Source organism: Thamnophis elegans, chromosome 9 (assembly GCF_009769535.1).
Source record: "Thamnophis elegans isolate rThaEle1 chromosome 9, rThaEle1.pri, whole genome shotgun sequence".
NCBI lineage: Eukaryota > Metazoa > Chordata > Lepidosauria > Squamata > Colubridae > Thamnophis > Thamnophis elegans.
In genome coordinates, this window is record NC_045549.1 from 57,143,456 (window position 1) to 57,287,634 (window position 144,179).

General features: G+C 41.6%; 1 protein-coding gene across 2 annotated transcripts; it reads left to right on the top strand.

Annotated features, from left to right (window-relative positions):
- The first annotated feature begins 25,905 nt into the window (after positions 1–25,905).
- Positions 25,906–109,770, top strand: RAB28 (RAB28, member RAS oncogene family). 2 transcript variants are annotated; one of them, XM_032223894.1, is made up of 7 exons: positions 25,906–26,212; positions 36,441–36,537; positions 41,266–41,354; positions 47,843–47,972; positions 94,230–94,333; positions 100,025–100,102; positions 109,500–109,770. In XM_032223894.1, exons 1-7 carry the CDS (start codon positions 26,132–26,134, stop codon positions 109,590–109,592), a joined length of 672 nt encoding a protein of 223 aa, XP_032079785.1. In that variant the 5' UTR covers positions 25,906–26,131; the 3' UTR covers positions 109,593–109,770. The 2 variants fall into 2 exon arrangements, with proteins under 2 accessions (XP_032079785.1, XP_032079784.1); XM_032223893.1 differs by lacking the exon at positions 100,025–100,102 and having other exon boundaries at positions 26,024–26,212.
- Positions 109,771–144,179: the final 34,409 nt, after the last annotated feature.

Consider the following 144,179-nt stretch of genomic DNA (forward strand, 5'->3'; position numbering starts at 1 on the left):
TTTTTTAATTCTAAAACTGCGCTTGGTTTGAACGCTCCCGGACTGTTTGGAGAGTTTGGTTTCCGCTAGAAAAACTTACATTTCAGGCCGCGGTCATGGGACTACTTGATTCCTCGCTGGTCGCCTCACTCTTACAGGAGTTCCTTCTCTTTTATTTGGCGACTACGGGCATTTGGGTCGCCATCCAAATATCAAGCTGACTGTGTTCTAAAAATAAACGGGCCGATTGCAAGGCACCTCGCAAACCTGCTAGTTTCCCTGGCTATTGGCTGCGACCCGAAAGTTATGTCTACCTCGAGAGGCTTGAATTTAAATCTGAACCCAGTAACTGGGTTGTTGACCCAGTTTAAGGAGGGCTCATAGTTAAAAGTCTTCAACCATTACCCTTTCTCTCCGCAGTTTCCAGCCAGGGAGTTCTTCTCGTTTGTACTGAGGTTTATTGTAACAAAATCAAAATAAGGGGTTTGTTTTTATTTCTGATGAAATAAGTAGGCAAGAGTAAACAGGGGAGGGAGGCGAAGTAAGCAAAGGGAAAAACAGCAGTTTGGCACTTGCTGGAGGAATGGTGATTCTTCTGAAGAAAAGATACTTAATAAGAGAAGTCTAGACATTGTTGGAAAGAAATGCATTCACGAATCCAGAAAAAGAAGAAATAGTGAATGGAGAACCAGTCCAAGCAATGTTCTTAGGAAGTCTGGGAGCCTCTTGGTAGATGGCAAGTGAAAACGATGGATTAAATAGCCTCTCTGTCCACAAATTGGGGTGTGTTATAGGCTGCTGCACTGTATCAAAAATGGGAGGGGAAGACAAAACGGCAAACTAAGCCATGTGGGAGGATATGTAGCACCTGTGGGAATAGTGAAACCCAGTGGCTGCCTCGATTTTCCTTCTAGAAAGCTTCTGGGACACCTGCTTTAGTTGCCTGAAAGGCTTTGAGCAGCTCAGAGCTCATGGGGTTGAAGATTTTTGCCTCTTCAGTCACCAGGACCACCAGACAAAACTTGGCTCCAGTTCCTGTATAACTTCACTTGGATTTAGAGTAGGAGATAAAGGTCTAGGGGCCTGCATGAGTAGCCAGGAAATCCTGCTTTTGAGCACAGGTAACACCAAAGAAATGAGTCTGGATTCAGGTAGCTAATAAGGTAAATAGCTACATTTACACAAGATTCTGAATTAAGTCGTGGCTGAAGGAATTGGATTTCCTGCTACCCTTATGGCCCCATGGGTGGATCATCTGAGGATCTGGCTAAAGATGGTATTGTGTGTCCTCTGTACACTCCCAAATTTTAGGGTCTTCTGAAGGGAGCAAAAGCTTTGGAGAGCTGTTGTGTCAAGATATTATCATCACAACCCTGATAGGTGGAGGCTGAAGTGGTGAGGACCTACTATCTTCTCGTGGTGCAAATTGGAATCTTCTGAAATCCTTGCATAGGTAGCCAGTTGTCCTTCTTCCTTCCATTTGTAGATTTCATTTTTCGATTAATTGTTCTTTCCACTCTCAGGAAGACTGTAACATTTTGTGCAGCTAGCATGGGGATTTTTTAACCCCGAAAAGCGCATTCTAGATATAACCACTCAAGGGACCAAACTCGTTTCAAATGCATTAACAAATTTGGAAGAAGCACTTTTCCTGACTGACCACGCTTTAAACTCCAGGCAAATACCAACTCACTCCTTTCTGACTTCGGGCTAGAGAATCTTCCTCATCCTTTCCCCTCCTTTCCTCAAAGATGTACTTCAATTCCTTCATTAATAGCCTATAAATCGTTGGTAGCAGAAACTCTGTCCAGTTTAGAATTATGTTTTTGATTCTCATCAAATTAGTTGGAGCAGATTTACTAAGATCCACATGTTAGCAAATAACAACAACCTTCTTTGTGCAGTTGTTCATTCGATCAGATTGACCATTTGCCTTGGAATAAACTCCCTAGGATCCAGTTGTCCTCTAAACGCCCAGAAGAAATTCATCTACTAGGGTTTTCAGTTAAGAAAAGGGAACCTTTAGTTGCCCTTTAGTTTCCCCATGGGGAAAATCAATAAAAAAATAGTAAAATAAATAATTTCAAAATAATAAAAGAATCACATGGCACTTTTCTTTGTTATACTTCCTTCCCATATCCTGAAAAGGCAGCAATAGGAGGTGTCCTTAAGATGCACAATTCTTTAAGCAGCAGGTCTCCTCCAGTGTAAGGCTTTCCATTTCTGCCTCAAAATATGCTGGCCCATTTCGTATGGTGCTTTCGGATCCTTGATCCTGGGATCTGGAGCTTATTTGGGAAAGATTGGCCTTGTTGTGAGTCGCAGGAAAGCAGTCAGTGCCAGATGCCAGGAATAAAGTCTCCTCAAAACCAGACTTCGGAGGGGGTCCATGCTGCCAATTACCTCCCAAAGACCCATTAGATCACACAGATTAGGCCTCCTCCGGTTCCGTCTACTAGCCAATGTCATCTGGCTACTACCCGGGGGAGGGCCTTCTCTGTGGCGGCTCCGGCCCTTTGGAACGAGCTCCCCGCAGAGATTCGGACCCTCACCTCTCTCCAGGCCTTCCGAAAGCCGTTAAAACCTGGCTGTGTCGGCAGGCCTGGGGTCGATGAGTTCCCTTCCCCTCTCGAATCGTGTGGCTGTTGGTTGTTTTAAATTCCCTGTATTTTTTGTTGTAGTTCTTGTGTTTCCCTTCCCCTCCTTGGGTTTGTGCACCGCCCTGAGTCTCCCCCCCCCCGAATAGGGCGGCATATAAATAAAATGAACCTTGAACCTTGAAATTTTGGATGTGTCCGGGACTGAAAAGGAGCCTTAAAAACAGCTTTGTAGGCATTATCTCTGAAATGACTATTTTTCCCCCATTAGAATTTTTGAATGCCCAAGGGCAACCCAATGAAACTGGGTCTTGCTAAGCTGGAGGGGGGGGCAGAGGGCATCCCTAGCACACTTAAAAAATGGAACGAGCCTAATTCTACCAGGACTAAGGTGCCCTAAGCAAGGCTGGTCAATTCAGAGGTCTTGAGAATTCTGTGGTCTTCCATCCCACCCACCCCCAGAAGGAGGTAGCTACCATTGCTGTTCCATTCCCCCTTTCTTTAGCTGCGCCTACCTGAGGGAAGAACAGGGTCTGGCAGCCCCTTTTTCAACTCCCCATCACCACCATATTTGCACCAGTGAGGCAGATTTAAGTCTCCCTTCATTGCACAAGGGTAAAAACCGAGCTTCTCCCAGATTCTAGCCTCAAATAGAAGAGCCTCAAAGCTGCAAACGCTATTGTCCTGAGGTCAGAGGTCTGCAGAGCCTGGGAACCAGGGCTCACCATCGGGAAGAGCACGCTACTTGCCGACATAATTGACAATCGCTTCAATGAAAATAGTCTCTCGTTAAACTTCGGCTGGAGAGACCCATCCTGCCGGCAAAAAGGCAAGGAGGGAAATGACCAAGGGGAATCCACAAGCTCCCAGGCCATCAAAATCCCTGTGGACGTGGGGTCTCCTTTTGGTCAAGACAGCAGAATTGGGGTGAAGGAGGAGGGCCGCTCGTCTTCCTTCGAGGAAAACGTCGTAAAAGATTTCCCGGAGCCGATAGTCCCAAGACCAAGGCCAAGGCTGCCGGATGTAGGGTCAGGAAAGCAGCAAGGACCGTCTATCGCTTTCCCTAGATGGCATATTCGATCCTCGGCTCATTTCAAGTGATCTATCGTAGTTGACAGTCTCCGAAAGTAACCACTCCCAAAGCAGACAAACTTTGAAGCGCCTGGACTGCGACGCAGGGCTACTCCGTGGAGACAGAGACGTTGCCCTGTTGGATGGGCAGAACGCCCGCTCTGGGATTGGCAATGGCCAAAAGTTTCTGTGACACCTCTCTGAGGTCATGGCAGGAAGAGGAGAGGGAATGGGTGGAAAAATTCCTTCAGAAGAACAGCTGCTCCCAACTAGCCCGCAGAGGCCCGGGCAGCCTCACGCCTCAGTCGTCTGCGGGCAGGGAGAGGCAGGGGCCGATGACTCCGCATTGATAACCACGGGTACCTCTGCCCCTCCCTTCCCTGGCTAGCGTTGGCTGAGGAAAGAGACCATCAGACAGATGCCGAGAATTCGGAAGCATCGTTTGTCTTGCAGGTCAATTGAAGCGTGCAAACAAATAGATCGACAAAAACAAACACCATTGCAGGAATGGCTGGATGAGGCCTTGTAGGATGGCTGCGTGCTGGGAAATCCTTTTATGCTTTTTGCACTGCTAGGGATAGAGAAAAAAAAGTGGATGGTGGAAGGCGGTGAGTTTCTCTACTATTCGGACCTGACCGATTATTCTCAGAGTCTAAGAAAGGGACATTAAAGGGGATATGCACTTTTTCTATTCGAACTAATTCATCAGCTGATCTTGTGCAAAAAGACACTTTCTGGCAGGAATAGTCAATGCGGCTTCCTCCCCCCCTGGTTTAACCCCACCCCGTCAAGAGACTCTTCTCCCTTCAAAGCAGAAGTCTCTGAGCACTTGCAGAGCGCTCTTCCAATGCCATTTCAGGATCAGTTCATAAAGTTGTGGTTTTCAGAGCCCATAAAGGGAGGCTAAGCAGATGAAGCATTGGGTCACTTTAAATAAAGAGCGATTTAGCCAGACCTTTTCCGACTCTTGTTCGTTCGGCCTTTCCTTGACAGACGTGGGATTCTCCTTCTCTGTATTAATAATATTTCTTTAACTTGGCTTGATTTAAAAACAAAAACGAGTTCGCTCAATAGAATCGCTGGATTCTAAGGGCAAGAGGACGTGAAGTGATGGTGTAAAAGCTGTATTTTGATTCACGCAACCAGTGAGCGATTCGGCTTAACCTCAGGCAGGAACCCCAAGAGAAGCCTTTTCTGCTGAGAAGAGATTTCGGGTCAGCCTTTGGGTTTTATTTCTTCTATCGCTCGAAATCTTTTAATTGGACCAGTTCGGAATTTCTTATAGCCTGTAGCTTCTCTGCCTGCACTTTGCTTCTGCCCCATCCTGGGCACTGTGCAAACAAACAAACAAACAAACAACTAACAAACAAATAAGCCACCCAATTCCAGTGCGTTGACTTTTTCTTGGAGACTTCTGAGGAGCAGGCAGCAACCGCGCTCGCTCAGCCGCTGCGTTCGGCTACGGCTAAGTTAGGGTTTGGATCGGTGTGTCGTGGTACAGGCGCAAAATAATAATAATCTGAAAACGTCCCACTAATTCCGGGGAGTTACTGGCACTGTTAAATCATCTTTTCCCGCAGGCACGCCCAGGGTGCTAGGGAAGGCTTTCCGCAGCTACCTCGCCACACAGTTGGGATAAAGATGGTCCGAAAGCGCCCTGAGACACTTTTCCAGAGCTTTAGGCCGGCCGTTTATTCCGGTCGCCCTTCAGTTCTGCAGAAGTCCTGCCAGCGCAAGAGAGATTTCAAGCATCTGTCCCAAAGCTCTCGGCGCCATAAGCCCTGAGCTGCGTTGCATCAAGCCACAAAGAAAGGGTTCCCCCCTTGGGACCTCCGGGAACTGCTCTGGAAATGGGCGCGCGAATTTCGCCGCTCCACATTCCAGCAGAAATTATTTTTGCTTTGATGCGCGGTCGCAGAGGGCGCGACTACTTGAGCCGAAGGTAGGAAGGAGCTTTCGGGCGCCTGGAAAAGCCAAAAGTACCGCTTCCGAACCTCGGCCTCTTCTTCGCAGTATTTTAAGGGTCGAGCCTTGGGCGTTTTGATGTCTGCCAGGACAGAACCCCTGCCCGTGGGGAACCCGGTGGCTTTGCTATTCAGATTCAAAAGTAGTCCCGACGGATCCGAAGGAAGAGCCGGTTTAGCTTGCAGCAAGGAAACAGAACAGCTTTGGGCCAAGCTAAGCGGACCTGATTCGCATTTTCTCTGAGTGAGGATGCTAGTCAGGCTGCTGGTTAAGCTCCTCTTGCCTTGTTAAGACAAAAACACGGCCACAGCCGAACAAATTTCCAAGACGGTCCTTTCCTTGTCAGCATCGTGGATGCAAAAACCCTTCAAATATTAGGACACACGGTGGGAGAGGCGCCTTTCAAGAAGCGAACTTTTAACGTTTTGCACTTTTCTCCTCGTCCCTCCACTCTCTCAAGTTGTTGCCCATCTGGAAAACACTCTTCGCGTAGTATTTTCAGCACGTGGGCTCATCGGTTTAGGTTGCTTGCCTTTTGTAATCTGTTTCAGGAACAGTTGTATCAAACCCGAAGCTTCAGAGAAGCGATGATTAAAATAAAGACCGAGAAGCAGCTTCCGTGGGGCTCCTTCCCGTCCTTATACCCAGCGTCCTTCGCCTTCGCCTCGAGGCTGCTGGGCGTTTCCTCCAAACCAAGAGGTAAACCATCAGGCCCAAGGACCCTGAAAAACGACCCCAGGGCTCTGTCCGCATCTAACAGCCTTGGAGAGTAGAAAGTTGTTGGGCGTTTTAGCTAAAAGCTGTTCCCTCTTGTCCTACCTCGACCGCTGACAGTCCAGTTAGGCTGCCTTTCCCGCCAGATCTATGGCCTGGCTGGCCCACAAAGGGGGTCGTTTCTTTCCCCAGAGTCCGGTGGTGATTGTCCTCCTGGAGCTTCAGGACCGTCTGTTGCCAGGATGGCATCAAAGCAGTAGATGGGAATAAGCCTTTCTGAAGGGAGACTTGAACCACGGCATGGAGACTAGGAAACTTAGTTGTGCTTGTCACCATCCTTTTTTGTATGTTTCTGAAAGCAGCTGGATTTGCCCCAGCAGCTCGACCAATAATCGGGGAATAATCCAAGAATAATCTCTACTGTGCAGGACTGAAGGGGAATGACCTTTTTCACAGCATCTGCCATGAAGGAGACAATGCTATTGGGCCAATAGTCTTGAGAGGCTCGCCGTTTCAGACCGCCAGAAGTTACTGCTATGCACAATGCAATGTTATGTGCGTCTACTCAGAAGTAACGTCTCCACTGATTGATGGAGAAGGTGATTAATTACAGGAAGGCCCAGCCGCTGATTTCAGTCCTACATCTGATCGATGGTGCTGAAAGGCTTCGATGGAAACTGACTCAAGAATCTGAACTGAATTTTCAAAGACGGGGTAAAAATAGGTATCTGAATCCAAGCCAAGCCATCCGCCTCTCCAAACCCCATTAATCAACTGGGCTTGTTCTGCCCCAGGAGTCAGAATTTCCGGGTTCATAGGACTACGACCACGGCGGGGTGGGCCCAAAGCAAGTGGGAAGGGGAGGCGCAGCGGAGACTAGGGCAAAGACTGAGGTTCAAATCCTCGTCCTAAATTATCTAAGTTATCTCTCATAAGGTTGTTGCAGGGAGATCCTGAAGACAGACTAGGAATGATTACTGCCAGTAATTATTGTATTCTTGCCAGTGGCGACGCCTCTTTTCCCTACAGGAAAGCGGGACTAGAGCACCTCTCTAGCGGGGCGTGGTTTCGAAGTTAGGATGGTGCCAGAAACGCCGTCCTCGCTCCTCGCCCCTCTCGCCCATCAAGGCAGAGATATCTGTCCCGCGCGCCGCCCCTTCCCCCGGGACCCCCGGCGCTTTCCTGGCATTGGATTTCGCCCGTCAAGGCCAATTTGCACCTCCGGCTTCTCCGACGCGCCTTGACAACCATAATGAGGCTAATCATTCCGGCTATTTTCGTGGCCGCTCAGACCTGTTCCAATTGTTGTGACAGCTCGCGTTTCAGGCCCGCTAATGATGGACAATTACCGGCTCTAATTCGAGACACCGCCGCCGCCGCTGAACGCCGAAAGCGGGGCACCATCTGTGGGCGCCTGCTCAGGGAAAATGCGCTGATTCAGGCTGCCTTTGGCCCCCAAAGTCAGCCCCCTCTGTGTAAGAGCCGAGGTGGCGCAGTGGTTAAATGCAGCACTGCTGGCTACTCCAGCTGACTGTAGTTCAGCAGCTCGGCTGTTCTAATCTCACCGGCTCAGGGTTGACTCAGCCTTCCATCCTTCCGAGGTGGGTGAAATGAGGACCCAAACTGTGGGGGCGATATGCTGACTCTGTAAACCGCTTAGAGAGGGCTGAAAGCCCTATGAAGCGGTATATAAGTCTAACTGCTATTGCTATTGCTATTGCTATTCCCCCAAGAAAGACCTCCTAAAAAGCGGGGGCTTTCCCCAGGGGAAAGCAGCGTTCACACAACCGGCTCAGGCGGGGGACAAAATTTTCCCGTCAAGGCAGAGTCCTCCGTTGAACCGGCCCGGCGGGGGTCACCTGAATCCCCAGGGGGATTTCTCAGGTGTCCGCGAATGTCCAGCCGCGGAGACTTGGATCGTCTCTGTCAGCCGCCGGGGTGTCGTGAGGAGGAGTGAGAGCCTCGCCTCTTCTTCCCTCCGTTACCGTCTCTCTCCGGGCAGGAAAGCCAGGGAAACCCCCTGAGCCAAGCCAACACTTGAAAAGCGAAAGGGGACGGCGGTCTTTGCCAAGCCGGCGTGAAGCAGCAGGCGAGGCCGCCGCACAGTCTTGAAGGTTGGGCCAGATCTGGGACTGCATTCGTCTGGCTTCGGCAAGGCCCGCCGCGGTCGGAAAGGGACGGCTGTAGTAGTAGCTTCGGTTGCCACTGGATGACCAGGCCGTCTCCGTATGCCCTCCGCGGCTTTGGGCAAGTGAGAGTCTCCCCTCACCAGGCTGCGGAGGGGAAGGCTGAGCGGCGGGAGCGCCTGCTTGCCCCGTGAGTAACCCGTGCGAGCCCTGCGGAGGGTCCTTGCAGGAGGAACTGCTGCTCCTGGGAGCCGTTCGCCCCTCTAGCCCCGGGTTTCCCCAAGAAAAATCGCCTAGGTCGGGGAAACCAATGGTTAAGGGGTCTCCTAGAACTCTTGGCAAAAAGCGAGCGAGCAGGGGGAGGCAGCGGATCTGTGGGCCGCTGCGAGATGGAACTCGGTGTGACAGACAGCGGACGGAACGATCCCTGAAGGCTCTCCAAGGAGTGCTGCCTCCAGCTGGGACGGGCCTATTCCGAAAAATGAGCAAGGGTAGATGGGCTAAGCTTCAGTTGCCGATGTATATCTTCTCGCCTGCCTGGATGAACTAGAAGAGGGGAAACGAACTAGAAGAGGGGGAGGCCTGTTTCCCCTCTTCTAGTTCATCCAGGCCCCCGGAGATCCGGGCCCTGGTAGAAATCAGCTTGCAGAACTGTTGGGCCATTCCGACCCCGAAGCGGAGTGACACGCTGCTTTAAAGCCCACTGCTTCCCAACCCGCAGAGGGCCATTCCTTCCCTCCACATCTCAGGGTCCCGACAGGAGAGGAGCTCTCCTGCTTTGCGCTGGTGCCCTTTGCGCGCTGCAGGAAGGAAGAAGAGATCGCGGGGTTCAGCTCTGAGGCCAGCGGAACACTGAACCGTTGGGGCCATTAACTAACAAGATGCCCAGTCGGGGCAGAAGTCAGACAAGCTCACGTTGTGTGGATGCCAATGCTACCAGTTGATTGTCAGGAAGGTTCTGGAAGAAGCTTCTTGGATGAAAAGCTAAACGTCTTCAAGGAAAAACAAAGTATAGTTGACTTTTGAAAAAAAAAAGCACCTTTGGGACAATAATGACCTGGATGACTGAGAATCTCCGATTGAAGCTGCTGCAGGAACTCAGCCCACCCACCTCTATATCCTCCATCATCAGACCTCTCTAGGATGTCTACGGACTGATCGAGCTCCCTTCCCGCTCTTCAGAACGGAACCTGCATAACTCTCTATGCAGAAGAGTGTCAATTAAGCGTAATGGGTCCCAGTTCCAAATCACTGCAATCACGTCAGAGCATTTGCCTCCTGACTCTCTTGGTCTCGGGAAAGAAGGAGCAGCTTGGCCCCGATCTAGGTCCGGGAAGGAGGAGGGTGAAGCGCCTCGCTCAGCCTTGGCTGGTTTCTTCACGTCAACCGCGGCCGGGATGGTTATGATCACCCTAAACTTGATTTTAAAAAGGAAGGAAGAAATAACTGAGCAAAGAAATCAATAAAGCCTCTATCCCATTGCAGCTGGGTGTTTTTTTGCTCGACCATCCTCTGGAGCAGTGGTTCCCAAACTTGGCAACTTTAAGACTTGTGGACTTCAGAGCTGGCTGGAGAATTCTGGGAGTTGAAGTCCACAAGTCTTAAAGTTGCCAAGTTTGGGAACCAGTCTGGAGGAAAAGAGCTTATGCGGAGGGCGTGGGAGAGAAGGCTGATCTTAATCACGCAAGGTCTATTTTGCCGTCTGAGTCCTAGCGGACGTGGGGAAGCGAGCCTGACCTTATTTTCCTTTCCTTGAGCGCCACTTTTGAGTACCCTCCCCAAAACGCAGCTCCTCTTCTGGGTCCAAAAGCAAGAGGGCTCGAAAAACGCTCCAGTAAAAGTTACAATGTCTGAGCAGTCGCCCAGGCTCAGCTCCCGTGGACTTGACAGCGACATGCCCACCACTCGCTTCCCTCACTTGTTGAAAGAGTTCATTTTCTGGGTCAGCACATTGCGCCGATCAGAGGCGTTGAATTCACGTGGCACATGAATTACCCCAAGACGTAACCCAGAAAAATGAACTCTTTTTGTACGCGGGATAAGCGAGTGGTGAGAATGTCGCTGCCAAGCCCGCGGGGAAGTTGCGCCGAGAGAGGAGGCAGCCGCTGCGCCTGCACGCTCCTCGAGGGCCGCTCGGCCTTAGCCGAGCCTCGCCAAGCACCTGCAGGCTCCCAAAGGCGGCCCCGCGTCGCCCTGTGCAATGAAGGCTGGAGGAGAGGCTCGGGGCCGAGCGTCCCCTCTCCAGCCACCTCCATCGCTGCCGCCGCCTCCCTCTCAGGGAAGCCCAGCTCTTTTCCGGGAAGCGTCGGGCCGAGGCTGGAGCTACATGAGAGCGACCGGGGAGTAGTGCCTCTCTTCGCCGGGCAGCGAGCAAGGCTCTTGCTGTAAATGCCGGCAGCAAGAAGCCATAACCGCCGCCATCCGTTGCCTATCCTGGTCGCCTTCTGCGCGACAACGGCAGGACCACATAGCCTCCCTCTTCCTCGGGCAGTAGCTTTGCTCGGGCCGGGCGGCCTGGCGAACCCCACGGAGTATCTTTGGTATTTCCTCGGACTCGCAAGTTCTTGCTTTCCAGGGCGCGGCTAAGGCATTATTCACACTGCACTAAGACATGACTTGTTTGCCTCGGATTATCAGTAAACTTTGGTTAATGATAGCTCAAAGTGATTATACTCAGGTTACATACTAGTTGACACACTGTATTAAATAAACCACGGCTTAATGTGTTGCATTAGGATTTAGGTATACTAAAAAAATGTTTTGCTTAGCAGTGGTTTATGTTATGTCACATATTGGGTGAAACAGATATAAAAAGGCCACGGAGGTAAAAATATTTACCTGGAAGTAGATCACATCTCAAGGCAGTGAATTGCAGGTACTCTGGTGGGAATGAAGATGAAGAATCTTTCCGCAGAAAGACAGGTGCTGATTGCAGAAGAGGTAAGGGTGAAGTGATGAGTAGTTTAGCAGGGTAGACAGCTGTTGATCCTTATGCAGGATGTCCAGAGGTCTGATACCTAATGAAGATTCTGATATCTCTTTTTCTATCTTTGGGCACTAGAAAAATAGGACACCTTATCTTTATGTTACTTAGTAGCAGTAATATTTATGTCCCTTGAATACTACAAGGGAATGCTGAGCAAGGTTTCTGAGGCTGGAGATGCAAATTCCTGTCCCTTTGGTGGACTCTCTTCTGGGATGATGATTCCTGCTGTACCTTGAAAGCAGTGGTGAAATTCATTTTTTTTTAAACTACTGGTTCTGTGGGCGTAGCTTGGTGGGAATGTCAGGGGAAGGATATTACAAAATTTGCATTCCCACCCCACTCTGGGACCAGCCGGAGGTGGTATTTGCCGGTTCTCTGAACTACTCAAAATTTCCGCTACCGGTTCTCCAGAACCTGCTGAATTTCACTCCTGCTTGAAAGGCCATATACAAAAATAGTCTTGGAAGAAGGGGGTGAGTGGAGAGGACATTGATCTGTTTTTCAATTGAACTGTACAGCTTATACAGTATGTTATATTAAAGATGAAAAGAATTCTGAAGTGATGTACAATGCCATGCAAAAATGTTAGGCAGTTGTTACAAAAATGCTGTAGATTAAAAATGTTTTCAGAAATAAAAATATTAATACTTTATTTTTAATTAACAAAATGGAAAGTAAATAAGAGAAATCCAAATCAAATCAATATTTGGTGTGATCACCCTTCATCTTCAAAACAGCATCAAAGTCAAAGATTTTGTAGGTGTATGATTAACCATTATACCAAGCAGGTGCTAATGATAATCAATTTCATCTGTAGGTTGAAACATAGTCAACTGAAACAGAAATAGCTGTATAGGGGTCTTAAAATTGAGTGAGGAATAGCTAAACTTTGCTCTAAAGTGAGATTGTGGAAGTTAATTTCATGTCACAGGTCATACACCACGACCAAACGGTTCCACCACAAAACCGCGGATGACAAAATCGCGGTCGACGAAAGCGCGTATGTGACGTCATCACAGCGCGACGGAAAAGATCGAAAAATGTAAAAATAAAGCGAAAACCTTACCCTAACCCCCCCAAACCTAACCCTAAACCTAACCCTTAACCTAACCCTAAACCTAACCCTAAACCTAACCCTTAACCTAACGAAAAACCTAACACTAACCCTTAACCTAATGCTAAACATAACGCTAACGCTCTAAACCTAACCCTAACCCTTAACCTAACCCTAACCCTAACCCTTAACCTAACGCTTACCTTTATGTGAATCGGCTTGCTGTAATTTAATTTTTATTTCAATTTTTCAATCTTTTTCGTCGCGTTGTGATGACGTCACATACGCGATTTCGTCGACCGCGCTTTTGTGGAACGCGGTTTTGACGGGTCACGGACCAAACAGCACAGAACAAGGTCTTTCCCAGGCAAAGATTACAAAGTAGACTGGCATTTCAAGACATGCTGTTCAAGCTCTTTTGAAGAAGCACAACGAAACGGGCATCATTGAAGACCATAGACAGAGGGGTCAGCCAAGGAAAAATAATGCAGCAGATGAAAGACACATCATGCATACTTCCCTTTGACATAAGATGTCCACTACTGCATTCAGCACAGAACTGAGGGAAACCAGTGGGACCCAGGGTCACCCATCTACTATCCAGAGAAGTCTGGCCAGAAGTGGCCATACATCTGATTTGGAAACAAGGCTAAGTGACTCAGCTATGTGCAAAAACAGGAACTGGGGTGCAGAAAAATGGCAGGAGGTGCTCAGGACTGATGAGTCAAAATTTGAAATGTTTGGCTGTAGCATGAGGAAGTTTGTTTGTCACATTTGGGGCTGCATTTCTACAAATGGAGGTGGAGATTTGGTCAGGATCAATGGTGTCCTCAATGCTGAGAAATACAGGCAGATACCTATCATGCCATACCATGAGAGCTGTTTGAAACTGTGGAACTGGCATCTAACTTAGCTGTCTGGCAGTGTGCATTTCAGCGGCAAAATGTTCAGGGCCATCTCTGAACTCTTAGGCATCCCATTGGTGGAGTGAGCAAGCAGCAGCTGTTTGAAACTCAGCTGTTCCAGTATGGTGGAGACCGGCTGGAAGTGACTTGCCCCACAGACACAAAGAGAGGTTCTACAGTGGAATTCAAAGAAGTCACATTCATTGCTCATGAGGATTTGGAAAAGAAGAAAGACTTGGAGAGAATTGTGGCCAATGGAGGGACAGTGGGCATAACAATTGGGGCTGCTTAAGAGGAGAGTTAAGAGCCGGGAATGTGCGAGGTCTGCTCCTAGGGTGACAGCCTTGGTAGGGGGCTTGAGTGGGATCTGGGTTGAGAGGTTTTGTGTAAGTGGTCCCCCTCTGAGTGGTGAGAGGGACCAGTTGGGACAGTGTGCTTGTTGCAAGCAGGAGGGTTGGAGAAGGGGTGTCCTTGGTGCTGAGAGCTTTTGCTATAACACCATGGGAACTCCCTCCCTCATCCATGTCTGGGAGTATGAATGTAAATGATTGGAGAGGGGTGCCAGAGCCCTTGGCTCTTCAAGGAAGGGGGATGGAAGAGGAAACATTTATCTTGGGGAACATAGGATAGGATCAGAGTGGTGACAGGCAGGAGATGCTATGGGGGGGCAGAGGGCAGGCCATTACAGGGGAAGATACCCCCAATGTGAAATATTGGTGGTGTGTTCTGGCTCCCCGAAGTCATTCCCAGTCCTTGGACAGCATACCCCATGCCCCCATTCTGAATGCCAGGTCAGTTAATAATATAGATCCTCTTGTTTTAAGATCTTACTGAGGCGCGAGCTGATCTGGAGTATATTACTGAGACCTGGCTGACTCCAGAAGGGATATATGTCTAGGTGGGTTTCAGGTTTGGCACTAGCCAAGACCCCAGGGCAGGGGAGGTAGGATGTCAGTGATTATCAGAGTGTCTCTTTTGGCTTTCAGGAGTCTTGCTCCACAAGGTTCTGGTTGTGAGATCCTGTTTCTGAAATTAGGCTGATGAGATAAGATGGGATCGTTGCTAGTATACCATTCTCCCTGCTGTGTAGCAAACTCCCTGCCTGAGCTGCTGGAGGCCCTGTTGGGCTGGCAGTGGAGTTCCCAAGACTTATGGTTCTGGGGAACTTCAATCTGCCATCTCTGCAGGCAGCCTCAGAAGCAGTCCAACTCAGTAGAGTGGTCACACACCAGATGTAATCTTCTTGTCAGAACAATGACAATATAACCTGGTGGGGAAATTAAGATTATCTCCCTTGTCATGATCAGATCACGCCCTGGTGTCCATCCCTGAAGCCCTCTCTGCAGAGAGGCTGGATTCATTTGAATGGTCTACCTCCAGTAACTGATAGACCGTGATGGGTTCTAGAGGAAATTGAGGGATATCCTGGAGGTGTTGCTGCATGGTCCTGCTGAAGCCGTGGTGGCAATCTGGAATCTAAGGATGGCTGTGGCTTTGGGCAGGATTACACCCATGCGGCGTCTCTTGACTCATCATTACTGATCCTCCCCGTGATTCAGAGGAGTTACAGGTTCTAAAAAGGGCCAAGACATGCGTAGAGCACAGCTGGAGGAAGACAAAGGATGATTCTGATCGGACAAGACAGGAGCCAATATTAAGGCCTACCTTGTGGTGGTAAGAGTGGCGAAACAGTATCTCAAAGTGCCATCCAGCAGCCCTGTTTCAGGTTTCCTGTTCCCTCCTGGATTTGGAGGCTCAGGCGATTTGAGCCCGGGCACAGGAGTTTGTTCAACAACTGATCTACAAAGTCCTCAGACCTGTTGCCAGTTGGATTCCATCCATGGAGATGCCCAGGCAGAGGTCTTGCCCTGTTATCTGGGAACAGTTGGGTCCTTTTTTAATTGAAAGACTTTTGACTATGTAAACTAGGGGACTTCAACCCCTGGTCTGTGGACCAGCACCAATCTGCGACATGACAGCAAGTCGGCCACAGAAACAAGCAAAATCCACCAACAAGGTGCAGGCAGCACACGAAACCATGCTCCCTTCCAGTCTGTGGAAATGAGATTAGCTTACCTGCCTTCTGACGAATTTGTGTGATGTCATAGTAGAAGCAATATGTAGGAAAACAAAGTCTCCCCTTATTTATTTACTGTAATACTATTGGGGGAGGAGGTATAAAGGAGATCATAGTTCTAATCTTCACAATACATGGCTTCATCAGAAACAAAATAAAACAGAGGCTTTGATTTACAGATAATTATTGAGAATGCCTTGGACCACAAGAAGAACTGATCATTCAGTTCTTTCAATATTACATGAAATAAAGCTGGCCTGTTTATTAGCAATACTAATAATAAAACTGAAAAAAATAGATATTTTGAACATATTGTAAATTGTATGAGAGCAAAAATCATGGAAGAAGACCCTGAGTCTTGGAAAAACCAAAAGCTACTGGAAATGAAGGCAATCAAAGCCAAAGTGGCCAGATATTACTACTTACAGACAAGTATGATCTTATAAGAACCCAAAGATGCAGCTACTGGCAGGCAAACGTGATGGAATGATGTCTTTCAAGTCACACAGGATTCAAAGGGAATGAATGACAAGGAACAAAAAGCGCATGCACTAAAATAAACCCTCTCCTGAAAATAAGCCCTCCCCGAAAATATTGCAACACAGCAGCAGCCATGAGGTGACCACGCTCGCTGCCTCCTGCAACTCAAAAATAATAACACCTCCCTTAAAATAAGGCTAAGTGCTTAAGTGCTAGACCTCCTGAACTCTATGAATGGTTTTTATTTTATTTCTTTATTTTATCTCTTTCAAACCATATTATTATACATCATATTTTGAAATTAAAATGTTACACCTGGAGTAAAGAAAAATTATTGTATTCATGCATCAGAAGGGTTGCAGGACACACCTCTTAGAACCCATCAGTCTATGCATTTAACAGAAATCAGAGTCTTGTCTCTCTCAGAGACTGTCCAACTGCCCCCTCAGTCAGGCTACGACTCCCAGTTCTCCAGTCAGTGGAGAATAGGCTTTGATGGGTTTCCTTATTAGTGTGGTATATAAGGGTCATATGAACTCGATATGTTTACTCTGTGAAGTTCACATTGTGAGAGCATCTGATTAGAATTGTGTATCTGACCCAGAGTGTAGTTTTAAAAACAGCAGTAGCTTGAAAACAGCAGTAGTTCATACTTGTGTGATTGCAATTTTACTTTTAGGATGTCTGCTTTAGTTAAATGAAACACTTGTTTTACAGCTATTTTTCATGGTACTCTTTTTAAGTTTGAATATTGTCCTATTTGTATACAGACTGCAACTTTACATATACAGATTGCTTGTCTAGAGCAGGGGTGCCTGTAAATAGGTCTGTGCATGCACAGAACATTAAAAATGTCCCCCACAAAAAATGTGGCAGCAACCGGGGAACCAGTTCAGGGGCATGACGAGGCTGCCATCCCTTACAGGTTCAGTGACCCAGTGGCAATTTCTACTACCAGTTTGCCCAAACTGGTGCGAAATGGTAGCAACCCATCTCTGAGGCACATTAATGAAAGCAAAAGAAAGAGAATCCTCTCTAGTTCACAGTAAATGTAAGTAGTAAAGAAGAAGAAAATAGCATGTACCAGATATAAGAACAGTGGAAATATGGCTTATATATATATAAGGAGAAATATAAAGGAGAAAAACTATGTAATTACTAAAATAAAAAAGGCAAATTATTATATTAAGGGAGACCTGGTTATAGCAAACTATCAAAACAAATACATCTATCTGTTCAGTCTTCTCAGAAATAGATGCCAAAACAAAATGTAACAAAAATAAGCTAGAGGATCATAATAGTCCTAGCAGGGGAGGTTCTTTTCCTGGGTTTTTAGAAGTGTGGGAGCTAGCCTGCTTAAAGCTGAATAATGCAATGATCCAGATATTATTCATCCCAGAGTTCTGAGGGAACTTCTAGGTGTGCTTGCTGGACCAGTAACTGATCTGTTTAACCAGTCTCTTCTAACAAGTCTGCCAAACAACTAATATTGTACCTATCCACAAGAAGGCGGCTAGGGAAGAAGTTGGAAACTTAGACTGGTGAGCTTAAAATCTGTAGTAGTAAAGTTAATGGAATCACTCCTAAAAAAAAGGATTAACGAGCTCATTAAAAAGTTGCACAGGGTAGGGCTTAACCACTGGGTGATTCAGTGGATAGGAAGTTGGTTCAGGGATCGATCCCAGTGTGTAACTGTTATTGAAGCACGATTTGAACCAGAGACCAATCACAAGCAATGTACCACAAGGCTCAGTCCTAGATCCTGTTCTGTTCAATGTGCATGTAAGTGGTAAAAGAGAAGGATTATTAGATAAGGTTAGTCTTTTTGCTGAGGACACAAAGGTGTATAATAGAGTTGCTGGGGGTATGCATAACATGAAAACGAGTGGTAAAAAATGTGAAAACTACACTTCAATGTTTCCAAATGTCAATATCATGCATTTTGGGGGAAAAAAAAATCCTCTGGCAGAATATAGTATTGGGGGTACAGAGCAACAGAAGAAAAAGATTTAGGAGGGGTGTGGCTAACGTTGTGGCAAGACAACGCATCCCTTGGGAGTTCCTGGGGGAGAGTGTTGAATCCTACTGCCAGGATGGTCCATTCGGACCGGAATCGCCTCGTAGGGATGGGGAAGAAAAGGGCGCGTTCTGTAGATCTTAGGGAGCCCTGATTATCTCAGATAAGGCTCGCAAACTCAACAGAATGGAAACAACAGCCATCACATGCTGGACCAAAGCTGGGGCAGCTACAGAAGGGAAGCATTAAAGAGAGAGACTGTCAGTGTGATCAATCTGAGTGAGAGATTTCCAACTTACATTTTATTGGAAACAGAATTAAGAGTCCCTCCTGGGAAATAGCTAGTGAAAGTGGGACTCCAAGAAGAAGATGGATTTGTTTCCTCCCCCCCCCCCGTGCAGCGGCAAGAAGAGCCTTTGTGAGCTATTCTTAAAACAGGAAGTGAGATTGGAGGAACTTTTAGAAAGAGTGAAAATACCTTAAAAGCTAAACTGGATATCCTAAACATATTATTGGACTGTAGAAAAGTATTGAATTTTCCCAATACTTGGATAAGCTGAATTGCCTTCTGTTCCTATTTTATTTTGCTTTATTTTTGTTTAAAGACCAAAGACTGAACCGAATATACTGTTGGAAAGAGAAGGCTAGGAGGATAGAGTGAGTAGCAGAGCCAGAGTGTCATCTACTGGCAGAGGTTGGCAGTTGAGATTGGGAGCCACAGCTGTAGCTGCAGAGTCAGCCTTGAGAAAATGTGTAAAGAAAGATAAGCGGCCACTAGAAATAATTTTGGTAATACAAGTTGGTGTGATTGGAAACTGAAAATTAAGATAGAGAGTGTAAGCTTGAAACGTATTATTAAATAGCTTAGCTCTTGAAACTCAAAGGGAATATAGACAGTAAAAGACTTTATTTTTCTTTATTTTATTTTTATTTTTTCTCTGGTTCTGGGAACTTTTTTTCTTTTTTTCTTTTCTTAAAGAAATAAAAAACAATTGGATTTGATGGGCCTAAATGGATTACAATTTATTGACATATTATTCCTTTTGGCTGGATATTAAAGAATTAGGGTTGGAAGAACCTGAAGACAACAAGAAACAACATAGAAGTGGGGTCAAGAGATTGAAATTTTGGAACCCTTGGATTTTTGGATTATAAGTGATTTGTGATTTTTTCTTTTGGTTTTTTTTGTCTATTCTCTTGCTTTTTTGTATTACAATTGGAGATTTTTTTTTCTTTTTTCCCCTTTGTGGTGGATTATAAATATTAAAAAGATTTTAAAAGACTCAAGATGTAGAAAACAGCATCGGCACCATCATCAACAATTTCTTCAGCAGCCTCAAGGCCCTCTGGACAGAAGACCTTGGCCACACTAGATCAACAAGATAGCAGTGGACTTAGCAGTGGACTTATATACCGCTTCATAGGCCTTTCAGGCCTCTCTAAGCGGTTTACAGAGAGTCAGCATATTGCCCCCAACAATCTGGGTCCTCATTTTACCCACCTCGGAAGGATGGAAGGCTGAGTCAACCCTGAGCCGGTGAGATTTGAACCGCTGACCTGCTGATCTAGCAGTAGCCTGCAGTGCTGCATTTAACCACTGCGCCACCTTGGCTCCTATAGAGAAAGTGAATGCAATGCAGTCAGAATTGAAAGAAATAATTCAATGCTCCATGAGGATTTTAAAGAAGTGAAAGAAAAAATAGGGAAAGTGGATGATAAATTAGAGAAAGTAGAACATAAAATAGAGAAAGTCCAACAAATGATGGCAAATAATGAACGTATACAGAAAGTAGAAAAAAAGTTGAACACACAGAGAAAAAAGTAAATGAAGTTGATGATTGACTTACACTGGCAGATAAAAATAAGAAAGAATAATAATTTCACTCAAAATAGATTGGGCTGACTATTATCTGCGATTTCAGAATATAGAGGAAGAAAAAGGAGAAAATCTAGCAGAAATAATGGCAGAGTTACTGACAGGAGCCCTAGAGATGGTCAAACAAAAACTTTTGGGAAATATTGATGAGATATTTAGAGTCAACACTAGATGTGCAGCGAGATACAAACTTCCCAGAGAGGTCCATGTGAGATTTACAAAAAACCCAATGAAGACAGAAGTTTTAAGAGTGAGAGATGAACCTTTAAAATACAAGAAGGAAATTGTAATATTAAAACAGGTTCTGAGGAGAGTAAGAGAAATGAGGAGAGTATACCAGTTCTTAACAAGACAACTAATCAAGCCTGGAGTAAATTTCAGATGGCTGATTCCAGAGGGAATATTGGTGATTGGATGGAGCAAAGACACAGACTGGGTTCCAAAGAGAAAGCAGAACAATTTTATGAACAATATTTTGGACCGCAAGAGGAAATGAGAATAAGTGATAAAGAGCCAAGACAACAAGAAGGAGGGATGGAAGATAAGGACATACAAAAAGAAAAAGAAGATGAAAGAGACCGGGAGGAAGTAATGCTAAGAGAAGGAGCAAGAGCAAAAGAACCAAGAGAGATAAGAACGACTAGAGCAACAAAACCTATCTATAAATAACCATGGAAGAAGACTTTAAATTAATGTCGATCAATATAAATGGACTGAATTCGGAGATAAAAAGGAAAAATATTTTCCATAGATTAGAAAAATTAAAATTAGACATAACTTGTTTGCAAGAAGTATACATAAAAAACAACATATGAAAGTATTGGAATATCCTAAAATTGGGAAATTATATACTGTTTTATCACTACAAAATAAAAGGGGAATAGCTTTGAATATAAAAGAAACAATAAATGCCAAACAAGTTTTTACAGATGAGTAAGGAAGAATTTTGATGGTAGAAATAATGATGAATGATAAATTGATACTTTTGGTAGCAATCTATGCACCAGATATCAACCAAGAGGATTTCTATACAGCACTCCATTAAAAAAATAACAGAATTGGAACATGAAAATATTTGTATCCTGGGAGCCTTTAATGCAATTGTAAATATGGAAATAGACTAAAAAACTAGAAAAGTAAATAAAAAAGCAAGGAAAACACTCCCTAAAGTCTTTTCAAGAATGGTGGAAGAACTAGCTATTCAAGATGTTTGGCATGAAATGAATCCCAAAGAAAACCAATATTCATTTTACTCAAACAGACATATGTCTTGGTGAAAGGTAGATATATGATATGGATGACAGCAGAATTGAAAGCCAATGTACAAGAAATAAGTATTGAAATAAGCAAAGGGGCATATCATAATCCAATTAAACATATGGAAAGGACAAAAAAGAGCATTGAGATGGACAGTGAACCAAGAAATATTAAAAGAAAAGGAATGTATTTAATTTATGGAAAGAGAACTAGATTTTTTTCTTCAAAGAGAATAGAAAAGAAGAAACATCACTACAAAATGTATGGGACACATCCAAGGCATATGTTAGAGGATTAGTTATAACATACAAAGAGAAGTAGAACAGAAAGAAGAAACAAAATCAAAGAATATTAGAAGAAGAATATAAGGCTTTAGAGATAGAATTACAAAATGAGCCACAAAAAAATGGAAATAATCAAATGGACTTAATGAAACATAAAATGAGATTAATGGATAAAGAATAATTAGCACACAAAATTAAAAGTGTTAAACATTTTTTTTGAAAATGCTAACAAACCAGGAAGACGGTTGGCATACCAGTTAAAAAAAGAGAAAAAGAGAGAAATTGATAGATAAATTAATGGACAATGAAGGGGAAATTCACTACCAAAATAAGAGAAAAAGAAAGTGATTTAGAACTATTAGAAGTTTATGAGCAAAACTTAATATCAGAAGATAAAATAAAACAATATTCAGAAAAGGCGGAAATACCTAAAATATCTGAAACAGTTAAAGCATCAGTAGAAGAACATACAGGTGAAACTCGAAAAATTAGAATATTGTGCAAAAGTTCATTTATTTCAATAATGCAACTTAAAAGGTGAAACTAATGAGATAGACCCATTACATACAAAGCAAGATAGCTGAAGCCGTGATTTGTCATAATTGTGATGATTATGGCTTACAGCTCATGAAAACCCCAAATCCACAATCTCAGAAAATTAGAATATTACATGCAATCAATAAAACAAGGATTGTACATAGAACAATATCGGACCTCTGAAAAATATAAGCATGCATATGCTTAGGCATGGAGGAACTCAGTACTTGGTTTGGGCTCCTTTCGCAGCAATCACAGCCTCAATACGGCATGGCATGGAAGCTATCAGCCTGTGGCTGAGCTGTTATGGAAGACCAGGATGCTGCAATAGCGACCTTCAGGTCTTCTGCACTGTTCGGTCTCATGTCTCTCATCTTTCTCTTGGCAATGCCCCATAAATTCTCTAGGGGGATCAGGTCAGGCGAGTTTGCTGGCCAATCTTGAATACTTTGGAGTATTATGAAGCACATCCAGAGAAGCAAATGGTCTTCTTAGATGCACAGAAAGCATTTGACAATGTGAATTGGCAATTGATGTTAGCACAGTTAAAAAAGATAAGATTTGGGGGAGAGATTTGTTGAAATGCATAAGGGCGATATACCATAAGTAAACCACAAAAGTGATGGTAAATGGAGATATGACTGAGAAAGTTAGTATTAAGAAAGATACAAGACAAGGATACCCTCTGTCTCCATTATTATTTATATGACATTGTAAGTACTGAATAGAAATATTAGTCAAGACCTAGAGATAAAAGGCATGGAGGAACAATAAAAATTGCAGGTGTTTGCAGATGATGAAGCCTTTATTTTCGAAGAGCCATTAACAACAGGGCCCAAATTAATAGAAAAAATAGAAAAATATGGAGAAGTGGCAGGTTTGAAAATAAATAAAGAGAAAACTAAGATTTTAGTTGAAAATCTCAGAGATAAGTAAAAAAGAGAATTAATAAAGAGGGTAGACATTCAGATAGTAAAGAAAGTTAAATATTTAGGGATCCAGTTGACAGCAAGATGTGTAATAATTAAGGAAGATAATTACTATAAATTGTTGAAGCAAATCCAAGTAGATCTGGAAAAATGGAAGAATCTAAAATTATCTTTGGTAGGAAGAATAGCAACTATTAAAATGAATATACTGCCAGGATTATTGTATCTATTCCAGAGAATTCCGTTAAAATTGGAAAAGAAATATTTTGAGGAACTTAATAAAATAATACATAAGTATATTTGGCAAGGGAAGAAAAGCAAGAATTGGTCTAAAAATGATGCGATGTAATAAATAGAGGAGGCTTTGCACTACCAAACTGGGAATTGTACTATCAGGCGACAGTACTGATATAGATGGATGACATGGATGAAAGAGTGGATTGTACTGAGGAATATAAGATTATTGATGTTGGAAGGACACAATTTACAACTGGGCTGGCACGCATTCTTATGGTATGGGAAAAATAAGATACATGAATATTTTCAGAGACATTATATAAGGAATGCATTATTATTGGTGTGGGAGAAAATTAAAGAACAACATTATTTGAGGATACTGGTTGGCTTTCAACAATGGAAGCATTGATTCACCCAAATATTATTAATATGGGAAACATTGTCAGATATAAAGATATCTTGAATGAAGAAGGGGGACTTAAAATGAAAGAAAAGAGTGAGCAAATGATTGATATAATGTGGTATTCTCATGTGCAGATACAGTCTAGATATGAGAAAGATGCTAAATTACAGGGTTTTACAAAGAATTAACGGTTAGATGAAATCTTAACAGGAACAGAAAAAAGGTTAATAAAGACATTGTATAATTACTTATTGGGCATAAAACTGGAAGAGGAACAAGTAAAAGAGACAATGATAGCATGGGTGAAAAACTTTGGCTATACGATAGAATTAGATAAATGGTAGAAATTGTGGGACAGGCATTATAAATTAACAATGTCAACTGCATATAAAGAGAATTTGTATAAGATGTTTTACAGAAGGCATCTACCACTACTGAGGTTGGCAAAGATGTTTAAGATAATTCAACTAAATGTTGGAAGTTCCACCAAATACCTGGATCTTACTATCACACATGGTGGACATGTGGAGAAGCAAAGAAATATTGGACAAAAATTAAGATATGGTTGGAAGAGATGACACAACAATGTATTGAGTTGAAACCAGAAACATTTCTGCTAGCAATTCTACCTGAAATTTATAATAAAGATAATGTATATTTAATCATTCATGTATTAACCACAGCTAGAATTGTATTTGAACAACATTGGAAAAGTGTAGATTCCTATTGAAGAGAAGATGATAAGGAAAATATTACAATGTGCAGAAATGAATAGATTTAAGGGGGAAGAGCAAACCAAATATTATATGATTTGGGAAATATTTTACCAATGGCTGGAGAATAAAAAAGGACTTTGAAATGAATGAGGCTAGAAAATAAGTAGAAAATATATTAAGATAGAGATATAAATAAGATGAAAATGTTAGTATGTGTATGATGAGAATAATGATGTTTAATGTTAATATGGTACTATCACTAGAAGATATAAAGAAGAAAAATTGAGTGTTTTAAACTGTTTAAATGTTCAATATATTATAGTATTAAGTCTAGGGAAATAATGATAATATGAATGTGAAAGATGTGGCAAATGAGGAACCATGTTGCACAGAGATGTTTGTACCCAGACGACACATTGCATAAGGAAAGATGGAATGTTTGTTTTTGTAATTGAAAAATAAAAAATTATTTATAAAAAGAAAGAAAAGGATTTAGGTGTGCTCATAGCAGATGACTGCAAAATGAATAAACATTGTGGCTGTGAAGGCAAACAAAATTCTGGGATGCATCACTAGAGAGATCACCAACAGGAAAAAAAGGAGGTCCTAATCCTGTTATGTAGGGCTTTAGTCAAATTCCATTTGAATACTATAAAGTTCTAGAGACCTCACTCAAAAAAAGGTATTTATAAGATTGAGATACCCAGAGAGATTGGAGTAACTGAATAAGTACAGCATGGACAGAAAGGAAAAAAAAAGGGTGTGTGTGACATAATTCAGGAGCCTGTGGCGCAGTGGTTAAATGCAGCACTGCAGGCTACTTCAGCTGACTGCAGTTCAGCAGTTCGGCTGTTCAAATCCCACCAGGCTCAAGGTTGACTCAGCCTTCCATCCTTCCGAGGTGGGTAAAATGAGGACCCGGATTGTTGTTGGGGGCAATATGCTGACTCTGTAAACCGCTTAGAGAGGGCTGAAAGCCCTATGAAGCGGTATATAAGTCTAACTATTGCTAACTATTGCTATAATTGAAACCTTTAAATATATTGTGTGAATAAGATTCTAGAAGGCAGTATTTTCAATATTAAGCAAAAATCAAGAACATGGGAGCATAACCTCAAACTGAGAAGCTAAAACATAATGTTAGAAAGTATTCACAGAAACGATAGTGGAAGCTTGGAATCAACTTCTGGCAGAGATAGTGAGTTACTCATCAATAGTTGAGCTTAAACATATTTGGGATAAAAACATGTCTTTTATCGACAAAAATTTAAAAAGTAAAATAAAAATTACAAATAAAAATAATTAAAAACCAATATTTTTTTTAAAAAAACCCAAAGGGCAGAATGGATGGACCACTAGGTCGTTTTTCTGTTGTCAATTATCTGTTTCAAATGCAGCTGCTCTACCTGGCCCTAGACAGAATACAAACGGTTCTGAATTGTTTCAAGCGTCCCAACGTTAAGGTGCATGAGATGTGCGGCTATATCATTTCCCCCCCCAGAAATACAGTAATTCACGTCGGTTTCTTCCACATGCATTCAAGGTATTGGTTTCCCACGGACCGGCCAAAGTCGCCGCGCACACTGCGCAAGTGAAGGGGCGTGTCTTTACCACCCGTTACCCCGCCCCCGGTGGCCATAGGCAGTATATGGGATCCAGTTATTTTTGTGGGACAAACCATCGATGTAGAGAGGGGGGACTGATCACGGGCAGCCGCGGTTCATTTTTCTCCTAATTGCTTCCTCTGCACCGCGTTCCGTGGCCGTTCCTCTTCCGCAGCGCCGCCGCTTCCCTCCCCATCGGCTTGCTGGAGCGTTGGTCCAGTCCAACGGCTCCTGGGCAACAGAATGGACAAGATGGCGGCGGTGCGGCGGTCTTTGGGGCCCCTCTGAAGGTGACTTCCTGCACTGGATTGCGGGCGATGTCGGACTCGGAGTCGGAGGATGAAGGCGCCAACAGGCAGCTCAAGTTCGTGTTGTTGGGCGATGGCGCCTCCGGCAAGGTCAGTCCAGAGAGCGAGGAGGGTGCGGGTCCCCAGGGGCGTATCGGTGTGGGTGTGCGTGTAGACACACCACGGCCACAGAACCCCTAGTAAAAATGTTTGAATCCCACCACCACCACCTTCTTGGGGACGGTTGTCAGGGATTAGGCGGGGTGGAAAGGGAAATTGCTAATCTCATAAACATCTTGGAGGGACGATTAAATTAATCTGTTTGGAAAGGATGTTCATGATGAAGTATTCCCCCTCTAATGAAATTAGGGAACCGTTTCCTCCTTTAAGTGGTATACTGTAATTCCAACATATGTGTTCAATGAGAGCTGGCCCTGTGATGTAAATGCTGTTCTAATTTATGTTGCAATAAAATAGCTCTTTCAGTGCCTTGAAATAACAGTATTCTGGATTTGAAATCTGTGAAGGTGTTGCAAGTTATTCCTTGAAATGAATAAAACGTCGGCCTAGCAACAATACAGCATTGTTGGCTTTATTTTTCTGATTCTGTTTCAAGTATCTGCTGAATAGGATTCCTCTGATTTGTAAACGTGCCAATTGTTGTAAACATTGTTTTGCCGGGTGCAGAAAGGTAGGTAGACTAGTAGAGGACTATTGCCATAGTCTCCAATGAAGGAGGCTGACCTTAGTGGGCACATACATTGTGAGAGAAGCCTGTTTTGACCAACATTTCAATTTGGCTTTTCTATCACAACAGAGAACCCTTGTTATTAGGCAACATAAAAGCACCATCAATAAAGCATGGTATAGCATATTTGCATTCTTTATCACAGTTTATCATTTCAACAGTTGCCATAATTTCAGTAATAAAAGTCTTTGCATATCATATGCACAAATAAATGGCTATGGAATGAGACAACTCACCATGGCCATCTCGCTGTGGCCAACTCGCTATTGGACAAGTCCTTGTGGAAAATCCACATGGGATAACTCAATGCGATAAATACTATCCACTACTGTTTCTTGTACATTATTTCTATTGACAAAAATGGAAATAATGTAGAAGAAACAATGGCAGATAACATTCAGTTGAATTATCCCATATGGATTGTTCCGTGGCAAGATGGCTGCAACAAGTTGGTCATGGCGAGTTGTCCTAGACCCCTGCCTAGGACCAAACCCTAAACCCTCGGGCATGTCTCCCAAGAGGGAACTACTCCCATCTAGTGTCATCCAGTCCCTTACAAATGAGGGGACCCTTGTTAATACACTTGGTGTTCATCAGCAACAGCCAAAGGCCTGGGCCTCCAAAGGTCAACTATTCAGCATCTGGTGTGAGCTTGGAACCCCAGAACATACCACTGTTATTAAGTATCAGGAACCTCTTCACCTGTAAAGGCCTGCCCTATGGCTCCTGTTTCTTCCCCTACCCATGACTACCTGGATTGGTTCTCTCACTCTAAACCAGGGCTGTCAAACTCCTGGCCAACAGGCCGGATGCATCATATTCTGGCCACGTCCATGCCCGTTTAGCAAAGGGGAAAAAAGTTGTGATGTGTGTTGTGACATCGCCGTGATGACGTGAGTTTGACACTCCTCTAAACTTTGTGAGGTGGTCTTCTATTCCCAACCCTGACCTCCCTCCTTCCTGCACTGTCAACCCTGTCATTCTGTCAATCATACTGATTCACCTCAATCATTCAATGGGTAGGTGGGAGGATGGATACTCCTGGCACCTTGGGGTCCTTGAACTCCTGTGCGCTCCCCCTCCCCCAAATTGCCAAAGTTGCTTCCTGTCAGTCCTAGAGGCTGTTTCTACCAATGTCTGGCCACATCCTTCATGTTATCGCTTTAAACTGTTCAGTGTTTATTTCATCTGTACTTAGTCCTTTTCTATAAGACAGCTAGAACACTTTGGTTCCTGAATATATTCTCTTTGTATGAATATTTTTTTCCTCTACTTTTGTTTATGAAGAATTTTACTCTAATAATTCCCTCTTCCTTTTAATCTCATTTGCTTATACTAGAGGTCTGTAAATTATCTGACTTACATTAGAGTAGCCATACATTTTCCTGTAAATTTTCAGATTAAAAAAAATCTTTTAAATATTTTTCCAATTTAACTGATTTAATTCTTAATTTAAATAGTTATTATATTTTTAAATAATGACTTTTACAAAGATTAGTGGTGGTTTACAGTTAAAAATGAAATAATTAAACATCAATAAATAACAACACAAATAGTCCTATTAGCATTATTATAATAAAGACTCACTATTAAAACTATTATTATTAGGTCTACTGATGTTCAGATTTTAACCTCAAATGGATCCACAATCTGTGAGCTGAGACCCACTACTGGATCATGGGCTTTTTGCAACCGGGCTGCGTAAATGCAGGCCCACTTGTACGAGCAGCGTGTGCCAGTCCTTGCAGCCCCACTCATGCAGAGGAGTGGGGGCACCAGTGCTCACACCCCCACTTGTATGAGCGTGGGCATCAGTGCTCGCAGCCCTACTTGTGCAAGTTGTGTGCTTGCCCACCGCTCACTCAAAGCTGTGTGCACTGCACCTCGCACAAAACCACCCCCTCCACCATGCTGGGCCAACACAGACAGCTTGGGGAATGTTGCTCTAAAAGGTCTTTTTGAATTTGTTTTTTCTATAGCTTTTCTGAAGCTAGGAGTAATTATGTCACCGGGATTGCCAGTGCAAGGCTATTCCAGAGGTTCAGTGCAACGTTTGAAAAGCACAGGTCTCTTGTTCTCCCAAGTTTCTACTGTAGGGAAGAGGTTCATTATTTATACTGTGGATATGTGTCCTGGATGGGGAATCACTTTCAAGCAGACAGTCCCTCCCAGTCCTGAGTGCCAAATAGATTTTGTAGGTTAAAATCAGATTTTATGCCCAGACGTTTATTCCAGCCAATGCAGAGCCTACTTACTGGCTGCACTACGTTTTGCATCTTATGAAAACTTAGTTGGGTTCCATGAGAGAATAAAGCTTAAAAAAGGTCACAGAGCGCAGTGCGGGAGGCCATGGCAGTGCTGTGCAAAGGAGAAAGAGCAGGGCCTGTCAGCTGACATTCAGAAGTCCTCCATTCCCTTTGGCTTTTGTTCTCATGCAGACCTATTATTCTGTAAGAGTCCCAGAGGCAGGCAAAAATAATGTTTTTTAAGCTAACAGGTTATATGACCTGAACATCTTTGAAAACCTTTAGTCAAGAGGGCTTCCAAATCTCTGGGGAGTAGTTCCTCATCCAGAGTCACCACTGGTCAGCTGCAGCTATGTGCTTTGTCCGCCTGAGGCGGTCCTGCAGCTGTGTCTCAACTGATCCATGCTCATCCAATTGATCATCTGCTTGCTCCCCCTGCGACTGCTCCACCACATTTGGTCTTGCTGATCCCATCTCGGGGTCACTGGCTGCCTCCATGTGTGCTGTACCTCCTCCCTGATGTGCCTGGGATCGGCTCATCCTCCAAGCTGGTGTTCGAAGAGGCATTTAGAGAAGCGTCCAAGGAGGCCATCATCACAAGTGTTTCCTCCATTTCATTTGGAGTAAGAGTGTGCACTTGGATATCATCTATTTGAATGGACAGGATTCTTTTATTGGGTTTATTAGTTATATCCTTTTTGAGTATTAATGCCATTCCATTCTTTCATATGATCCCAAATTTTGAATACAATCATTTAAAATGATTTCCCATTTCAGCCTACCTAAACATTCAGTTTAATATACTTCATTTCCTATTTTATATTTTAATAGTACTTTCAACATTGGTTCATACTTCCTGCTTTCCATATTTTTATTTTATTTTTCATTTTTTCTCATTGATATTCTGTAAGGCAACAAGAAACAATAGAATAATATATCTCAACATTCAGCGATAGGTTACATCATAGTTAATTTATAAATAGAAGAGTTATTCACATAATTTTTATAATCTTTCCTGATCCAATAAGAATTTTGAGAACTCTTATTATTAAATGTTTCAATAACAGCAGTTGTAATGGAACCTGCCCATTATGGTTGAAAGTCGTGATGGCAAGATGGCCTTGCTTAACTATAATTATCTCATCCCTGCTCTCTTTGATGCAGTCATTAAATAACTCTACATTGTCATTAAACGGAACACAAGGTGTCTTGGATGAGGGGAGACTTGGGGAGGCCTGCCACACCCCTGGTCCAAAAAGGAGACAGACAAGCAACAAAAAGTTTTGCAAAGGCAAAAATATCTTTGGGGGAAGAGCCCAGTTAGAGTAGGGCCCATGCTTGAGTGGCTTCCATATAACCTATGTGTTTGGCTGTGAGAAGCCCTGATGGATTTGTGAAACATCAATGAGGAAGTTTAGTGATTCATTCACTGATGGCATTTATGCCATGCTCGTGGACTAGATCTCTGTGGTGATTAGTTAGCAGTCAAGAGTCTGCAGGCCTCTACTGGGTTTTGGTAATCTTTTTATTAATAAAAATAGTCTGAGGAAGACAGCAGCTTCAGGATGAGTGTCTCAAAACATTTCCCATGCTTTACCTCCTCTCTCCGCCGCAAACCCATATGTTTTCAATAAAGAAAACAGTCTCCCCACACAAAAGCTTAAAAGATACCTAATCAGTTTATTGATAAGGAAGATAAATGTTGATTTTATAAAAAATGAATAGTAGTTAGCAATTTTCTGATAGGACTATATACTTTTTGGAGTGAAACATGATTGATCAGAATGAATAATCTTCCCTATAACTAATATGATTGGCTTAAATTATAAATGATATAATTTAAATATGTAATTATATAAATTATAAAATAGTTCAATAAATAATTGATTATCAAGATTAAAAAAAATGGGCATATAAGAAGAAATTTCTAATGGGTCTTTTTACCTGGTTTGGTAAACAGGATAGAACAGTGCCAGCATAAGGGAAGACAATTTTCCTGATATAGTACATGGCTTAATGTCAAAAATTCTAGTATAAGAATATCCAAATGCCTTACAGAATTTGACTGGTAACTCATCAGGGTCTGGAGTTGCTAATGGAAAATCTTAAAAAATATATTCAGCTTTTGATTGTGAAATCTCAAGTATTGAAGTATTGAGCATCCATTAAAAATAATTATGGACAATTCAGTTTGTTGAGATGTTAGTTGATTTTTTCCCCTCTTGCATGTTTTCAGAAGTGTATAACTCCATAAACATCTCTAAAGAATTTATACTAATATTTTTAGTATTAGTTATAATATGACTTTCGGCATTTGTTATTCCATTATAGATCTTTCACTTTTTAAAACTTATTTGCCAGTAAACTTGAATATTATTGTCAGATTCTTGTATTTTTTAAAAGATTAAAATATGGGTTGATATTTGGTGAATTTCTTGTCAGATTCTTGTATTTTAAGATTAAAATATGGGTTGATCCCCTCCCCCCCCGGATATTTTGATTGGAAATGTCCTTGTAAACCTAGGAATTCTTTCAGTACTGACACTTTCAATGAATAAGTGTCTTTACTCTTGTCTGTTTACATCATCAGCTCCAGGTCTGTTTGTGAAAGTTCAGTGTCTGTCCAGTATGTTCTGACCTTTGACATCCACAGTTGTTGTTTCAGCTGTGTCCATGAGGTGTTCTTGATCATACAGTGCCGCTTTCCAAGTTTGATTGGAAGTTTGTTGTGTTGGTTTGGTTCGCTTTCTTCATATCTGCTATGTCCCACTTGCCCTTCTTCCCATTTGCTCATACTAGCAAGGGTTACCTTAGTTCATCCCACCATCACTGAGCCCTCCCACCTAGTCTGAGCAGAAGTCTACCAAGAAAGAAGTTTTATAAAACTCAAAAGTAAAACTTTACTGAAGAAGGAAGTCTGAACTCCTTTTCTAATGGTAGAAAAGTGAAGAGTAAGTAATTGCCAATGGTATATTCCTTAGCTTGGGTGCAATTCAGAATGTTATTACTTGTAAACTTCACCTCCATTTTGATCATTAGGTACCTGTATATGGAAATTGGAAAAATATGTATTTAGAATTACAGCAGGAAATAATGGCTTGCCAACTGATAATGTAATTTAGTTTGATAATAATACATCAGATATTTTTTTTCTATGTGCTATGCATGGGTTTATTTCTAGAAATATAAATCAAACAATGTATATGTATACATATATTTTCAGTACAAATTCAAAATAGAGATATTTGGAAATATTTTACTGTGGGTAGGTGAAACACTGAAGACAAAAAGAAGCCTGAAGAAAACTATGCAAAAAGACAGTGATTGTAGGTCAGTTAATTAAATGAAGGGCAGGAATAGAAATGTTGGTGTGATTCATTGTTTTAGGAACTTTAGCCTAGAGCTAGTTCAGTCTAGTATTGAAGGCACTAGGCTAGAAACTAGGCATGGAAAACACATGGGTGACTTAGGCCCAGTTCCTCTCTCTCAATCTAACTTATCTCACAGGGTTGTTATTTCATATATAAAGTTTTTTATTTTTTCATTTTCATAACAAATAACCACATGTATACTATTACGTAACCAACATCATATTATATTGTTAAATGTTTACATCAATTTGTCTTACCATCAACTCCCAGAAACAATTATTGGCTCTTCTGCTCTCCTTATACCATATTTGTACCCTATCCATCACTTTCTTCTCCCTCTCTCCTTCTCCTCCCTACCTCCTTTCTTCCTTCGGTCGTCCTTCTCTACTTCCCCTTCCTCTCTCCTTCTTCTCTCTCCCCTTTCCATTCTTCTTTTCTCTCCTCCTCTCCTCTCTCTGCCCTCTCTCCTATCCCTCTCCTTCCCTCTCTCCTCTACTTCACACTCTTCATCTCATTTACTTGGTGTATTTCAGCCTCTGAGTGAGCTCCATTTTATGTTAATGGTATTTATAATTCCTTTTCAATATACATATTTAATTTTAACATATATCTTCCTCTTTTTTTAAAAGAAAAAAAAGTATACATATATAGTAATTGTATTTTTAAACACTACCCCCAGCCTATTTTTGGCTGAGATGTAGACCTGGTTACGATTCCCAGCTATTCTCATCATTATATTTATATAGTTATGCATCCTTACACGCCCCAAATTTGTAGTTCTGTCTTTATAATCTCAATAATTTCCCATTGTAAGTATATTTCATGTTCCCTCTCCGTTTTCCATATCTTGACTTAGCTTACCCTTAATTGTCTTAATCCTTACTGTTCAATGTTCATTACAATTCCATCAATCTATATAGAATAACAAGTGGTACTCACTTTGTTCATCATGTTAGGAGTTCTATATACATCCATATTTATTTTAACCTATACTTAATTGTCCTTCCATTGTCATATTCAATCAATTAGCAGTTTAATTATCATGTATAAAAGTGAATCACATACCTCTACTTTATATTCTCCACATAACAGTTTCATATTTGTCCATATTCCATATATTTTAACCTTTATTTAATTATCTTTCCATTATCATATTCAATCAGTTAGCAACTCAGTTTTATTATTATATATAGGAGTAAACCACATATCTCAGCTTAATAATTCACATATAACAATTTCCAACTGTCTTATTTTTTCCTAGTAAGTCTTTTGTCCAACTTCTCTATTCCTGTCTTCTCTCTTTTCTTTGTTTTGACCTGTCCACCCTCTTCAATTTTCCCCAAGCCACTGTCAAACCCAGTTAAATCTTTTGTATTTCCCTTTGTTGGGGCTTAACCCCCCTCTTCAGTTTTCCCTATGCCACTGTCAAACTCAGTGAGATCTTTTGTCTGCTTTTTATTTCTTTTTGTTGGGATACAGCCCACCTTTTCAATTTTCCCTATACCAGTGTCAAACCCAATGAAGTTTTGTGTCTGCTTTTTATTTTCCACCATTTCTACCCCTTCATTACCCCCTCTTCTTCCTTCACTTCTTCCTTCACTTCTTGCTTCTCCTCAATATCTAACTTCAAAATTCTATTTAGACTTGATTTTAATGATTTATGTAGTTCTTCAAATTCCCATCTTTCCATAATGTTCAGTTCCAAAATTACAGTTAGTTATACAGTTCTTATTTCAGAGTTCTAGTCCACCTTAAATTTAGCTAGTTCAGCTGATGTAGAGAGGAAGAGAGGCAGAAGCCATCTTGATCCTTTGTTCTTCCTTTGCCCCCCCCAAAAAAAGATCCTGAAAAAAAACTTGGTACTTTCCCAGCTCTTGATTTTATCGCCCCCCCCTTGTTACCTTAATGTCCAGTTCCAAAATTGCAGTTAGTTATACAGTTATTTCAGAGTTCTAGTCCACCTTAAATTTAGTTAATTCAGGTAATGTGAAGAAGAAGAGAAGCGGGAGCCATCTTGATCTTTTGTTCTCTCTTCGGAAAAAAAAAACAAGCTTCATATTTTCCCGGTTCTTAATTCTATTATTATTTTTTCCCTTGTTACCTTCCACCTCTCGTTGGTTATAGTTGCTCAAAATATATTAATTGGAACAAACTTGAATACAGCAAATCTCCGGTATGTTTCTCTTGCCTCCTGCTTTTCCAAATTCTGATTTATGGCAATTGGTTAATTAAAACTTCCTGCTCAGAGTTTTGCATTCCATTTGCCACGCTCAGGCAAGATGAGGTTATCAGTGAGAAAATCGTGCTTTTTTTCTTGATTCCCCTTCCCCCATTACATTCTACTTCTCATTAATTGGAGTTGCTTAAGATATGTTAGAAGAAACTCGAATGAAGGAAATCTCCTTGGTATGTTTTGGATTCCGTTTCATCCTCCCAATTTCTTTTAAAAACAGTACCTTTTCAAGTCCAAATCCAAATTTAAAGTTTGTGTTTGAATGGGTTTGTCACTTTTCTGCTTTCTCCTTTCTGTCTAAATTGTTTAAAGCAAATGGCTCTTTTGGGCTAGTGATTCAACCCTCCATTTCCCCCCTTCTTTCTTTTCGCCCAAATCCCGATTTGTCCATCAATATTATTTATGCTGTCAAGGTTCTTTGCCTTTTCCAAATTCTGATTTATGACTGTGGGTTAATTAGATCTTCTTACCAGGCTTTCATCTCGTCTCCTGCACGCTACTGTTCAGTTGGCCTGAAGTCAGCTTCTTGTGCAGCCATGTTGCCATGCTGCCACCCGACACCGATTCAGAGAGCAAATCTCTGACCTATGAGGGACCTATTGTACTCCCTCTGGGTCTGATGAGATGCTGCCCCTTCTTCAACCCCCCCTTCCTGGGATGTTCTGAACCAAAAAGGATCTCAGCATTGATTTGTCAGACAAAGTTCATGTGAGGCTCCAGCTGCAGAACTTTTGGTCGAATTCTACAGGGTTGTTATTAAGGGAAAAATATAATGAGTATTAGGTATGTTCGCTGCTTTCAATTTATAATAATAATAATAAATGTGGGATTTTTAGATTTTAAAAAAATCTAAAATACTGTATTTTTCAGAGTATAAGACACACTGGAGTATAAGATGCACCAAGATTTTGAAGAGGCAAATTAAAAAAAAAGTTTTTGCATTCTACAAACCTCCCAAAAACACTTCTTTTTTTTGCAAAAACGGGCCTGTTTTTTTTAAAGGCATGCATAGTCTTTAGAAGGCTTGTAGAGTGTTCCTGGGGGTGCGGGTGGGCCCAAAAACGAGCAAAAAATGGCCCAGGAGCACTCTGGAAGCCTCCTAAAGGCTATTCATGGCCATTTTGGTTAAGGAGGCGGGGTTTCAGGAGGCAAAAAGATGCTGTATTCAGTGTATAAGATGCACCCAGATTTTCAGCCTCTTTTTTGAGGGAAAAGGTGTGTCTTATACTCCAAAAAATACGGTAAATACCTTTTGACCTGAAAGTGAGATACAGTTCAAATTTAGTCCAACTCCATGTTGTTTTCAGAGAGTTTCTTTTTTAAAAAGAAAGAATGGTGAGAAGGATTGTTGCTGAAAGTGATCTAACCTCTTTTCAGCAATGGCACTCATTGCTTTCTTTCATGTTCCACAGGCAGTGTTAAAAAGAATGAAGAACAGGTATGCATTCCCCTCTCTTCCTTATTCCACTTAGCCAGTATATTTCAGTCAAGCTTCAGGAGGTGGCAATTCCTTTGTGTAATATTCCGCATTGCAATATTTTTTATTTATTGTTAGTAATTAGTTAATTGATTAGTTAATATTTGATGTGATCCTAAGAACTGTGATGATGGGTAAAGTTTTTGCAGTATTACAAAATTGCTTTATTACCGTAAGTAAAAGAAATAAAATATTAGAAATAATAGAGTTTAAATTTGGATTTTTTGTTCATTGCTTCTGAATTAGATATAATTTTCTTTTTAGACCTCCTTAGCTACTCGTTTTGTTCACGATTCTTTTGGAAAGCAATACAAGCAAACCATAGGACTTGACTTCTTTTTGAAAAGAATAACACTCCCAGGTAAGATGAAATTAGAATACACTATATAAAAACAGGAGTAAGAGTTAAGTGTTCAGGAGAGCATAATACAATTTAATAGTTCAAGAATGTGAATAAAACTTTAATGGAATAAGAACCTGTATCTTGGGCTGGGAGTTGGACTAGAAGACCTCCAAGGTCTCTTCCAGCCCTATGATTCTATGATTCCACTAACAAAGTTCATTGCTAAATACATTTGTATCGTTGCACTATTTTATGTTTTGCACATACTATTTGAGATTATTATATCTTTGATTTGGAGCATGAATATGTAAATTCAGGAAAAGTAGAACTTGAAACAACTTAAACAAATTCTCCTTGCAGTCTCACATGAAAATCTTGCTGTTATTATTGTGGGTGTTAGCATAAAACAAACAAAGCACAGCTGAATTAATAATGCATGGGCTTGTACTTTTCTCACCTTAGTAAAAGGATATCTTCGTTACGTCGCACATAAGCCTTGTTCATCTCCTTTCAGCCGGCAATTTCTCTGGGTCATTGGATACGAGCCTGCATAGCAAAAACCTACAAATTGCAGTCTATACCACCACCAAGACATATCAATGGTTGGATAACCATTTGTCTGAAACGGTATAGGGTTTCCTATCTAGGCAGGAGGTTGGACTAGAAGATCTCTAAGGTCCCTTCCAACTCTGTTATTCTATTTTATCACTGCTCACTCCACCAGGAGGGAGCAACATGGGCAACACAGGCTTCATTGGAAGAGGTCTGTCAAGCCGCCACGTGGGCTTTTCTGTCCCCATTTATCCGCCATTATAAATTGAGTAGCTATGCATCGGTGGACGCTGCCTTTGCTAGGTGGGTTTTGCAACAGGTTCACACAAGCCAGGGGACTTTGGCCCAGACAATGACCCACCCGTGAGGACAGGCTTTGATATGCCCCATTCCTGGATGTTATCTCCACCAACAATGGAGAATGGGTGTTGGTCTTATCTGAGACGCCTGTTCTCTGGGTGGTGACCAGGCCTGGGTCCAATAGGAGACATTTTTTCATCATCACACGTCTGTCTGCAGTGACACATTCGTCAAAAGCTGGGAAGAGCTACCAGAGGAGGCGTAACATTAAAGATTGCAGACTCAGTCCGATTGGATAACAGACAGTTAAACTATTCCTGGATGCTATCTCCGCTGCCCAGAGAATGGCCGTCCCAGGTAAAACCAATGCCCAATCTCTTTTTAGTCCACTGTCCAGAATTCATTAATTCAAAAATCCAAACTTTGAAGTCACAATTTTAAATGTCCCATCAATAGTCAGTCCAACAATTTAAATTCATCAGGAGGTTATCCACGCCTCTTCAAATTACCTTATATATTCAATAATAATCAGTGATGTTCAGGGGCTCTTAACCGAAGTCCTTAGTTAATAATCACATTTCTAGTGGTCTTAGAGTAGATCTGTGTCCAATAAATATTTTCAGTTTTTTTGAATAGTTATTTCCAAGCTTGCATATTTCCCTTTTCATCAGCAGATGATGAAGTGCTTCAGATGGATGCTTCAGCTTCTTTGCAATATTGTTGACTGTTCCAATTTCAATTATTTTTAAATTATAAATCCAATAATTAGGTAATTTCTTTTTGGTAAAAAGAAATTTGGGATTTTAATTCCAGCGTTTTAAATTGTTCTCAATATCACATCTTTTAAATTTGAGAACCAAGTTTCTATTTATCACATAAAAAACAGATTTTTTCCTCCTTTAATTCTCTGATTTTTTTTTGTGTGCCCGGTCGCCGCTTCAACAAATAGCTTTAAATATACTTTTCCCTTGGATTTCTGGGGACAACTTCCAATCAAAAAAATATCTTCTCACCCAGATCACACTCCATCTACTTTCTCCACTCCAGCACAGTCTTGGGTATTCAGGCTATCCCTGGCTTCATGGTGGCCATTTTGGCTGCCACTGTTCCTCGTCTTTAGATGAGGGGGCTTTCCAAGTCAGGGAGGAGAGATGCGGCTCTCCTCTACCTGCCAGGCAGTCCCTGTTTACTTCACGACCCTTTCAGGGTGGCTATGGTCCAAATTTGGACCCTCCAACAGAGAGAGGCCAGAGCTGACCGCAGAGCTCGCTGATCAGGCTTCCAAAGGCACCGGAAGTACAACCGGAAATCTCCGATTTATTTATTTAGCACCCTTGTCTATTTACCCATGGGGAAACGTTTGCCCATTGGCATGAATGTCTACATGCCTTACATCAGAAATGTTGTAAGGTACTATATTTACTTAGAGACATGGGTGAAATATTGATGATTTTGTATATCGGCATTTAGCAATATTAAAATTAATCCACTTTCTTCTGCAGCTAGAAATGTAGGGCTCATTTGTCTGGCCACCCTCTTCTCGAAGGACTAAATTGTTTCCTTGCAGCAAATTTATACAAAAAAAATTAACGAACCAAGTTGCTTATTGTGAACCCCCTTTTTCGTTAGTTCCACTAAAGATTTGAAACAAATATGAGCTTAATTACCATATTAACATCAAAATGAGAAGTTTATTATACAAATAATATTGGATAGTTCATATAAATGTTTATTTTTTGAAAATTTGCAAAGGTGAATGAAATGAAATCACTGTTTTTTAAAGTTAATAAATTAGTAAGTTTTGTTATGCATTTGTGTTAGATACAGTTCAGTCTCAAAAGTCATTTTCTTCATGTGACTAAAAGCCTCCTTTACTCTCCTTTGAGGGTGGTACTGTACATTCAACAGCAAGACTATATTGCTATTGAAATATGTACCTGATTGGGGCTTTTGAGGGGAGTGGATTGATGTAGATCAGTATAATGGGAAAAATATTACTTTGTTTAAATTCCACCTATCTGTATTAGGTTGCTCAGTGTGAAAGATATAAACAGTAGTGGTGTACAAAACATTTCAAGCTAGTAATGGGCACATTTTGTGCCTGGAACAGTTCCAAAATGGCAGAATGATATTCGAATGCTTCTGGTACTGCTGTTCCAAATTTGAAATAGAGAAGGAGGTAGAGCGATGAGAATCTGAAGATTCTATGGTATATAGCAGATTTTTAACTGCTATAAAAGGCAGCCAAATTAAACTTCACTGATTTCAGCTTGTTAATTTTCAAAAACAATTGAGAAAACAATACATTTAAATGTGCATGGTGTGTGTGTGTGTGTGTGTGTGTCACGTTGTTTGATCAGGTGTAAATACTTAACAGATAATGATGAAATTGCAAAGAAAAGTTTGTGCAACTTTTTTTCTCTTAATATAAAAAAGGCTTTCTTTTTCATTTTTCATCAACAGGAAAAATTGCTGTGGAGGAAAGTGAAAAAAGGTTCTCTTGATAACATGCACACTTATATCTTTTTTTTTGGATTGCATTACTAACAAAGGGAAAGATTTTTACCCATGAATATTTGCTGGATGGCTATTAACAAATGGTGAAAATAATAATTTGTGACATAGTAACTAGCAAAATTACATTACATTTTGTTTATAGGCTTGTATCCAAAATATACTTTATTCCTGCCAATTTGGTGTGTTTTTTTTTGTTTCTAAAGCACTGCAGAAAAAACATGTGATATGGCTGAGACAGAGTGTAAATTGCCATCCCGCCTCAGGATCCCCCCCCCCTCCATAACCAATGTATTGTTAGGCAGGCTGAATCCTTCCTAGAACCCCCAGTGCATTTATTACTGTACCATTGGTAGAGGGTGAATGTGCTCCATGAGCTGTTGTTTTTTTGTTTGTATGGCATACCGTGCCTTTAATCACATTACCATCTAAAGAGGTGGGATTTCTTTAAGATGAAGTAGTTAACAGTTTTAGAGCATTTATTTTATGCCTGACAATTTTAAGAACCTAAATGTAGCTGCTAATCCATTTTTTTGCCCAGTTTAAATGGCCATAATCATTTGGGAATAACAGAATAATTGTCTTCTGTGGATATTGTGCTGGTCCTGCCTTTCAGACTGCCACCAGATGCAGTGAAGAGGAAGCATGGATGCTGAGAAGGGTCACTGCATCTGGTGGCATCTGAAGGGCTTTGCTGTAGAATGCAACACCCCCCCCCCCCTTCCTTGGGAACTTAATAAAGATACTGCCATCTGCCATCTGCCATCTTAAGTAGCTCATCTTTTAAACTAATAAACTAGTTCTGTGATGCAACCTGTGTTTGATAATTTGGGTTATTAAGACTGCAATACTGTACTTTTCTTTGGAAGTAAGTAACATTGATTTAAGGGAGGGTTATGAGTAGATATATGTCAGGACAGCACTACCAGAGCTTTTCATCTTGAGCAAAATTTTATGTTTCACTTTATAACATTTAAAATGTTTTAAATATCATTTTGTATTTCAATATTTTATTTTAGTTTCATGGCTTAGAAAATATTAGCTGGGCAGCCAAATAAATCTGCATTTCAAATTGCCATTCTGTGTAAAAACAATTTGTCAGTGTATTATGTACAAACTGCTGCTTAAAAAACAAGTGACACCTCTTAATGAATTTCAGCATTCTTTGAAATTTGATATATTACAGCCAACCATGTGTGCAGTAAAAAAGCTTGTTGCTAATCTTACTTACCTTTTACAAAACAATAAAATTAGTGATGAACGCATATAGGTATATTGTATAGAGTTTCAATACTGAATTGTAAAGATTATTTATATTTGATTCTGTAACTCAGCTATGCCTTATACATCAACTTTTTGTTTCCCTTTTCCGTTTTCCAGGAAATATAAATGTTACTCTTCATGTATGGGATATTGGAGGCCAAACAATAGGAAGCAAGATGTTAGACAAATATATCTATGGTGCACAGGTATGGTTAAAGAAGTATAAACTACCATAGTTTCTTACTGTTGGTTTTCCTAGAATGTTTATTTAAAAAATAATAATTTACAACACAACTTTAACTGAATATGAAAATGTGAATATATAAATGAAATTTATTTGAACATTCATTTTGCAGATCAAGGGTTACTTTGGGCAGTGCTAGAACAGTACTTTTTTATGAATGAGATGAATCCCTAATAGCTCTCTGAAACAGATGTTGCTTGGTCTATATCAGTGATGACCTTTTTTGGTTCCCATGCCAAAAGAGGGGGAGTGCAGGGGGGTCTTGCGCGGGCGTGCCACACCATAATGCTATGCGTGCGACCCAGCACACATGCACGTGTGCCCCCCCGCGCGCATGCACCTCCGGCTTTTGGCACATTTTTTTTGCCCTCCCCAGGCTCCAGAGACTTTCTAGGAGCCTGGAGAAGGCGAAAACAGTCGCCCCCGGAGGCCCTCTGGAGGCTTCAGGAGCTTCCTTGAAGCCTCTGGAGGGCAAAAAATGAACCTACGGGGAACCCGGAAGTTCACGAATGATGGCTTCTGGTTTGTCCGTAGATCCGTTTTTCGACCTCTGGAGTTTTCAGGAGACTTCTTCCGTTGATTTGGAAATATCTTTAGGTTGTTGTCATGTTGAAAGGTACATTCTTCCTCATCTTCAGCATTTTAGCAGAGAATTGAAGGTTTTGTGCCAAAATTAACTGATATTTGGAACTGTACACAATTTCCGATACATTGACTAAAGTCCCAGTTCCAGCTGAAGAAAAACAGCCCTGAAGCATAATACTGACCCCACTATGCTTCACTGTAAGTAAGGTGTACTTTTGGTGATATGCAATATTGTTTTTGTGCAAAACATACTTTTTTGGAATTACTGCCAAAAGGCATTGCACTGGGAGGCCTTCGTAGATACCAATAGCATTAAGTTGCGTGTCTTGCTCCAGTGAGAGGGGTACAGGCTGGGAGCTTGACAGCCAGGGAAGACGGGGTTTTAGAGTGCAAAGGAGGACAGGGCAATCTCCCCCTCCATCTTCTGTACTGCTTCAGGGTCACCATGGAGCTTGTGCAGGACAGAGGGGCACAGCCTGAAATCGATAATGGGCAAGGTGCTCTGGAGGTCATAGATCTGGGCCAAATTGCCCTTTGCCAGGCAGGAGCAGCCCAGTAGGGCGGCCAAGAGCAGTGCGGCCATGAAATCAAAGAATTCCCACGAGGCCAGCAGCAGGAGGTGCAGCAGGCCCAGCAGCTGGGCAGATATTTGAAGATGAGAACAGAGAATACTTGTTTATCTTAAGCCACCTTTCGTTTAATGATAAGCACTGTTTGATTGATAGTCTGATTCAATTTTAATCTCATATTAATTGTTAAGATTTTAAAGTAGGGAGCCATAAAATGCCCTGATTTATGTTAGTTTTTTGATGAATATTGTTTTCATGAAAACAGTATTTCTAGCAACTTTATGGATATCCATGATCTAGATCAGTGATGGCAAACCTTTTTCACCTTGGGTGCCAAAAGCATGTGCACGCTTTTGGTACCTGAGACAACAGAGCCTGTGCTGCCGCCCTCCAGCTGCTTTCTCTGCGGCAAGGAGTGCCATAGAGCAGCCAACTGCCAAACACCCTGACCAATGTCCAGGCCCACGCAGTGCGGAAGCAAAAGATCCCATGAAGCCATTAAGCCGGCCCTTAAGGGAGTAGAAGTCATTGAATTCACCCAGTTGCAAGGCAACTCTGATCAAGCTTCCCAATCTTGGAATGGAGAGCAACTGCAGGACAAATGAGCCCTTGATAAGTCACCTATCATACCTGTAACAATCACAGTTGAATTAAGTGTACTTTCCTGGGGCGAAAGGAAAACTGAATTGCATTATTGACTCAGGCTGCACCAGGTACCTGGTCAGCCCTGACATAATGGAGAAACTGGAGATACGACTCAAGGAACTAAAGGTCCCTGTGACATTTTTTCATCTAGATGGCTCAGTACAGGGGTGCCCCCCACGACATTTGTTATAGAATCTGTAGAGAGGAAGATGGGGCCCCATGAAAAACTTAGTTTCATAGTAGTGTCAAGTATGTACAGACTCATAGTGCTGGACTTAACATAGCTATTAAAGTGAAACCCCTCTGTAAATTGGAGGAGGTGAATATTCAAAATCAGGCAGAGACCAGATGAGGACTGAAAGAAAAGTTGACCTTGGAGCTCCATGCGCCACCCATTAAGAAAACAAAAGGGGAAGGAGCTTCAGTAGTGCTCCAGGACTTACAGGAAGTTTTCAGTGAAAGGGACTTGGATAGACTTCACCCTCATCGCTCCACAGATTGCTCCATAGAAATAGTATACGAGGCCAAACTGCCTAAGCTGAAATTGTACTCAATGACCCCAAGACAATTAAATGGACTCTGAGCCTTTATAGACAAGAACCTTCCGCAGGGTTTCATTCAAGCGGCAAAGTAACATATGGCAGCACATGTACTGTTTTGGGAGAAAAAAATGTTTCTGCCTATGCATGGATTACTGTAGGCTAAATGCCATCTGGATTGAAAACTTCTACATGTTTCTACTGCTGAAAGACATGCTTGTCTATCTAGCCAAGAGAAGGGTTTTCACCAAATTAGACTTAAGAGAGACATACTACTGTACACATCAAAGAGATAGATGAATGAAAAACAGCCTTCAATTGCCTGCTGGGATGTTTCTAGTTCTGCATACTACCCTTTGGGCTACGGGGGGCACCCACAGTTTTCATGCAATTGATTAATGAGGTCCTGCATGATAAATACAAAGTGATCCTAGTTTATCTAGACAATATTTTAATCTACACTGAAATCCTGGAGGAACACATGAAACTAGTGAAAAAACTCTGTGCCACTCAGTTATACACAAACCTCTCTTAAGTGCAAATTCCACAAGGAAAAGACTATTTGGGCTACTGGATTTCCCATGAAGAGATTGCGATAGATCCCGTGAGCCATGCTAGAATTGTGGACCTTGTGCACCCGGAAGCAACTCCAAAGCTTCCTGGGGTTTGTAACTTTTATTGACAATTCATCCTGTCATTTTTTCAAATAGCGCTACCTATTATTAACCTTTTAAAGACCAAGTGAGAGGAGAAACCCAAACTGAGCCAACCTTTCAAATGGACCAAGTGGCATACAAAAAACTTAAGTGACTGTTCACAGCTGAACCTGTGCTGAAGCACCCGGACCCAAATGTCCTATTTATCATTCAAGCCGGCACTAATGATGTGGCAGTCGGGGATGTCCTACTCCAGAAAAACAAGCAAAGGATCCTGCAGCTGTGTGCTTACACCTCTAGAAAGCTATCTGAGACTGAGCGGAGGTGGACGGTCTGGGAAAAAGAAGTGTACACTGTACTATGGGCTCTCCTCACATGGACACTTTTTTTAGAAGGTAGTAAAGCCCCTTTCAAGGTTTGGACAGATCATAAGACTCTAGAAGCTCTGAAAACACCTAATTATTCCCAAAACAAATGTGATCGTCTTAATAATTCAACCAATTTAATTTCATATTGCACTATCTTCCTGGGGGGGGGGGGGGACTTTCTAGCTGATGACCTTTCCTGGCTACCTCAATACAATAGCTCCAGAACTGACATTGTCAGCCCTATCATCCCCTCCAGTCACCTCTCTGCCCCTTTGATCAGAACAATCAATCCTTCAGATAGCTAATGACCTACAGGTGACAGTGAAAGAAGCTCTGAATAAAGATGAATGATTTAAAACCACCAATCAGAGTGCACTATGTGGGATGGTCTCCCTTGGTTTTGGACTAGATTATATGTTCCTGAAAGCCAACATACTTTGATCCTTTAACACAGCCATTACTCGAAAACAGCATTTCGGGTTCGTGAAAACCCTACATTTAGTAAAACATCAATTTGGTGGCCATCTTTGAAATAGGACATTGAGAATTACGTTGCCAGTTGCTCCATCTGTTTCTCAGCCAAGGGACGACCAGGGAAAACCCCTTTGCCTTCTGCAGCCAGTGGCAAAATCCCAAGACCCCTGGAAAGACATCTCTATGGACTTTATAGTGGAACTACTGGAAACTTCAGAAAAATGGTAATTTGGGTTGTCACTGATTTATTCTCCAAGAAGTGCACTTTATTCCACAGCCTAAAATCCCTTCAGCACATATGCTAGCCAAACTATTTGTACAACACATTGTTCTGACCTAGGCTTCCTGATAAAGCATAAATCACACATTTAGTTCCAAAAACCCTCTAAATGGCTGTGAATTATGGTCATTCATAGCCTGTAATGATTCCCAAACAGTCGGTGAAGAATCTGACAGATTTCTGCCACAATCTTTCAGGGTAATGCTGATAAGCACCCATCTTTATATCCCTTGAAACGCTGCCAGAGACTTAATTGCCAATTTTGCAAGCCAAATGGAGCACTGAGTCAAGCAGAGCTTCAGAGTTTGAACCAACCAGAATGAACAAATTGCTTCCTGCAAAGGCTTACGTCCATTTGCTCATCTTTTATGTCTTATGGGAAGGGCCAATCATCTCCAAGCCTTCTCCCGAGTTGCCCGTTTTGTCTTAATTGTTCTTGCCTTCTGGCAGCTGTGCGCATGCGTACACTGGGACCAGACTTAGAGAGTTCTTCTGCCTTGCTGATGTCAGGCTCCAGAGGCTCTGGAGGCAGCACATCACTACCAGATGGCCTTGGCCCCCTTTCTGCCTCCAATGCAGAGCTCTCGTCCGAGCCTTCCCCAGACTCCAGGACTGGCCCATGTTCCCCCCTCCCAACCTCCTCATTGTCTGACTCTGCTGCTAGCTTTGCAGGCTGCCGGACCCCAACACACATACAGATTCCATGGCCCTTCTCAACAAATCATTTTGGGACTGCGGAGTGCAGATCAGTTTTGGCAAGAGTTTCTGAAATTGCTGGGCACCACATAAGGATGATGCTCACATCATCTTCAAATAAATGGAGGCTGTGAACGTACGAATGGTGTTCTAGAACAGTACCTTCACTTACGTTTACCAATAGGATAATTAGGTGATCTCCTATATCACCAAAGAACAGCACTTTGAAGTCAAAGAAATTTTAGACACCTGTAGACATAGAGAAGTACAGTACTTAATATCATGGAAAGATTCCCCCCCCCCCAAAGACTGAATGGGTCAATACCCAACACCGACTCCTTCGCAAATTCTATAAAAAATACCCTGACAAACCCCATTGAAATTATAATAATATTATAATGCACGTGGGCTCCCCCATCTGTGCCCCGCCCCCACACATGCGTGTCTCCTGCATGCATCCTGCGTGGCAGAGACCCAAAAACCAGCTGGCTGGCAGGAGGCACCCGGGCATGCATGGCGGAGCTGAGCTGGGGTGATGGTTCGTGTGCCCATAGAGAGGGCTCTGTGTGCCACTTGTGGCACGCGTACCATAGGTTCACCATCAAGGGATTATGATAATCTACAAGCTAAAACTGAGTTTAACTGCCAGTGAGGGTATAAATAATTCAGTTATTCTCATTTATTATCCAAGAAGTTGGATTAACCATGATATTGTTGTTCTGGATCTGAGTTAAAGAGGAGTTCTTCCAAAATACTTTTAAATATATGTATTTTATATTCCTTTAAGATCTTTTTAAAATTGGTAATGGTTGTATTATGTTGTGCATATTTTATAGTTACTTACATTTGTGAATGTTGTTGTACACCACTTTTAAAGCCCTGTACATGGCATGGGTCTAGGCTGTTTGAGGAATTGTTTCACCAGTCCCTACGTGCTGGCAAGGAGGCATGTTGTGGACCCTGTTGGCCAGGGAATTCTCTAGGTCGAGAAGAGTCTTCTCTGCCACAGTTCCTGTCCTTTGGAACATCTTGCTTTCTGAGGCGAGGTTGGCTTCCACCCTCCTCACTTTCTGTAAAGGTCTAAAGATCTGACTAAGTCAGTTGTCTTGGGGCCCCAATTGGGGAATATCACGCTCAAGGGGGTTTGGTAGACCAATAGTAGATCTAACCTTTCCCTGTACATTTTGCTCTCTCCCTCTCCATCTTTTAGTCATAATCTATTTTTTAATCATGATCAGTTATATGTATATTTTATGGTTTTATTGCTTTTAATGTTGTAAGACACCTTGTGGCTAGATGGGCAGCAAAAAAATTCAATAAATACAAATAAAAATTGCTTGATTATAGTGGTGTAGTAATCTAATACATAGATAAAATTCTCAGTATTATACAGTTGAAGCAGTCTATAAGCAAAACTAAAAAATATTTTTACTGCAGCTGTTTTATCAACATTAATAATGAAAAAAACATTTTTAAAGCAGTATAATTTTTCAATTACTGGATTTTGTATAGAATATGCTGATATCTGTGTGGTATACATGAACTTGAAAGTTATCTTTCCCCTTGTGCAGTTTACGCAATTTAGTTATCTGATTTTTTGTCATTAGTATTCTCTTCACATAAGCTTTTTCTTTCCAGGCTATCCTTTTGGTGTATGATGTTACGAACCATCAGAGCTTTGAAAATTTAGAAAATTGGCATAATGTTGTAAAGAAGGTCAATGAAGAGTCAGAAACTCAACCACGTGTGGCCCTTGTAGGCAATAAAAGTAAGTTGTTAAATTGTTATTTAAGTAGAATCTTTTGATTTACCTAAAATGCAGATCAGCAGTATTCTGTCTGTTCACAGGTCTACAGTAGCGGTGTGAGCCCCAATTTTGCAGACATTGGTACATGTGTGGTCTCTTTCATTTTACTGGCACCATGGTGCATTGATTTTGGCAGTCTTAGAACTGTAAAATGTAATATTTCATGCATTAGACCAAATGGGGAGTGCTGGGTTATGACAGCAATCACAATGTTTAGTTTGATGGGGGATATCACTTCATGGAAATAATTTGCTTCAGTGATTATCAGTATGACATTACCCATAAAATTTGGGAAGTTTTGCCAATTTATTTTGCTTATTTTATTTTTAATACAAAAATAGCTTTTTATTGTTTGGAATCCCTCTATTTAATCCATGACTGATCAACAAATTGTGCCTAACTTTTTCCTACCTTTGTTAATAAGTAACAAATAATACACTTTTCTTATGAAAATTGTATGGTCAACATATTACTTGGTAGTACTTGACTTACAACTACAACTGAGCTCAACTGAGTTCAAAATCCTTGCTAACTTTTGGGAATGGGGGTGAACCATTTACATCAGTTCCGGTGGCAAGCAAGGCCTTGTCTGCAGAAGGATGATACCAGATCAAGGAAAATAGCTCATTGAATTTTCACAATAGAAGACCAAGAAATTATATTTCTTCATCAGCAACCAGATAGTATGGCCTTACTGCAGCGGTCAAGAAAACTCACCTTATCTTTTCTCAGGGCAAATGAATTTCAGCATGATGCCGTAGAACTCCAAGTGAACAGTAGCTTGCAATGTTTTGGATCCACCTAGGAACCTAGTCCATCTAGGAACCTAATTTAGGGGTGTCAAACTGGTGGCCTGTGGGCTGGATGTGTCACATGCAGAACACACCCACCCCGGCTCCGCAAAGGCATAAAATGTCACAATACATCATGATATGTCCCATGAAAGATATAGTTTGACATCCGTGCACTAATTGATCAGTGCTCGGAAACATTTCAATTATGATATGACCTGGATTCATAAAGAATACTTGGGAAAATTGTTTACATGATCAGTTTCCAGGTTTGGGGGAAAAAACTCCATAATGTTCACGCTATCAGGTCCCTGTTAGCTATTGATGCCATATGTCAAGATGGCGCTGCCAACAGTAGCCTTGGTGAAATATCCCAGGGTTTCAGATACAGAGGGCAGACAGAATTGCAGAAAGAATTGTAAAATTGTAAAAAGAAGGGAGTGGGGTCTCTGTTTTTATATCAACAACCGATGATGCAAAAATGTAACTACATTAAAGAAATTCTGTGATGTGGACTTAGAGACATTAATTGTCAATTGCAAACTGTTTTATTTTCCATGAGAGTTCTCCTCATTTCTACTATTTGCAGCGTATCTTCCTTCACAAATTGCATAAACAATGCATTACAAACTAATTGACTAGATTATGTGGGCTGAAGTAAAATACCCAGATTCACTCCTCATTGTGTTAGGAAACTTCAACAGTGCTAACCTAGGCCAAGACCTTCCAGAGTACTTTCAGAATGTCAACTGTCTCACTAGGAACAAGAATACTTTAGATTTTAGACCACTGCTACACAACATTAAACAACTCATCGGTCTTGGGAGAAGGAGGAGGCATGTCGCAATGTCACAATGTGCGGTCTTGATACTCTGACACCGCCGTTGACACTTTTGCCGCTGGATGGTCCATTGAGACCTAAACCGTCCCGTAGAGATGGTGATCAGGAAGACAAAGCCTTGCTGGTCTCAGGGACATCGCAAAGTCCCTGATAGACCCAAGGGAAGTGCTTCAAGCCGGCAGTAAACAGGCAGCCCCCAGGCTGATGAAATCGGGATGCTCCGGAAGGAAGGAAGTGAAAAGAGAAAGTGAGTCCATCTGGTGAGGTATTTTTTCTATTTTGCTAAAGACTGCCCAAAGAAATGTTTCTTTAAAGCCAAATTAGATCCTTAAGCAAAAGAACTGAGCGGCAAAAATAACCCTAATTGGATTGCTGTGGAAAGTTTTTTTTTCTTTGTAACTATTCTTTGTGGATTGAAGTGCTCGCAACGTTTTTCATTTCTCCTCTTAAAGTGAACGGATTGATTGTTTTTCTTCTGCTTTTTGTTTTATTTTTTGACTTCTGGATTAAAACCTTCCTTCTTATTTTAACAATTCTTCCTATTACTTGTTATTAAATCTCACTAAAAGAGATCTAAAGAACTTTGTTTTCTATAAGCCAGAGATAAATATTAGAAGGTGAAAAATTAGCACACTGCCACTCAGAGGTCAGAGGCTGGGTTTTTTGAAACAATGTATCTTTTTTCTTTCCTTATTTGACTTCACTAACTTTGTAGCTGAAGGGTTTGCAACTTGTTTACAGAAACTGATAAAGAGCAAGGGCAAGAATTGTTTTCACAGGTGCCTCTGAGAACTATTTTGGCAGGGGAAAGAAAGGGGGGGGAAACAGAACCCTTCTCCTTTGAAGAGCATAAAAGAACTTGTGTTCAAGTCAATCTAAAATAAAAAAATAAGAGGCCTGGAAGGCTAGAGTGGCAGTTGCTATTAGTTTTTTTTCTTTTTTCTTTCTTCTGTTTTGGAAACATGGATCAATATTCAGATGAGGAAACCTTAAAATTCCAAAATATCTTGGCTGGAATTCAAAATCTATTGGAAGAGTATGGGAGAATTGAGAAGAAGTTGGAAAGACTAGTCTTCCTCACAGCAAAAGATGATGGTGTTAGAGCCCCAAAAATTAAACGGGAGAATGAAGATATAGAAGATAAAGATAAGACAAGATATTAATGGAGCAAATGTGGGTGAAAGTGGAAAGAAGGGAATATGGAAAAGGGAATTCGACGAATTGGAGCTCTACCCCAGATTCCAGGACACAGAAGAAAAAAAATACTAATGATGATAGACATAAGAAGAGAAATTTTTTCAGAAGCAAGATTGACAACCAAGGACAAGCTAATTTTAGTAGCAACTGGTGGACAACGAGATTATCTGAGAGACCCTTCAAGCAACAAAGTGCGGAGAGAAGTCTATAAAAACCTTATAAAGGAGATAAAAAGAAGACTGACACCACAATTGGCAAGAGAGATAAGACTGTTTTGTTACTGGAAAGATACAGGTTGACAATGAAAGTTGATAATAAAAATAGTTGATTTTGGTGATTAATAAGTAGGAATTTTGTAACTCTTAGATTGTTTTAGATTGTTATCAAATGTTTATTTGCTAACAATGAATTAACCATAATAATAATAATGAAATGATAATGGATACAACGTAATGATATATACATCTATTGGCAATCTAGTAAAAGAAATTTGGATATAAATTGTAAATTGTGACGGGAAAAAGACCTATAAATTTTATTAACAAATTTTTATTTAGATCTTGTTATAAAGGTATAAAGTTTTTTTGGGGGGCGGGGGGGGCTATGATGAGAGATGGGGCATAAATAGTAAATGATTTTTAGCCAATTATAATTACAACAAGGAAATGTCAATGGACATCGTTTAACAATATTCCTATGGTATTGGCAAAAGTAACTTATAAATCCTAAACAGTGAGTTCAAAGTGCAGAGTTAAGTCTATAAAAACATTATAAAGGAGATAAAAAGAAGACTGACACCACAATTGACAAGAGAGATAAAGACTGTTTTGTTACTGGAAAGATATAGGTTGACAATGAAAGTTGATAATAAAAAATCAGTTGATTTTGGTTGATTAATAAGTTGATTGACTTATTAATCAATAAGTAGTAATTTTGTAACTCTTGGATTGTTTTAGATTGTTATCAAATGTTTATTCGCTGACAATTAACTATAATAACAATAAGGAAATGATAATGGATACAGCTTAATGATATATATATGTATGGTAATCTAGTAAAAGAAATGTGGATATAAATTGCAAATTGTGACTTGAGAAAAAGACCTATAAAATTTTATTAACAATTTTTATTTAGATCTTGTTATAAAGGTGAAAAGTTTTTTTTGGGGGGGGTCTGACGAGAGGAGATGGGACATAAATAGTAAATGATTTTTAGCCAATTATAATAATAACAAGGAAATGTTAATTTTCATTGTTTAACAATATATACATGCTATGGTATTGGCAAAAGTAATTTGGATATAAATTCTAAACAGTGAGTTGGAAAAAAGGGGGGGGAACGGCTTAGAAACTTTATTAAGTGACTTTTACTTAAAAGATGCTATAAAGGTGTAATGTTATTGGAGGATTTTTTGAAATAACTAATGAATGCCATTATGTGGTTGTGTCTAAGTATGAATGATTTGAGGTAAAAGCATGTTCAAATAATTTGTCGTCAAATGAGAATTGTGGTACATTGATAGTAATATATACAATGATTTTGATTTAAAGTGTATAATCTAATATGAATTCTAAGTAATGACTGTGGAAGAAATGCATGAAAGTTATCTGTAACCAATCGACATGCTTTCTACAAGATGTAATGAAGGATGATTCTTTTTTTGTGTTTTTGTTCAATTAAAATAAAAAAAAAATCTCAAAAAGACTCTTATCGGTCTTTACCACGAGCAGCTATGGGACACTTTGATCATTGTATGATTTACCTTGTGCCTGTTTATAGAAAAAGGCTTAGAACCATAAAACCAACAATTAAATCAGTGAAGTCTTGGACTGAGGAGGCAAAGCTAAAGCTACAGGCTTGCCTTGGCTGGCTGACTGGAACATTTTTGAAGATACCTCTGCAGACTTGGATGAACTCAGATACTGTTAATCATACAGTATGTTAGTTTTTGTGAAGACTTATGTATACTGACCAAAAACCTGCAAATATGCAGTAACAACAAACATCGGTTTAAAGCTAAACTCAAGCAGTTATGCCGTGCCAAAGGAAGCCTACAGGAAAGGAGATAGAAAGCTGTACAATCAGGCCAGAATGTATTAGCAAAGGAGATCAGAGCAACAAAAAGAAGCTTCTCTGAAAACCTAAAGAATCAGTATTCAACAAATGATGCAGCAAATATGTGAAAAACTCTTTAAAATATCACTGGTTACAGCAAACCTCCTTCCCATGCAGAAGGAAATTGAAAACTGGCAAATGACCTGAATGTGTTTTATTGTAGATTTGAGAGGAAAGCACTGTCACCTATCTCCACCACCTCCATATCAAATACACTAACAACAGCCAAGCCTCTTATAGCCCCATCCCTTTTGGGCTCCCATCTCTTGTGATTACAGAAAATGATGTCCATGGTCTATTTCACACACAAAAACCTGGAAAAGCACCAGGCCCAGACAAGATAACTGTAAGGACTGGCTTCTCCTCTCTGCTCAGGAAAGTAGAACTCTTGAAGCACTTAGCATTTCAAAAGGAAACTTTTATTGAAAGGAAAATGATAGCAAGACAGGGAAAGCAGGATCTGAGGATCACCCTGCAATTCTGTTACATTAAAACAGTTAGAGACCCCTTTCCTCAGTCCGGCATTGAATAAACCAATCCGCAGGTGCGAAGATGTTTTGAGAATCGTGGACTGAGAAGGTGATAAGTTGTTCTCAGGTGTCACTTGCTGGAGACTTTGGAGCTGAGACACAGCAGATGTCCTTCCCCCCTTTTGTTCCGAAAATCAAAGCACTGGATAGCTAGGCACTAGGAAGAAGGTTATAAACTGAGGCCCCTTCCCCATCAGAATGGTAGTGTCCCAATAGGGATCTATGGGACCTGACAATAACTTCTTGCTTGAAAGCCTGTGCTGACTAATTGGCCCCCATCTTGCCCCTCATCTTTAATAAATCACTAGAGATGTGCTATATTCCTTCTTGCTATGTGCTATGTTCGGCCTCAATGGCCTCCTCCTGCCCTCTGCCAGCAAAAACAGAGCTTTGTTTTCGCTGGCATAGGGCAGCAGGAGACCATCCAGGCCAAATATGGGTCCGGGGGAGTTGCGCATGGCCCCCCCCAGGCTCCATTTTTGCTGGCAGTGGGCTAGTAGAACAAACTAAAAGCAAAACAAAACAAAAGGAGAAATGTTTCCCCTTTTGCATTTGAGCATCCAAGAAGGGACAAGAAAGGAGAAAGGGAAAGAGGAAAGACAAAGCAAAATAAGGAAAGATGGGAATGTCCCAGAAATCAGGAAAAGGTTAGTTTACAGCGTGCCACATATATGTACATTTGTTTGGACTTGTGAGCAAAATGAACTTAAAAGCTTCCCAGAACATAATCTAATAGTAAGTAGAGCACTGTTGGTATGTGCACCTGTTGAAAAAAATACTTCTTATTGATTCCCCTTAGAGTCCACATTACCACAGAACTCAAACAGTCATGTTGCAAAAACTAGAGCACAGAAGTTGTTCCACTGTGAAGTGGCCATCCTCATCATCCAGCAGAAACCAAAGATCTATAAGTCCAAGACTAAAATAATATGTCAAGTGACATAGTGCTGATCAATATTAACAATATATTAACCATCATGCACAAGACATGGCTGTCCTCAGCAACTGGAATTTTTGTCCAAATTATGAAATAAGCACTGTGGAATCACATTGCAAGCTTTGTCCTCTACAAAATTTACTACTAGTGCTAATCATCACAATCAACATCATGGTGCAAATGCAAAAGTGGCAGAGCTTGCATTGCCACTTTACAGAAAATTAGAACATAGAATAATAAGGTTGGAAGGGACATTAGAAATCTTCTAGTTCAGTCCCCTACTCAAGCAGATCCTATATCAGAGGTTCCCAACCTTCAGTGTGTGGATTGGCATCAGGCTGGGGCATGCCAGCAATTGGGCTGCTTAGAGGGGGCTGCTCAGTGGGGTGCAGGCAGCACGTAAAACCATGCTCTCTCCGGTCCACGGAAAAACTTTTCCCTATGGAACTGGTCCCGGATGCTCACAAGGCATGGGCAGGGGATGGGGTGGGTATGACGCAGGTCCCCGCGACCCATTTTTTGCTCCCAGGAGGCTGCAGGGAGGCCTATTAGGCCCAAAACGGGGCACAGGAGATCGTATGCGCATACACGGGGAGCACAGAGGGTTACACACGTGCAGGGGGGCAGGGTGTACGGGGTGGTGGTCACGTGTGCATTGTATTATGGGTGCATGCATGCACTTTTGGTACGCAATGAGAAAAAGGTTAGCCATCACAGCACTAGACCATTCTGGACAAATGACTGTTCAATTTCTTTTTAAAAAACCCAAGTTTGAAGCAGACACAACTTCTGAAGACAAGCTGTTCCACTGATTAACTATTCTCACTGTCAAGAACTGGATTAGATCTCTCTCTGATAAATTTCCAACCATTACTTCTTGCTCACACCCTCTGGTGCTTTGGAGAATAGGTTGACCCCCTCCTCTCTGTCGCAGTTTCTTAAATATTGAAAGACTGTTATCAAGTCACCCATAATCCTCTTCATTATACTAGATGTATGCAGTTCATTTAACCATTCAATTTTATCCTTCAGTCCCTCTAATCATCTTTGATGATTTTTTCTCCACTCTTTCGAGAGTCTCAACATCTTTTTTGTATCATGGTGACCAAAACTGGACGCAGTATTCCAAATGTAGTAAGTGTAGTATTCCAAGTAGTAGTAGTAGTACTCAAAAGGAGTACTAGGAGGACCTGGAGTAGAAGTAGCTGTGGAGAAATAATGAGCAATAGTATCTGAGTGTTCACATGTATTGTCTAGGGACTTTTGTTGTTGTCTCTAATGTTTTGAGCCCACCAAATTGGCTCTAGTTAAAAGAACATGTGACAATCATTATCTAGTAGTCTAGAGTTAATCTTAGTAACTTTCTTCACCTTTCCATTTATTTTCTGTTATCTATGGTGAGAGCAAGATTGAAATTATGTTCACCGCTGTTTAAAACCTAATTGTTAACTACTACTATGGATTAATAAAATACTTCTGCAGCATAGAGACAGCTTTATTTTTTTCTTCTTCCTGACAGATGTAACTGGTGTTTACTCCATTTATCACATTTATAAGCAACACACTTAAGTGTCAAGTCAACATTTTTGCTGGATAAATAGTGACCTAAAATTAACCTTGCTGCATAGGAGCTGCTGTTACTTGATTTACAACTATTGGGAGACCTGAGGTCAGCTCTTATCAGCAATTTATGGAAAGGGTAGGGATTATCAGGCAGCAGTGTATAGTAGATGAATGAGTGGTGCCTTTTCACACTGATATTAACCAGATCTTTTTCTAAGCAAAGCTCAATAAGTCAGGTTTTAAATAGTCCTTGTGATAGATGGATCTGGAAAAAAAGAGTGCATCAGTGCTAATTAAAAATGTTGATGGTATATTTGCCTGAGTGATGATTAATTGATTTTGGAGTGTGATCTGGGAGCAGGAAATGTACTGTTGTAGTGTGAAGTTTAAAGGTTACATTTTAAAGTAACATGTAAGGTTAATGCATTGAATTATCTAAACTGTTTGAACAACAGAATTGCACTTGAGACTGCCAGTCTTGTTTTATTCCTAAGGATTCAAAAATTTCTATTCTCATAGTGCTCCTATTGGATAATGAAGATTTTTCCCTGGCAGATCAAAATAGTTCATCTCTTGCTTCTCAAAGGACAAACCCTGCTCCGATAGACCAAGTACAGTTGGTACTGAACCATAGGCTCAAAAAGGGAATGTGGAAAAGAGTATATTTCAGTCTAGCTCCATAAAAAATTCTGTCAATAATTTAGGTAACGGTAAGACATATTTTGAACACGCTCACTTCTCAGGCCAGTCAGTGTTTTAGATTAAACATCTAAAACCATGAATTTATAATATTTTTCGGAATGTGAACTGGAACCATCTTTGAGTACCGTTGGGGGTTGAATTTCTTAGAGTTGATATTGTACAGTATGATAAAATAAAAAAGTGAAAATGTTTAGGCAAAATGGATTGGTGTACATTATTTTCTATTATAACTTCCATGTCCACTAATGTGCACCTCATGCAGACCAGTTTCTTCCTGTATATAACGAGAACATTATGTACTGTAAACTATCTTTTAGAATCAAAAATAAAACACATCTCATACTCTGACCCAGAGTAGAGATGAGCAACCCACTCAGCTCCTTTTTTGCAACCCTTGGTGTCCTTTGCTGAAATTTGGTGCTACTATGTCAAATTCTGAGAAGTAGATATGTTGTCTCTCCCAATTTGTGCATCTGCTGTTCAGCTGCTGGGAGAAAAAAAATTGTTTGTGTCTGCAAAATGCAGTTTGCCTTGAATTTGAGAAAGTTTTTAATGTTACAGCAAGTTGAATAGTTTCAATATGTATTATATATTGTCTCTTCATAACTAGCTGTGAACAAAATGTTCCCTGAGATTTTAATTCAATTTATGCTTCAACAGAGGAGTTCAGTAGCAGCCTTGCCATAAGTATAAATAATCATTTTGTATGGCCAGAATAGGTATCAAATATTAATTATATTACCACCACCCTGTGTTTTTGCTAATTAATCTGTGCTGCAAAATTATTATCTTTATTTACAAAAAATCCTGTCCCTCATAAGTTTTTAAAGACATTGTTACAAAATAAAGTATGACTGTTCTTGTGTGCAAAGAAAAACTATAATAGCAGATTGGGTGGTGGTAGAGTATTCCGTGGCACGACAAAACCGCGCTACGCAAAATAGCGGAGATTAAATCGCGTCGCTAAAGTCGCGACGTCATCACCGCGTGTCATCACCGCGGGGACAACAGCGCGGCGACAGAAGGGCGTTCTACATACTTCGTTCTTTGCCTCCAAAGGTAGCCCTCCTCCTCCAGCTGACAGCGGCAGTGGGCACGGGGCAAAGTGGGCTGCCCAGCAGCAGCAGCCTGCGGGAAGGGTCCAGCACAGCCATGGGGGGCAGCAGGAAGCCCGCGGGGGGCCCGAGCAGGGCCGCCGACGCTGGCAACGGAGGAGGACGCAGCAGCGGCGGCGGCTGAGGCTCTCTCGGGGCTGGCGAAGCGGGCTTGCCTGGCAGAGGCAGGCCGCCCTCTTCTTCCTCAACAACATCTCCTTGGATGGGCGGCCGCCGCCACCGGGCAAGCCCGCTTCGCCGGCCCCGGGAGAGCCTCAGCCGCTGCCGCCGCCCGCCCTGCCTCTTCCTCCTTCCTCAAGGAGATGTTGTTGAGGAAGAAGAGGGCAGCCTGCCTCCGCCAGGCAAGCCCGCTTCGCCGGCCCGGGAGAGCCTCAGCCGCCGCCGCTGCCGCGTCCTCCGCTTCCTGCTGCCCCCCGCGGCTGAGCTGGACCCTTCCCGCGTGCTGCTGCTGCTGGGCAGCCTGCTTTGCCCCGTGCCCGCTGCCGCTGTCAGCTGGAGGAGGAGGGCTACCTTTGGAGGCAAAGAACGAAGCATGTAGAACGCCCTTCTGTCACCGCGCTGTTGTCGCGGCGGTAGGGTCGTTTTTTTCTTAGTGCTTCGGACGCCGCGGATTTGCCTCCGCACTTATGTCGGCGCGGATAAGGGCATCGCGGTTTTGTGGTGGAACCAAGTATTCGGGGGACTTGAGAACAACCTAATCAGGTTAATTCTAAGTGAATGGGTGCTTTATCGAGCTGCATTCCCATAGCAGCCTTTTTGGTGACAGAACATTAACTTTGAAAGAAAAAAAATAACAGATTTATTTTTGCCAAGCTTGATATGAAAAGTATTTTTCTTCATCTTTGAAAAACTGTGACTTGTTTCATTAATAGTCTCTGCATCTTCAATCTCTTCACTGGTTCAAGACTTCAAAATATATAACACATTGCTTTCTGTTTACATATAGCGGTGTTTAAAAGTTTTTGAAACTTTTTGAATTTTTAATATTCCTGCCAAAATATGATCTACAAGGGATATGTTTTCCACACAGGTCCTAAAACGACATAATGAGAACTCAGTTAAACAAAGGGGTCAAAAATATTATACTTGTTCATTGATTTATTCAGGGAAATGAGCCAATGCATCTTTAGATATTTTCTCAGTCCTCTTTCTGGCTTGTGCAGTATAGGTCCCCAATGGAAGGCAGGCTGGTTGTAGTTGTTTTTTCTACATGGTTCTCTCCTTTTGTGTTTCTTTTTAAGAATTCAAAATAAGAATATTTCTCCATGGGAAGGATCCAGATAATTAATTTGAAAAACATATTTTGAACCCATCTGTACATAGAATAGAATAAGGATAGGGATATAGAATAGAGAACAGAACAGAATAGATATTCTTTATTGGCCAAGTGTAGGACACACAAGGAATTTGTCTCCAATGCATAAGCTCTCGGTACACATACAAGCAACAAAGTGATAAATCATAAGTTACAATCAATAAAGTGATAGTCATAAGATACCAATAGGATTTTGTAATAGAAAAGATGAGAAGGATAATAATTATATAGTCCTGCTACATGTTTAGTGAGAATCAGTGTTTAGCAGAGTGATGGCATGGGAGAGGGAACTGTCTTTGTGTCTAGTTTTGGCATGCAATGTCCTGTACCAACATTCTGAGGGGATAAATTGAAACAGTTTATATCCAGGATATGAGGCATCTTTAGATATTTTCTCAGTCCTCTTTCCAGCTCGTGCAGTATAGATCCCCAATGGAAGGCAGGGTGGTTGCAGTTGTTTTTTCTACAGTCCTATCTGTTGAAGTGTATGCCGGTTCTGTTTGGTTGCTGTTCCAAACCAGATCGTTATAGAAATACAAATGACAGACGCAATAATTACTATGTAGAATTGTTATCAGCAACTCCTTGGTTAGTCTCAGCTTTCTGAGTTGATGCAGGAAGAACATTCTTTGTTGTGCCTTTTTAATGACGGTTCTAAATTTAGGTGTCCATTTCAAGCCTGTGAGATTATAGAACCCAGAAACTTGAAGGTCTCTACTGTTACTGTGTTGCTTAATATTGTAAGAGGTGGTAGAATAGAAGGATTCCTACTAAAATCTACTATCATCTACAGTTTTCCGTGAGTTCAGTTCTAGATTGTTCCAACTGCACCACAAGCTAGTTGTTCAACCTCCTGTCCATATACAGATTCATCACCATCTCAAATAATACCAATTTATTTATTTATTGAATTTATAAATAATGGCAATGGCGATTCCTCCTCCCGCTGTGGCCACTGTGTGCTCAGGTGAGAAGCCGGCTGCGCTGCGCAGGAGAGCCAAAGCTCTTCCCTCCCTGCATTTGGTGGTGGCGGCAGCTGCTCTCCCGGAGCTGACATGAAGGGGACCGCGGCTGCCACTGAGCTTCCTGCGAAGGACGCAGAATCACAAAAAGCAGCCGGTCATGGGCAGTACAGAGAAAACCCATGGGACACTAGGGTGAAAGAGAAATGAGAAAATGATGGAGAGAAAGAGAGAGGAAAGAGAGAAACAGAGAAAGAGAGAAGGGGGAGAGAGTGGGACAGAGAAATGAGAGAGAGCTAGAGGGAAAGAAAGAGAGGGAAAAGAGGGAAACGAGAGAAGGAAGAGAAAGAAAAAAAAGAAAGGGAAATGAAAAAGAAAAAGAAAAAACAAATGAGGGAGAGAAAGAAATGAGAGAAAAATTGAAAAAATGAAAGAGAGAAATGGGAAAATGATGGAGGGAGAGAAATAGAGGAAGAAGAGAAACAAATGAGAGAAAAGGGGGAGAGGGAGAGAAAGGAGAGAGCTGGAGGGAGAGAATGAGAGAGGGAAATAAAAGAGAGAAGGGAAAGAGGAAGAATGAGAAAGAAAAAGAAAAAAGGGAGAGGGGAGGAAAAAGAAAAACAGAAATGAGAGGGAGGGAGAGGGGAGAGAGAGAGAGACCCATTTCCCACAGAAAACACCGGGAGCCACTAAAACTGGGTAGGCGTGGCTGGGGTGTGTGTCATGTGACTGGGTGGGAGTGATGTTGAGTTGGCTACGCCCACCCAGGTTTTGTGGCTGCTGGTGTTTTATGTGGGGAAAGAGGTCCAAAGGGCTCTTTGAGTGTTTAAGGTTGCAGACCCCTGGTATAGAGAGAAAAGAGTAATAGAGAGAGCTTGGGGGAGGGTGGCACCTGTCTGAACTGAGCAGGTATTCAATGTGATTTTACCTAGCCTCACCTGCTGCTCCCTATCTGTTGGAAAGCTTACAATCCACTTTGAAATGTAGTCAGGCAAAGCTAGCTAAGTTAATTCAGAGAGAAGAATTTCTGGAATGATGGTGTTGAATGCCAATTTGAAGTCCACATAAAGGACCCTTCCATAGGTCCTTGGGGATTCAAGACGTAAGTGTCAGATTTGGAAGCCATATTAACACCGGAAGCTTTCACGCTGCCACCTTGCTGTGCCTGGGAAAGTAGGAGGGGGGATTTAGTAGAAGGAATGTAGTTAGACAAAATAGCATTCTTCTTTTCGGTCAAGGTCATGGTATTCCTGCACCTGGAGGAGGAGTGGTTGGAGTGATGTCTCAAGTTGGGACAGATTGGGATTAGACCAGGGGTGAAATTTGGCAGGTTCTAGAAAACCGGTAGTGGAAATTTTGAGTAGTTCAGAGAACAAGTAAATACCACCTCTGGCTGACCCCAAAGTGGGGAGGGAATACGGATTTTGCAGTATTCTTTCCCTGGAGGGGGTGGGAATGGACATTTTGCAGTATCCTTCCCCTGCCATGCCCACCAAGCCACGGCCACTGAACCAGTATTAAAAAAAGTTGAATTTTACCACTGAATTGGACAAGGTGATGGACTTATGGGTGCAGGAGATGGGTTTGGATTTTTGACTTAATGAAGTAAAGCCCGGAAATCTCAGATTCGGGTTTTCACAGATGTCCCTGTATACCTACACTAATAAATGGGAGTTTTGAGAAAATGCCTCTCTCAGAGTTTTATTGCAGTTGGGGTTTTTAGGAACGCTGACATTAAGATGTAATGCAGTGCTATATTAACAGCATCATTTTTTGATCTATTTGCAAGATAGGCAAATTGCAAGGAATTTAGCAACAGATTTGGGATGATTTTCAGATGGGCCAGCACTAACCTTTTGAAGGTTTTCATAACTACAAATGTCTGAGCAACCTGTCTGTAGTCATTCAGTTCCCTGATGGAGGGTTTCTTAGGCACCAGGATGATGAAGCAAAAAGGCACATAACACATCCCCCAGTGATTTATTAAAGATGCAGATGGAGATGGGGGTCAGTTGATCAGTACAGACGTTCAAACAAGAAGGAATTGCTGTCTGAGCCTGCTTTTCCAGTCTTTTGTCTATGAAATAGAAGTCACATCTTTTTTTCTAGGATCATCAGAAGTGGCTGGGGGTGGGGGCAGAGTGATAGAATCAGGTGTAAGAGACTTGGCGGCTGCTGTTGTATTTGAGGTGTGGAAGGTAGCGATATTTGACAATGGTTTCCTTTCAAGCCTACAGTAGATAGAACACATTCAGGTCATTTGCCAGTTGTCGGTTCCCTTCAGTAAGGGAGATGGGGGTGTCTGCAGTAGTCAGTGATATTTTTCAGGGTTTTGCACACATCAGCTGGTTCTGTCAGATCTGCCTCGGCTTGAACCTCTAAGTAAGACCAATCCTTAACTCCATTTACTGAAAAAGATATAGTTTAGTAGAAGTCAAATGAATTAATGGAATGCAAAGCCAGAACTAAGAATTACGTGCCCAAATCCCCAAGTCTTAACTTTCCCCCCCCTCAATTGCCTCCCTTTACTGAGTCCCCATGTGTAATCAAATTCAAACAAGATGTTTTCATAACAGTAACTTCAGGCATAGGTTTGACATGCAGCTGCATTTCGTTTCCAGTTGGTTGTCCTTGAAGCCCATCTTGGAGAGATACAATGAACTTCCATTTCCCTGAAACATCCATCCCATCCAATCCCCCTGAGTTCATGGCATCTGATACTGAATGGTTGTGAAGCGCAAGCATGAGATGGCAGCTGACAGGTTCATTTGTTGAGAGCTGATTCTTCAGCTTTTCAGAATAGCTTCTCTTTTGCCGCTCTGATTTCCCTTGTTAATACATTTCTGGCTTGATTGTACAACATTTTAACTTCTTTTCTGTAAGCTTCCTTTTGGCAAGACGTAGCTGCTTGAGCTTAGTTGTGATCCAAGGTTTATTGTTACTGTACATGAATGAGTTTTTGGTCGGTACATATAAATCCTCACAAAAACTGACATATGATATCACACTGTCAGTGAATTCATCCAAGTCTGCTGTGGCAGCTTTGAAAATACTCCAGTCTGTGCAGTCGAGGCAAGCCTATAGCTTAAACTTAGCCTTCTCAATCCAAGACTTCACTTTTTTAGCTATCAGTTTTATGATTTTAAGTCTTTGTCTATAAACATAAATGTTGTAATCACCCTTTTGCTGCTAACATTTTTTAAGTCATTAAGCTTGGAATTGAAGCTTCTTTTGTTAAGAATTGAATAGAATAGCAGAGTTGGAAGGTACTTTGAAGGTCCTCTAGTCCAGCTCCCTGCCTAGGCAGGAAACCCTATACCACTTCTGACAAATGGTTATCTAACATCTTTTTAAAAACTTCCAGTGTTGGAGCAGTCATAACTTCTGGAGGCAAGTTGGTCCATTGATTAATTGTTCTAACTGTCAGGAAATTTCTTCTTAGTTCTAAGTTGCTTCTCTCTTTGATTAGTTTCCACCCATTGCTTCTTGTCCTACCCTCAGGTGCTTTGGAAAATAGTTTGACTCCCTCTTCTTTGTGGCAACCCCTGAGATATTGGAACACTGCTATAATATCGCCCCTAGTCGTTCTTTTCATTAAACTACACATACCCAGTTCCTGTAACCGTTCTTCATATGTTTTAGCCTCCAGTCCCTTAATCATCTTGTTTGCTCTTCTCTGCACTCATTCTAGAGTCTCAATATCCTTTTTGCATCGTGGTGACCAAAACTGGATGCAGTATTCCAAGTGTGGCCTTACCAAGGCATTATAACGTGGTATTAAAACTCTATGTGATCTTGATTTTATCCCTCTGTTTATGCAGCCTAGAACTGTGTTGGCTTTTTGGGCTCATATTTCAATGGTTGTCCACTAGGACTCCAAGATCCCTCTTACGGTTACTACTGTTGAGCAAGGTATCATATATACTGTACCTGTGCATTTTGTTTTTCTTGCCTAATGTAGAACCTTAATATTGAATTTTGAATTTGAATTTCATTTTATTAGATAGTGCCGAATGTTCAAGTTTTTCAAGATTCTTCTGTATCTTAAGCCTATCTTCTGGAATGTTGGCTATTCCTGCCAGCTTGGTTCATCTGCAAATTTGATGAGTTCCCCATTTATCCCTCGTCCAAATCATTGATGAAGATGTTGAAGAGTACTGGGCCTAAAACAGCCTTGGAGTACTCCACTGCATACTTCCCTCCATGTAGATGCAGTTCCATTGAGGACTACATGTTGAGTGCGGTTGGTCAGCCAGTTACGAATCCATACGATGGTGTTGCTGTCTAACCCACGTTTTTCTACTTTATCTACTAGTAGGTTATAGTCTACTTTATCAAATGCCTTACTGAAGTCCAAGTAAATTATATCGACAGCATTTCTTTGGTCCACTAATTTTGTCACTTTGTCAAAGAATGCAATAAGATTAGTCTGGCATGATCTGTTTTTGACAAACCCATGTTGGCTTTTGGCTATTACTTTGTTTACTTCTAGGTGTTCGCTAATTCGTTGCTTGATTATCTTTTCCAGAATCTTTCCTGGTATTGAAGTCAAGCTGATAGGGCTGTACAGTGGAACATTTGGTCATGACTGTAATCCGTTCCAGGACTTGGGTCACAACCTGATTTGGTCGTGACCAGAAGCAAGATTGACTGAGCATGCACATACAAAAAAAAATGATGCTGAGGAGGAAATTGCCACGGCAGGGAAAATCGCCGCAGCTGTGTTTGATCACCACTGGAGTATTTGTTCGTGACCAGATGCAAAAAATTTGTGAAATTTTTGGTCGGCACCCGATTTGGTCGTAGTCAGAAATGTTCGTGAACCGAGGTTGTACTGTAGTTTCCTGGATCTAGTCCCCACCCCCTCTTTTGGAGATGAGAACTACATCAGCTCTTTTTCAGTCCTCTGGCAGTTCCCTGGTGCTCCAGGATCTCTGAAAGATATAGTTCAGTGGTTCTGAGATCTTGTCTGCCAGTTACTTCAGAACCTTAGGGTGTAATCCATCTGGTCCTGGTGATTTGAACTTGTCTAAGATAAACAGGTGCTCACTTACCATTTTCTTCCCCATTTTAACTTATGTTCTTAATCTTTTTTTTTTGTGGTGCTGTTTTTCAACCGTCGACTTTGCTAAGCTTTTGCAAAATAAGCCTGCCTTCAACCAAAAGTGGGTGGGTGGGCAGCTGCCATTGCTACTCACATTGTTGCCGAGCTCCCGAAGAGCCATGCTCATGCTGGTGATCCGGAGGGCAGGGGGAAGAAGTTTCTCTTCTGCCTTAAGACCTCTCCTCCTCCTTTACCCAAAGCGAGACGCAGCTAGCGGAGAAAACACTGCGGTGGCCCAAGGCCAAGGTGCTCCGTTTTAAAGCTGAGCCCCTTTTCTGTGCCAAGTGGGAAAGGAGCCTAAGCAAAGGAGAGGTGGAGAGTCAGGCAGAGAAGGTGGAAACATTAGCAAGGGCTGCCCGCTGCCAACTATAAGCCAGGTTGATCCGGTGTGCTGCTGCAAGAAGTCGCGCTGCTGGAACTGCATTGCTCCGCAGGGTTCCGGGGACTTTGGCCCCTCTTGCTGCGCTTTGCAGCTGCCGGAGCTCTTCACAGACCTCTTTGGAGTGTTGGGCAACCTGGTTCTGGGAATCCCACCCAAAAAAAGACCGACCCCCCGTTGCTTCAGTTCTTGCGGTTTTTTGGGGGGTTTCTTTTAAAAAACGCCTCTCCAGACAGTTTTGAAAACCTGCAAGGTTGCTTTGGGAGGCGGTCAGATGGGCAGTATTTCCCCCCCCCTCCCCAGACACCTGCAGCCTCGGAGCCTGCAGCAACTTGCACAGTAAAGGCAATTAAGAACTTCTCATACTTGCGAGAAGATTTTCTTTACTGTGCAAAGGCTTGCTTTAAGGCTGCAGGCTCTGAGGCTGCAAGCGCCCAAATTTCACCATCCAGTACTGCTGTACCGGTCCGTACCGGTTGAATTCTACCCCTGGTGCAATGCCATCTCCTCTTTTATTTGTTCTATTTTTAAAAAATAATTTAAATCCTTCTAGCTGTACGTTCCATTTATGGGTTTCATCCCACCAAGTTTCTGTAATGACAACATCATATCTTCTCTCATTTACTTGCATTTCTTATTCACCCTGTTTATTCCTCATACTCTGTGCATTGGTATATAGACCTTTGAGTCCATTTTGATTGACACTATGTTTACTGTCTACATAACCTGTGTTGTGCCTGACTGCCCCTACTTTCTTGCCACTAGTTTAATTAGTGTACCTGTTATGGCATTCACTATTATATGCTTGGTTTTCCTTCACAGCAAGTTTGATAATCTTACCTGCACAAACATCTATATTACATGCACTGATAACCCTATTAATTTTAGATTGCTGGGGACAGAAATGTTCTGTATCAATTAATTCTCTGTCCCCACTGTTCAGTCTAAATGTTTATCCAGAAAATCTGTGAATTTAATGCCAAGTAATTCAGTCTGTTTCTTTGATGGATGCAAACAACCTTTTTTGTATAATTTTTCATTGGACCAGCTGCAGACATGTTGGATAGCCATTTGTCTGGAACAGTATAGGGTTTCCTTCCTAGGCAGGAGGTTGGATTAGAAGACCTCCAAGGTCCCTTCCAACTCTGCTATTGTATTATTGTGCCTTGCAATAATCCTGTCTCAGCTCTGCAGGCAGTTCCTTTGATTTCATGCCTTTTACTCTGCTATAGTATGCATTGTTACTGTGAGACGTTCTATAGAGAGGTGTGTACCTTTCCAAATCATGTCCAATCAATTTAAATCTAATTTTAGAAAGTTGCTACTTGCCCTGAAGAAAAAATAAATTATTAAAAAATAAATTAGTGTCCTAAATGTCCAAACATTTTTAGTACAATAATGTATAAAACATCTTTGGTGAGAAAAAATAAATAAAAAATCTGTATCACAACTTCTCAGTATTTTTCTTTTCATTGTTTCTCAAGATTATTATTTCTGTAGTAGATAAATATGGCTTAGTGAAATATAGTCAGTTTCATTTGGATGAGACTTTAGCAAATTATAATATTTTTATTCAAACAAAATGTAATGCACTTGTTTCAAAATGCAATCAAAGTACAGTACATGTTTTAAAAAGCAACATGAGTGTCAATTCAGTTTCACAGTTTCAAGTATACATTTCTTGCCTTTTTGTCTATGCTTTCACTTCCCTTATATTTTGCACCAGAATATGTGAACAGATGTTGGAATGGTAGGAAAAGGAAGAGGTTTTTAGAGCTCTCTTTGGAGGAAGAGCTGTTTATAAATAAAATAAATAATACAGTTAAGGGAAAAGAGGACTCCCAAGGGCAAGCTAGAACTATCCAGGTTCCACTTTTCCTGTTGTACAAGACAAATCTGATTTGATTCTGGATATTAGACTATAACAGCTATTTGTAAATAATTCAGTCAGAATCTAGATAAAGGATTTTTTTAAAGACTAGAAGCTTGGTAAAAGTTAAAAACTGGTGATGTAACATGACAAACACTGATAGAAATTGGTACTTGCATTGAAGGGTTCAGACTGCAGGAAGTTCTTTTGAATATTGCACTGAAGGAATCTTTCACAGATTTCCCATTCATTTAACAAGGCATGCATAGGAGAATTTCCAATAGATTATGCTATTTAGAAAAGACATAGGTATGATAAAGAATAAGCTTCATAAAACATCACTGGGGTCGAAGGCACTACTATATTTAAGTAGAAGTATGTATTGGCAAAGTTACTGATAATTTAGTTTAGAATAATAAAGAGCTCTATCTGTTAAATTAATCTGGAATAGGTATATATGATAGAAGTAAATGAAGCCAATCTGGAACAGAACATTTATGAATGCAACTTTAACCAGGTATAAGTAGTAATATTTGCCTATGCCTAATTACACTCTGTTAAAATGATAATAATATTTAGCATTCAAATACGATGGTATAGTCATCAATTAAAAGAGATATTTTACAGCTCTTCTCTTACAAAATTTGTCATCACAGGGTATAAATAAAAGTTCTGATTAATAATTTGCCCAGCATAAATTCCAATGTTAGCAAAATATATATATTTCTCTTGGTTGTAGATAATTAGCATTAATCCTGGATAGTGTCATTGGCTTATGGATTCAAGCATTATATGTGGTTGTGCTGTTGCAGCAAAAGGTTAAGTATTAATGGAAAATGTTCACAGTTCTTTTACTCAAAGCAAACATGTTACTTGTAAGTTTTCTTTTGATTTTACTTTTACAGTTTCATTGAATGTCTTCATTCATTTAGCCATCCATAAAGCAAATATTGTTGCACATGCAGTGGATAATAAGTCTTTTTAAGACTATGTGTGTGGCATGTCACAGATCATTAACTTCAAGTAACCACCTGACTTGAGGGAAGTCTGGAAGCATTATTACAGTGAAATGAGCTTTTATTTCTGTATCACTGCAGTACATTGATTTGTAGGAATGTCTCCATTAGCTACTGTGGAAATATATCGTCACCAAAAGAAGCTGATGATAGAGATAAGGAATAGTTGATTGTGGGAAGGATATTAATGTTTTGCTTTGAGGTAGGATTAGAAATAAGAATGACAGTATGTTTAAGAATATTTATAAACTTTGTTTGATTTATTCCATTAAGGAACTTTCTTTCACTTAGTTTCTTTCACTGAAAAGAGTCAAATTAGAAAGAATAGTAAAAGTTTGATGGCCAATGTGTTGCACTTTGTTTATCCTGGAAATCCATCTGTGTGTGTGAGAGAGGGAGGGAGGGAGACGGAGAGAGAGAGAGAGAAAGAGAGAGGGAGGGAGAGAGAGCGAGAGAGCGAGAGAGAGCGCCTTGATGGTCTTATAAGCATTTTATAATTTCTTTTGACAGTGGTTTAGTGTTCCAGTTTAAAGAAACACTAGTATGATTACTGAAAAAGATTGCTGAAAGATGAACGCTATTATATGTAATGTTGCAGTAGGAATGTGGTTTTATCAATACAGGTAGTCTTTGACTTACAACCATTCAGTTAGCAATTGTTTAAAATTACAACAGTATTGAATGAAGGGACTTAAGAACTGTGCTCAAAGTCCTTATTTAATAATTTGGAATAATAATGCTTTGTAGAGATTTTTGCAGAGCATTTTGTTTGAAACATCTGTCACTACATGCTAGTTTCTAGATTTTAATTGGTTTAAATTTATTAGCAGTTCATTTTTTTATATTGTACATTCTCCTAGGCTCAGGGGTGAATGTTCATATTACAGTAAATTTTCATTGCTCATTCGCCCCTATTTCAGTCCCCTCCAGTTGATTTATTTTCATGACATAGCTTGCTTAATTATTGGAATATAACAAAATGTAATAAGTAAGCAAAATCAATTGATATTGTAAGTAATTGAAATTGATACTAATTGAAATTCCTAAGTAAACTAATTTGTTACATAATTTCTCAGAGTATTAGTTTAAAGAGAATTGATTGCGAGGTTGGATAATTATGAAAGATTTTGTTTAGACTCTAGAGCTTGTTATAAATTTGAGTCCATGTGGATCAATTCTTTCAAATTTCCCTTAGAAGATAAAGTCATCTTAGTTTAACAATTGTTGAACTAAGTTACTTAAACAATTTACTTTTGAGAAGTTTACTTTTTTGCAAATTTAGATAATTGTCTGAACTTTTAAACTGCTATTTTGATTTGAGTGTAGTTGTTCCCTGCCTGATTTTTGCAAATACTTACGTTCCAGTGCAATTCTTGGTTAAAAATGAGGTAAAGTAACTATCTTCAGAAAAAGTGTATTTTGAATATACATTTCAATGTATTTTTTCAATATTTTAAAAATATCAAGATAATATAAAGTGAACTATATTTTGTTTAGTATGAAACAGTTACCAGTATCCAGAACTGAGTGTTAACAAGTCAGCTAAGCCTCTGCTATAATACCTGTATGAAAAAAAACCCTGTAGCTGAAGCAGAAGGTATAAAGATCCACAAAGCCTATCCAATTTCCAGCTGCAATAATCACCATGGCAGCTTAATAAGAACTGGACTTTTTATGTTATGGGAAAAGGGCTGTCTGGGGGAAAGCAAAACACTAGAAATAGTAAAAGAATCCAGCTTTATTATTTTACCTAAGCTATTTTGGGAACTTTCTGAATCTAAATGTGGCACAAATTAACAAAAATCAGTCTTTCAGTTTATTTATTATATTACTTTATAAAAACTGCAATTTCTCCTGGACGATTGCCATATGTTTCTGGAATGCCACTTGGGGCTGATTTTAACAGCCATGCATGTTCAGCATTGCTGTCTTGGTTTAGCTCCTATTCCTGAGGGGACTGCTGATATGGAACAATTTTGTACTCAAATTATATTTTTAGGTTACATTAAAAAGTGATACTTTTAGCAGTTTGAATGAGAATTCAGAATTTTTGATTCAGAAAGCATTAAAACTAGGACTGTGGAATACCTTTCAACACACTTATTATAGATAAGTATTATAATGGAACTTTTTAATAATTTAAAAGATTCTTGTTGGTTTCAATTGATAGACTTTGGTAATGAAGCAAAGCTTTTTTTATTTTTGAAATCTGCACATTAAACTGATACTCCTAAAAAAACCTTGCTCTTTAAGAGAGCAAGTAAAAAACATTGTAGGTACTTAATAACTGGCTTAGAGAGATAATTGGACAGTATATATAATTTGTGTTATATTTGTGTTGTTTTCATTCATTTGTTCAATTTCTATAATCTCCCATTTCAGTCAATGACTCTGGGTGGCTTACAGTTGAAAAATATATTACAGTCAAAACATTAAAAACATTTTAAAATAATAAAAATAATAGAAACATCCAAAATAAATATATGTAGAAGGCAACATACTTGGTCCCAGGCTTGAGAGCATACCAAGTTTTTAGAGCTTTACAGAAAGCTAACAGGACTGGGGCCATTCTTATCTTCAAAGGAAGGATGTTCCATAGAGCAGGGGCCACTGCAGAAAACACCTGTCTTCCAATCCCTGTGGCTGATGGTATTTGGAACATGACTATTTGGGTTGAATGGGTTGAATGGGTAGAACTTGGAAAAAATCAGTCCCTTGGGATTATTTATTACATATTAGTTCAGTATTTTATTAGTTATTTTATATTGCTCTTTCACATCTGATTGGTTTTTTGGAGCCCATTGTTTTCAGTTATTGTAACAGTTAGCCTTAGGACTAATAATAAGGTTAATAAGGTTAATAATCCCAAAATGTGATTATTGCTGCTTTATTGATAAGCCTTTAGAATGGAATTTCTGATTCTTTGCAATGTTGTGGATACTGCCTTTGTCTGATCCTTAAACAATGTTTAAGAAAGAAAGTTTAAAACTAGAAAGGAAATCATGACATACTTAAATTCCTTAATTTATTGCATACTCCATGTAATCAGTGTTTCAGGAGTAATGGTATGGCACACTTTCTAGAAAATTAGAAATTTTATAAATAGAACATTTAGTTTTGGCATAGTTGATACTGCGGCTACTTTTATAGAATAGGAGACAAGGGATCTCCTCAACTTCCTGAGGACATAAAAAGAAGGGTCATGCCATCTGTGTGCAAGAGATGTGTAAAATGTTCTAACAAGACAAGAATCAATTACATTTGGGGCAGTCAGGTCCTTACTAAACAGTTTCATACAATCACGAACTACTTCCTATTGCTTACTCAACATCCTTTCCATAAATTGAACTTTTGTGGTTTACAAGCTTTGCTAAAGCTCTCTGGACTTGTTCCATTTTGTCAAGAGCCTCTTAAAAAGTGCACATGTAGAAAGGCACCAGTCCAAATGAGATCTGATGACAAAGAAGTAACATAAATGATCATAATCTGGTGCCTACACTTTTGCTGGTACATTAAAATCATTCAGTTGTATTAGATATTTTAAAACGAGGGCATTGTCCTACTAACTTATTCTGTGGGCTTCTGGGCACAATTCAAAGTCCTTGTCATTACCTATAAAGCTTTATGTGGCATAGGGACAGACTTCATGCAGGACTTTCTGTCTTTAATTGTTTCTGTCTATAGATCTGACAGGGCACGCTCCTGATCCCTCCCATTGAGCAATGTCATTTTCTTGGACTCAGGAGTCATGCCTTGTCCTACCAAACAGCTCCCCCCCCCCCCCCCAAGACTTTCCTTGAGTCATGCTCAACTCTTGGTGACAATATGGGTATAGCTGTTTTGGACAACTCCTTTTGGTATGTTTTTTTCAGTTTTCCAAGATTAGCTGAACTTGTTTAGTTTTTTTTCCAGAGTTCAGCTACAACTGGCTAGGTGCTGCCACCTGCTGAGTCAGATTTGCTTACAGTAATACCTTGAACTCCCAAAACACAATTGGAACAGATATATTGCAGTACTGTACAAAAGGAACCTTTTATTAAAGCATACTCAGATTGTAAATCACACTGGAACAGTTGGCACTGCCATTAATGTTATTTCGATACAATTAATATACTTTAAATAAAAGTATAATATTAATTTGAAGGTTGCAGTTTAAACAGTAGTTTATATAATTTTGAAATGAAATTGGGAAAAGTTTTAGACTAAGAACCAACTTTATTAATATCTATGCTTTCATAAACAAAATGTATAATATTTTGTCTTTCTACTTTGTCATAATAATTGTGTTTTCTATAGTTCAGAAACTGTCCCACCAGATTCAGCACCCATTCATTCTCTAGTTTTAACTAGAGAATTTCTGAAGTATCCCAAGGGGCCGGTGGGCTACAGCTGGATACCTTCACCCTTGCGTGCTACCTTGAAAATAAGCCTTGGGGAGAATGGGCGTGGCCAGCATGAAAGGCAGTGAGCACACAAGGGTCGACGGTATCCAGCTGTAGCCCACAGGACCCTTGGGATAGCGCAAATACCGGTAATTCCGAGCATGAAGGCAGAGGTGGGGGGAGAAGAAAGGCAATCCACATGTGCTGCATAGCTGCCTGACTCATGGAGGGCTTGTGCGGCAGCACCGGCAGCAGGTAGAGAAAGCGATGGAGGAGGAAGGTGATCCTGATGCCCCTTATGGGTGCCTGTTTGGCACAGTCACAGGCAAGCTGAGAGATGGTGGGACGGAGTGAGCGGCACATTGGAATCACCTCTGCCTGACACTGCTATACACTTTTCACCCAGAAGGAAACGAAACTTCATGTGCTTGCAAAATGGACCGAATTGTTCCGTTTCAAACCATCCCCTTTGCAAGCACATGAAGCTTTGAGTCTCGGTCATTTCTCTGTCCAGGTGAAAAGTGTTTGGTCACCTATTGGGTGCTTGGGAATGGAGCAAATTGCTTCGAAAATTGCTTCCATCTCTGAAGGAAATGGAAGTAATCTGGGGAAAGTGGCCAGATGACTCTGAAATGGCTGAGGAGTGGGTAGGCCATGGGGGGAATCTTTGTGTGCTTGCAAAGAGGATGGTTTGAAACAGAGCAATTAGGTCTGTTTCAAAGTGTCCACTTTGCAAGCACACAAAGCTTTGTCTCTCTCTGGGCAGAAACTGTGCAGCAGAGCCAAGTGGAGGCAGAGGCAATACCAATGTGCCGCTCACTTCATCCCATCTATTGGCTTGCCTGCAGTCATGCCGAACAAGCAGCTGCACAGCATGTCTGAATCACATGTCTTCTCCCCCTGCTGCCTCTGCCTCCACAGTCGGAATTAACAGTATTTGTGCTGCACCAAGGAGGCCGAGGCATGTTGAGAGCTTGGCCTGTTGTAGCCGCCGGCAAGCAGACAGTGGGACTGAGAGGGTGGGGCCAATGGTACCTGTGCTCCCACTTCCATTGGCCCCTGCACTCGCTGCCTCCTACACTTAAAAAAAATAAGACCTCCCTGAAAATGAGCCCGTGCTTATTTTCAAGCCCACTACATTGGCTGGACTTGGGCTTTAGTAGTCTCTCTCTTCCTCTCTGGAGACGACCTCTTCCATGCTTTTCCGGAACAGTACTTATTTCACACTTAGCTGATCTCTACTTCTTCAGCCAGCAGCTACCAGTCACTGAGATGAGCTGGACCCCTCTAATGATGCAAGCGGTGTACAGGCTAAATTTCGAAACTCCTTGGTGTATTCTGTTACCAAACGGTGCCCCTGCCATGTGGTTTTTATGCAATCTCCACTTTATGATCAGTTAAGGGGTATTTGAATCACCATCATAGAGCTGTCATATATTGGTTGAAATTTCTCAGCTCAGAAGCATTTGCATTGTAGAAGGTCACCATCCACCTGGCTGCAGCCCCTTCTAGCGCCAGCGTGACAACTCCTTCAGTAGGGATTTCGTGGCCATACTCTTGCATGTAGGTGAGAATATGGGTCAGGAAAAATCCCATTTGTTTAGGGTCTCCATCAAACTTCATGCCAAGGGAGGGGCCTTCCGTCTTCAGGGAGCTGCGCCATCCCCCAGTCTCTGGACATTCGCTCCCCCTGTGCCCCTTGGGGGAGTCCCCACCACTGCTGCCACTTCTGCAGGGGATGCAGCTACTGCCACCATGGTGTCTAGGGATGAGACTTTCCTATCCTCATTCTCTGGTTGGCCCCTTTAGCCGTTGTCTCCCAACATCTGAGCCAAAGTCTCTCACGCTTTCAGAAGAGATTGGACAGTCACTTGTCTGAATCAGTATAGGATTTCCTGCTTGAGCAGGGGACTAGACTAGAAGACCTCCAAGGTCCCTTCTAGCTCTATTCTGGTTGGTTGGTTGGCAGCAGATTGTTCCTACCCTCTTCAGAAATGGAAGTGGAAGAGACGTCTCTGTCACAGGCCATGCCCATACTGCCTTTTTAAAGCTAAATTTCCACCTGGTGGTTTGGCCATATTTTTCTCCACCAGTCAAATAGTCAGAGTTTGTCTTTGCTGGGGTAGGTGCAGGATTCTCTGATAAACTCACCTGACGTTAGGCCCACTCAAAAAAAAAAACACACAGGCTAGGGCTTGTTTTAGGAGTGGGTCTTATTTTTAGGAGAAGTAGTAGCTAGTACTTTATTTATTTCTAGATGTTCACACATCTGTTTTTTTAATTATTTCTTTCAGTATCTTCCCAGGTATTGATGTTAGGTTGATTGGTTTGTAGTTTCTTGGATCTGGTCTCCCCCCCTTTTTTTTGAAGATGGGAACTACATGTGGCTACTTGGAAAAGTGTGAAGAAATGTAACTAGTGGTTGCCTTCTGCTGTGTTGCCAAGACACCCTTTACTTTGCCCTGCCTATTTGATTTCACTGACATTTAAGAGATAGCTTTCTTTGATCCATGTAACCCTTTAGTGAAATAAGCAAGGTATAGGTCAAGCTACCAGCCATAGTTGCAGCAACTGTGATTAGCAGTTGACAGCAAGGCCAGGGGTGCTGAGTTGTAACATGTTTCGGCAATAAGCCCCAAGCACAGCCCTATGAGCCTTGGTGGCACCGTGATTAGAGTGCAGGCTACTTCTGCTGACTGCCAGCTGCCTGAAGTTCAGCAGTTTGAATCTCACCAGGCTCAAGGTTGACTCAGCCTTCCATCCTTCCGAGGTGGTTAAAATGAGGATCCATATTGTTGGGGGCAATATGCTGACTTTGTAAACCACTAGTGAGGGCTGTAAAGCACTGTAAAGCGGTATATAAGTCTAAGTCCTATTGCTATTGCTCCTTGCACCATGCTTGGGACAGTTGTGTGCCTGCTCCTATCTGCTGAGACATACAGTACATGCAGTTTGCTGACACACATTCAGGAAGCCCAGTATTTACAAGTTGTGTTTTGGTTTTTAATATATTTTTCAAACTGCCAGATAGAAAAATTCCAGAACGAGTGTTGAAGTATTTGAGCAAAACAATTATTAGACTTGAAGCAGTACTTTCCATTGTAATCACTTATTTATTTATTTATTAGTTAGACTTATATACCGCTTCATAGGGCTTTCAGCCCTCTCTACGCGGTTTACAGATTTACAGTTAAGCAAACCCATCTGAAAAGGGAGAGAGGGGAGGCATATATATTTACAGGTAATCCTTGAGTTATGACAGTTCAGTTAGCCATAGTTAAAAGTTACAACATCCCCTACGCTATCACCCTCGCCAATATTACTTAGGAAATAGGCCCAAAGTTATGAATGTTGGCAACATAACAGAAAGCAACCACTAGTTGCATTTCTTAACACCTTTCCAAGTAGCCATAGAAGGGTAGCAGATTTTTCCTGCCCCCTTCAGAAGGTCTGAAGCAGCGTGAAATTGTGCCTCGGAAGCTTCTGTCCCTTTGCTAAAGTTTTTGGTGTGGAGAACAGAAGCCTTTGGGGGTGCAATCTTGTGTTCCTTCAGGTCTCTGTCCTCCATACCGGAATGTTTTGCAAAGGGACATGTCTTTGGGGGCACATTCTTGCACTCCTTCAGACTCACCAAGGCTGCCCAGCTTCCCAAAAGTGGATTGGGTGTCCTGTGCAGGCAGCCTCAGTGAGTCAGCCAAGCTGAGCAGGTAGCTCATCCCACTCTGTCTGTATTCTCACCGCTCTGCTTTTGGAACGCTGGGAGAAGACAAAGAAAACAGCGGCAGAGAGGCCGGAGAGGAGACAGTTCGCTTAATCATCGAGATCTTAGAAAGATAAGTGAGTCTCCCTAGACTCAGTGCCTGTGGAGGCCCAGTGGGGCAGGATGAAGGGGAGCATCTCAGTGGGTCAGGGAAGGCCTTGGGTGGTCGGAAGCATTAGGGCCCCTCTGGTCTTTCTCTCATGTGCACTTAACAACCTGTGCACATGAGTAAAGCTGGGAGAGATTATGTTCATTTAACTTGATCCAATTAACGAATCCTCACGTTACAAATGTAATTGGCCAGCTCTATTACATTCATAATTCAAGGATTACCCATACTTGCTACATTTAGATCCTACTATTTATTTAGAGGTAAGATGGCATATACAGCACTCCCCTCTCATTTTTTCTTACAACATCAACATGTGAGGAACATTGGGCTGAGAAAGATGACTGATTCAGGCTCACTCTGTGAACTTGCCTGGCTGAGGGTGGGTTGCTCTGAGATCAGTTCAATACCTTAATTATTCCATTAATAATTGGATCAGGGTAGAAGGAGTCAAACACCCTTTCCCCTCTCATATTCTATGGAAAATTACATCCTTTTGCTTGCAGAGAAAGTTTTCATCACGTTTTTGGTCATCTACTTTCTTGTAAATTCTTTTTCCCATACAGTCTTTTTTCTACATTTTAGAGTCAGGAATAGCTAAATAGAGATTATGTTCCTTGAAAGACGCGTACATCCCATGTGTGTGCGCAAATGTCCCAGTCGGCTCAAATAGAGGTAAGGAGAGTGGTCGGGCTGGTGGGCCCTCCAGAATACCGTACCGGAATGGTACCTGGTGCTCCAGCAGGCACCGGTATGCTGTACCGGGGCGTACTAGTTATATCCCACCACTGGGTGTACCCCATCATCTTGACTGCCTCCTTCTGGCCCCTGTGCTCAATCATTTGATAAGTAGTAAGTACTGGCAGGTGAGCAGTTTGGAACTTAAGCTGAAATTGAAATCTATTAAAGGTGATGGCTGGTGAGAGAATGAGGAAGTGAGCCCTATTCCTCTCTGGGGGGAGGGAGGCCTTAGGGAAACACTGGGATGGGGAGTGGAGATAGTTTTCCCTGCAGTCTTCCTCCATCAGTTTTCTTAGCAAAGCAGCAAACTGTTTTGCAGGTCAGCCAAAGAGGAGGAAGCTTCACCATAGTTCCTTCGAGAGTTGGGAGGGGAGGGGAAATGGGGCAATCTTACATTATATATGGAAATAAAAATAACCTAATAGGTCATATGTTATTTAATAAAAACTAAGTGGATATTTTATACAGCTCTTTTGTTTTTATTATTGGAAAGTTAACTTTATGTAAATATTTTTAGCTTTTTTCCTAAAGCAATGTTTCCTTAGATTTTCCTAAATCTAAGTCTCCAGCCTTCACTACACCAATCTTAAGTAATAAGTATACAAAATATAGCAGCATTGCCCTTAAATTAAATGAAACTAATATTTGATAAGTTGCTGTAAAGTTGCTGTTTGTGATTCTGTGTGTTATGTATGTGTGTGCATCAGAGGCGGGTTGCTAATTTTTTTACTACTGGTTCGGGCACACTTGCAACTCTTCTGAGCATGCACAGAAGTGGGTGGGCAGAGCCTCCCACTGCCACTACTACCGGTTTGGCTGATCTGGGTTGAACTGGCAGTAACCCAACTCTGGTGTGCATGAAAGAGAAAAGAAAGAATGAAGGCACATGAGTAACAAGTATTAATTGTAAAATGTATTCATTATTGCAATATTTGTAGATTGTCCCAACCAATTAATATTTTAGCCAGTGTACACTAAAGTGAAGATAAAGCAAACAAAGCAAGATACAAAATAGACAACAGTGCCAATAACACACATATACCTAAGGTATGTTCACAATCAAGCTAGAATATAAGACAGTGATGGCTAACCTTTTACCCATCGCATGCCAAAAGCGGGAACATCGGGGGGTCATGAGGGGGTGTCCCACACCCCTAATTCTATGCGTGTGCAACCCCTGTCCTCCCCCTGCTTTGATGGATCCATTTTTCGCCCTCCCCAGGCTTCAGAGGCTTTCTAGGAGCCTGGGGAGGGTGAAAACAGGCTCCCCCCGCCCCCCTGGAGGCTTCAGGACGCTTCCCTGAAGCCTGTGGAGGGAGAAAAAATGGCTCAATGCGCAAACTGGAAGTCTATTCCCGAATTTCTGGTTTGCGTGTTGGGTTGTTTTTCGCCATCCGCAGGCTTCAGGGAAACTGAAGCCTCCGGAGGGCAAAAAACAGCCGAAAATGGAGGCCGAAGTCAGCTGGTCCATGCGGTGTGTGTGTGTGTGTGTGTGTGTGTGTGTGTGTGACAGGGCAATGCCTCGCATGCCGTAACAAATGGCTTTGCGTGCCACAGGTTTGCCATCACGGGTATAAGGCATTCTGAAATGGCACAGCATTAACCAAAGGCAATTAGGAGCCAGATGTGTCATGGGGAAGCATGTTCCAAAGTTTGAGGATACTACCAAGAAGGCTGCTATCTAAGTCCAAGGTGAATTGTCATGGGGTGATGACGCTGAGCAGACCTTCTGATTGAGCATATTCAATTCTAGCAAGACAGTATGGGTAGTTCTCAATTTATTATCAATCCTTTAATTACTGTTTGTGGAGTTATGGTGACCTTGGAATGGGTGCTTTACAGCCTGTGTGTTCTGGCTGTTATAAATATTTCTCTCTCTCTCTCTCTCTCTCTCTCTCTCTCTCTCTCTCTCTCTCTCTCTCTCCCTCCCTCCCTCCCTCCCTCCCTCCCTCCCTCCCTCCCTCCCTCTCACACACACACGCACACACGCACACACACAAATTCACATTATTGCATTTCAGGCACTTGGCAACTGGCTCATATTTATGACTCGTTGTAGTGTCACATAACCGCATTTTGTAACTTTTTTTTTTTTTTTACTGATCTGAAGATTTTTGCCAGTTTCAGCAAAACACTCATTTGTTAGAATGGATTCAGACATATAACTGCATGATTCACTTAATGATCAATGTAAAACTGTCATAAATCTGGGTTTGTTCATGGATGTTGTGGGAAGAAATGTCCATCTGGGTTCAGTTCCAAGTAGGGAGAAAGACACTGGAAACATGGAGGCTGCTTGGAATGATGATTTAATGGAGAACAGGACCACATGGGTTTGAAGTCCTGGGTAGCTGACCACATGGAGTGCAAAGAGAGAGAGATTTATACCCTCTCTTGGGCCTTGCCCTAGAGCTTCCTGTTCCTGTGCAATAAATGCATCCTATTGGTTGCTGTAGGGGTCATGTGCAAATCCTAGGAGTTTGTTTAAGATAAGACTGGTTGAACTGTGCTGGGTGATGTAATATCCCCAGGTACCATGTGGTGAGTTCTGCTGCTTGATGGGCAGAGGGCTAATCTCATTATGTACTGAGGGTGAAGATCTTTTGTCTTGTAGATAAGCTAGCACCAAAATATCTGCTGGGGGCAGGGAGCTGCAGGGAGCTGCTCTTTGTCTTTAAAAGCATGTTTCTTCTTTTCTCATTCAAGAAAATATAACAATCTTCCTTTTTAATATTTCCTAAAATATTTCATTCTTTTAAGAGGAGTGGGTACTAACTTTCTTCAATGTCTTGACATAACACACACAACTTCTGTCCAAAATTCTAACCCCAGTCCTCATTATAGTCATAAGTCGATGCTGTCACATAAATATCATGTCTTATAACTGCATTACTTGGCAATGGAGTTCCCAGTCCCCATTGTTATAAGATTTACTAAAGCCTTAAATTATCATTTTTCATTACAAATGGGAATTTGCAACAATGAAATAACCATATTTTAGAATGATACAATTTTTCTTGTCTTGCTTCTTTTTTTAATTAAAGTTTTTTTATTTTTCCATTTTCATAACATATAATCACATGTATACTATTACATAACCAACATCATATTGTATTATTACATGCTTACATCAATTCATCTTACCAACAACTCTCAAAAACCAATTATTGGCTCTTCTGCTCTCCATACACCATACATTTATTTTATCCATCATTTTCTTCTCCCTCTCTCCCCTCCCTCCCTCTTTTCTTCCCTCTGTCATCCTTCTCTCCTTCCCCTTCCTCTCTCCTTCTTCTCTCCCCTCTTTCCATTCCTCCTTTCTCTGTCTTGTCTTGCTTCTTGTCAGAAGTTCTTTTCCTCTTATTGTTACTAATTATCTTTCTTTTGGAAATCAGTTGTACTCTAGAGAAAACAAGTAAATTTTATAATCCACATTTAATAGTCTATAGTTCTTTACTTGTTTTAGATCTGACTCTTCTTTTAGTATAAGCATTATATATGCCTCCGTCCATGTTTCTGGCATTTTTGCCTCCCATAATAAGTCATTGAATAGTTCCAACATTACTTTGCTTAATACTTCTTGTAGTGTTTGGTACAGAACTGCCAATAATCCATCTGGTCCTAGTGTTTACCCCTTCTTTTGCCTTTTGATGCCTTCTGTTACCTCCATCATTGTAGTTCTTTCTTCTAGTGCCTTCTTAAATTTTTCTATGATTTTGGTTATTCTAGTTTTCTCTAAATATTGTCTTATTTTCCCTTCTGGAACCCTCTCATGTTGATACAACTTATTGTAGAAGTTCTCAATTATTTTTCTCTTTTTTTATTTAAATGTTGTATATTCCCTTCTCCATCCACCAATTGATTTATCAGCCTTTTTTCTCTTTCCTTTTTAATCTTGTAAGCCAGTCAACGTCCTGGTTTATTTGCATCTTCAAAAAAGTTTTGTTTTGCTGATTTTATTTTATTTGCCAAATCCTCATTTTCTATCAGGTTCAATTTATGTTTTTGCAGTTCCATCATATTTTTTACTTTTTTATTTTATGGGTTTTTGTGTAGCTCCATCTCCAAACTTTTGTACTCTGGTTCCAACTTCTTTTGAATTTGTCTGTTCTGTATATTCTTTTTTCCCTAAATATGTCATTGCAACGCCTCTGATATATGCTTTACAAGTGTCCCATACATTCTGTAATGAGGTGTTTTCCTTTCTATTTTCCTGGAAGAAATACGTCTATTCTTTTTCCATATATTGCTAGAAACTTTTTTCTTCCAATATTCTTGAATTTAAAGTCCATCTCCCCTTTTTCCTCTGTCCCTTCCAAGTCATTGTTATTGGATTATGATCTGCCCATGTGCTTATATCTATGTCTATCTTAATTGTTTTGAGTGTTATCTCTGTTGACATCCATATCATATCAATTCTTGACCATGACAAATTTCTGCTTGAGTAGAATGTATATTTCTTTCGGATGTCTTATTCTCCAAACATCTTACAAATTTAATTCTTCCCCCATCGTGAAAAATGTTTTGGGTAGGATTTTTCTCAGCTTCTTCTTCATCTTTGTGGATTTATAATTATTCCATTATTTACAATTGCATTAAAGTTTCCTAATATGCATATATCTTCATAGTCATATTCTATTATCGTTTTGTGTAGTTTCCCAAACAATTCTTCTTGTTTGTCATTTGGGGCTTATATTGCCACTAATATCTTTCTCATGTTCATTGTTATTTCCACCATCAGTGTTCTCCCCTCCCTGTCTTCAAATTTGTATTTGATTGTATTGTCTTTCTTTTATTAAATAAAATTTTTATTTTCAAACAAACACACACAAAACATATAACATAAAAACCTCTTCCACTGCATACAGTATGTCGATTGATTTCAAAGTCTTTCTGCATCCTTTCCATAGTCATCACTTGAGCTTTATCAAAAATCACCTATTGTCAATCAAATATCTTTGTATACATTATTATTATATTTCATTTGTTTGATTATCACTATTTCTCCATTTTAAACAAATGTATCCATTTATAATGATTCATTATATCATCTTCAATATATCCAATAATAAAGATTTTTTTTATATCCTATTCTAAGTCATTCTATTATTTTAGCATTGATAACATTCTCTAATAATTTTCAATTCCATGTTTTTTCCATTATTATCATCAATCTAATATACATGTATACAAATTGTTATAATTGTTAAATTATCCATTAAGCATAGCTATTATTAAATCCTTTTTATCTGAGGCATATTAAATTTGAAGTAAATTTATATTATGACGTTTCATTACATCATCCTGAAATCATCCAATGATATTACATCTTTATATTCTATTCTATATAGAATTATTTATCTTTTATAAAAAGGCTTTTCAACATCATCTCCATCATCATCACTTACAGTTTGTATAAAATTTCATATCATCAATCTAGTATATATAAATGCTTTATTATCATTGTTGATCATTTATTTGACTATAACTATTATTACTTTGTCTTATACATAGTACTCAAAGTTTAACTACATTTAACTAAATTTTATTGTGACATTTCATTTCATCATCCTGTATCCTTCCAGAAATAGTGCAGTCCAATATCTCTTGCCATTTGTAGAATCTGTATTCTAAGTATTTTCTTGATAAGTCTTATGTGGACTTCTCTTGACAACTTGTTGTTCATTGCATATCTTATAAGGATTCAAAACCCTCCATCTGTTCCTTTCATCAGCTTGACTTTTGTTATCACTGGTGCTTCTGCCGAAATTACTCTCATTGTTTCTGCCAAATTTTCTCCCCTTTCTTCATGTATGTTTTGACATCTGAGATAGAGTTCCAGTTCATCGATCTCTCCTTTCCATATTTCGCACTTATCATTTCCCTTCCCTTGATTTGCTGTCTGTGTCAACAATTTTCTTATCACTTTCATATGTCTCTGTGGTTTTTTGAACTCTCTCCTCAAATTTCATCGTTGTTTTATAAGTACTCTCAACTCTTCCATCTGTACTTTCTGTATTTTGATCTATAATCAGGAAAGTGGAAAACAAAAGCACCAAAGAAGAATCCACAGCTGGTGTTTTGTCTTTTATGTGGCAGTTTTTATCACTACTCTGTTTATCAAATCACTATGCGTTGTTCAAGGACATTATTTTCAATTTTACTTTGTTTTTTTGTAATATATTCTCTCTGTTGCCACTAGATGGCACTTTTTTGCTTTTACTAAAAAGAGTAGTTAGGAAAGAAAAAAAATCCAAGAGCAATCTCAGAGTTCTGAATTCTTCAATATCAATATCAATATTTAAAATTTTTACTGGCAATCAATTCTGTACAGACTGCTCTCTATTTCTCCAAACCATCCTCCCAAAACTATTTGATGAATTATTTATTTATATTGGTGTTTGCTTCTCTGCCGCTGCTTCCTGAAGGGGTAATCAACTCCCCCCCTTTTGCCTTCTCTCTTTGTTCTCAGTCAATTAAGTGAGAAAAAACAAACTTTTGAATACAGTGTGCCCCAGGGTATTATCACGATCTCACCCAGACGTTCCAAGCCGCTTTCTTCTCTCTTTTTGTGAAGCTGCCTCAACTGACAGCTCGCAATGGCTGTCTTCCTGGCCACCAGGTCAGGAGCAATTGCAGACATTCCAGGGGATATGTGGCATCCCCTTCACATCTGCCCATGCTCTGATTCCTCACTGTCCCTCCAAGACAGTTCCAGTCTCTGAAGAGACCCCCAAAGTGGTAGGATATCACTGCTCCTCCAGAGAACCGAAGTTCGTGTGTGTACCATTGAGACGCTGGCCTCTCCCTGGTCATAGATCATAATCTGTTGAGTTTTTCCAGGTTAGACTGTCAAGGTTATGAAATATTGTTTGCTGGAGGACAGTACTCCATCAGGAAAAATGGGAAGAATTCGTACACGAGGTGTTAAGCAGGATAATCTATACATATTAGGAAAACAAGAGAATAGTTGTGCATGAACACTTACAAACACTCCCACACATGACAGTTGTGTACATTATTGCACAGGAGCTTGGGGCACAGAAGTTTTAGAATAAATCAGAATATGTCAGACCTAGCTGAGGGACTTAGGATAAAGAAATGCAATGTGTATTTAGATTGTGCTGCTTATAAGGAGGCAAATCCAGGGTGCATCCTGTGAGTAGGAAAAAGCCAAGGCAAACAAATAAACAGACAGTTATACCTAGGAGGATGTAACAAAGGTATGCCTCCTGAGCAGTTCACTGCAAGTCGGGTTAAAATAGGTAGTATTTGTAATGAACTTGGTAAGTACCAAGTGATATGGTCTTGGTCATTGCCTAAGGAAAAACAAGATAAATGGAGGAAGCTAAAGAGAATGTCAGGCAGACAGATAAACCAAACTGAGGAAACTGAGCTAGTGGAAAGAGAAAGTGAAGGTATTCAGCCAAGACATGGTGAACAGGATGTAAGGAAAAATAATGAGACAGAGTGTACAGACCCAATAGAAAATGAAATTAGGAGCAGTTCTAGTAGCAGCAGTAGTAATAGTACTAGTAGTGTTTGTAGCAGTGAGAGTAGAAATTGAAACAGGAGGCAAGGATATAATAGAAATAGAAAGCAGCATGAATATGTTAAAGCATTCGGAAAAGACCGGAAGTTCTCCAGCTGAACAGACGTGGGGTGTGTGAGCTCTCAAGAGCTTCACATGAACCTTGTCTGACAAACCTATTTCAAGATCTTTTTTGGATCAGAACCTCCCTGTAGGGGGGGCAAAGAAGGGACAGCATCTCATCAGACTCAGGGGAAGGCAACAGGACCCTTGCAGGTCAGAGATTTGTCCTCTAAATTGGAGCAGGGGCGGCAGCTTGCTGCACAGAAGCTGGCTTCCTGCCAAAGCACTGAGCAGGAACGTCCAGGAAATGCGATGAAAGACCGGTAAGAAGATTCATTTAACCCACTGTCATAAATCAAAACCTGGAAAAGGCAAAGAATCTTGAGAGTACAAATAATATTAATAGACAGATTTAGATTTTGGTAAAAAGAAAGAAAGAAAAAGAAAATGGAGGGTTGAAACACCGCCCCCGCCCCAAGCTATTTCTTTGAAATAATTCGGACAGAAACGGCGAAAGCAGAGAAGTGACAAACACACTTAAATATAAACCCTAAATTTGGTTTTGGAAATAGAAATTAAACATTCTGAGGGTTTTCATCTGAACTTCTTCCAACTCTAATTAGGGAGAAAAAGCAAGAAAAAAAAAACTACCTTCTCACTGATAACCTAATCTTGACTGTGCGGGAAGTTTTAATTAACCAACTGCCATATATCAGAATTGGGAAAAGCAGGAGGCAAAGAGATCAAGATGGCTGCCGTTTCTCTTCCGGTTTTACATAAACTGAATTAGCTAAATTTAAGGTGGACAAGAACCTCAAAATAAGATCTGCATAACTAACTGCAATTTTGGAACTGGACATTTAAGGAAGAACAAAAGACCAAGATGGTCCCCGTCGCTCTTCCCCATAGCAGTTGAAGTAGATAAATTTAAGGTGGACTAAAACTCTGAAAGAAGAATTGTATAACTAACTGTAACTTTGGACATCATGGAAAGCTGGGAATTTGAAGAAGTACGTGAAATCATAAAAGATATGCATAAACCATTAAAATCAATAAAATTAAGCCTAAATAGAATTCTGAATTCAGAGAAGCAGGGATTTAAAGAAGAGGGAAAAGAAGAATGGGGGAAAGATGAAGGGGTAGAAATGATGTGAAATAAAAAGCAGACAAAAAACTCCCTTGGGCTTGACAGTGGTATAAGGGAAATGGTAAAGGGGAGATGTGTCCCCAACAAAAGGGAATAAAAGCAGACAAAAGATGTTTCTGAGGTTTATAGTGGCAGAAGAAAAATTGAATTAGGAAATTATGCACCAACAAAGAGAAATATAAAAGATGGTGGAGTGGGGAAAATTGAAGAGGGTGTATGTATCAAAACAAAGAAAAGGGAGGAAAGCAGGAACAGAGAAGTGGGACAAAGACTTACTGTATATACTCGAGTATAAGCCTAGTTTTTCAGCCCACTTTTTGGGCTGAAAAAAGCCGCCTCGGCTTATACTCGAGTCAGTGAAAAATTTGCCCAAAATGGAGGAGAAAAAGGGGCGGGGCCATGCCGCTGGGTGACACTCGTGAATGGCCCAGCGCCCCTGTGAGTTTCCCCTCCCTCTGTGTCAGTTTGCCGCGCAGCGCGCACCGCACCATCCCCCCTCCTCACGTACTAATGTAATGCAGGGCTGTCTTATGATTCCCCTTCCTCCCCCTCCTGCCGCTCTGCAACGATGTCCCACCTCCTCCTTGTTATGGCAAGCAGCCACATAGCGATGTCCCACCTCCTCTGGTACAGTGATCCAATGATAGGAATCACTGTGCCGTGTGTCATAGGAGGCGGGACATCGCTCCCGCGGCTGCACGGGACATCATCATCACAGCGGGACATCAGCATCATGAGGTGAGTGAAGTATTTCATTGAATACACCGCTAGTTTACTGTTTTTCTTTGAAATAAATATTCAAAAACATTATTGGTATCTATTTTTATTTTTGAAATTTACCGGTAGCTGCTGCATTTCCCACCCTAGGCTTATACTCGAGTCAATAACTTTTCCAGTTTTTTGTGGTAAAATTAGGTGCCTCGGCTTATATTCGGGTCGGCCTATACTCGAGTATATACGGTACTAGGAAAAAAATTAGACAACTAGAAATTGTTATATGGGAAAATATAAAGTTAAGATAAGGGGTTTATTCCTAAATATGACAATAAAATGGAGCTGTTGTGATTGAATATGATAATGGAAAGATAATTAAAGGTCAAAAGACATGGAATAATGGATAAATATGAAACTGATATGGTGAGATTAAAGCAGAGGTTTGTGATTCACTTTTTTACATGATAATTAAACTGAGTGGCTAATTGATTGAATATGACAATAGAAGGACAATTAAGCACGGGTTAAAATATATAAAACATGGATATATAGAGAACCTTTAAGATGATGAATAAAGTGAGATGTGTACCATTTATTATTCTATATAGTAGACTAAGGGAATTGTAATGAACATTGAACAGCAAGGATTGCTATTTATAGACAATTGCGGGTAATCTAATCCAAGATATGGAAAAATGGAGAGGGAACATGAAATATACTTACAATGGGAAACTATTGAGATTTAAAGACAGAATCACAAATTGGCGTGTAAGGATATATAATTATATAAATATAATGATGAGAATTGTAACCAGGTCTACATCTTGGCCAAAACTAGGCTGGGGGAGGGGGGTTTAAAAGCACAATGACTATATACACTATATTGCCAAAAGTATTCGCTCACCTGCCTTTACTCACATATGAATTTAATGTAAGTGATATTCCATTCCTAATCCATAGGGTTCAATATGACGTTGGTCCACCCTTTGCAGTTATAACAGCTTCAACTCTTCGGGGAAGGCTGTCCACAAGGTTTAGGAGTGTGTTTATGGGAATTTTTGACCATTCTTCCAGAAGCGCATTTGTGAGGTCACACACTGATTTTGGACGAGTTTACGTGGCCTACCACTTCGTGGCTGAATTGTTGTCGTTCCCAAACACTTCCACGTTCTTATAATACAGCTGACAGTTCACTGTGGAATATTTAGGAGCGAGGAAATTTCACGACTGGATTTGTTGCACAGGTGGCATCCTATCACAGTTCAACGCTGGAATTCACTGAGCTCCTGAGAGCGACCCATTCTTTCACAAATGTTTGTAGAAACATTCTGTATGCCTAGGTACTTGATTTTATACACCTGTGGCCATGGAAGTGATTGGAACACCTGATTCTGATTATTTGGATGGGTGAGCAAATACTTTTGGCAATATAGTGTATGTATACTTTTTTGTTCTATATCTTAAAAAAAAAGAAGGAAGAAGATATATGTTAAAATTAAATATGTATATTGAAAAGGAATTATAAATATCATCAACATAAAATGGAGCTTGCTCAGAAGCTGAAATACACCAAGTAAATGAGATGAAGAGTGAAGTAAAGGAGTAAAGTAAAGTAAAGGAGTAAAGTAAAGTAAAGGAGTAAAGTAAAGGTAAGGGAAGAAGAGAGGGATAGAGAGGAGGGGAAGAGGAGGAGAGAAAGGAGGAGTGGAAAGAGGAGAGAGAAGGAGAGAAGAAGGGGAAGTAGAGAAGAGAAGGATGACAGAGGGAAAAAAGGAGGTAGGGAGGGAGAGGAGAGAGGGAGAAGAAAGTGATAGATAAGGTACAAATATGGTGTATGGTGAGGAGAAGAGCCAATAATTGTTTTTGGGAGTTGATGGTAAGGTTAATTGATGTAAACATTTAATAATACAATATGATGTTGGCTATGTAATAGTATACATATGATTATATGCTATGAAAATGGAAAAATAAAAAACTTAATATGCAAAAAAATCTGTTAAAGCATTCAGCTGTTCAGCTTTAAAGGGGAGAAGTGTTAGGGAAATACTTTTAAGAGCTAACCAGCTGCTACAATGATATAAAGCAGGGAATGAGAAAGAAAGGTTTAAGAAACTATATATATACGAGAGGCCCTATGAGAGCATTGCTCTCTTCTTGTGTGCTTCTGTGCTGTAGTTGATGATTGATTGCCCAGCTTTGCTAGTACGTGTATGTATACATTCCTTGTAGATAAACCACTATTTGAAAGACAAATTTCTGTTTACCGTATTCTGTTCCTGGGTTGTCTCAAAATAGTCACACTGTGTACACTCTGACATATTTGTTTTTATATTTTTATATTACGTTTGTTATATAATAATACAAAATATAATACGTTTGTTATATAACTATTGGTGTTACTTTTTGAGGAAAGGAAGTTATATATAATCCATTCAAGGTTGATGAACTTACTGTTTTTCATTATTGATGAAATTGGGTAGGGGCTAGGTCCTAGGACAACTTGACATAACCATGTCAGTGTGGTTGTGTTGGCATGGATGGATTGGTATGGACAGTCTGCCTCTGGTGGACTGGACACAGGATAAGCCCTGGCTCACTGGACACAGGGATAACTAACCACTACAGATGAAGATGAAGTAAGGAGGGAAAGGGGCACTTCCCCCCATCAGAACATCATGAGTATTGCGGGAGGGGGGGATGATATATGGGCTATCATACTCCAGTGAGTTGTATTCTCTTTTCCTCCCCATCCCCATTCTTCATAACTATAAATAAACTGTAATTTATTATAAATCAGGGGAAGGAGTATCTGTGTTCGTGCAACTTGGGGCCAGCGCATCCTTCTCCTCTTCCTCCTCTTTCTTTTCCTTCCTTTTCTTCTTTTCCTTCTTTTCCTTCCCCTTTTCTCTGGATTTGTATAACTGGGTGGGTGGGTGGGGGTGCTCCTTCCCCGTTTCAGTGAGAATGATGAATGTGAATTATAGATTTATTTGTAGTTAAAAATCCTTATAAATTATAAATTCTTTGACAGCATTCTTGCTGATTGCATCAGGGTAGGTGGGAGGAAGAACCCCTTCCACTCATTCAGTGAGAATGCTGTGAAAGGATTTATAATTTAATATTTATAAGGACTGATTCCCATAGTGAGAATTGGTAAGTGAGCTCTCAGTGAGTCGGAATTGGAAGCAGTGGAATGCAATTTTCCATTCGTCCCCTTCCTTAATCCCTTCCTATGCCTCTCGCAAGACCAATTTAGTAAGATGTTTGCCTTGGCCAGATGAGTCAACATGTCTTTCATTAGAGGCAGGGGGTAAACATTTTCAATGCAGATTGCATTCAACCTGTGGTAGTCCACACACAGGCGGAGTGACCCATTTTTTCCCAGAAAAGTACAGGGGTGGCAATCTGTGATTTGGCAGGCTGTATGAACCCTTGCTTAAAGTTTTTAATTGATAAATGTCTGGAGTTCCTCAAGCTCCCTTGGAATCATGAAGAACAGCTTATTTGGGTAATTTGGCCCCCAGCTTTCTATGGAACAGTCTGTGGGACGATGAGGAGGAAGCACATCCAATCCCTTCTCACTGAAAACCTCTCGCAAGTTGCTTGGGGATTCATGGGTCCAGTTTTGAGTGTTCCCATGCCGCACCACGACTTCTCTCTTTGCCTTCTTGCCCAGCGGCATGAGGCTGAGGGTAGCTAGACTATCTTCAGATTTTCTTTTGGGGTCCTTTCACCGAATCTTAAAAGCTTCCTTCCTCAATTTACGTAGGGCTTCTACTTCAGAAACTATGCTAAACTCAGTACGAGGGGTCTCTCCATGCCTGGTGCCACAGTGAAGCTTAGGGTCTCTTTATGGGCCCCAATTTTCATCTCTGTTGGTTTGGTGACAAATGATGTGCCACCCCCCCCCTACTATGGACCAATCTAACTGGCCTCCCTGAATTGCAAACCTGACTTCGCAACTAAACTAGCGCTGACCAGGCATTTGGTATGGCCCGAGTCCAGGAGGGCAACCAGGTTTCCCTTACGCCCCAAGGAAGTCGGCACCAGTTCTATGGGGATGGTCACAGGCGACTTACCAAGGGATTGTCATCAGTGTTGCTGTTTGACTCCTAAGTGATGCGGTCGGAGTTCTTGCACCATTGTCGGATGATGGGGTGATCTCAACGACCTCCACTCCTTCTAGGGCCATCTCGTGGGTCTTCTGGGTTGGCTTTCCTGGTGTCTTGGCAGGCTTTGAAGTGGCTTTTTGCAGCAGGTGCGATGCTCGGTAGTCAGCTGCTTGATGCCCCTCTTCAAGATTTGAAGCACCTGGTGGAGTGGCCTGCTTCATGGTTTCTCTCTTATCAACCCAGCCTGGAAACACTCTATCAGCATGTCTTGTGGCCAGTCCTTTAAACTGCATGCCAAGTTGTGAAATTCTTGGTTGCAGACAGCCACAGGTTGCTGACCCTGGTTTATTGTTTTCATTCTGGTTCTGGGTTTGCAGTCAGTGAGGATCTTTGAACCTCTTTCGGAGGACTATCATAAAGCGATTGAAGTTGTGTAGTTCTGGGGTATCGTCATTGTGGAGTCTAACCATCTACTCTGCAGAATTCCTTTTCATGCTTTGAACCTTGGCTTCTTCAGTCAGCAAGTCAGCTCTGTACTCCTGCATCCACATGCAATCCTGGGTTAGGAAGAATGCCAACTGTTTTGGTTCTCTGTTGAATTTTACCCTCAAGACCGGTGATCTGGGCTCCCTTCTTCTTGGTGGAGTGGCACAGACTGGTGGCAGTGACTGGATGATTGGAGCAGGAGCTGGTGCCAGGGTACTGCAGCGGCTGCAGTGGTGGGCATAGCTGCGCCATTGTCTACTTGGTTCTGCACTGGTTGAGCAGGTGGCAGTGCCATTCGAACTAGGGCTTCATGCACTTGGAGATTGTTGAAGGCCTCCTTCAGGAATTTGATAGTTTATTCAACCAGCACGTGCACTCAGTACATAATGACACAATATGAAAATGTTGTGAATTCATTTGAATTTCATAATTCCAAATTATTTCTCTTTCCCCCATAGGAGTCCAGAGCAGTTTACAAGAGAATAGTTATCAAAATAGTGTTAAATAAAACTGGCAAGAAAACCACCAGAAATGTGGATTTGCAGATGGCTGTTACTTATAAGTTGGGTTGACAAAATCACAAATGAGGAGGCGATAAGCTGCACGAGAAAGCAAAGGGAAATCATCAAAGCCATTTAAAAAGCAAAAGTTAGAATATTTTGGACATGTGATGCGACACCCAGAAAAATACAGCATCCTTCACTTAATCCTCCAGGGAAAGATTGAAGGCAAATGAGGTCCAGGCAGAAGAAGAACATCATGACTTCAAAACCTAAGTGATTGGTTTGGACAAAACTCAGCAGCACTTTTTAATGTGTTTGTTGACAAAAATAGGATTGCCAACATGATTACCAACATCCGATGACGGATATGGCAGAAGAAGAAGAAAGCCATCAATGTTTAATGTTAAATACAACCCCCACCCCCACCCCAAACAATTCTTTTAAAAAATCAGGAGCAGCATAAAGACAGTTTGGTGTACAGGAATGTCCTCATTTTTTTCTAAACGACTCACTTCTCTTGTGGAACAATTCTGTCCCTGGAATGGTTGCCCCTAAGAATGACCTATTCTGCTATTCCTCATGAAACAAACCCATTGGTGGAACTCCGATCAGGCTTCCCCAGTGGTTGGATGTGTTGGGCTATTTCAGTCCCATGTCATTTGGTTCATCCAGTAAAGTAGACCCCCTCTTTGAAGTAGATGGGCAGCTTAGAAATATAAATAAATAAAATAAGCAAAGTACATTAGGAAGTTAGGTCTACCTTTTGCTTCTTTCTGGTCATTCAGATGATTTTTTATGAAACGTTTTTGTCAAACAGCCAGATAATACTTACAAAACAGATTTTGTATGGTAGCAAGTGAAGTTAACTAAAATATTATTGCAGATTTGCTTATTTTTTCTAAAGAGGCTACATGTCCTACTATTGATTACATGCATACTTTATATAGATAATGATGTTGCTGAACTTGACCATACTAAAGTTACTACTAAAGGAAGGAGGATAGGAAGTCCTAACATTTGAACAGCCTTACTCTTATAACGCTACCTGTAGTTGATTGTCAAATTTCAAGCATCCTCTTGTGTTTCAATAGGAAATTCCAAGGTTTGAATTGACCAGACTCTGTCTTTTAAATAGACCTTGAGGAATTGGCTTTTACAAGTGCTGGGTTAGGAAGTGTTGTGCTACTATCAGAATTTAATTATTGTGCTTAGTATGTTAATTTTCAGGTTGCATTCTGTTGCATTGTATTGTGTTGTTTTTATTGTGTACATTACCCAGAGTCTCTTCATTGTGTTGGCAAATTTAAAATATTATAAATAAACAATAACCCATTGCACATTAAAATTATATATTATTAATATTGTATTGTATGAATATATTTCAAATATTTAAGTACTAAGTACATATGTATATATGAGTTACCTAGAAGTTTAAAATTTTGTAGCATGGAACTTGAACCAAGAGTAAATAAAGTCTGTGTTATTGTAAACCTCTTGTGATGATCAAGATAAGATTTGAAAAAACTTCTACTCTTTTTCATTTTGGCTTGCCGCCTCTTGTGCGTGCGCCAGTGGGTGGAGCACCCACCCGGACTGATCACCTTAAAATTGTGTTTCCCTGAAAATAAACTCTAGTGCTTATTTTGGAGCCCCAAAAATATAAGGCTGGGTCTTATTTTCAGGGAAACACAGTAGAAGCAGCCAAGATAAATACAGGAGAAATGTAGGATCAAAATATTAAAAGGACAGTTGTCTACAGATGGTGTATGCATGTATGTACATATGTATGTATTTTCAGTGGGATTCCCCCCACCCCCGGTATTAAAATGGAAATTTAATACTTTAATTAACCAAAGACAATTCACACAAAAATTATTCTCTGAGTTAAAAATTATTTTTAGTGAGTTAATCTTTCAAATGGTTTATTGTCAAATAGAATATATCTATTAAAATAATAGTTTTTTCTTCTACTTCTTTGTTAGCAGCTGCATGGTCAGTTTATACCATAAAGAAATAAATAAAGCAGTAGGTTACAGTTTATGTATCAGATTGAAGATTCCCATAACTGATAATGCTCAATGATGAAGATAAGGATAATAATTCTTTGTGATTAATTTTAGGAGAAAATGGAACCCACTATTGATACTTGATACCAAATAGGAAACTGTTTTAAAGATGCTTATATTAAGTAAATTTCATTACACTATTTTTTTCTCTTCAATGATTTTTTTAGTTGATTTGGAACATATGCGGACAGTAAAAATTGATAAACATCTTCAATTTTGCCAGGAAAGTCATTCTAGCAGTCATTTTGTATCAGCAAAGACAGGTGATTCTGTAAGTATTATGAATTATTTTAACAATATTGCTATTGTGCATTTTTGTGACTCTCCAGAGCTGGGTACCAATATTATACATTCAACGTCAACTTTTAAAACTGGTTTGTTAGATATTTAAGATGTTATACTTCTCCAAAGGTGACAATTGAGTATTTTTTTTAAAAAAATCTTTGTTTTAAAACTTACTCTTTAAGATTTTAAGATTTTAAACAGATCTTTGGATTGTATATGTGTTTATGTGTACAAAAAACAGATATATCACATTGGCATAAGTATTCAGACTCTTCACTCAGTAGTTTATTGAAGCACCTTTGGCAGCTATTACAGCCTTGAGTCTTTTTTGGTATGATGCAACTAGTTTTGCATACTTGGATTGGGGGATTTTCTGCCATTCTTCCCTGCAAATCCTCTCAAGCTTAGTCAGGTTGGATGGCGACAATTGATGGACAGCCATTCTCAGGTCCCTTCAGAGATGTACAATAGGGTTCAAGTCAGGGCTCTGGCTGAGCCACTCTAGGACATTTGCAGAGTTGTCCCTAAGCTACTCTTGTGTTGTCTTGGCTGTGTGTTTAGGATCATTGTTATGCTGGAAAGTGAACCTTCAGCCCAGTCTGAGATTCTGAGCTCCGTAGAACAGGTTTTCATTGAGGCTATCCCTTGCGTCATTCAGTTTTCCCTTAACATCTGATCAGTCTCCCAGTCACCCTTGAAAAAGACCCCAACATCATGATGCTGCCACCACCATGCTTCATTATTGAGATGATTTTGGGGAGGTAATGAGCAATCTTGTTTTCATCAGACCAGAGAATTTTGTTCCTCACAGTCGGAGAGTCCTTCAGGTACTTTTCTGCAAACTCCAAGCGGGCTTTCATGTGTTCTGTACTGAGGAGAGGCTTTCAACTGACCACTCTGCCATAAAGCCCAGATTGGTGGAGGGCTGCAGTGATGGTTGTTCTTCTTGAACTCTGTCCCATCTCTGCACAGGATCTCTGGAGCTCAGATACTTGATCGCATCTTTTATTAAGGCCCTTTTCCCCTGATTGCTCAGTTTGACCAGGCAACCAGCTCTTGGAAGAGTCCTGGTTGTGCCAAACGTCTTCCGTTTGAGAATTATGGAGGCCAATATGCTCTTAGAAGCCTTTAGTACATCAGAAATTTTATTTTAGCCTTTCCCAGATATGTGCCTTGCAATAATCCTGTCTCTGAGCTCTGCCGGCAGTTTGATTTCATGGTTTTTACTCTGCTACAGTATGCATTGTTAGCTGTGAGATGTTCTATAGAAAAGTGTGTCCAATCAATTTAATGTACTACAGGTGGACTCCAATCAAGATGTAGAAACATGTCAGCAACTATGAAAAGAAATGGGAGGCACCTGAGCTAAATCTCAAATATTGTTGCAAAGCGTCTGAATACTTATGTTAATGGGATATTTCAGGTTTTTTTCTTTTTAATAAATTTGCAAAAATTTCTAAACCTTGGTGTTCACTTTGCCATTATGGGGTACTGACTATAGATTAATGAGAAAAAATGAATTTCAATGGCTGTAGAATTAGCCTTGCAGCATAATAAAATTGACAAAAGTGAAGGGCGTCAGAATACTTTCTGAATGCACTCTGTGTGTGTGTGTGAGAGAGAGAGAGAGAGAGTGACACACACACACACACACACACACACACACACACACACACACACAGACTTTTATACTATTTCTTACAATATTAGGCAACACAACAGTAGAGACCTTCAAGGAGGAGCCAACGTCGCGATGATATGGACGTGCGGTCTTAATGCTCTGAGACCGCAGCCAATACTTTTGACACTAGGTGGTCCAATCAGACCTAAACTGTCCTGAAGAGACAGTGAACAGGAAGAATATGTCTTGCTGACCTCAGGGATATCGCAAAATCCCTGAAAAAAGCAAGAGAAGTTCTTCAAGCCGGCGACAAAAAATCCAGCCAAGGCTGATGAAGTCAGGGCGGTTCCAAAACGGAAGGATACAGAAAGAGAAAGTGTTTCCAGCTGGTGAGGAACTTTTACTCTTTTCAAAAGAGACTGCCTATAAAAACTTAAAATTAATCTAAATTGGAGAATAGAAGAATCAAGCGGCGGAATTAAATTTGGAATGGTTTTGGACAGTGGTTATCTTACTTTTTAAATGCTATCTTCATGGATGGAATTTATGCAAGCCTTTTAAAACGGATGGATTAAGTTTTCTATTTTTTATTTTATTGTTCTCTGTAACATATGGACTAAAGTTTTCCTCTTTCATAGCTGTGGGTATTTTTCTAATTCATTTAAAGATTTAAATGAATCTTTTTTCTAACTTGAAATACAAAAAAGATACAAAAGAAAATTAGATTTTCAACAGTATTACTGCTGCTCGAAGGCTGGGAGGATTTGTTGATTGGAGTATATGTATTGAAAATGGAGCACTCTTTTTTTCTCCATGGATTGCTTTGACTTTGCACTACGAAGTTTTACTGATTGGCTACAGAGAGTGATATGAAGGGAAGCACATAGATGTCCCTTTGAAGTATATTTCTAATCAGAGAAAAGTGAAAACAACGTTCTTTGTGAATCTATGCTTTAATTTCATTAACCTTCCAAGCTAGAGCAGCTGAGATCTTATAAGCAAGGAGTTGCTGAGAGAAGTCTATACAAAGCTGACCAAGATGATGATTAGAGGACTGGCACCACAAATGGCAGAAGATATGAGACTGTTTTGCTATTGGAAAGATACAAGTTGATAGATGGAAGAATATAATTTAAAATTAGTTAAACTTAGTGAAATTTATTGACAATAGATATAGCTTAAATAAATAACTGATAATGTTACTAATGTATACAATGTGTAGTGTTATGATGAATATAATTGGATATGAATATTGAATGGTACCCATGTAAGGAAGATTAGCAAACCCTTTGGATTATACATAAAGGATAATAATAATAATAATAATAATAATAATAATAATAATAATAATAATAATAATAACAACAACAACAACAACAACAACAACAACAACAACGATGTCCTAGGCCCCTGGGTGGGGCCTGACTAGTAATCAATGCCAAATCCGGCGAAACAACTGGCCGCTGTGATACAATTGTGTTGTTGCGAATAATAATAATAATAAAGAACTAAGTTAGATACAGTTAAAGTTTTGATTATTAGGGGAAAATTTTATGATAAAGGATATAGTTAAATAAAGGAGGGATAAGAATAACAACGTATATATAGATATGGGTATAACATAAGGAAACTGGATGTAAACTGTAAACAGTGATTTTGAAAGGAGGATTAGAAAACTTTGTTATTAAATATTATGGATGTTTAGCTAGAATAGGACATAAGAATTTAGTGTTAGTGGAGGACTTTAGAAATAGTAATTGAAAGGCCCATATGTGGTTATGTATTAAATTTTGGTATATTTTGTGATGAAGGACACTTAAATAATTACAGTCAAATGAAAATGGAGATATGATTATGGTGATATGTATAAATATTTGAGTTAAAATACTTAAGTTAATATGAATTATGTTTGTTGACTGTGGAAGAGATGCACGAAATCTTTTTGTAACCAACTGATACACTTTCTATAGCATGTAAAGAAGGATGTTGTATTTGTTTTAAATTAAAAATTAAAACAATTATTAAAACAAAACAGTAGTGACCTTCAAGTTTCTGGGTTCTATAATCTTCCAGGACTTGAAATGGACCCGTAAGTTTAGAACCATCATTAAAAAGGCACAACAAAGAATGCTCTTCCTGTGTAAACTCAGCAAGTTCAGATTACCAAAGAATCTGCTAATACAGATACAGATCAATACAGAGGAATTATTGAGTCTGTCATTTGTACTTCAATAATTGTCTGGTTTGGCACAGCAACCCAACAGTTATTCTATTCTAAAAATCTTCCCATACAAAGTTTCCTCTCATCAAGATGACAGCAGGAGTTTAGAAAAGAGCCTTTTCTAAAGGCAGTTTTTTTGGCCATTTTGGGGACGTTTTCAAGCCTGGAAAACATCTGAAGCTGCCACCTCTTTGCCAGTGCGAGCAGCCTCCAGCCGCCGCTCTTTCTCAGCTGGAACTGAGCCAGCGGCTGGAGGCTGCTCGTGTCGGTAAAGAGCGGCGGCTTGAGTCTTGCATTGAAAAATAGAGGCAGCTGCTGCAGGTAGGCTGGCTGGCCGGGAGTCTCTCGACTGGGGCTTTCCACAGTGGCAGTTAGGGAGCTAACCTGGGCCTGCACAGTGCGCGCAATGGAGACACAACAGTGGCAGAGATAGCCAGGCAAGACAGGATGGAGGGTGCTAGCTAGGCTGCGTGCTCTGTGATGGAAACACGGCGGCAGCAGCAGAGCTAACCAGGCAAGGGCGGGAACGGAGGGTGCTAGCTAGGCCACGTGCTGCGTGCAATGGAGATGTGGCGGCAGCAGAGCTAGCCAGGCAAGGCTGAGGATAGAGGTGGGGGCAGCTAACTAGTTAGGCCATGCATCACGTGTGATAGAGATGTGGCAAAGCTAGCCAGGCGAGGCCGGGGACAGAGAGGGGGAGTGCAGCGGCAGCAGCCTAGGCCAAGCCGGGACTCAACACCCGACCAGGACTTTCCGCAGCAGCAGCAGCAGGTAGGCTGGCCAAGCCGGCCTGGCAGTCTACTCAACTGACCCTAGGCTGGCTCGGGAATTGACTCGAACGGAGCCTGCAGATTCTCCCCCAGGGAGATCAGGGTCTTGGCAGAAGGCAGGCAGCAATGGCACATGAAGGCAGGCAGGCAGCAATGGCGGGCAAGGGCAGGTTAGCAATGGCGGGTGAGCTGGTAAGATGAGGAATGATTGGGCAGGCTGGAAGGGTTAGGGCCAGCCAGTGGTGTGATTTGCCAGTTTTCCGAACTGCGCAAAATCATAACAAGTGGTTCGTGCAAACGGGTCCATACTGGCTGAATCTCACCCCTGATTCCACCTTAATGATCCAACAGGAGCCTGAATCCAACAAATAGCAGCAGAACTAACAGCACAGATAATCCTATTTTATATGTAATAAAGTAATACAGCAAGTTATTTGGCATAAGTACTTTAGAAACATCTGTAAATTTTGTAAAGTGGTCCTAATTTGTTGAAAGCTACATTCCTTGATATTTTATAGGCTTTTCTATGCATTGTTGATATAGAAAATGTGCAAAAGTATACTTTTATTTACTGTTAAATACAATGAAGCTCAATTAAATATCAGTTTCTAATTCAGATATATATTCTAAAGAAACAAATTATGAAAAAAATATTCTTATAAATTTACCCTATTTCTCTGAAAATAAGACCTCCCTAGGGCTTTTGAGCTCATGCACTAAAATAAGCCCTTCCCCCAAAATAAGCCTCCCCTAAAATATTGCAACACATTAGCAGCCACGAGGTGACTACGCTCGCCACCTCCTGCAACTCAAAAATAATGACAGCTCCCCGAAAATAAGGCCAAGCGCTTATTTGGGGGGGGGGGTGTCAAAAGAAAATAAGACCCTGTCTTATTTTCGGGAAAACATGGCAGCATAGACTTGGCTAAAGAATCATTGCAGAAATACAGATAATTTCCCCATCATGTCTCACTGTTTGTCATTCAAAAGTGATTTTTTGCTATGTTGGAAATACCTTTAGGATATGTATTTTTAATCATTTAAGTCTTTCATCTTTTTAAATAGGTGTTCCTGTGTTTTCAAGGAATTGCAGCTAACCTCGTTGATGTCAAATTAAACAGAGCAGAAATAGAACAATTACAGGTGGTACTCCTAATTATTTACACACACGTAAAAAGTTCAAGATTTTTGTTGTTGCATAGTGGGAAGACTGTTACACACTACCATTTTTCCTCAGACATATAGAATATCTCTCCCTCCCTCCCTCCCTCCCTCCCCCCTCCCCCCTCCCTCCCCCCTCTCTCTCTCACACACACACAGAAATATCAGAAAATGGTCCAATCCAGATGTGCAAAACTTATCGCATCATACCCTAAAAGACTCAAGGCGTAATTGTTACCAAAGGTACCAACAAACTACTGAGTGAAGGGTCTGAATTCTTATGCAAATGTGATATTTCAGTTTTTTAAAAATAAATTTACAGACATTTCTAAACTTCTGTTTTCACTTTGTCATTATGGGATATTGAGTGTAGATTAATGAAAAAATGAGTTTCAACAACTAGAATGAGGCTGCAGAATAACAAAATTGACAAAAATGAAAGCGGTCTGAATACTTTCTGAATGCACTGTGTTTATTTATTTGCTTGTCTATGATTGATACCCCAGACTGACACCGATCACATCTGCCAACTCACATTGGACTAGCGTGTCAGATTATGGTCTATTCCAGTGATGGTGAACCTTTTTTTTACGACGTGCCAGAATTGCACACATGTGTGCTACTGCCCGCACTCACATGCCTACTCAAGTTCCCGCCCAACTGTGCATGCGCACATGACACACACACACACACCCGTGCATGCAATCGCCAGATTAAATTAGTCTGCCTTTGGACTTTGAACATAGGAATGGTCAACATTCAAACAATGAAAATGGTTGCTTTGTTAGAAGAACTGCTTCAATTTAATAATATGCATTCGGATATAATTGGAATATGTAAATCATGACAGAAAGGCAAAAATTTAGTTGAACTTGATAGGACTGAGTATTTACTCCATGTTATAAGTACCAAAGGTGGACAATGTGGCAGATTTGGTTTTCTCATCAACCAAAAGCTGAAAGACTAGTAAAATTTGAAAGTTTATCTAATAGACAAGCCCAATGCATCATTTAATTGAACAACTTTGCAACTTTAATAAGATTTATATGCCGCCCACTCCCAAGGGACTCTGGGCGGCTCACAACAAAAGTAAAAACATAAAAGTATTAAAAATACAATTATTTAAAAATAAGATATCATCCATTCAATCAAGTGGGGCTGGATATTAATCAACAGCCCCAGGCCTGCCGGAACAGCCAGGTCTTGGTCGCTTTATGGAAGGCTGGGAGAGTGGTAAGAGTCCGGATCTCTGCCGGTAGCTCATTCCACAAGGCCGGCGCAGCTACAGAGAAGGCCCTCCCTCAGGAGCCACCAGCCGGCATTGTCTGGTCGACGACACCTGGAGGAGGCCCAACCTGTGCGATCTTATTGGTCGTTGGGAGGTGAATGGCAGGAGGCGGTCTCTCAGGTAGCCAGGTCCAATACCATGTAGGGCTTTAAAAGTAACGACTAGCACCTTGAAGCGGGTCCGGAGACCAATGGGGAGCCAGTGCAGCTCGCGGAGGATAGGTGTAACATGGGTGTATCTAGGTACACCCATTATTGCTCGCGCGGCTGCATTCTGGACCAACTGCAGTCTTCGAACATTCTTCAGGGGCAGCCCCAACAAACAATACAAGCTTCAAATCATTCAAGTTTATGCATCATCAATAAGCTCAGAGAGGTCGGAGAGTTTTATGACAATGTAGTCTACCTTCAAGAAAAGAAAAATGCTGATACAAAATACTAATGGATAACTTGAATGCAAGAATAGGAAGAACAAAAACTGAAGAAAAAGCGTCTGGCCCATATGGAAGTGGTGACAAGATAATAGAGGTAACAACCTAGTAGATTTTATATCATGAACTCATTTTACAAGAAAAATGCTAGTAGAAAATGGACATGGAAGAATCCATCTGGGTAGACAAGCGAAATTGACATCATGTCAAGTGATAAAACCATATTCTGTAATTGTACTGTCATCAATCGTTTTAACGTTGGAAGTGATCATAGAATGGTATGAGCTAAAGTAAAGACAAGACTGTCAAAAAGAACATATGAAAATGATAAAAATGTCATGAAAGCTGAAAACAGTGATAAGCTGTTAGAGGAGGACAGCAGTTTTGAAATTAATCTATCAAATCACTTTGCTCTATTGCAGGATTTGGAAGAGATGAACATTATGGACCAAAATGAACAAATAGTTAAAAAAAAAACCTCCTTGAATCTGCTATTTAGATTTTAGATTTTTAGATTTTATTAGTATTTGTAGGCCGCCCTTTTCCCTGAGGGGACTCAGGGCGGCTCACATAAAATCGGGGAAGGGGAATACAGACGTTAAGATAGAGACATATAATAAAATAGTAAACAACATACATTCATCATTCGGGAGGGGTAACTATCCTTGTCCCCAGGCCTGACGGGCGAGCCAGTTCTTAAGGGCTGTGCGGAAGGCCTGGACGGTGGAGAGGGTGCGAATCTCTATGGGGAGCTCGTTCCAAAGGGTCGGGGCTACTACTGAGAAGGCCCTCCTCCTTGTAGTTGCCAGCCGACATTGGCTGGCCGATGGAATGCGGAGGAGGCCTAATCTATGTGATCTTATTGGTCGCAGGGATGTAATTGGCAGAAGGCGGTCTCTCAAGTATCCAGATCCACTGCCATGTAGGGCTTTATGGGTGACTAATAGCACCTTGAAGCGCATCCGGAGATCAACAGGTAGCCAGCGCAGCTCGCGGAGGATAGGTGTTATGCGGGTGAACCGAGGTGCACCCACAATCACTCGCGCGGCCGCGTTCTGTACTAGCTGAAGTCGCCGGATGCTCTTCAAGGGCAGCCCCATGTAGAGCACATTGCAGTATTCCAGCCTAGAGGTCACAAGGGCCCGGGTGACTGTTGTGAGAGCCTCCCGATTCAGGTAGGGTCGCAACTGGTGCACCAGGCGAACCTGGGCGAATGCCCCCCTGGTCACAGCCATTAAATGGTGGTCAAACGATAGCTGTGGATCCAGGAGGACTCCCAAGTTGCGAACCCTCTCTGAGGGGTATAAAATTTGACCCCCCAGCCTGAGAGATGGAATATTGGTCGAATTTTTGGGAGGGAAACACAACAGCCACTCGGTCTTTTCTGGGTTGAGCACAAGCTTGTTAACCCTCATCCAGTCCATAACAGCTTCAAGGCCTCGGTTCATCACGTCTGCCGCTTCATTGAGTTGGCACGGGGCGGACAGATACAATTGAGTATCGTCCGCATATTGATGGTATCTAATCCCGTGCCTGCGAATGATCTCTCCCAGCGGTTTCATGTAGATGTTGAATAGTAGGGGGGATAAGACCGAGCCCTGAGGCACCCCATAAGTTAGGGGCCTAGGGGACGATCTCTGCCCCCCCACTAACACCGACTGCGACCTGTCCGAGAGGTAGGAGGAGAACCACCGCAACACGGTGCCTCCCACTCCCACCTCCCGCAGTCGTCGCAGAAGGATACCATGGTCGATGGTATCGAAAGCCGCTGAGAGGTCAAGGAGGACCAGGATGGAGGAATGTCCTCCATCTCTGGCTCTCCAGAGATCATCGATCAATGCGACCAAAGCGGTTTCTGTGCTGTAACCGGGTCTGAAGCCTGACTATCTATAGCACAGCCTGAAAACTACTTTGCAGAGTCAAAAATCCCTGATTAAACTATAGATTTAATGAAAAATCAATGGACAATGAAGAATACCAGAAATTTCAATAATAAACGAGTACGTTGAACTTTTCAAGACCATAAGAAAACAAATTCAAGAAGAAACACATCAGTTTAACATGAAGCTTGTGAAAATGGCAATTGAAGAAAACAAAGAGATTAATAGACCAAAATGCAAGTTTATAAATTCAAGAAAGAAGATATTTGCATTAAAACATGAAGATGGCTCTGCGTGTAGAACAAGACAGGAAATGTTAGAAATATTGGAAAATTCGATTCAGAGCTATACAAAGATCAAGATCACTCAAAAGTAACAACACCCAGGAAAGAGGAAATGCTAGACATCCAAGTAGAGGAAGTATCGAGTGCCATAAATCAGTGAAAAATGGCAAAGCTTCAGGAAATGACTGCATTACAATTGAAATGCTGGAAGCTGGTTGTCACGGTTTACCGAGGATACTAGCAAAACTATACTCAAGATGTCTCAGAGAACAAAAAATACCTATGCATGGGCGCAAGATGATTTAAAGAACTATTGCCCAATAAGCCTTCTTTCAGTCATCCAGAAGGTTTTCCCCAAGATGATAGGAAAAAGAATATTGAGAACATTAAAGGGTGTACAGTCAAAGAAGCGGGCATGGTTCAGAAGTAGCTACAGCATAATCACATCCAGATTTTTCAGCAAGTCATTGAAAGACACAACAAGTACACCATGCAGTTTTCATTGACTATGAAAGATGTTTGACTCAATATTCCAGCAAGCTATAATCAAGGCATTGCTCAACCAAGGCCTAGACACTGCTTACAGAAACTTACTGTCAACTGTCCATTTGGTGAATCCAGAAAAAGAAACTCCTGGGACATCATTTTACCAAGAGTATAAAACTTTACTGAATAAACCACAATGGCACAAAAGAAGCAAAACTAGCTCTGGTTTTCCCACGCAAAAGCAAGCGTAGCTTTTCTTACAGGCCACTCATAGTCCAAAACGTCCACCAATCGGATCTGTTCATTTTGTTATAGGAAACTGTAAGGACCTGCCCCAGCTGGTCCCTCAGGAAAGTAAAACTCTTGACTCCATTGAACTGGATCAAAAGAACATTTACTGAGAGAAAATGGTTGCAGTAAAGTCAGGCAGAATCTGAACTTCCTGCGCAAAGCACAAAGCAGTTCTTTCATTCCCCAAACCCAACTCCATTGACCAGTCCACCAACAGCCAATGTGATGCTGCAAGGTTGTTTTGAGAATGTTGAGGTGCTAGGCAGATAAGAGGTCACTCAAGACAGCCATTGAACCAGACTGAAACTGGCTGTGAGGGCGTCCGCTTCATCTCGGGAGACAGTCTCCCTCGTAGATTCCTAAGCTTGCAGCAAAAGCGAAATCATGCAAATAATGCCAGCCTCCCTCCCTCCCCTCCAACAGAATGGCAGGACAGGATGGTGGACGTAACATGCTGCCCCCCTGAGCAGCGACAAACAAAACAAAATAAATAGAGAAAAAGATAAAAAAAAATCAATTAGGTTTATGAGACTATTGGTTATGAAAACGTTTAAAAAGTCTAGAGGCCCTAATGTGGCGGTGGTCAACCCATTCATTTTGGGTGTCAGGAATTCCTTCCAACCCACTAAATATTGAAGGTTCCCCCTGCACCCACTGCACTTGCTTGGGTGAGGGCCTCCGTGGGATTTTTAGTGCCTCCAGGTCTTTATAATAAGTCCATACCTCAAGAGGCACCTTACTTTCCTCAAGGAAGAGCCTCCTGGTTAAAAGTGCCCAGCGCACTGCATAAGTCTCTTTCTCCCATTCTGCCCATCTTTGTTCGGTGTCTGATAGTTTTTTAGAACTGTAAATTCAGGGTTGGAGCTAGCCATGTTCGTTTTTCTGTACTAATAGCCCCCACAGCCACATCATTCATGTCAGTTTGAATGATGAAAGGTTGCCTCAGGTTCAAATATTTCGTGACCAAATACACCATATCCTCCACTCTAAATTCTCTCTGGGGGCTCCTTTCTGACCTGCTTGCCTCTTTTGATTCTCCAATGCCTCACATACATGGCTTTCAAAATACCAATCTAATCAGCTAATGATACTGAGGATGGGGTCCCTGTGGGAGCTCTGGCATAAGCACAAACTCTGTCCCCATAGCCACCTTGAAAGGGATAAAACCTGTGTTACTGTTCACCGAATTGTTATATGCTGTTCTGACCTAGGCTTCCCCTAAAAGCATGAGGCAGAGTCCTGGTCCTGACAAAACCCCTTTTATTAAATGAATGTGAATGCCTCTCATTCACATTTAGCAAGGCCTGGCAAACAGTCTTTCAAATGAATATTTATGACTACAGACCTTATCTATCTTGGAAAAATCCATGTAAATATTTTCCAAATGAGGTGCTGTGCAAGGAAAGACTGGGCACAGAGCCTCTGAGATTCACGGACAGATCTTCACACTCCTGAAACTAATCTAACAAATTAGTTAGGGATTAATTAGAGATTTTAATCAAGCCTATCTAAAGTCTGTTCTCCCTAAATTTGTGCAGTATGTGCAGTGTACCACCAGAGGTAAGAACACTCTAGACCATATAAATCCGTCCCACAGTCTTTCAAAATAGTTCACAATTACTGATCTTTATCAGGCTTGGAGAGTGGTCCGGTCGATATCTTTCAGATGCCGTAATACTTGGGAAAAATGCAAGAATGAACTAATTTTCTCCTGCAAACACCCCTCTCCTTTTGCTCCTCTTTTATTCCCTATGGGAGGGGCCATTCACCATCCACCTGTGGCTTTACTCCCAAGTCGACCCTTGTTCCTTAGCTGTTCCCTTTGTCTGGCAACTCTGTGCATGCATACACTGGGAACAGGCTCCAGCTGTTCATCTGCCTCACTGATGTCTGAGTCCAAAGGCAGCTGATAATTGTCAGACAGCCATGGTCCCATCTCTGCCTCCAACACGGAGCCTTCGTCAGAGCCTTCCCCAGACTCCAGGACTGGCCCATGTTCCTCCCCAACCTCCTCAATGTCCGAATCTGCTGCCAGCTCCACTGGCTGCTGGTGGGCCGCAACAGTGATGCCTTTTGGAGCCCCAGCAATCTTTATGCCCCTGATAAATAAGGTGCTGCATGAGCACCTCTATAAAGGTGTCCTTGTCTACTTGGATGACATTTTCATTTTCAGTGAAACCCTAGAAGAGCATATGAAATTGGTGTGCCAGGTCTTGAACAAATTCCTCATGGTTAAGCTGTACACAAAGCTGTCAAATGTGAATTCCACAAGACCATGATAGACTGCCAGCATCCAAGCTGATGCCAGCAATGTTGCAGTCACTACAGTTCTCCTACAGAAGAACGCAGATGGCAACTTACACCCCTGTGCCTTCACCTCCAAAAAACTCACAGACACTGAAAGGAGGTGGGTGGTATGGGAGAAGGAAACCTATGCAGTCCGATGGGCCCTACTGACCTGGAGGGAGTTCCTTGAAGGTAGCCATTTGAGGTATGGACTGATCATAAGAACTTAGAGACGTTAACACTCTCTGAAACAGGTTCGCTGGGCACAGTACTTTAAGACTGAAGGATGAGCTGCCAATAGGCACATGGTATAACAACAAGGAAGCACCAACAAGGGAGCACTAACCCTCAACAATGGACTGGCTTGGAAAGGATCCAAATTGTATATGCCAACAGCTGTGACTTCAAGTGCTGCAAAAGAGCCACAATTCTAAGCTGCAGGGTACTTTGGCTACCTGAAGCCCCTGCTTTTGGCCAGAAGACCAAAGATGAAGAAGGACATAAATGACTATATAAAAGGTTGTGCCACTTGTGCAGCCATGAAGAAAAGGCCAGGGAGATTCACTGGGTTACTCCAGCAAGTGGCAGACCCATCCCAACCCTGGGAAGAGATTGCTATGGATTTTATTGTTGGGCTTCCTAAGAGCAGAGAGAATATAATCATCTGGACCATGATAGATTTGTTCTCAAAGGAAGCCCATTTTATAGCTGGTCCTGGGCTTCCCTCCGTGAAAAAACTAGCCATTTTTTTTCATAAAACTTGTAAAACCTGTTTTACCTGCATGGGGTTCCCCGCAGAATCATTTCTCACAGAGGGGTCCAATTCACTGCTAAGTTCTGGAGGGAATTCATATGATCCATTGAGTCATCAGAGGGGCTCAGTCAACTTTTCATCCAAGTACAAATGGGGCGGCGGAATGAATGAATGCCATGGTTGAGCAATGTTTAAGGTGTTCTGTCATCCAGCAGCAGTCCAACTGGGCAGAGTTGCTGCCATTTGCTGAGGTGGCATACAATAATGAGGTGTATAGTAGGCTTGACCCCTTTCCAAGTCACCACCAGCATGGAGTTTGTCCCCATGCCTGAATTGCCTGGAAACCCCCCTCCCTCATCCATGTCTTTAAGTGAATGGATGCAGTCATTGAAGGAAGTGTGGGAGTGCACCTTATGGGAAGCAGCATAAAAGTCAAGCTGACAAACACTGCTCCCCCCATCCACCATTCCAAGTTGGTAGCAAGGACTGCCTATCCACAAAATACCTAAAATTAAACCCTGCAAGAAGCTGGGTCCAAAGTTTATAGGACCTTTTCCTATAGTGAAAGTGATAAACCCTGTTACCATGCAGCTTAAACTCCCCCACTTGCTAGGGAAAGTTCACCCAGTCTTTCACAGTAGCTTGTTAAAGCCAGCAGTAGGGTCCCAGATCAGGCTGGTAGATCAGGCAGCCCCAAAACCAGTTGTGGATGGTGTGGGACACATTATCTGCTAAAATCACAAGGAGGGGGGAATAGATAGGGTAGTATATTCAAAACAAAATACTTTTGTGATGACCCGGGGCATGAAACAGGTAACACAGCCTGCTGGCGCTCAAGCTGCCCCTTTATTGCTCCAAATTTTCCAAAATGCTCCCAGATGGTCATCCTGTTCCTCTCCTTCCCTGCCTACAAGCCGTCCCAATCCTGAAATGCCCTGGCCTTACTGGGCCTGCTCCTCCCCATTTCCCCCCCAAGCCAACCAAGCTACCCCCTTTATCTCTGTTGACTCCAGTTCCGGCTTGTCTTCCTTCTAGGTTCAGACTCTGACAAACTTTTAATTTTAATTAGGTGAGAACCATGGGAATATTCAGAATCAGTTTTCACCAGTCCATGCCAATACAACAGATCCAATAAACTTATTTTTTGAGGAATTTATCTGCCTCAGAGTTTTGTTTGCTATGAGTATGTTATTTGGAACCCTGACACCCTGTTTATTCCTCATATTTTGTGCATTGCTATGTAAACATTTGAGTCATTTTGGACTGATCCTGTCTTTACTTTCTACATAATTTGCTTTGTGTCTGCATTCCCCTTCTTCCTTACTACCTGTTTGATAAGTGTACATTAGTACTCATTAATAGTGAAAAGAAAAAATGCCCAAGAAACTGACAAATTTTATGGGCTAGAACCTCTTCAATGGAATAAAGAAGCCAGGACTGTCACCATTGCTTATGTATAAAAGCATTCAAGATGCTCTTATTTTGTCCTTTGTCAAAATCCTTATGCATGTTTTCTGAGAGAAAAGTAATGCAGTATGTCTGACTTGTTTTAATGCTCTACATTTCATAGCATGATCTTTATTGTGAAATATTTTATTAGCACTTTGAAACAGTCCCCCCCCCCCCCCCGGATTCACTTGCTTTAACCTCTTCTGTTTTTCTTTTCTTCTCTTTTGACAGAATGTAGTGAGGGCGGATATTGTAAACTATAGCCAGGAGCCTGAAACAAGAAGCGTTCACTCTCCTCGGAGCTCAATGTGTACAATTCAGTGAGCATTTTCTTTTTTGTACAGTGCTCCTTTGGCTGCCTTCGCCCAACAATGGAGTTGCCGGGAATGTTGTTTTAACAGGGAACATGACTGTAGTACATTTACAAGTATATATATATATATATATTGTATATATACAATATATACCATATTTTTCAGACTACAAGATGTTCCGAACCAAGCTTTTGGGGAGGAAAACAAGAAAAAAAAATCTGCCTCTGCCTCCCAACAATTTGCCTCCTTGCAGCAAACAGCAAACAGCCTGGTCAACTTCAGCACAGCCTTATTTAGCACGAGCAGCTGATTGGCAGTTGGATTGGCCTCCCGGAATACCGATGATCAGCTGTTCCAGGCTGCGGGGATTGCCGCCACCTAGCGCTGCCTCCATACACCCCATTTTCAGGCTCCATGAGTCCCGTTTTTTATCTATGCATGTCCTGTTTTTGGCCTACGCGCGCTCCATTTGTGGTCTATGTGCGTCCCATTTGCGGTCCATTCCAAGCAGTGAGGATTGCCACAACCAATTGCCATAGAATGGGATGCATGGAAAATGGGACGTGTGGAGGCAGAAAATGGGCATGCAGAGGCCAAAAATGGAACATGCAGAGGTCAAAAATGGGGCACATGGAGGTGGTGATAGGCGGCAGCGATCCCCAGAGCCTGGAACAGCTGATCATTGGTATTCTGGGAGGCCAACCCAACCACCAATCAGCTGCTCATTCTAAATCAGGCTGCGTTGAAGCTGACCAGACTGTTTGCTGCAAGCAGGCAAATTGCTGAGAGGCAGAGGCTGAAGGGTGTGGGCCGGTGTGTAGGCGAGGCTTTGGCAACATTCGCTCTGTAAGACTCTCAGACATTTCCACCCACTTTTTTAGGGTGGCGGTATAGTCCGAAAAATATGGTATATTCTTCTGAATAGTATTTCAGTAAAGGAGATTGATTTTGTGTAGAGATACTTTTACATATATTGTCAGAATGTATGAAGGGTGAATGCAACATGTAAATTAAATGGGATGAGAAGAGATTGTGAAATAAAGCAATGTAGTGAAAATACTTTGGCTTTCTCTCTTTGATTTTGTCCATTTTGTCTTTTTTCTTGTTAGAACCAGGAGACAGATTCTCACTCTAATCCTTTAGTCCTAGACATATTTATTTATTCTTTATCTCAAAATATAAAATACAAAACAAAGAAAAAGAAAGAAAAAAACAAACTAACAAACATCTGACACCAGCAAAACAAAAAACCATGTATACAAAAAAGAAAAAAACCCAAATATTAAATACATCTAATATTAAACATTTAAAAAGGCCACCATGGCTGAATGCTGAAAGATGCATAAAAAAACCCCAATATGTTCTCCTCTACATAGGTCTACAAATAGTTATAAACTTTCCAATCTATATTTAACAAAAATGCTACATATATTCCGTAAGCAGATTTCACTGGTGTGGAAATCAATTTGTCTAATATTGAATTGAACCAACATCTCTTCACAAGATATATGTAAAAAAAATCCAGTGAAAACCCCAAAAGATAACGCTAATCTTCAAATCCCTCTGATGATTGTCTATTATTGCATTTAATGTGTAGAACCATGCATGGCTTCCAGTCTCTTATAAAATTGTCTAATTTATTATTGCTAATCAAAGCAGTACATTTTGCCATCTCTGCTAATTTAAAATCCTCTCTTTGACAGTAAATATCACCCTTTCCTTCCGATGCTTAGCATAAACAAGTCTTGCAATGGTTACCATGTAAAGAAATAGTGTTCCAAACTGTTTTTCTATTAGTTTGTCCGTGATACCTAGACGAAAGGCTTCAAGTTTCATTAATATTTGTGTTTGAAACATTTCTCCATTGTCATTATTATATTTGTCCAATATGATTTAGTATACTTACAAGATTACTATATGAGAAAAGGTACCTGGATTTTGGTTGCGTTTACAACACTTTTGTGTCAGTTTTACATTTTTGTCAGTCTACATGGAGTCAAATACTAGCAGTACATAATTTTATAAAAGTTTTCTTTCAAAGTGTAATTCAAAGTGAATGTTAAACCACTGGTTCATCCATTGGTTGGTCTAGCATTATGTTGTAACCAAATATTTTTGCTCTTTTTACCATACAAACTTTTAACATATTCATCTTCCAGATTCAACTTAAGTAACATTTTAGATTCTCACTTTAATTCTTGTGATGTTTAATATTGGCTGCCTTTTAGGACCAGTTATTTTCAGTCATGTATTCATGAGGTCATCCTGAAAAAATAAAGTTCTAGCATTTTTATTCATAAAACAATTTTGAAGGGAAACATGATTAAAAATCTCATTAAACTGGACTGTGATTATGTACTTGTTAAAATAGAAGAAACAATCATTTTTTCTTGTTTCTGGTTTTTCCCACTTTGAAGTACTTTACCATAAAATTACTGCTAATATTTGTATTTACAAAATGAATACCCTTTTACTAGACTATTGATGGAGAGAGAACTTTCCATTGGTGTTTGGCTATTAAGAGCTAGAGCTATCATAAATCAGGACAACTTTAGTGGTGGAATATCAACAGGGAACTCTTCATACCAGTAAATATCCTATCCCTCTCCAAATCACTGTAGAGCTCTATCTTTGGCCCACTTTACTGTCTTGCCCACTGCAGTTTTGGAGGAGCCGAAGACTCCACCCCAGAGCTTTTCAAACTATTCTGCAGAATCCCAGAGTTCCCTGAGAACTTTAGTTTCCATGGAAGACAAAGGCTCCCTTTCCTGGTATCACTGAATCTTCAGAGGGTAACAGTGGTGGCAAATGGGCTCTCAACTTTATGCGTTGAGAGTGAAAAGTGTCATGTTCTAATCACATGGAATGCTACAATCCCAACACTGATATGTCTCTATCAAAGGACAAATGGAAGATGGGGTAGCAGGGATGAGATATGGGTCCCCTCTAAGATTTCACAGGAAAGATCGACTTCTAGCTGCTGACAGGTACCAAGTGGATCCGCACCAGTAGGAATGTATTAGGGGCTGTTCTCTGCATCATGTTTCCGGAAGAATTTAGTTGGTGTGCCAGGGATAAACCCAGAACAAATGCAGGAGGCCTGTTAGCTCTGTTTTCACTAGCAGAGGGCTAGCAAAACAAACTAAAAGCAAAACAAAACAAAAGGAGAAATGTTTCCCCTTTTGCATTTGAGCATCCAAGAAGTGACAGGAAAGGAGAAAGGAAAAGAGGAAAGAAAAAGAAAAAGAAGGAAAAGAGAAGAGAGCAAGGAAGGAAAAAGGAGAGGGGACAGAAAAAGAAGGAAGAGAAAGAAGAGGAAGGAAGAAAAGTCCTGTCTTAGCACTTGGCCTCCAGCAGCCCTTGCCATCTCCTTGTCCCCGCCTCCTGACCTCTCCTGGTGGTCTCCCATCCTATCGCTGAGGATGCTTTGGTTACAAAGCATCTTCAGCTTGTGTGGAGAGGGAATGGGCTTCCCTCTGACCCACACACTTTGCCCTCCTGCACACACCATGAGCAACCTGGCCAAAGAGCACAGCAGCAGCAGCCTTGAAGTGCTTTGTAGAGGATCTTGGAGTTCAGCTTCTGGCCCAAGCATTTTACTGAGTTTACTGCAGTCGGCATCAGAATATGCAGCTCTCTCTAGGGCTTTCAGTTGTGGTAGCTGCTACTTCTTTCTCTATGGCAAGTCTCTCTAGGCTTGCGTCTTTCTGCATTTCCAGGGATGCCTCTTGCTGCATTCTTTCAGATTCTTTCTGTACTCTTTCAGCTTCTAACCGTGCTCTCTCTCTTTTTTTGAAAAGTTTTTTTATTGTTTTTTATTTTATTTTTTTTGCATAATATTTTTATTTCCGTTTCATTCTATACAATCACATGTTTACTGTGCATAACCAGGGCATATAACATTGAGTAATAACCACAACCCTCACTTATATAGAAAGTGTCCCCTACAATACAAACTGAATATACCACCTTGACCCACCATACACCCTCTTTCAACCCCCTTCAACTTTCATTCTTCCTTCTCACATACCCCTCTACACCTACTTCCCCTCCCCCTCTATCTAACCCTGACCCTATCACTCCCTCTCTTAATCCATTCCCTCCCTTCCTTCTCCTCCTCCTCTCTCTCACTCTCTCCACCCTCCTTCTTCTTTCACTCAGCTCCTCCCTTCGGTATACTTCTATTACCTTCCAATATATTCGGTTTGTTCTGTTTTAACACTAACATTAAAAAGCCACAGTATACAAGTGCAATCATGTACCTTAAAGTTTAACACATATTATGTTTCCCCTCTCCCCCCCTCCCCCTAGATCCCCACCTCCCTTCCCTCCCCCTGACTTCCCAGAGACCATACATGGTATAACTTTTTGACAATCACCGTCTAGAATATCTCTACATTGATCTCAGCTTCAGTTTTTTTATTGTTTTAATTGAACAAAAACACACAAAAAAAGAACCATCCTTCATTACATCTTGTAGAAAGCATGTCGATTGGTTACAAATACATTTCATGTGTTTCTTCCACAATCGTTACTTATACTTCATTCATATTGAATTATATATTTTAAATCAAAAGTCTTTATGTATTTTACTATCAATGTACCACAATTCTCATTTCACTACAATTATTTAAACGTGCTTTTATCTGCAATCATTTGTATTTAAAGACACAACCACCAACTGGCATTCATTCGTAATTTCAATAAACCTCCAATAACATTACACCTTTATAACATATTCTGAAAAAAAATCAATTAACAAGATATGTAAGCATTCCCCACCTTTCCCCCCAACTCACTATTTAAAGCTTGTATCCAATTTGCTTTTACCAATACAACACATGTATATATCATTGAACATTATCCATTAACATTTCCTTGTTATTGTTGTAGTTAGCTAAAAATTATTTACTATTTATATCACATCTTCTCTCATCAGACCCAAAAGAAATTACACCTTTATAACAAGATCTAAACAAAAATTTATTAATAACATTTATAGGTCTTTTCCCCAAGTCCCAATTTACAATTTATATCCAAGTTACTGTTACTAGTTAAGGTTATCATTTCATTATTGTTATCATCATTAATTATATGTTAACGAATAAACATTTAATAACAATCTAAAACAAACTACAAAATACTAAAATTCCTACTTATTAATCACCAAAAATTAACTAACTTTTTATCATCAACTTTCATTATCAACCTGTATCTTTCCAGTGGCAAAACAGTCTTATCTCTCTTGCCAGTTGTTGTGTCAATTCTCTTTTTAACTCCTTTATAAAGTTTTTATAAACTTCTCTCCACACTTTATTGCTTGAAAGATCTCTCAGATAATCTCGTTGCCCTTGAATTGTTATTGAAATTAGCTTTTCTTTGGTTGTCAGACTTATTTCTGAAAAGGTTTCTTCTTAACTCCATCATTATCACCATTTTTTTCCTCCTGTATCTTGAAATCTGGGATAAAGCTCCAAATTGTCAAATTCACTTTTCCATCTTCCTTTCTTTCCAATTTCACCCATGTTTGCTCCATTAATAAGTTCATCTATTGTCTTGTCTTTATCGTCTATATTTTCATTCTCTTCTTTAATTTTTGGGGCTCCAACCCCATCATCTTTTGCTGTGAGAAACAATAGCCTATCCAACTTCTCAAATATCCCAAATCCTTCCAATATATTTTGAATTCCAGTCAGGATATTTCAAAATTTTAAGGTTTCCTCATCTGCATATTGATCCATTTTTCCAAAAAAAAAGGAGAGAAAAAGAAAAAAGGAATCTGATAGCCACTGCCACTCTAGCCTTCCAAGCCTCTTTTGTGTTTGTGTGTAAAGTTGACTTAAGCACAAGTTCTTTTGTACTCTTCAAAGAAGAAGGGTTCTATATTTTTCTTTCTTTTTCCTTCCCTTGCCAAAATATTTTCCAAAAACACCTGCGAAAACAATTCGTGCCCTTGGCTCTTTATCAGATTTTGTAAACCCTTCAGTTACAAAGTCAGTGAGATCAAATAAGAAAGAACAAAAGATACATTGTTTAAAAAAAACCTCCAGACTCTGACTTCCGAGTGGCAGATTCCACTTTTACATATTTGTCTCAAGCTTATGGAAAACAAAGGTCTTTAATGGAATTTAATAACAAATGGTAGGAAGAATTGTTAAAATAAAAAAGAAGATTTTAGTTCAAGCCAAAAGATAAGGTGACAAAGAATAGAGGAGGAGAAAAAAATCAATCCGTTCACTTTAAGAGGAGAAACAGGAAACATTACGATCACTTTAATCCACAAAATATCGTTACAAAGAAAAAAACAAAAACTTTCCAAGGCAGTCCAATAAAAATTAAATTCGCCGCTTTATTCTTTTACTTAAAGGACTAATTTATCTTTTTAAAAAAGTTTCTTTGGACAATTTTTCTCAGAATAGAAAAAAAAAACCCTCACCAGATAGACTCACTTTCACTTCCTTCCTTCCGGAATTGTCTCCGACTTTGTCAGCCTAGGACTGCCTGTTTGCCGCTGACTTGAAGCGCTTCCCTTGGGTCAATCAGGGACTTTGCGATGTCCCTGAGACCAGCAAGGCTTTGTCTTCCTGTTCATTGTCTCTACAGGACGGTTTAGGTCCAACTGGACTGTCCAGTGGCAAAAGTGTCAACGGCAGTCTCGGACTGTCGAGACTGCACGTTGTATTGTCGCGATGTTGGATCCTCCCCTCCTCCGATATTGGCTCCTCCCCTCCTCTCTGTGCTCTCTCTCTTTTCCTTTTCATTTCCATTGCTTGTTCAGCAAACGCTGCTCATGCTTTTGCTGCTTCAGCCTTTGGGCTGGCAATGGAAAGTGCATTACTTGCTGATGACTGTTTGGACAAACTAAAGACTTGAGACTTTGTCTTATATGAAAATGCCCAGCTCTGTCACATGGTGTCTTCTAGAGGTGCTTGACTGTAGAGACTGCTGTATGACCATATGCAAGCATTGGCAGGGTAGCAGGCCTCTGTAGAGTTGCTATCCTGGACCCCCCTTACTGGGTAGCTGTACTTCACTGTTCTGTTATATGCTGAGGGGCATGACATTAACCATCAAAGTTCTTTAAGTAAGGCTCTGAATTATTCTCTCCATCACCCCCAAAAGGACAATTTCCCTTGAATCTAATGCTTTAAGTTTCCATTGAGGCTTGCCAATTAGACAAGTCACATCATCTTTCACCTGCATGGAAGTTTTGCTTCTGCTTCTGCTGCAGGGGATCAAATACATTTCACTGACAGCAAAGGGTTTTGCATGTGATCAAGAGTCGTGGTGGCACAGTGGTTAGAATGCATTATTGCAGGTTAAGTTGGTCCACTGTCAGACATTCAGTCCTGACTAGTTCAAGCTTAATTCTGTCTTCTATCATTCCGAGGTCAGTAAAATGAGGGCCCAGATTGTTGGGGGCAATATGCTGACTCCGTAAACCACTTAGAGAAGACTGTAAAGCACTATGAAGTGGTATGTAAGTCTTAAGTGCTACTGCTATTGCTCTCATCTTGAACAGCTTGAACAAGTCAGAAGAGATAGCAATAATTAAGACAGGGATCTTGGAGTCCTAGTAGACAGTTATTTAAATATGAGACAGCAGTGTGCAGCAGCAGCCAGAAAAGCCAATGCAATCCTATGCTGCATTAACAGAGGGATAGGATGAAGATCATGTGAAGTATTAGTACCACTTTACCTCCCTCCCTTTTACATTATTATAATCTTTTTGCCTTCTATTCTGATATCGAGGAGTTTGAATCTGCTCCAAAACAGTCTCTGTTTAGCTTCATGTACATTACACAAAATCCTTGGGTCTTGCTCTAAATTTCCAATACTAAATTTTTGCTTTGCTGAAGAATTAGGCAAACTGAATGTTACTGACAATTGTATGAAATTAAGGCAACAAAACTGCATTTATTAATTATCAGTATACATGCCTCAATAATTCCATCTTTTGGAGAGAATCTACCCATTCTCTTAGATTTACTGATGGCATAGTTACAAATTCCACCTCTGTAGCTTTTTAAAGGGGTGAGTCCAGTGCTACTATGCACTGCCTTGTTGTATGCAACTTCAGCAAATGGCAGGAGTTCTGCCCAGTTTGATTGCTGATAGTTGACATAGCAATGTAAGTACTACTCCACTATTGTGTTAGCTCATTCCACGGCTCCATTCATGCTCAATTGAAATGCAGAACTGAGCCCCTGGGAAGACGTTATTAGCCTTATGAATTTCTGCCAGAATTTGGCCATAAATTGGACCCCTCTGTCTCATTGTTTCTTTAACCTCTTCTTCTAAATTTATTCTAAGTAAGTAACTATACAATTTTTAAATCATTTTTCATCTGTTCCCATGAGTATCCTATTTAATCTGAATTTTCCATATTAAAACCATACTCTTTAACAGCCTTCTCATAATCTTGTTTGTATTTGCATTTCTTTAAACCGTCCTATATCAATCCCTTGTTCTTATAACACTTTCTTCTATTTTAGTTCTCCCTGTGCTGTGATTTTATCTTTGTACATAATAACCTTTTTCATACTACTAATATTCAGATGTGTCAAAGCTTCCACCATTGAAAGCCACATTGGTTCTTCCATATAGTGCTTTTCTTTCACTTTTTCCCATACTGCGTATAAACCAATTCTTACATAGTGTCTCTGAAAATTACCATGTATTCTATTTTTCCCATATCACAAAAATGTGTGCCAGCCCAGTTGCATATCGTGTCCCTCCAAGGATAATAACCTTGCATTTCTTGATAATATCCATTCTTTTATCCACGTTAGAGATGCTGCTTGGTAGTATGATTCCCAATTTGGTACACCAAAATCCATCTCTAATCCTTGAATCTTGTAACATTCTTATATTAATTCTCGCTTTCTTTCCTTGCCAGATATATTTGCCGATTATTTTATTTAGTTTTTTGAAGTACTTTTCCCCAAGTTTTATCGTTACTGTTTGGAATAAAAATAATATTCTTGGTAATATATTCATCTTAATTACTATGGCTATTCTTCCCATTAGCGATAGCTGTACGTTTTATCATTTCTCTATATCCATTTCAATTTGATGTTTGAAATGATGTGTTTCGGCACTCCGTGCAGTCGGTAGATCTACAAAAACATCCTGGACTGGTTCTGGACTGACAAGGGCCTCGGGCAAGTACAAAGTGAGCTTGCTTGGAGAACAGGTCAACTATAGTCCAGATTAAACTATTCCCCTCACTCTCCAGGAGTTCTATTATAAAGTCCATGTCTATTTCCTCCCATGGCCAGGTTGGCTCAGTCACTTGCTTGTAGCAGTCTGGGAGTTTTTCCTGGTCTCCGTTTCATAGACGCACATACAGTACATCTTTTTACATAGCTTTCTTCGTCCCTTTTCATGCCTGGCCACTAGAACTGCTGTTTGGTCAAGTGTAGAGTTGTGTGACTGCATCATGGCTGCATAGCGTTTTGGGAATGTAGTTTTCTCCTTTTCCAGGCCATACTTTGAAAGTGATTTTACTGCCCTCTAGGAACCGTCTCCACATTAGCAGTGTCCACCGCCCTGCAAAGATTTCCTTCCCGACTTACCGCCCAATGTCTCTCCGTCTCGTTCATCTTGGGCTTTGGTAGTTTTGCCCCTGGCAGGATCTCAGTTGCGCAGTTTGTGGGACAGTGGAAGGGTAGGACATTGCATTCCTTTTCACTGAATGCTCCCGCTAAGTCCTGGTATTCTTTGGGGATGGTTTGCACTTTTGGCGCCAGTTTGGATGCCGCTTTTATGCGCTCAAGTCTCTCTTCCCTCTGCTGGTTTGGCTTGCCCCACTTCCTTTTCAGGGGGTTGTTACCCTTTCCCGTCATTGGTACATGTCTCCCACCCAGTGCACGATGGTTTCCACTTGATAAACTAGGCTAATCCCAGTATCATAGCTTCTGCCATCTTTGGGATGACCATGAACTGAATGGTCTCTTCGTGGGTTCCTAACTTTAGGTGCACTGGTTCTGTTAGGTAGGAGGTGGGCAAGTCCCTACAATGGAGCCATCAACCTGCTCAAATTTCATGGGTTGGCCTAACTTTCTCACTCGTAATCCCAACTTCTGCACTGTCTGCTGGTTGATTAAGCATCTTGTGCACCCTGAGCCTATTAGGGCTTTTATGACTCCCTTCCCTCCCAAATAGGGGATGATGGTCTCACTTACCATTGGGTCATCTTCCCCCTCATTGTTGCTCTTGTAGATTGTTGCTCAGCTGGGGATACTCCTTCCCTCTCCCTTCACTTCTGGGGTGGGGGAAGAACTCTACAACTTTGCATGCCATTTGCAACTTCTCCTTTCCCTGTTTGGACGGTTTCCTTGGTTTCACTGGGTTCGGGACTTGCAAGGTTGAAATGGGCGGTGGAGCTGGGCAGGCTGCAGCTCGATGGCCCTCTTGGCCACATAGGAAGCATAAGTTAGATCCACACCTTGGGGCTTCAGGAGGGATAGGGGCCCTCACAGTGGGATTTCTCTGTCCCAGCGGGCATGTCTCCTGGCTCCTCTTCGGGTGGCCTTGTGTTCTTCCATGCCATTTATATTCCATTGCAGTTTGTATTCCATTAGGTCCAGCTTCACACTTGTTGACAGCTGGTACCAGTTGTGGATCCACTTGTGGATCCCTTGAGGTACACATGTGTTATAACTCCTTATTCAGGCAGTCTCAGAAATAGTGGACCCGGAATCACTCCAGCCAGTGCCTCAGCCTCCCCACCAGCCTTTGGAACTCATAAATGTATTCCAGCAATGTTATGCTCCCTTGCTTGATGGCATGGATGCCCATTGGACTAGTGTAGTGTCTCCAAATCGGGCTCTGAACTCTCCCAAGAAGGCATCGGGAGCCCCTTCGTCATGCAAGGCCTGTCAACCATTTTGCTGCCTCTCCCTCTTAGGTTTGCCTGATGGCATTCACGTAAGCCACATCATCTAAGTAGGCTGGCCCATATTGATCCAGGTGAACCCACACCTGATTCAGGAAGAATGCCAATTTCTCCGGACTTCCATTGAACGTGGCAGGGGCTTTGATAGGGCCTCGGGTGCCCTTGTATGCCTGCCACCGTCCCATCCTGTAGGGAAAGGGACAGGGCTGTGTGCCCGCTGCTGCCAGTCGTGCTTGGGGCCACCTGGCATTCCTGTGTGATTGGGTTGCCACATGTTGGGGTTCAGCGATGCCTTGCTCTCCAATAGTTACACAGAGCAGAATTGGCACAGCAGATAGCACAAGTTTCTGGATCATGATCCCTTGGTGACTCTCCACCTCTGTTGCCTCAACCTCAGCTGAGAATGGGAGGAACTGCAGCCTTGGGAGCAGCCAGATCCCCACGGACTGCCATCAGCTGCCGTTCCCCCCATCCTCAGCCAGGGTTGAGGCAACAGAAGTGGAGAGTCACCGAGGGTTGGCTATCTGCTGTGCCCCATAACTCTATTCTGATGAACCTTGATCTCAGCTGTTCAACTGATGGGCTGCTGCAGACTGCCAGGTACATCCACTCCGTGGCACGACAAAAGCGCGAACGTCAAAAGCGCGCCAACAAAACCGCGGCGCTAAAACCGCGATGTCAAAACCGCGCCGACAACAGCGCGCCAACAACAGCGCGCCGACAGAAGCGCGATTTAAGTTAAGGTAAGGTTTAGGGTTAGGTTTAGGGTTAGGTTTAGGGTTAGGTTTAGGGTTAGGTTTAGGGTTAGGTTTAGGGTTAGGTTTAGGGTTAGGTTTAGGGTTAGGTTACAGCGCGCTTCTGTCGGCGCACTGTTGTCGGCGCTCATTAGTCACGCGGTTTTGTCGGCGCGGTTTTGTCACCGCAGTTTAGTCAGGCGCGCTTTTGTCGTTCGCGCATTTGTGGTGGAACCCATCCACTCCACTAGTTCTTCCCACTCCGCTGCTCTTTTCTCTCTCAATCTTGTGCCCCTGGTAAATGCTGATCCAGGAGAAAGCAGAGGGAACTCAGCTTCAGACACCTTTGGCACCCCACCCCACTATAGCTCCTCGCTTGCCTGATGGAATCCCCCAGCTGCTATGGCCTCCTCCGATGCTGCCGGCTGTTCAGTTTTCTCTGCTCGTCCCTTTGAACGGGTCACCAGCATCTGGGTGCTGAAATCCATCTGGCCGCTAGGGCTGTCCTGGACTTGGCCTTTACATTCCACCCCGGACAGCTTCTCTTGGGTCTTCACAGCTCTTCTGGAGGTAGCTGGACAGGTTGCAGGAGCCCAGGACTCCTTTGTCATTTTTAATTTTGGCAGACCTGGTTTAATGTCAACGTTCCAACTGACGAACCCAACGAAAGCAAGCACGGCCGAGACGATCCAATCTCCCAATGCAAAATTTTACTGAGTACATCATTTTGTCACAGATGAAGGCAAAGCCAGATCTGACTAATTCCTGTGCAAATGCACATTATTAAAGTATAGATTCTCCTCCCCCCACCCCTATTAGGCCAGGCCACACTGTCCAATTGAGTCTCGTATTGTTATGGGAAAAAGTTATGGGGAAAAGACTTTGGCAAACACCTGCTGAAGTGTCCTTGGTTCTCACTGCTGTCTTCTTGAGGTCTGGGGTCTACATTCCATCTTTCCTTTCCCCTCCCACTTGGTTCATTGGCAAGCTGAGAAGCGGTAATGGTTGCAACAGCAAACACACACTTTAAAACTTGATAGCAAGGTCACCCATCCATTTCAAGCATGTTCCATCATTTCTCTATTACATGCAAACATAGCAATAAACTTTACTTAGGACTGCCTAAGGAGCATATTTGGAAAATATGGATGTCTCAGCTGTAACAATGTCTAGTTTGTTCCTGATGCTCTTTCCCTGAGATTATTGCATGACTTCCAATCAAAAGGAGTTGAGCTGGATTGTGGAAAGGGCAAATATGCAGATTTTCTTTAGCTGCATTTAGGTATGTATGAAATTGAATGATATCTTATTAGACCATAGAGCACACAAGAGAATGTTTCTTCCTTACGTAGTAAAGAATGTTCAGTTATAAACCAAAAGAAAAAAAATTAGGGGCCCATTCACAGCTCACTCAGATCTGTCCACTATTGTTACAGCACAGAGTTTGGCCATCTTTCTGGACAAATTGCAATCCTAGTTGTTAAATAATTAAACACTGTTCTAATGTCTGAACCTATGAATAAATACTCTTAAGACAGATATTATTGAATATCAAAGCCATTATGAGCAGACTGTCTAAGCACCCCAATGTGAATGCCCTCTTATGTCAATATATAGTAAGACTAGTGGCAGTTCAAAAATGTATGTGCAGATCTGTTTTTCTTCCTATAGAGAAAACTTTACACCAAAGGTATTTCTGTGGAAAAATGACTGGATTCAAAGGCACAATTTCAGCCCACTTTAGAGCAGCTTTAATGGTGGGAATGTTCATGCTTAGTGGGCAGCTACTATCCCCACTGCTAAACTTGTGGAGAAGCCAAGGAGGTGAAAAATGGACATTCCAATACATCACAGGGTCAGTAACTGCCAACTCCTGCGGTCCTCCAAACCCATAATAGACAGTCCTCTTTGTTGCAGCAGGAGTGCATCTCCACTGTTGTGCAGCCTCCAGACCCCAGTCTTAGGAAAACAGTCATTTTGACAGAGGAAATAGTGAAAAATTAAAACATTTTCAAGCATGGAAAGTCATGGAGGTGCTGAAAGGAAAGGTCACAGTCCAGATGAGATCACTCTAGGGGCTTCTCTTTTAAAAAGTTTCATGAACCAGTAAGAGACTCATTCAGTTGCTGTCTCTGATTGAAAAGTGGGCTTTTGAATGCAGGCATCTGCAGCGCTCCATCTCACCGTCAGAGTCGTCTTTTAGCAAGTTAAAAAAAAAGTTATAAGAATATTCCAATTTTGGCAAATGAGTTAAAAATCACACAGTGCTTTTGAAAATATTGCAATATTTGTAATTCTTTTATTTATATTATGAGAAAAACTGAAAACTATAGACATGGTTGGTGTAGACTAGATTTCTATTGAAAGTTAGCTTGTTCTTGGGTATTCAGACCTGGGTGTGTTCTAAGAGAGGCTGGTCACTGAGGAAGTTTTTATTTGGATTCATTCATTAATCAAGAGGTCACACTCAAGGGAACCCCTCCAAAGTTCTGGTTTGGTGATTCCTGAAATTGTTTCTATAAGTATGTGTAAGGCACTAGAGATGTAACAGGGCACATTTTCCTAAGGATTCTTTGTAACGTTTTCTGGAGTACAGTTAATTCCTTTCATGCAAACAGGAAAACAGGATCAGTTGATCATGGACATTTGGGGCTGCAACTGGATGTGGTTTTCAAATCTGTCAATCATGGCATCAACCTCAATGAAGCTATCACATTTTTGTTTGCACAAAGAAAACAGGCCCATTAAAAGTCAGTAATGCAATACTTGTCAGATCTTCCCAACAAGATTGTTTTCATTCAAAGAAATCTGAAAAGTGAACTAGACAGAACTAACTTCTGCATAGCCAAGGGGTTTCTGGAGAAAATAGCATTAAATTCACAAACTGATAAAGTTGAACAAATCTGTAAATTTGGTTTTCACTTGTTTATTTAATTTGCATAACTACCTATTTTAGATTTGTGATGCTGGGCAGCTGACATAATTAAAAACAACCAGACAACACAGCCAATAAACAAAATAGAAAAATAAAAAACATATAAAGCTCCCCTTTATGTACATAAAATATTGCATATAAAAACAGGTGGCGTCTTAGCTATTTGTATGACCTTTTGAAAGAGATAAAACCTATAAATATCAAACAACTTTGTGATAGTGATGACGTTAACCGTCACTTTAATTTTAACTCCAATCTTAAATACAAAAGTGTTCCCCGTTGTCTCTAGAACTTTAAATCTAAGGGACATAATAAAATGCAACTTCTTTCATTGCTGCACCACTAAAAACAGCCTATTGGGGCACCAAAGAATTGAGGCCTTTGAACTATGGTGCTGGAGAAGACTCTTGCAAGTCCCTTGGACTGCAAGGCGATCAAACCGGTCAGTCCTAGGGGAGATCAACATGGACTGCTCTTTAGAAGGCCAGATCCTGAAGATGAAACTCAAATACTTTGGCCACTTAATGAGAAGGAAGGAGTCACTGGAGAAGAGCCTAATTCTGGGAAAGGTTGAGGGCAAATGAAGAGGACGACAGAGTATGAGGTGGCTGGATGGAGTCACTGAAACAGTAGGTGTGGTCTTAAATGGATTCCAGAGGATGGTAGAGGACAGGAAGGCCTGGAGGAACATTGTCAATGGGATCGCAATGGGTCAGACATGACTTCGCAACTAATAACATTGGGGCTGCATTGGGGTTGAAATAGATATCCTGCATCATTTGCTAAAGCAAGACATAGGGCACACCTTTGCTCTGGAAATGGAGATCTTATGAAGTAGAACTGTCATAACTCCAAAGCTGTACAGGAAGCAGAGCAGGAGTTTGGATTAAATGTTTTGGCAAAGGACATCCTTTGTCCTTTGCTTCTCTTAGAGCCCATATATGGAAATCTTCTGCCAAACAATCCCTCAGTAAAACTCTACACTGGAAGGAGGCTTCTGTAGCAACTAAAGTACAATGCTTGGATAATTTAGGCGAGAGTGCTTACTTATCACTGTGAAATTATAGTACATTTTAAAGGATCCCTTATACAGAGAACAAAGGAGATTCTTAAGCTATTAACATTTGCTCTCCTGTTATTAATCATGTTTGGTTATTAATCATGTTTGGATGTCATCTAAATAATGTGTTTGTAGAGTAAAGGATAGATCTACAGTCTGGTTTTGAACTTAGACTAGACTTCAATTTGACATTTTACATTTGACAGCATGTGCTTCTAGTGGATATTATTTGGATTTTTTAACAGAATGCTTTTAGGAAAGGAAAAACTAGAGCTTTAAACCTTCATGTGAATAATTTTCTCTGTTTAATCATTTCCCCAGATCAGTCATTGGGGAGGGGGGATTGAGATATTGCAGCTTAGAAATTGGTTTCCTGGAGTCCAAACATTGAATAAACAAGAGATAAAAAAGAAAGAGGGGAGGAGAGAGACAAGGGGAAGAGATGAGAGAAGAGCTTGCTTAATGTAAAAACTGTCGTTTTGCCTTCAAGGAAAATTTCATTGTTTAGAAATTCAATAGATGCATATATGCTGGGAGGAAAATTCTATGCTTCCGTATGATCATTAGAGTATATTCTCTCTGCCTTCATTTTTTACATAAAGAGACAAACATTAGAAATTCCAGACTAAATATATTACATGAACTCCTTTATAAGCTCCAAGGTACCCACAAAAAACCTCCCTCCATCACCCTGCTCTTCCATTGACCAATCTTGGATGTGAGACTAGAGATCTGAAGCAATGACCTTAAGAATTTCTACCTTACCCTGATGAGCAAGATTCCCACTGGAGTGAGTTCTCTAATGCAATCTTGTTCTAGTGGAAACCAAAGCCATATGGGCTCAGACTGGGCGATCATTGGGCACAATGGCCAGGGCCTATAAAACTACAAAATGCCTAAGAAAAAATACCCTAACCAGTATATTGTGTAGACTTATGGAGAGATAATAGTACTTCTAATTTGTATATAATGCAAATACAAATAACTCTAAGTTGTGGGCCCATGAGAGTGATTTGAACTGACAAAGATTTCACTTTGCTCTTCAGTTAGATTGGGAAGTGGTTTCTGTGTTGGAAAATTGCTAAATATTCTCATGTATTATTAGCATCCCAGAACCAGAATTAATGAGCAGGACTGGATCAATTTATGGGGGTCTAGCATGTTTATCTCCAGGCTAGAGGTGGATTCAGGGGAACAAGTGGGACATCTTTTACTTGACATCTCAGAGGCATCTGGTTTACCTCCCTGAGAATCTAAAAGTTGGACTAAGGTGGGCTTTGGGCTAATTTTATCATGCCACCATGATGTACAAGAATTTAATTCTTGCTCTTTGCAGATATTTTGTAATCTGCTTCCACCCACTCAAGTGTCTGGAAAAGTCCTCTACTGTCATAAGCAGTAAAAACCATTAGATGGCCAGTGATACGTGATTCTCCATTACAATTTTATGACTTATTTATTTATATATTTTATGTATCTGCCTTCATGGTGGCTCTGGGTGGCTTATAGAAATAAAAACAGTAGAAAAGTGTATCAGAAGGAGAAAAAAGTGATGTGTGTTCCACAAAGGAAAAACAATCCAGATCAATATACCTAACAAGAAGAAGCTTGCCACTCACCCTAAGACAAGGCCGAGGGAAAGCCATGTTTTTGGCTTTCCACGGCAGTTACGGTCTCTCCGCGGCAGTGGATCCAGGAGGGCTCCTTGGTTTACTGAGGAACTCCGGGAGATGAAGCGCCAAAAGAGACGCCTAGAGCGACGTTGGAGGGCTAGTAACTCCGAATCCGACCGAACACAATTAAGAGCCTTTATTAGGACTTATCTAGTGGCGATACGGGCAGCAAAATGTGCGCATTTTTCCGCTCTTATTGTATCCGCAGAATCTCACCCAGCCGCCCTGTTTAGGATAGCCCGCTCCCTCTTGAAAGGGAGGGATGCGGACGACCCCTTACAGGGTAGAGCTGAGGAATTTGTTCAGTTTCTGTCAGATAAAATCACTCGGATCCGGACGGCCCTGGATTCCACTTGGACGGTACCAGCTGAGATGCCAGGGGAAGGTCTTGATCGGATTTCGTGGAGCGAGTTTCAACTTGTCGCTCCTGAGGAAGTGGACAAGGCCATGGGAGCGGTGAGTGCCTCCACTGTTTACTGGACCTGTGTCCCTCCTGGCTGGTCTTGACCAGCAGGGAGGTGACACGCGGCTGGCTCCAGAGGATTGTTAACACCTCTGTTCGGAAGGGATCCTTCCCGCACCCTCTAAAGCAGTGTTTTTCAACCACTGTGCCGCGGCACACTAGTGTGCCGTGACATAGTGTAAGGTGTGCCGTGGGAAAAACACTTTATATATAGTCAATATAGGCACAGAGTTAAAATTTTTTAACATTTTCTAATGGTGGTGTGCCTCGTGATTTTTTTTCATGAAAAAAGTGTGCCTTTGCACAAAAAGGTTGAAAAACACTGCTCTAAAGGATGCGGTGGTGAGACCCCTCCTTAAGAAACCTTCCCTAGACCCAGCCATCTTAAACAACTATCGCCCAGTCTCCAACCTCCCGTTCGTAGGGAAGGTTGTAGAGAAGGTGGTGGCCTTTCAACTCTGGCGGACCTTGGATGAAGCAGATTATCTGGATCCCTTTCAGTTGGGTTTCAGGCCTGTTTACGGCACAGAAACTGCTTTGGTCGTGCTGATCGATGATCTCTGGCGAGCCAGGGACTCTATCCTAGTGCTTCTTGACCTCTCAGCGGCCTTCGATACCATCGACCATGGTATCCTTCTGCGACGGTTACGGGAGGCGGGAGTGGGAGGTACCGTCCTAAGGTGGTTCTCCTCCTACCTCTCGGACAGGTCGCAGTCGGTGTTGGTTGGAGGACAGAGATCGACCCCTAGGCCCCTCAAATACGGGCCGTCTCAGCGTTCGGTCCTGTCCCCCCTCCTATTTAATATCTACATGAAGCCGCTGGGTGAGATCATATGCCGGCACGGGACCAAATATCACCAATATGCGGACGATACTCAATTGTATCTGTCTGCCCCGTGCCAACTCAGCGAAGCAGTGGAAGTGATGTGCCAGTGCCTGGAGGTTGTCAGGGTCTGGATGGGAGCGAACAAGCTTGCACTCAATCCAGACAAGACCGAGTGGCTATTGATGCTGCCTCCCAAGGATAGTCCAGACATTCCACCTCTTAGCCTGGGGGGTGAAATTATACACCCCTCAGAGAGGGCCCGCAATTTGGGTGTCCTCCTGGATCCGCAGCTGACGTTAGAACACCATCTGTTGGCTGTGACCAGGGGGGCTTTTGCCCAGGTTTGCCTGGTGCACCAGTTGCGGCCCTACCTGAACCGGGAGGCACTTCAAATGGTCACTCATGCCCTCGTCACCTTAAGACTAGATTACTGTAACGCGCTCTACATGGGGCTGCCCCTGAATAGTGTTCGAAGACTGCAGTTGGTCCAGAATGCAGCCGCGTGAGTGATATTGGATGTACCTAGATACACCCATGTTACACCCATCCTCCGCGAGCTGCACTGGCTCCCCATTGGTCTCCGGACATGCTTCAAGGTGCTAGTCGTTACTTTTAAAGCCCTACATGGTTTAGGACCTGGTTACCTGAGAGACCGCCTCCTGCCACTTACCTCCCAATGACCAACAAGATCGCACAGGTTGGGCCTCCTCCGGGTGCCGTCGATCGGACAATGCCGGCTGGCGGCCCCCTGGGGGAGGGCCTTCTCTGTAGCTGCGCCGGCCCTATGGAACGATCTACCCGTAGAGATCCGGACCCTTACCACTCTCCCGGCCTTTTGTAAAGCCACCAAGACCTGGCTGTTCCGGCAGGCCTGGGGCTGTTGATCAATATCCAGCCCCACTTAGATGGAATGCATGATGTGGAATTTTAATAATTGTATCTTCTTAGCTTTAATTTTTAAATGTTTCTTTTTACCTTGCCTGTAAGCCACCCAGAGTCCCAAGGGAGTGGGCGGCATACAAATCTTATTAAACTAAACTAAACTAAACTTTTAACTGTTTCAAACACAGGCAAGGTAGTGGATATTACGTGGATTTTTTTAATGAAATCCCCTCTCTAGAGTTGCTTCCTAGGTTCTATATATGTATTCTTTCTTGTGTTAAGGAAACTTCTGCAAAATGAAAATGCCTTCTGTTTACAACAGGATTTCCCAAATGGTGAGGTGCACTCCCTGTAGGAGGCGTGGACAGAGTGGAGGTATGCGTGCAGAACTTTTTATTTGCTATGTGAAAATAAAATCACATTTCCTTGTTCTTCAGTGTTCATTTCAGTATTTGGATTTTTTAGGAAAGATGCGTACATTAAGATTACATTAAAAGAAAATGTGAAGGCAAAAGGTTTAAGAAACTCAGTGGAGACTACTATGGGGAAGCCAATTTTTAAAATTTCTGCCACACTGTGCTAATCTACCAAATGAATTTTATGGTTTTATTTTATTGGCAAACATTTTTGCTTAAGGTGTACAAAGACAGTCTGATGCTCCTTGAAACCAATCAGCTCGGATCTGTACTTCAGTTAACCTTTGGAAGGTTCATTGCCTGGACTTTTCTCTGTGGGAATGCCATGAATTTACAGTAGTTAAATAAAGAGGGTTTTTTTCTGGACAAGTGGTTCTGTTTCTTGGTTCTGCTAAGGCTGGGTCAGAACAGAAATCATGTTACTTCTCAGCATCTTCATCATCGAGTGCTATCACCCGGTCTGTGGTCTCCCTTTCCAGGGACATCATTATTCAAGCCTCATTGTTTGGAAAGTTCGGGCCATGTTCTGCCATGAAATTCCAACTTGGGCTAGGAAGTACTCCAATTGCTTCGCTTCATTGTCAGACTTCACTTTTAACCTCAGCACCTGACAGTCATCTGGCCTCACAGAAGCCACAAGCATTGAGGGTGCTGGGGCAGGTGGTACGGTGGCTGTTACCAGTCTCCTATTGGGAGCAGGATTAGGCTGTTCCAGGGATTCAGGTGTCAAAACTTGTTTCACCTTTTCTCTGATGAGATCAAGTGCCTGATCAATTGCCTCATCTCGGGCCTCCCTCTTGGGTCGCTCAGGATTGAGTGGTGCTACTTGGTGGCTCTGGAGTCCTAGATGAGTATCACTCCTGTAGCTTAACAATGTTTCTCTCTCTCTCTCAGGAGAGCTGATGGGGGTGATAGTTTCCAAACAGCAGTTTTTGAGCATGCACCTGGTTCGGCTGAGGTACTTTGGCTTATCTTTTAGGTCCACCAGGGTTCAAATTTCTCCTCTGGACCAGAATTCCCACCTCTGCTCTTTGGTTTCACTGTGGCGCCTCCCATGCTTTCCTTCTACATCATCATCAGAGACAAATCATGCACAACCCCCATGGTAGATTATTTCTCTGGGTGGATTGATAATGCAGTTCTGGCTGAATGTCAATCCTGCCTTAGCTTGAGACTGTAAGTAAGAATGATCCTTAACACCATCGGGTTGAGAACAGTATAGATTACTAGAAGCCAAATGAAATACAGTAGTGGAAAGGCAGAATTAAAATTTGCACCCCCAAATCCCAAGAGTAACTTTTCCCTCCCGAAGGTACCTCCTATAGTTAGCCCCCTCACATCCAATCAAATTTAAAAGATGTTTTTAGAACAGTCTCTTGAGGAATGCAGCTGCACTCCATTTCCAAACAGTTGAGTTGGACACTGCTTGGAAAGCAGCAGTGAACTTTCATTCCTTTGAAGCATACTTCCCTCCCATCTGGCTCCAGAATTCATGGCTGACTGGCACCAAAAGAAATTCTTGAAGCATATTAGTAGAGTATTGAGGTGGCATCTGACAGGCTGTCCAATCTCTTCTTAGAAACCTCCAGTGGTGGAGAACCCACAACTTTTGAAGGCAAGCAGTTCCACTGGTTAATTGTTCTCACTGTCAGTTTTTGGAGTTCTTAGTTCCCTTTTGGTCTCTCCTGTGGCTAATGTTGAAGTAGGACTTGAATGCAAGTGAGGTTGCCCTCTAGATATAGTTTGTAATCCACAGATGTATTTAAAAATAACAAATGAATAAAAGCTGAAAAGAAAAAGTAGTATCTCAGCTGAGAGTAAAAAAATTAAATAGTTTGTAGTTAAACTACAATCTTTTAGTATAAAAGATTATAGAAAATCTTTTAGTATAAAAGATGATAGAAAAATAGTAATTTGCAATAATACTGAAGAGATTCTTTCCTTTAAAATTGTAGTTTTAATTGTTTGCAATTCACAGAAGAAATGATAATGGCAGATGAATAGAATCGGCAGTATCTTATTGCAGTTTGGGGCACATTCACAATTGCTGTGAATTAGTTTACTATCCTCGTAAATTTGCAGTCCCCCCTGGGAATAAAAGCGTTGGGGGGGGGGCTTTAAGAGAGAGAGAAAGAAGGAAATCCTCACTGTTTGGGGATCCCCAAGTGCATGGAGCAGAGGTCTGCAAACTTGGCAACTTTAAGACTTGTGGACTTCAACTCCCAGAATTCAGCTCTGCTGGCTGGAGAATTCTGGGAGTTGAAGTCCACAAGTCTTAAAGTTGCCAAGTTTGCAGATCTCTGACATGGAGTTGAGAGCTTATTGAAAATGTGGCTAGCTATCCTTGCTCAAGCTAAGCTAATCAATAGTGGAAGGGAGGGAGGGAAGGGAGAAAAAGGGAAGGGAAAGTGAATGTGATATGGATGGATGGATGGATGGATAGCGGGAGGGAAGGAGGAAGGGAGAGGGAAAAAGGAAGGAAGGACCACAAACCTGGTTTGCTTCAGAGGATGTTTTGAAACAGCACAGCAATCCAGGGCTGGAAGTGACCTCAGAGGTCATCTAGTTCAACCTCCTGCTGCAGCAGGAGACATTATAACATCTTGGTTATTTTAATGCCTTTAACACAGAGGAGAAATTTCCAGAAATCTCCAGGCATTGCCAATCTCTCCCCCCTAGTAAAAAAAAAAGATAGAGCAAAAACTTCATGCAGTATTAAAAAGAATAGAAAGGGGGGGCTGGTGTGTATTGCTTAATGGACTGCTAAATTGGCAAAATGGACGGTTAAATTGGCCATACCCACCCAATCACATGATCTCCAAACCACTCCCACCCAGTTACATGACTGCCAAGCCACACCCACAAAATAAGCCACGCCCACAGAACTGGTAGTAAAAAAATTAAAACCCACCACTGGGCATCTTGGGTTTTAAAAGTTTGGCGCCTGGAAAGATCTCGATGGTGCAGTCTGTGGGATGGGGTGGGGGGGGGAGAGAGCTCATCACTGTACACTTCAGCTAAGTCCTTCTATTCCCTGGGAAAGCCCTGAGTTGGTGCTGCTCTCCCGGCCACAGCTGTTTCTTTGTTTAGATTTCCTCCCAGTTCCTCCTTTCAGCCATCTGATCCGGTCACTCCTCATTGGAATCTTAGGGTTCCCTGTTTCCATTTTAATCTGGGGTTCCACTTCCTCAGCCATGTGAGTCCTAGGACTAGCGGCTGCCATTCCATTCCGGGTGCCACAATAAATGTGGGTCTCTCATCATGAATCCCCATGGCTATATCTAGAGGTTCTGTGGCAAACATTGCCAGCTCCCCTCCCCAGGTGCAACTGATCCATCTAACTGGTAAAATGCTATGGGAGTTTTCAGCTTCTGCAGCTGGAAGCCAAGTTTCCCCACCAGAGTTGGGGCTCTCCCTGCTTGGTACTGGTTCCTGGCCAGGTTGATCTCTACCTCTTTGGCTAGGATGTACCATTCAGGAAGATGGTTTGGGCTCCTCTGGCTAGGCAGGCCTTGTATAGGTCATCATTCAGGCCATCCTTCAACCAGCTCACCAAAACCAGCTCACCCTGCAGGCGAGGTCCTGGAATTCTTCAATGTATTCGGCCACTTGTTTCACTGTTCTGATGCGATTGCAGGCTTTTCAGTCCACCGGGGCTCTTCAAACTGGTGGCGAAGAGCCATCATAAAACAGTCAAAATTTCTCAGCTCGGGAACATTGTGAAGGCTCACCATCCATTGGGCCACCGCCCCTTCCAGGGCCAGGGCAACAACTCGGATTCGGGCACCCTGGGTTTGGAAATCCTGCCCAAACTCTTGCATATATGTGAAGACATGTTCCAGGAAGAACCCCAGTTGTTGCGAGTCACCATCATGCTTTACTCCCAGAGGGGTCTTCCTTTCCAGTTGCAGTGCTCTGGGCTGACCGGGGTTATTTGCAGGAGCAAATGCTGCGCGGCACAGGTTTGACAGTGCGGTTGCTGCTCCTGCAGCATCATTGGCTGGGTCTGCGGCCACTGGATCCAGGGTGGCAGTTTCGGCTCCATTGGCTGCTTCTGCAGCCTCAGCCCCCTCTGGCAATGATCCAGTCCCCCGGACTCTGAAGTTTTCAAAAGCTTCCATCACGAAGAAACATATCTCTTGAGTCAACCATCCCTGGCTGGTTCCTCAGTAGTTCTTATTGGTCTGACAGGGCTTCCAACTCTTGTTTCCAGCCAGGTTGTCAGCTGCTGTAGGTGAGGGTGACTCCTCTGGTTCTGCTGTCCCAGTTGTCTTTCTTCCCCACTCCGATCAACCACCTGGGCTTCATGAAGCCTGCCCACATGGCTTCGATGTTTTCAATGGGGCAGATGAAGCTGGCATATGGCTGGGCGATGGTAGAGGTCTGCCCCCAGCATTTGGCCTGTCCTTGCTTGCTACTTTGTTCAGACATTATTTGCAGGATCCCCTCGGTAGAGTGAATTTGCTTCTCCAGATTGACCGCTATTGGAGATCCAGCTCTATGTAAGGTCTGCCTCTCCTCTCTGTTCAAGAAAGCACAAACTCTTGAAACGCCAGTATTTCCAAAGGAAACTTTTATTGAAAAGAAAGTGATTGCAAAACGAAGGCAAAGCAGGATCTAAGTTCTCCTTACGCAATTCCGTTAGGATAAAGGAGTTAGAAACGCTTCCCTTCAGTCTGATGTTCAATGAGCCAATCCACAGGTGCAAAGATGTTGAAAATGGCCATCCTGGGAAGGAGATAAGGAACTGTTCCCAGGCACTTCAGGAAGCTTCAAAATGGAGACAAAATAGATCCCCCCCCCCCGAGTCAGGATTGACTCAGCCTTCCATCCTTCCGAGGTGGGTAAAATGAGGACCCGGATTGTTGGGGGCAATATGCTGACTCTGTAAACCGCTTAGAGAGGGCTGAAAGCCCTATGAAGCGGTATATAAGTCTAACTCCTATTGCTATTGCTATCGCTATACATTCTCCAAAGGTAAATCAAAGCACAGGGCAGATAGGGTCAGAGCTAGGGTTATAAACTATGGGATTGCAGGATATGTAAGAAACAGGAAGAGGGCAATAAGTGAGCAAATGGATCCTGGCCCCCCTCCCTACAGAAATGGCAGTATCATGATAGGGATCTGACAAGGTTACTCCATGGAGTGGTATCTTCTCCTTCACTGGAAGTTTTCAAACAGAGGCTGCATACTCATCTATCAGGATTGTTGTAGTGTATCCTGCAGTGAACACTAGGCTGAACTTGATAACATCATAGGTCCTTTCCAATTCTGTGATTCTAGGCATGATTTTCTGCTCTAGGGCTATGAGACTTCCATTGGGTCATAGAATAGACAGAAGTTTATATTATTCTAATTGTGTGATTCTTGTTTTTCCTTCTGTTTCACTTTTCTCTAATAAACTAATGAGTTCTTTGCAGACTCTTCTAATTTTCACATAGTCATGATGCCCTCCCTCATCTTCTAATAACCTGTCCCTGGAGTCCTCCAGAGTCATGACTGTTTCTTTCAGAAGAGTTTAGCTCACTGTAAGTACCGCATGAACAATTTTGAAATTCAGACTGGTTTTGCTGACCACCGTCTGAAAAGAACTGGTCTCGAGAGAATTAGCTCTTGAAAACAGACTCCATAGATTGACTTCTGTTTATTTGTAGACAGGAGAACAGAGAAACCTAGTGAGAGCTTGCCAGCAAACCTCTATGAAGCCTAGGCTGTGCCAGCAAACCTGATCGTACAGTAACTGACTGGAAAGGAAACCAGTGTGAACATATAAGGGCAATCTTGTTGATTTGTTCTTTGAGTTATGGAGTAAGGAAAGAGTGCAGGAGAGAATAAGAGGAAGAGATTAGGGCAGAAAACAAACATGCAAGCAAATCCAGCAAGGCAAGCAAGCCCCTTTCAATAAAGTAAATTAATAAAATACTCATGCAGGATTAAATGACCTCCAAAGAGGCTGTCCATTGCATTTCTGCATGGTTCAGGGCCCTGGATTCTCTTCCTTTCAACTGGCTTTGCTGAAGATGAGTGATAATGCATTGTTTGATTATTCAAATACATTCAAGTACATTATTCAAGAAAGGCAACTGAATTACCTGATCTTGCAGTGATACAGTCTAGCTACTGTTTAAGCAACTGCAAAAGCAAGGGCTTTTGGTGTCTGTTCCAAGAATATCATCCTCAGCAGAGGTGGATTGCTCCCAGTTCAGCCCAGTTCAGCCGAACTGGTAGTGGAATTCAGGCCTGTGTTGCAGAACCGGCAGTGACCCCAGCTGGCCACGCCCCTGAACCGGTTTCCTTCCTGCCACTGGGCTGCTGCCATTTTGGTTTTTAGTGACTGCACGTGCGCAGTTCACTGTAAATTGTTCTGCCCATGCACGAAGAACAATTTACATTGAACAGCACACACACACATGAGTGAAGCGCACGGGTTGCAAACTAGTAGTAAAACCAGCAGCAATGCACCCCTGATCCTCAGTCTCATAAGCCACAGTAATCATTGCCTGATATTCTCAATTCAAGAATGTTGTTACTAATGTCTTCACTTCCAAAAATGGTTTAAGGCTGGGAGTTCACAGAAACATGTTTTTAGTTTTGAGTACTTTCAAGATGTTATTACTTTTAATATGAACTATTTAATGATTTCTCAAGAGTTTGGGCATTGGAAGGGAATGGTGGTGGTGCACCTCAGGCCAGAAAAAGTGCACTACTCCAGAGTAAAGGAACAACTTATGGGGAGCAGCAGAACAAGATTGCTGCCCTTGAGGGACAAAGAAATGATTCTGAGGGAGTGAGGAGAAAAGACTCAGGAGTTGCTAACAGACTGCTAACAGATGTCCATTGCTCTAAATAGCTATGACTCCTCAATCTAAGATGTTACACAGAAGCATCATGGGAGGATTTATCATTATTATGTAAGGTTGCAACTGCTCTTTTTGGTTAACTATAGCAATTTTTTTAGGATTACATGAATTGGTAATGGTTTTTTCTGCTTTGTAGATACTACCTTTACAGGAGATGCTCCTTTGGGCTCTTTGGCCTTATACTCTACCTTGCCCACTTTCCCACCCTCTGTGTGTGTGTGTGTGTGTGTGTGTGTGTGTGTGTGTGTGTGTATGAGAGAGCACCACAGGGCCTTTATCCTGGATCTTTATTCTAGCTAAAGCTGTTACCTGAGTCATACATGGTTTATTCACTGATACTTCCTTTTGTAAACTGTTTGACGTTGTCCAACTTCAAGCAGGCATCATAAACACATCAAGAAAGCCCTCAGAATGTGGGTATCAAATTTCAAAAAAGACTCTACAAGAGCTCATCACAGACAATGATGAGAACTGTAAATGAAGCAACGTTGTCATTCTGTATGTTGCAGGCATATTGGAAAAGCTCAGGAGGATCTTCAGCTAACATAACATATGCATACTTTGTCCATCACAAGGATAAAACACCCAGACAGAATCTGTACATTGGGGAAATGAAACAACCATTTCATAAATGCTCGACACAACATAGGAGAACAAACACATCAGGACTAGATTCAGCAGTCCATTTAAAAGACACAGTCCACTCTTTTGAAAACAACAAAAAATCGTATTTTGGACAAAGAGGATCTGTGGTTTGAAGGAAGGGTTAACTAGGCCATCTATGTCAAAACTAAACAGCCCTCTCTCAAAAGAGGGGGGGATACAACATCATTTAACTCCAATTTACAACACAGTCCTTTCAACAGTTCCAAGAAGGCTCCACATCAATTTGCACCACTCAGATGATCCTGATGACACAGATAAATCTCCAGATGACGTTAACAACCTGCTAGAAGAATGCAAATAACCAGCTGTCTGCAAGGAGTATAAATCCTTTCATTCCCCACCATCCAGTCAAAGCTGAAGAAGTTTCTTGGATGAGAAGTGAAACATCTTCAAAGAATAACCAGAAAGTCCAGTTGCCTCTTGAAAAAAGCCCCTTTGGGACAACTATGACCTGTGTCAAACCTCGGGGTTTGCTTTACCAGGGGAGAGGGAAGGGCCTGGTGGGAAGTTCATACTGCTGGCGGCTGCAGCCACCTACCAGAGAAACCTCCTTGGAGTGCCAATCAGCTGTGGCAGGGAGGCAGCCAGAGCTCGGGACGCCTGATGATCAGCTGGGCAACCTGGATGCTCGATGAACAGCCACGCAGAACCAGGCAAGCAACTTCTGGATAAGGACTGCACCTTGGAGGGCATGGCTTGCTATATTTCATTTCATTTCATTTTGCTTTATTTGTATGCCGCCCTTTTCCCTGAAAGGGACTCAGGGCGGCTCACAACTCAAGGGAGGGGAAAAACAGACAAAGTTACAAAACATAAAGACCATACACAGTTAAAAAAGCACAACAATCATACCATTCGAGGTGGGGCTGCAAGTCTTTAGCCCCAGGCCTGTCGGAACAGCCAGGTTTTAAGGGCTATGCGGAAGGCCTGGAGGATGGTGAGGGTACGAATCTCCACAGGGAGTTCGTTCCAGAGGGTCGGAGCAGCCACAGAGAAGGCCCTCCTCCGGGTAGTCGCCAGTCGACACTGGCCGGCTGATGGAATTCGGAGGAGGCCTAGTCTGTGGGATCTTATTGGTCTAGTGGAGGTAATTGGCAGTAGGCGGTCTCTCAAGTACCCAGATCCAATACCATGAAGGGCTTTGTAGGTGACGACTAGCACCTTGAAGCGTACCCGGAGATCAACAGGCAGCCAGTGCAGCTCGCGGAGGATAGGTGTTACATGGGTGAATCGAGGCGCACCCACGATCGCTCACGCGGCTGCATTCTGGACAAGCTGAAGTCGCCGAATACTCTTCAAGGGCAGCCCCATGTAGAGCACGTTGCAGTAATCCAGCCTAGAGGTCACAAGGGCACGAGTGACTGTTGTGAGAGCCTCCCGGTTCAGGTAGGGACACAACTGGTGCACCAGGCGAACCTGGGCAAATGCCCCCCTGGTCACAGCTGACAAATGGTGTTCAAAAGTCAGCTGTGGGTCCAGGAGGACTCCCAAGTTGCGGACCCTATCTGAGGGGCGTACTATTTGACCCCCCAGCCTGAGAGATGGAACACTTGGCCAATTAGTAGGAGGGAAGCACAGCAGCCACTCGGTCTTATCTGGATTGAGTACAAGCTTGTTAACCCCCATCCAGTCCCTAACAGCCTTGAGGCCCGGGCTCATCACGTCCATCGCTTCATTGAGTTGGCACGGGGCAGACAGATACAGCTGTGTATCGTTCGCATACTGGTGGTATTTTATCCCGTGCCGTCGAATGATCTCACCCAGCGGTTTCATGTAGATATTAAAGAGGAGGGGGGACAGGACCGAACCCTGGGGCACCCCATACGTTAGGGGCCTAGGGGTCGATCTCTGCCCTCCGACTAACACTGACTGCGACCTGTCCAAGAGGTAAGAGGAGAACCACCGCAAGACAGTGCCTCCCACCCCCACCTCCCACAGTCGTCGCAGAAGGATACCATGGTCGATGGTATCGAAAGCCGCCGAGAGGTCAAGGAGTACTAGGATGGAGGCATGACCTCCATCCCTGGCTCTCCAGAGATCATCGATCAATGCGACCAAAGTGGTTTCCGTGCTGTAGCCAGGCCTGAAGCCCGACTGGAAGGGATCTAGATAACTGGTTTCCTCCAAGGACCGCTGGAGCTGAAAGGCCACCACTTCTCAACAACCTTCCCCACAAAGGGGAGGTTGGAGACTGGACGATAGTTGTTTAGGACGGCTGGATCCAAAGATGATTTCTTCAGGAGGGGTCTCACCACCGCCGCCTTTAATGCGGGGGGAAAGACCCCCTCCCGAAGGGAGGCGGCAACAACCGCCTGGATCCAGCCCCGTGTCACCTCCCTGCTGTTAACAACCAGCCAGGAGAGGCACGGGTCCAGTACACATGTGGAGGCACCCACAGCTCTCATGGCCTTGTCCACGTCCTGAGGGGTAACAGCTTGAAAATCAATCCAGTGGATGTCCTACCAGATTATCCCTTGGTGCCTCAGCTGGTTCTGCGGGATTGGAGTCCAGGTCCGCCCGAAACCGAGCAACTTTATCCGCGAGGAATTGGACGTAGTCCTCAGCTCTGCCCTGCAAAGGATCGCCCGTATCCCTCCTATTTAGGAGGGAACAGGTTACCCTGAACAAGGCGGCTGGGCGCGACTCAGCGGAAGCAATCAGAGAGGCAATGTATGTTCTTTTTGACGTCCTAATTGCCCGGATGTAGACTCTGATGCTGGATGTTAAAAGCGCTCGGTCCGACTCGGATTTACTGGATCTCCATCGGTGCTCTAGGCGTCTCTTTCGGCGCTTCATCTCCAGGAGTTCCTCAGTAAACCAAGGGGCCCTCCTGGATCCACTGCCTTGGATCGGCCATAAAGGCGCAATCCGGTTAAGAGCCTCTGTCGCTGCCGAATTCCAAGCAGCAACCAGAGTCTCCACCGGACTGTGGGCGAGAGTATCAGGAATAACCCCAAGCTCCGTCTGGAAACCCGACGGGTCCATAAGTCGCCTGGGGCGGAACCACCTGGTCGGTTCCTCCTCCCTACAGTGGGGTTTGGTCTCCGAAAGTCAAGCCTCAGTAGGTAGTGGTCCGACCATGACAGGGGTAAGATCTCACTACCCCTCAGACCAAGATCACAGCTCCACTGCTCCGAGAGAAATACGAGGTCAAGCATGTGACCCGCCGAGTGAGTTTACTTGGGTCAAGCCCATGGCTGGATTACTTGAGTCAAGCCCATGGCTGTCATGGAAGCCATGAACTCCTGCGCTCCATCAGAGTGTTCACCGAGCGAAGGCAAATTGAAATCCCCCAGAACCATAAGCCTGGGGAACTCAACTGCCAGCTCGGCTACCGACTCGAGGAACGAGGGGAGGGCTGCTGCAACGCTGTTGGGAGGCAGGTACGTTAACAGCAAGCCCACTTGACCCTTGAGGTCCAACTTCACCAGCAGGGACTCACACCCGACAAGCTCCGGAGCAGGGATCCTACGAGGTACTAGAGACTCTCGGATAACAATGGCCACACCCCCACCCCTTCCCTGGGCTCGCGGCTGATGAAGCACCTGAAAGCCCTCTGGGCACATCTCTACGAGGGGGACTCCTCCCTCCGGGCCCAGCCAGGTTTCAGTAATACATGCCAGGTCTGCCCTCTCGTCTAAAATTAAGTCCCGAACGAGAGGAGCCTTATGAACTACAGACCTGGCATTTAGCGACAGCAGCCTGAGACCAGGGTCCTGATTACTCGTGCCATCTGGCCTTGGAGTGGGACTCATAGGGCCAGAAGGAGGGATCTCTGTAACGTAGCGAGCTCTCCTTCCCCGGTAATGGCCAGCCCTAAAGTCCCCGCCATATCTGCCCCTCCCTGTTATAACTGCTTTTATATATAACTGCTTTTAATTCTGGATTTAATTCTGCTTTTAATTCTGGATTGCATCTGTTTTGTGACCAGTGCTTTTTGGAGCTCATTTGTGTGCTTGAGTCTGGCTTAATAAACCTAGTTATCACCTGTCCACCTGCCTGGGGTTGTTACTGCTGGGTTAGGTCCGGAGCTCAGACCTCTTGAGAGCCTGGATGACTGAGAATCTCTATAGACACACTTGGGAGAGAAATTCAGCACTTTCTTAGGAGTGTCAATTCAGCAAATGACAGTGAAGACCAAAATGTAGCCATTGGATTGAGATGGATGGATGAGATGAGGACAAGGCCTCTTCAAAAATTGCTGGATGATTGTGGTATTTTGTTAAGTGAAGTTTTTGCAGTTGAAAATGTACTTCCACAGGAGAATGTTTTCAAATTCTTATAAAACAGAAAAATATTTGGCAACTTGATTGATGAGTTCCACAAGTTCTATTGGTTTATAAAAACTAAATGTATCAGAAGAGACTATAGAAGCTGTGTTTGGAGATTTAGACAGAAAAATTTCAAAACCACCAATTTAATTTGTTGAGGGGTTAAACAGGAATACATAGGAAATACTTTTGTCTCTTGCTACAAATATTTTTCAAGTACACTAATCACTATAGCCAGACTATAGAGCCCCAAAATTACAGATAGCAAAATAAAATAGTTCATATTAAAATTATTCGACAGTTAATTGCTAAAATTTATGTGGAGGCTATAGTAACTATAGAAGCTGTAGAAATCATATTTCATACTTTGAAGTGTTCTGGTACTTTACTTCTGCTAGTATGCATGTACGTGTGCTTCTGAAAAATTTATATTATATATTGGATGAAAGATGATATCAAAGAGATTAGTTCATGAAAAACCATGCTTAAATTCATACGGATTTAATATTTAGTTGTGTGAGTTATGACTATCTTTGGTCAATATATTTATGGCAAATCTGTAAATGGCCAGTCTTAGTTACAGACAAATTGGAAGCCACCTTCCTTGTGCTTTCAATACTGTTGGCTCTATTGAGTGATAGTTATAGCTTTCCTGAGATTACAAAAACAGTCATTCTGGCCATTTCATTTCTCTCTAACCTCTTGAGTCCCCATGAGTCTGCTCTCTCCTGTCAGGCCACCTCCCAAGCCATTTATGTGTTTTGAGCTCTTCCTGTTGTCATATTTTGACAGTAACGTGAATAGTAGAGTTTGTATCTATTCGAAAATTCATGACGGATCATTTCAAGAGAACTGACTGAGCAGAAATTATTCTTCCAATACTTGAATATAGATGTTTAGAGTTTTAACTCATATAAATCTTTCTTCTAGTATTTACGGGCCAGGTGAAAATATATGTGTGGCCAGGTTGCTGGTTTCTGTTTCTTAGCCAATGAGACCAAGAAAGAGGCTGGCCACCCAAAGAGGCATTTCTCCACTCTATTGACGATGCCTGTAACAAAAAATAAACCAAGTAAAGGTGGATAGGCCTACTGGATATCAGAAGTAATAGATATTGCTATATTGCATTATGGTTACTGCTTGAACCATGCAGTCTATTCTATTCTGTGCTCCAAATTGAGTATGGTTTAGAAGCTACCATACCAAGATTTGGTCTTTGTTAACTAAATAATAATTCCTATATTTTTCTTATTGTTAGGCTGCCTTGCCAGCTTTATAACTGAATAATGCCATTGGGTTTAGTTTTTAATGGTGAGTAGAAGGGACTGCTGTTTGATTCCTGGACAGTTGAGAAGGTCGACATTATTCCCATGCTGAAGATTAATTCTCCATTTACATAAGAGACAGATGACTTTCCACATCTGGTTCAAATAAATTTCCCACCTCGGAACATTCCACCAAATGCTTCAGGAGCATAAACTCCACAGCATCACAGCTGGTAGATGACCCACATCTTCAGAGTGAAGCAGAGTAACAAATTTGCAGCCTCTTAGAAGATACGATTACATTTCAATCATGTGGCAAGAATTAAAGCCTCACCCTGAGATTTCACTGTTCAAAAGAAATAGTGTAAACATTAGGGGAAAACTGAAGATTTTCTCTGTGGAAAAGAAAATCACATTCCAATTCCAGAATGGAGAGAATTAGTAATTATAGAGTTACTTATTATATATATTCCACTTTAGTGACTGAATGTTTATAGTTGAATGCCTATCTATATATTCATACTGGAGTATGAATACATAGATAGGCATTCAACTATAAATAAATAAGCGGGCAATCCCAAAAGGTATGAGGCAAAATTTATTTGTGTATGTTTTTGAAAGATAGCAAGGCAGAACCATTTAGTAAGAAATTGGAAGCTGCATTTCTCAATCAAAGTATAAGTGGAGTTCAAATCTCAGAGTGATCAGCCATCTTCCTCATTCACAATCTAAAATGCCAACCAAATGCCCAGCAGAATGGATTGTCAAAGAGATAAAATTAATATATAGAAAAGCTTTTTTAAAATTTTATGAGCATGAAAGGATTGCCATCCAGCTTAAGAGACCTGGTTTGGGGTGTTGTTGTTGATGTTATCCGTAGAAGTGGTCAGAAAATACCTCTCTCTCTTTCTATTTGTTGCTGTAGTAACATATAGCCTTTCTGGTAGATACCCGTGTTCCCCCAAAATAAGACCCTGTCTTATATTTTTTTGTCTTTCTTTTGGAAGAAAATGGTAAGTGAGCCCCTGTTTACCCTAGACGAGTTCAAATCACCAGGACCAGATGGATTACACCCCAGGGTTCTGAAGGAACTAGCAGATGAGATCTCAGAACTACTGAACTCCCATATTTTTCAGAGTATAAGATGCACCGGAGTATAAGACGCACCCTAATTTTGGGGGAGGAAAACAGGAAAAAAAAGTTTCTGCCTCTGCCTACCAGCATCCATTAGTAGTAATCTGGCTAGCGCCCTTGCAGCAAACAGCAAATAGCTTGGCCAGGTTCAACAGCCTGATACAGCAGAAGCAGCTGATTGAAGGGTGGAATAGCCCCAACCTGTTGTTCCAGGCTGCAGGTATTGCCACAGACCATTGCCGCCTGTGTGCCTCACATTTTCATGTGGTTCCGGGCAGCAGGGATCCTCACTTCCACTTGGATTTTGTTAACAAGCAGCAGATTTTTAAAATCCATTTAAAACAAACCCTATCACCCTATGCACATTTAACTGGAGTGTGTGGGTTGGGATGGGGTGGGGAATGATTTTCCTGGGGGCAGAAGAGGGACTTGGCTGCATGAAGAGGCTGGCCCAGCACTGGTGGAGCTCAGGATCACTGAAGCCCTCTTGGAGGGACACCTGCTGCAGGGG

Coding starts and splice junctions, on each gene's coding strand:
- RAB28 (XM_032223894.1), top strand. CDS start 26,132: ATGTCGGACTCGGAGTCGGAGGATGAAGGCGCCAACAGGCAGCTCAAG. Junction 36,538..41,265: donor GAAAAGAATAACACTCCCAG/GTAAGATGAAAT, acceptor TCCGTTTTCCAG/GAAATATAAATGTTACTCTT. Junction 41,355..47,842: donor AATATATCTATGGTGCACAG/GTATGGTTAAAG, acceptor TTTTCTTTCCAG/GCTATCCTTTTGGTGTATGA.